The sequence below is a fragment of the Bufo bufo genome, chromosome 11, assembly GCF_905171765.1.
Source record: "Bufo bufo chromosome 11, aBufBuf1.1, whole genome shotgun sequence".
NCBI classification, from domain to species: Eukaryota; Metazoa; Chordata; class Amphibia; order Anura; family Bufonidae; genus Bufo; species Bufo bufo.
This window is the reverse complement of record NC_053399.1, coordinates 102,429,633-102,544,337: the sequence shown is the minus strand read 5'-3', so window position 1 is coordinate 102,544,337 and position 114,705 is coordinate 102,429,633. Positions and strand designations below refer to the sequence as shown.

Below are 114,705 nucleotides of genomic sequence, written 5' to 3'. Positions count from 1 at the left end.
CCCTGAAATGGCTGATAATAGGGGGTAATAGATTGTATTCTCCTGTCCTACAGTCATCCTCTCCCCTGAAATGGCTGATAACAGGAGGCAATAGACTGTATTCTCCTGTCCTACAGTCATCCTCTCCCCTGAAATGGCTGATAACAGGGAGCAATAGACTGTATTCTCCTGTCCTACAGTCATCCTCCCCCCTGAAATGGCTGATAACAGGAGGCAATAGACTGTATTCTCCTGTCCTACAGTCATCCTCTCCCTGAAATGGCTGATAACAGGGGGCAATAGACTGTATTCTCCTGTCCTACAGTCATCCTCCCCCCTGAAATGGCTGATAACAGGAGGCAATAGACTGTATTCTCCTGTCCTACAGTCATCCTCTCCCCTGAAATGGCTGATAACAGGGGGCAATAGACTGTATTCTCCTGTCCTACAGTCATCCTCTCCCCTGAAATGGCTGATAACAGAAAGCAATAGACTGTATTCTCCTGTCCTACAGTCATCCTCTCCCCTGAAATGGCTGATAACAGGAGGCAATAGACTGTATTCTCCTGTCCTACAGTCATCCTCTCCCCTGAAATGGCTGATAACAGGGGGCAATAGATTGTATTCTCCTGTCCTACAGTCATCCTCTCCCCTGAAATGGCTGATAACAGGGGGCAATAGACTGTATTCTCCTGTCCTACAGTCATCCTCTCCCCTGAAATGGCTGATAACAGGGGCAATAGACTGTATTCTCCTGTCCTACAGTCATCCTCTCCCCTGAAATGGTTGATAACAGGGAGCAATAGACTGTATTCTCCTGTCCTACAGTCATCCTCTCCCCTGAAATGGCTGATAACAGGGAGCAATAGACTGTATTCTCCTGTCCTACAGTCATCCTCTCCCCTGAAATGGCTGATAACAGGAAAGCAATAGACTGTATTCTCCTGTCCTACAGTCATCCTCTCCTCTGAAATGGCTGATAACAGGGGGCAATAGACTGTATTCTCCTGTCCTACAGTCATCCTCTGCCCTGAAATGGCTGATAACAGGGAGCAATATACTGTATTCTCCTGTCCTACAGTCATCCTCTCCCCTGAAATGGCTGATAACAGGGGGCAATAGACTGTATTCTCCTGTCCTACAGTCATCCTCTCCCCTGAAATGGCTGATAACAGGGGGCAATAGACTGTATTCTCCTGTCCTACAGTCATCCTCTCCCCTGAAATGGCTGATAACAGGGGGAAATATACTGTATTCTCCTGTCCTACAGTCATACTCTCCCCTGAAATGGCTAACAGGAGGCAATAGACTGTATTCTCCTGTCCTACAGTCATCCTCTCCCCTGAAATGGCTGATAACAGGGGGCAATAGACTGTATTCTCCTGTCCTACAGTCATCCTCTCCCCTGAAATGTCTGATAACAGGGGCAATAGACTGTATTCTCCTGTCCTACAGTCATCCTCTCCTCTGAAATGGCTGATAACAGGAGGCAATAGACTGTATTCTCCTGTCCTACAGTCATCCTCTCCTCTGAAATGGCTGATAATAGGGGGCAATAGACTGTATTCTCCTATCCTACAGTCATCCTCTCCCCTGAAATGGCTGATAACAGGGGGCAATAGACTGTATTCTCCTGTCCTACAGTCATCCTCTCCCCTGAAATGGCTGATAACAGGGAGCAATAGACTGTATTCTCCTGTCCTACAGTCATCCTCTCCCCCCCTGAAATGGCTGATAACAGGGGCAATAGACTGTATTCTCCTGTCCTACAGTCATCCTCTCCCCTGAAATGTCTGATAACAGGGGGCAATAGACTGTGTTCTCCTGTCCTACAGTCATCCTCTCCCCTGAAATGGCTGATAATAGGGGGTAATAGACTGTATTCTCCTGTCCTACAGTCATCCTCTCCCCTGAAATGGCTGATAACAGGGGGCAATAGATTGTATTCTCCTGTCCTACAGTCATCCTCTCCCCTGAAATGGCTGATAACAGGAGGCAATAGACTGTATTCTCCTGTCCTACAGTCATCCTCTCCCCTGAAATGGCTGATAACAGGGAGCAATAGACTGTATTCTCCTGTCCTACAGTCATCCTCCCCCCTGAAATGGCTGATAACAGGAGGCAATAGACTGTATTCTCCTGTCCTACAGTCATCCTCTCCCCTGAAATGGCTGATAACAGGGGGCAATAGACTGTATTCTCCTGTCCTACAGTCATCCTCCCCCCTGAAATGGCTGATAACAGGAAGCAATAGACTGTATTCTCCTGTCCTACAGTCATCCTCTCCCCTGAAATGGCTGATAACAGAAAGCAATAGACTGTATTCTCCTGTCCTACAGTCATCCTCTCCCCTGAAATGGCTGATAACAGGAGGCAATAGACTGTATTCTCCTGTCCTACAGTCATCCTCTCCCCTGAAATGGCTGATAACAGAAAGCAATAGACTGTATTCTCCTGTCCTACAGTCATCCTCTCCCCTGAAATGGCTGATAACAGGAGGCAATAGACTGTATTCTCCTGTCCTACAGTCATCCTCTCCTCTGAAATGGCTGATAACAGGGGGCAATAGACTGTATTCTCCTGTCCTACAGTCATCCTCTCCCCTGAAATGGCTGAGAACAGGGGGCAATAGACTGTATTCTCCTATCCTACAGTCATCCTCTCCCCTGAAATGGCTGATAACAGGGGGCAATAGACTGTATTCTCATATCCTACAGTCATCCTCTCCCCTGAAATGGCTGATAACAGGGAGCAATAGACTGTATTCTCCTGTCCTACAGTCATCCTCTCCCCTGAAATGGCTGATAACAGGGAGAAATAGACTGTATTCTCCTGTCCTACAGTCATCCTCTCCCCTGAAATGGCTGATAACAGGGGGCAATAGACTGTATTCTCCTGTCCTACAGTCATCCTCTCCCCTGAAATGGCTGATAACAGGGGGCAATAGACTGTATTCTCCTGTCCTACAGTCATCCTCTCCCCTGAAATGGCTGATAACAGGGAGCAATAGACTGTATTCTCCTGTCCTAGAGTGATCCTCTCCCCTGAAATGGCTGATAACAGGGAGCAATAGATTGTATTCTCCTGTCCTACAGTCATCCTCCCCCTGAAATGGCTGATAACAGGGAGCAATAGATTGTATTCTTCTGTCCTACAGTCATCCTCTCCCCTGAAATGGCTGATAACAGGGGGCAATAGACTGTATTCTCCTGTCCTACAGTCATCCTCTCCCCTGAAATGGCTGATAACAGGGAGCAATAGACTGTATTCTTCTGTCCTGCAGTCATCCTCTCCCCTGAAATGGCTGATAACAGGGAGCAATAGACTGTATTCTCCTGTCCTACAGTCATCCTCTCCCCTGAAATGGCTGATAACAGGGGGCAATAGATTGTATTCTCCTGTCCTACAGTCATCCTCTCCCCTGACATGGCTGATAACAGGGGGCAATAGACTGTATTCTCCTGTCCTACAGTCATCCTCTCCCCTGAAATGGCTGATAACAGGGAGCAATAGATTGTATTCTCCTGTCCTACAGTCATCCTCTCCCCTGAAATGGCTGATAACAGGGAGCAATAGACTGTATTCTCCTGTCCTACAGTCATCCTCTCCCCTGAAATGGCTGATAACAGGGGGGCAATAGACTGTATTCTCCTGTCCTACAGTCATCCTCTCCCCTGAAATGGCTGATAACAGGGGGCAATAGACTGTATTTTCCTGTCCTACAGTCATCCTCTCCTCTGAAATGGCTGATAACAGGGGGCAATAGACTGTATTCTCCTGTCCTACAGTCATCCTCTCCTGAAATGGCTGATAACAGGGAGCAATAGACTGTATTCTCCTGTCCTACAGTCATCCTCTCCTCTGAAATGGCTGATAACAGGGGGCAATAGACAGTATTCTCCTATCCTACAGTCACCCTCTCCCCTGAAATGGCTGATAACAGGGGGCAATAGACTGTATTCTCCTGTCCTACAGTCATACTCTCTCCTGAAATGGCTGATAACAGGGGGCAATAGACTGTATCCTCCTGTCCTACAGTCATCCTCTCCCCTGAAATGGCTGATAACAGGGGGCAATAGACTGTATTCTCCTGTCCTACAGTCATCCTCTCCTCTGAAATGGCTGATAACAGGGGGCAATAGATTGTATTCTCCTGTCCTACAGTCATCCTCTCCCCTGAAATGGCTGATAACAGGGGGCAATAGACTGTATTCTCCTGTCCTACAGTCATCCTTTCCCCTGAAATGGCTGATAACAGGAGGCAATAGACTGTATTCTCCTGTCCTACAGTCATCCTCTGCCCTGAAATGGCTGATAACAGGGAGCAATAGACTGTATTCTCCTGTCCTACAGTCATCCTCCCCCCTGAAATGGCTGATAACAGGGGCAATAGACTGTATTCTCCTGTCCTACAGTCATCCTCTCCCCTGAAATGTCTGATAACAGGGGGCAATAGATTGTATTCTCCTGTCCTACAGTCATCCTCTCCCCTGAAATGGCTGATAACAGGGGGCAATAGACTGTATTCTCCTGTCCTACAGTCATCCTCTCCCGTGAAATGGCTGATAACAGGGGGCAATAGACTGTATTTTCCTGTCCTACAGTCATCCTCTCCCCTGAAATAGCTGATAACAGGGAGCAATAGACTGTATTCTCCTGTCCTACAGTCATCCTCTCCCCTGAAATGGCTGATAACAGGAGGCAATAGACTGTATTCCCCTGTCCTACAGTCATCCTCTGCCCTGAAATGGCTGATAACAGGGAGCAATATACTGTATTCTCCTGTCCTACAGTCATCCTCTCCCCTGAAATGGCTGATAACAGGGGGCAATAGACTGTATTCTCCTGTCCTACAGTCATCCTCTCCCCTGAAATGGCTGATAACAGGGGGCAATAGACTGTATTCTCCTGTCCTACAGTCATCCTCTCCCCTGAAATGGCTGATAACAGGGGGCAATATACTGTATTCTCCTGTCCTACAGTCATCCTCTCCCCTGAAATGGCTAACAGGAGGCAATAGACTGTATTCTCCTGTCCTACAGTCATCCTCTCCCCTGAAATGGCTGATAACAGGGGGCAATAGACTGTATTCTCCTGTCCTACAGTCATCCTCTCCCCTGAAATGTCTGATAACAGGGGCAATAGACTGTATTCTCCTGTCCTACAGTCATCCTCTCCCCTGAAATGGCTGATATCAGGGGACAACAGACTGTATTCTCCTGTCCTACAGTCATCCTCTCCCCTGAAATGTCTGATAACAGGGGGCAATAGACTGTATTCTCCTGTCCTACAGTCATCCTCTCCCCTGAAGTGGCTGATAACAGGAACAATAGACTGTATTCTCCTGTCCTACAGTCATCCTCTCCTCTGAAATGGCTGATAACAGGAGGCAATAGACTGTATTCTCCTGTCCTACAGTCATCCTCTCCCCTGAAATGGCTGATAACAGGGAGCAATAGACTGTATTCTCCTGTCCTACAGTCATCCTCTCCCCCCCTGAAATGGCTGATAACAGGGGCAATAGACTGTATTCTCCTGTCCTACAGTCATCCTCTCCCCTGAAATGGCTGATAACAGGGGGCAATAGACTGTATTCTCCTGTCCTACAGTCATCCTCCCCCCTGAAATGGCTGATAACAGGAGGCAATAGACTGTATTCTCCTGTCCTACAGTCATCCTCTCCCCTGAAATGGCTGATAACAGAAAGCAATAGACTGTATTCTCCTGTCCTACAGTCATCCTCTCCTCTGAAATGGCAGATAACAGGGGGCAATAGACTGTATTCTCCTGTACTACAGTCATCCTCTCCCCTGAAATGTCTGATAACAGGGGCAATAGACTGTATTCTCCTGTCCTACAGTCATCCTCTCCTCTGAAATGGCTGATAACAGGAGGCAATAGACTGTATTCTCCTGTCCTACAGTCATCCTCTCCCCTGAAATGGCTGATAACAGGGGGCAATAGACTGTATTCTCCTGTCCTACAGTCATCCTCTCCCCTGAAATGGCTGATAACAGGGAGCAATAGACTGTATTCTCCTGTCCTACAGTCATCCTCTCCCCCCCTGAAATGGCTGATAACAGGGGCAATAGACTGTATTCTCCTGTCCTACAGTCATCCTCTCCCCTGAAATGGCTGATAACAGGGGGCAATAGACTGTATTCTCCTGTCCTACAGTCATCCTCTCCCCTGAAATGGCTGATAACAGGGGGCAATAGACTGTATTCTCCTGTCCTACAGTCATCCTCCCCCCTGAAATGGCTGATAACAGGAGGCAATAGACTGTATTCTCCTGTCCTACAGTCATCCTCTCCCCTGAAATGGCTGATAACAGAAAGCAATAGACTGTATTCTCCTGTCCTACAGTCATCCTCTCCTCTGAAATGGCTGATAACAGGGGGCAATAGACTGTATTCTCCTGTACTACAGTCATCCTCTCCCCTGAAATGGCTGATAACAGGGAGCAATAGACTGTATTCTCCTGTACTACAGTCATCCTCTCCCCTGAAATGGCTGATAACAGGGGGCAATAGATTGTATTCTCCTGTCCTACAGTCATCCTCTCCCCTGAAATGGCTGATAACAGGAGGCAATAGACTGTATTCTCCTGTCCTACAGTCATCCTCTCCCCTGAAATGGCTGATAACAGGAGGCAATAGACTGTATTCCCCTGTCCTACAGTCATCCTCTGCCCTGAAATGGCTGATAACAGGGAGCAATATACTGTATTCTCCTGTCCTACAGTCATCCTCTCCCCTGAAATGGCTGATAACAGGGGGCAATAGACTGTATTCTCCTGTCCTACAGTCATCCTCTCCCCTGAAATGGCTGATAACAGGGGGCAATAGACTGTATTCTCCTGTCCTACAGTCATCCTCTCCCCTGAAATGGCTGATAACAGGGGGAAATATACTGTATTCTCCTGTCCTACAGTCATCCTCTCCCCTGAAATGGCTAACAGGAGGCAATAGACTGTATTCTCCTGTCCTACAGTCATCCTCTCCCCTGAAATGGCTGATAACAGGGGGCAATAGACTGTATTCTCCTGTCCTACAGTCATCCTCTCCCCTGAAATGTCTGATAACAGGGGCAATAGACTGTATTCTCCTGTCCTACAGTCATCCTCTCCTCTGAAATGGCTGATAACAGGAGGCAATAGACTGTATTCTCCTGTCCTACAGTCATCCTCTCCTCTGAAATGGCTGATAATAGGGGGCAATAGACTGTATTCTCCTATCCTACAGTCATCCTCTCCCCTGAAATGGCTGATAACAGGGGGCAATAGACTGTATTCTCCTGTCCTACAGTCATCCTCTCCCCTGAAATGGCTGATAACAGGGAGCAATAGACTGTATTCTCCTGTCCTACAGTCATCCTCTCCCCCCCTGAAATGGCTGATAACAGGGGCAATAGACTGTATTCTCCTGTCCTACAGTCATCCTCTCCCCTGAAATGTCTGATAACAGGGGGCAATAGATTGTATTCTCCTGTCCTACAGTCATCCTCTCCCCTGAAATGGCTGATAACAGTGGACAATAGACTGTGTTCTCCTGTCCTACAGTCATCCTCTCCTCTGAAATGGCTGATAATAGGGGGTAATAGATTGTATTCTCCTGTCCTACAGTCATCCTCTCCCCTGAAATGGCTGATAACAGGAGGCAATAGACTGTATTCTCCTGTCCTACAGTCATCCTCTCCCCTGAAATGGCTGATAACAGGGAGCAATAGACTGTATTCTCCTGTCCTACAGTCATCCTCCCCCCTGAAATGGCTGATAACAGGAGGCAATAGACTGTATTCTCCTGTCCTACAGTCATCCTCTCCCCTGAAATGGCTGATAACAGGGGGCAATAGACTGTATTCTCCTGTCCTACAGTCATCCTCCCCCCTGAAATGGCTGATAACAGGAGGCAATAGACTGTATTCTCCTGTCCTACAGTCATCCTCTCCCCTGAAATGGCTGATAACAGGGGGCAATAGACTGTATTCTCCTGTCCTACAGTCATCCTCTCCCCTGAAATGGCTGATAACAGGCAGCAATAGACTGTATTCTCCTGTCCTACAGTCATCCTCTCCCCTGAAATGGCTGATAACAGAAAGCAATAGACTGTATTCTCCTGTCCTACAGTCATCCTCTCCCCTGAAATGGCTGATAATAGGGGGTAATAGATTGTATTCTCCTGTCCTACAGTCATCCTCTCCCCTGAAATGGCTGATAACAGGAGGCAATAGACTGTATTCTCCTGTCCTACAGTCATCCTCTCCCCTGAAATGGCTGATAACAGGGAGCAATAGACTGTATTCTCCTGTCCTACAGTCATCCTCCCCCCTGAAATGGCTGATAACAGGAGGCAATAGACTGTATTCTCCTGTCCTACAGTCATCCTCTCCCCTGAAATGGCTGATAACAGGGGGCAATAGACTGTATTCTCCTGTCCTACAGTCATCCTCCCCCCTGAAATGGCTGATAACAGGAGGCAATAGACTGTATTCTCCTGTCCTACAGTCATCCTCTCCCCTGAAATGGCTGATAACAGGGGGCAATAGACTGTATTCTCCTGTCCTACAGTCATCCTCTCCCCTGAAATGGCTGATAACAGAAAGCAATAGACTGTATTCTCCTGTCCTACAGTCATCCTCTCCCCTGAAATGGCTGATAACAGGAGGCAATAGACTGTATTCTCCTGTCCTACAGTCATCCTCTCCCCTGAAATGGCTGATAACAGGGGGCAATAGATTGTATTCTCCTGTCCTACAGTCATCCTCTCCCCTGAAATGGCTGATAACAGGGGGCAATAGACTGTATTCTCCTGTCCTACAGTCATCCTCTCCCCTGAAATGGCTGATAACAGGGGGCAATAGACTGTATTCTCCTGTCCTACAGTCATCCTCTCCCCTGAAATGGTTGATAACAGGGAGCAATAGACTGTATTCTCCTGTCCTACAGTCATCCTCTCCCCTGAAATGGCTGATAACAGGGAGCAATAGACTGTATTCTCCTGTCCTACAGTCATCCTCTCCCCTGAAATGGCTGATAACAGAAAGCAATAGACTGTATTCTCCTGTCCTACAGTCATCCTCTCCTCTGAAATGGCTGATAACAGGGGGCAATAGACTGTATTCTCCTGTCCTACAGTCATCCTCTCCCCTGAAATGGCTGATAACAGAAAGCAATAGACTGTATTCTCCTGTCCTACAGTCATCCTCTCCTCTGAAATGGCTGATAACAGGGGCAATAGACTGTATTCTCCTGTCCTACAGTCATCCTCTCCCCTGAAATGGCTGATAACAGGGGCAATAGATTGTAGTCATATATCGGTGAACAGGACAGAAGGACTTTGTTGCCACCTGGTGGACCAGGAGGGTAACTGCTGCTGTAAACCTTGATGCTCCGGCTGCACAATGTGGAGAAGCTCCGCTCCGGACTCGGGTCTGTTTCAGGTCCTTATACTATTCACTATCTGTCATGGCCACTATGAATGCCACCTCCGGAAAGAGGATCTATCAGCAACATGAAAGCCTAGAGCAGGGGGAACCCCATGTTGTAGACTGGGCAGAATTCACAGGAAGGGCAGCACAACTGGGTAAACGTCAGCAATACCACAGTGCAGCACAATATACCGCCCCAGCAGAACCAGATACCACAGTGCAGCACAATATACTGCCCCAGCAGAACCAGATACCACAGTGCAGCACAATATACTGCCCCAGCAGAACCAGATACCACAGTGCAGCACAATATACCGCCCCAGCAGAACCAGATACCACAGTGCAGCACAATATACCGCCCCAGCAGAACCAGATACCACAGTGCAGCACAATATACTGCCCCAGCAGAACCAGATACCACAGTGCAGCACAATATACCGCCCCAGCAGAACCAGATACCATAGTGCAGCACAATATACTGCCCCAGCAGAACCAGATACCACAGTGCAGCACAATATACTGCCCCAGCAGAACCAGATACCACAGTGCAGCACAATATACTGCCCCAGCAGAACCAGATACCACAGTGCAGCACAATATACTGCCCCAGCAGAACCAGATACCGCAGTGCAGCACAATATACTTCCCCAGCAGAACCAGATACCACAGTGCAGCACAATATACCGCCCCAGCAGAACCAGATACCACAGTGCAGCACAATATACCGCCCCAGCAGAACCAGATACCACAGTGCAGCACAATATACTGCCCCAGCAGAACCAGATACCACAGTGCAGCACAATATACCGCCCCAGCAGAACCAGATACCATAGTGCAGCACAATATACTGCCCCAGCAGAACCAGATACCACAGTGCAGCACAATATACTGCCCCAGCAGAACCAGATACCACAGTGCAGCACAATATACTGCCCCAGCAGAACCAGATACCACAGTGCAGCACAATATACCGCCCCAGCAGAACCAGATACCACAGTGCAGCACAATATACCGCCCCAGCAGAACCAGATACCACAGTGCAGCACAATATACTGCCCCAGCAGAACCAGATACCACAGTGCAGCACAATATACCGCCCCAGCAGAACCAGATACCACAGTGCAGCACAATATACTGCCCCAGCAGAACCAGATACCACAGTGCAGCACAATATACCGCCCCAGCAGAACCAGATACCACAGTGCAGCACAATATACTGCCCCAGCAGAACCAGATACCACAGTGCAGCACAATATACTGCCCCAGCAGAACCAGATACCACAGTGCAGCACAATATACCGCCCCAGCAGAACCAGATACCACAGTGCAGCACAATATACCGCCCCAGCAGAACCAGATACCACAGTGCAGCACAATATACTGCCCCAGCAGAACCAGATACCACAGTGCAGCACAATATACCGCCCCAGCAGAACCAGATACCATAGTGCAGCACAATATACTGCCCCAGCAGAACCAGATACCACAGTGCAGCACAATATACTGCCCCAGCAGAACCAGATACCACAGTGCAGCACAATATACTGCCCCAGCAGAACCAGATACCACAGTGCAGCACAATATACTGCCCCAGCAGAACCAGATACCGCAGTGCAGCACAATATACTTCCCCAGCAGAACCAGATACCACAGTGCAGCACAATATACCGCCCCAGCAGAACCAGATACCACAGTGCAGCACAATATACCGCCCCAGCAGAACCAGATACCACAGTGCAGCACAATATACTGCCCCAGCAGAACCAGATACCACAGTGCAGCACAATATACCGCCCCAGCAGAACCAGATACCATAGTGCAGCACAATATACTGCCCCAGCAGAACCAGATACCACAGTGCAGCACAATATACTGCCCCAGCAGAACCAGATACCACAGTGCAGCACAATATACCGCCCCAGCAGAACCAGATACCACAGTGCATCACAATATACCACCCCAGCAGAACCAGATACCACAGTACAGCACAATATACTGCCCCAGCAGAACCAGATACCACAGTGCAGCACAATATACCGCCCCAGCAGAACCAGATACCACAGTGCAGCACAATATACTGCCCCAGCAGAACTAGATACCACAGTGCAGCACAATATACTGCCCCAGCAGAACCAGATACCACAGTGCAGCACAATATACTGCCCCAGCAGAACCAGATACCACAGTGCAGCACAATATACCGCCCCAGCAGAACCAGACACCACAGTGCAGCACAATATACCGCCCCAGCAGAACCAGATACCACAGTGCAGCACAATATACTGCCCCAGCAGAACCAGATACCACAGTGCAGCACAATATACTGCCCCAGCAGAACCAGATACCACAGTGCAGCACAATATACTGCCCCAGCAGAACCAGATACCACAGTGCAGCACAATATACCGCCCCAGCAGAACCAGATACCACAGTGCAGCACAATATACCGCCCCAGCAGAACCAGATACCACAGTGCAGTACAATATACCGCTCCAGCAGAACCAGACACCACAGTGCAGCACAATATACCGCCCCAGCAGAACCAGATACCACAGTGCAGCACAATATACTGCCCCAGCAGAACCAGATACCACAGTGCAGCACAATATACTGCCCCAGCAGAACCAGATACCACAGTGCAGCACAATATACCGCCCCAGCAGAACCAGACACCACAGTGCAGCACAATATACTGCCCCAGCAGAACCAGATACCACAGTGCAGCACAATATACCGCCCCAGCAGAACCAGATACCACAGTGCAGCACAATATACCGACCCAGCAGAACCAGATACCACAGTGCAGCACAATATACCGCCCCTGCAGAACCAGATACCACAGTGCAGCACAATATACCGCCCCAGCAGAACCAGATACCACAGTGCAGCACAATATACCGCCCCAGCAGAACCAGATACCACAGTGCAGCACAATATACCGCCCCAGCAGAACCAGATACCACAGTGCAGCACAATATACTGCCCCAGCAGAACCAGATACCACAGTGCAGCACAATATACCGCCCCAGCAGAACCAAATACCACAGTGCAGCACAATATACCGCCCCAGCAGAACCAGATACCACAGTGCAGCACAATATACTGCCCCAGCAGAACCAGATACCACAGTGCAGCACAATATACTGCCCCAGCAGAACCAGATACCACAGTGCAGCACAATATACCGCCCCAGCAGAACCAGATACCACAGTGCAGCACAATATACTGCCCCAGCAGAACCAGATACCACAGTGCAGCACAATATACCGCCCCAGCAGAACCAGATACCATAGTGCAGCACAATATACTGCCCCAGCAGAACCAGATACCACAGTGCAGCACAATATACTGCCCCAGCAGAACCAGATACCACAGTGCAGCACAATATACTGCCCCAGCAGAACCAGATACCACAGTGCAGCACAATATACTGCCCCAGCAGAACCAGATACCGCAGTGCAGCACAATATACTTCCCCAGCAGAACCAGATACCACAGTGCAGCACAATATACCGCCCCAGCAGAACCAGATACCACAGTGCAGCACAATATACCACCCCAGCAGAACCAGATACCACAGTGCAGCACAATATACTGCCCCAGCAGAACCAGATACCACAGTGCAGCACAATATACCGCCCCAGCAGAACCAGATACCATAGTGCAGCACAATATACTGCCCCAGCAGAACCAGATACCACAGTGCAGCACAATATACTGCCCCAGCAGAACCAGATACCACAGTGCAGCACAATATACCGCCCCAGCAGAACCAGATACCACAGTGCATCACAATATACCACCCCAGCAGAACCAGATACCACAGTACAGCACAATATACTGCCCCAGCAGAACCAGATACCACAGTGCAGCACAATATACCGCCCCAGCAGAACCAGATACCACAGTGCAGCACAATATACTGCCCCAGCAGAACTAGATACCACAGTGCAGCACAATATACTGCCCCAGCAGAACCAGATACCACAGTGCAGCACAATATACTGCCCCAGCAGAACCAGATACCACAGTGCAGCACAATATACCGCCCCAGCAGAACCAGACACCACAGTGCAGCACAATATACCGCCCCAGCAGAACCAGATACCACAGTGCAGCACAATATACTGCCCCAGCAGAACCAGATACCACAGTGCAGCACAATATACTGCCCCAGCAGAACCAGATACCACAGTGCAGCACAATATACTGCCCCAGCAGAACCAGATACCACAGTGCAGCACAATATACTGCCCCAGCAGAACCAGATACCACAGTGCAGCACAATATACCGCCCCAGCAGAACCAGATACCACAGTGCAGCACAATATACTGCCCCCGCAGAACCAGACACCACAGTGCAGCACAATATACTGCCCCCGCAGAACCAGACACCACAGTGCAGCACAATATACTGCCCCAGCAGAACTAGATACCACAGTGCAGCACAATATACCGCCCCAGCAGAACCAGATACCACAGTGCAGTACAATATACCGCTCCAGCAGAACCAGACACCACAGTGCAGCACAATATACCGCCCCAGCAGAACCAGATACCACAGTGCAGCACAATATACTGCCCCAGCAGAACCAGATACCACAGTGCAGCACAATATACTGCCCCAGCAGAACCAGATACCACAGTGCAGCACAATATACCGCCCCTGCAGAACCAGATACCACAGTGCAGCACAATATACCGCCCCAGCAGAACCAAATACCACAGTGCAGCACAATATACCGCCCCAGCAGAACCAGATACCACAGTGCAGCACAATATACTGCCCCAGCAGAACCAGATACCACAGTGCAGCACAATATACCGCCCCAGCAGAACCAGATACCACAGTGCAGCACAATATACCGCCCCAGCAGAACCAGATACCACAGTGCAGCACAATATACCGCCCCAGCAGAACCAGATACCACAGTGCAGCACAATATACTGCCCCAGCAGAACCAGATACCACAGTGCAGCACAATATACCGCCCCAGCAGAACCAGATACCACAGTGCAGCACAATATACCGCCCCAGCAGAACCAGATACCACAGTGCAGCACAATATACCGCCCCAGCAGAACCAGATACCACAGTGCAGCACAATATACTGCCCCAGCAGAACCAGATACCACAGTGCAGCACAATATACCGCCCCAGTAGAACCAGATACCACAGTGCAGCACAATATACTGCCCCAGCAGAACCAGATACCACAGTGCAGCACAATATACTGCCCCAGCAGAACCAGATACCACAGTGCAGCACAATATACCGCCCCAGTAGAACCAGATACCACAGTGCAGCACAATATACCGCCCCAGCAGAACCAGATACCACAGTGCAGCACAATATACTGCCCCAGCAGAACCAGATACCACAGTGCAGCACAATATACCGCCCCAGCAGAACCAGATACCACAGTGCAGCACAATATACTGCCCCAGCAGAACCAGATACCACAGTGCAGCACAATATACTGCCCCAGCAGAACCAGATACCACAGTGCAGCACAATATACCGCCCCAGCAGAACCAGATACCACAGTGCAGCACAATATACCACCCCAGCAGAACCAGATACCACAGTGCAGCACAATATACCGCCCCAGCAGAACCAGATACCACAGTGCAGCACAATATACCGCCCCAGCAGAACCAGATACCACAGTGCAGCACAATATACTGCCCCAGCAGAACCAGATACCACAGTGCAGCACAATATACCGCCCCAGCAGAACCAGATACCACAGTGCAGCACAATATACCGCCCCAGCAGAACCATATACCACAGTGCAGCACAATATACCGCCTCAGCAGAACCAGATACCACAGTGCAGCACAATATACTGCCCCAGCAGAACCAGATACCACAGTGCAGCACAATATACCGCCCCAGCAGAACCAGATACCACAGTGCAGCACAATATACCGCCCCAGCAGAACCAGATACCACAGTGCAGCACAATATACCGCCCCAGCAGAACCATATACCACAGTGCAGCACAATATACCGCCTCAGCAGAACCAGATACCACAGTGCAGCACAATATACCGCCCCCGCAGAACCAGATACCACAGTGCAGCACAATATACCGCCCCAGCAGAACCAAATACCACAGTGCAGCACAATATACTGCCCCAGCAAAACCAGATACCACAGTGCAGCACAATATACCGCCCCAGCAAAACCAGATACCACAGTGCAGCACAATATACCGCCCCAGCAGAACTAGAAACCACAGTGCAGCACAATATACCGCCCCAGCAGAACCAGATACCACAGTGCAGCACAATATACTGCCCCAGCAGAACCAGATACCACAGTGCAGCACAATATACTGCCCCAGCAGAACCAGATACCACAGTGCAGCACAATATACCGCCCCAGCAGAACCAGATACCACAGTGCATCACAATATACCACCCCAGCAGAACCAGATACCACAGTGCAGCACAATATACCGCCCCAGCAGAACCAGATACCACAGTGCAGCACAGTATACCGCCCCAGCAGAACCAGATACCACAGTGCAGCACAATATACCGCCCCAGCAGAACCAGATACCACAGTGCAGGACAATATACTGCCCCCAGCAGAACCAGATACCACAGTGCAGCACAATATACTGCCCCAGCAGAACCAGATACCATAGTGCAGCACAATATACTGCCCCAGCAGAACCAGATACCACAGTGCAGGACAATATACTGCCCCCAGCAGAACCAGATACCACAGTGCAGCACAATATACTGCCCCAGCAGAACCAGATACCACAGTGCAGCACAATATACTGCCCCTGCAGAACCATATACCACAGTGCAGCACAATATACCGCCCCAGCAGAACCAGATACCACAGTGCAGCACAATATACCGCCCCAGCAGAACCAGATACCACAGTGCAGCACAATATACCGCCCCTGCAGAACCATATACCACAGTGCAGCACAATATACCGCCCCAGCAGAACCAGATACCACAGTGCAGCACAATATACTGCCCCAGCAGAACCAGATACCACAGTGCAGCACAATATACCGCCCCAGTAGAACCAGATACCACAGTGCAGCACAATATACTGCCCCAGCAGAACCAGATACCACAGTGCAGCACAATATACTGCCCCAGCAGAACCAGATACCACAGTGCAGCACAATATACCGCCCCAGCAGAACCATATACCACAGTGCAGCACAATATACTGCCCCAGCAGAACCAGATACCACAGTGCAGCACAATATACCGCCCCAGCAGAACCAGATACCACAGTGCAGCACAATATACCACCTCAGCAGAACCAGATACCACAGTGCAGAACAATATACCGCCCCCGCAGAACCAGATACCACAGTGCAGCACAATATACTGCCCCAGCAGAACCAGATACCACAGTGCAGCACAATATACCGCCCCAGCAGAACCAGATACCACAGTGCAGCACAATATACTGCCCCAGCAAAACCAGATACCACAGTGCAGCACAATATACCGCCCCAGCAAAACCAGATACCACAGTGCAGCACAATATACTGCCCCAGCAGAACCAGATACCACAGTGCAGCACAATATACCGCCCCAGCAGAACTAGAAACCACAGTGCAGCACAATATACCGCCCCAGCAGAACCAGATACCACAGTGCAGCACAATATACCGCCCCAGCAGAACCAGATACCACAGTGCAGCACAATATACTGCCCCAGCAGAACCAGATACCACAGTGCAGCACAATATACTGCCCCAGCAGAACCAGATACCACAGTGCAGCACAATATACCGCCCCAGCAGAACCAGATACCACAGTGCAGCACAATATACTGCCCCAGCAGAACCAGATACCACAGTGCAGCACAATATACTGCCCCAGCAGAACCAGATACCACAGTGCAGCACAATATACTGCCCCAGCAGAACCAGATACCACAGTACAGCACAATATACCGCCCAAACAGAACCAGATACCACAGTGCAGCACAATATACTGCCCCAGCAGAACCAGATACCACAGTGCAGCACAATATACCGCCCCAGCAGAACCAGATACTACAGTGCAGCACAATATACCGCCCCAGCAGAACCAGATACCACAGTGCAGCACAATATACCGCCCAAACAGAACCAGATACCACAGTGCAGCACAATATACTGCCCCAGCAGAACCAGATACCACAGTACAGCACAATATACTGCCCCCGCAGAACCAGATACCACAGTGCAGCACAATATACTGCCCCAGCAGAACCAGATACCACAGTGCAGCACAATATACCGCCCCAGCAGAACCAGATACCACAGTGCAGCACAATATACCGCCCCAGCAGAACCAGATACCACAGTGCAGCACAATATACTGCCCCAGCAGAACCAGATACCACAGTGCAGCACAATATACTGCCCCAGCAGAACCAGATACCACAGTGCAGCACAATATACCGCCCCAGCAGAACCAGATACCACAGTGCAGCACAATATACTGCCCCAGCAGAACCAGATACCACAGTGCAGCACAATATACTGCCCCAGCAGAACCAGATACCACAGTGCAGCACAATATACTGCCCCAGCAGAACCAGATACCACAGTACAGCACAATATACCGCCCAAACAGAACCAGATACCACAGTGCAGCACAATATACTGCCCCAGCAGAACCAGATACCACAGTGCAGCACAATATACTGCCCCAGCAGAACCAGATACCACAGTGCAGCACAATATACCGCCCCAGCAGAACCAGATACTACAGTGCAGCACAATATACTGCCCCCGCAGAACCAGATACCACAGTGCAGCACAATATACTGCCCCAGCAGAACCAGATACCACAGTGCAGCACAATATACCGCCCCAGCAGAATCAGATTACACAGTGCAGCACAATATACTGCCCCAGCAGAACCAGATACCACAGTGCAGCACAATATACCGCCCCAGCAAAACCAGATACCACAGTGCAGCACAATATACCGACCCAGCAGAACCAGATACCACAGTGCAGCACAATATACCGCCCCAGCAGAACTAGAAACCACAGTGCAGCACAATATACCGCCCCAGCAGAACCAGATACCACAGTGCAGCACAATATACCGCCCCAGCAGAACCAGATACCACAGTGCAGCACAATATACTGCCCCAGCAGAACCAGATACCACAGTGCAGCACAATATACTGCCCCAGCAGAACCAGATACCACAGTGCAGCACAATATACCGCCCCAGCAGAACCAGATACCACAGTGCAGCACAATATACCGCCCCAGCAGAACCAGATACCACAGTGCAGCACAATATACTGCCCCAGCAGAACCAGATACCACAGTGCAGCACAATATACTGCCCCAGCAGAACCAGATACCACAGTGCAGCACAATATACTGCCCCAGCAGAACCAGATACCACAGTACAGCACAATATACCGCCCAAACAGAACCAGATACCACAGTGCAGCACAATATACTGCCCCAGCAGAACCAGATACCACAGTGCAGCACAATATACTGCCCCAGCAGAACCAGATACCACAGTGCAGCACAATATACCGCCCCAGCAGAACCAGATACTACAGTGCAGCACAATATACTGCCCCCGCAGAACCAGATACCACAGTGCAGCACAATATACTGCCCCAGCAGAACCAGATACCACAGTGCAGCACAATATACCGCCCCAGCAGAACCAGATTACACAGTGCAGCACAATATACTGCCCCAGCAGAACCAGATACCACAGTGCAGCACAATATACCGCCCCAGCAGAACCAGATACCACAGTGCAGCACAATATACTGCCCCCAGCAGAACCAGATACCACAGTGCAGCACAATATACTGCCCCAGCAGAACCAGATACCACAGTGCAGCACAATATACCGCCCCAGTAGAACCAGATACCACAGTGCAGCACAATATACCGCCCAAACAGAACCAGATACCACAGTGCAGCACAATATACTGCCCCAGCAGAACCAGACACCACAGTACATTATACTGCCCCAGCAGAACCAGATACCACAGTGCAGCACAATATACCGCCCCAGCAGAACCAGATACCACAGTGCAGCACAATATACCGCCCCAGCAGAACCAGATACCACAGTGCAGCACAATATACTGCCCCAGCAGAACCAGATACCACAGTGCAGCACAATATACTGCCCCAGCAGAACCAGATACCACAGTGCAGCACAATATAGTGCCCCAGCAGAACCAGATACCACAGTGCAGCACAATATACCGCCCCAGCAGAACCAGATTACACAGTGCAGCACAATATACTGCCCCAGCAGAACCAGATACCACAGTGCAGCACAATATACCGCCCCAGCAGAACCAGATACCACAGTGCAGCACAATATACTGCCCCAGCAGAACCAGATACCACAGTGCAGCAGAACCAGCAGAACCAGATACCACAGTGCAGCACAATATACCGCCCCAGCAGAACCAGATACCACAGTGCAGCACAATATACCGCCCCCAGCAGAACCAGATACCACAGTGCAGCACAATATACCGCCCCAGCAGAACCAGATACCACAGTGCAGCACAATATACTGCCCCAGCAGAACCAGATACCACAGTGCAGCACAATATACTGCCCCAGCAGAACCAGATACCACAGTGCAGCACAATATACTGCCCCAGCAGAACCAGATACCACAGTGCAGCACAATATACTGCCCCAGCAGAACCAGATACCACAGTGCAGCACAATATACTGCCCCAGCAGAACCAGATACCACAGTGCAGCACAATATACTGCCCCAGCAGAACCAGATACCACAGTGCAGCACAATATACTGCCCCAGCAGAACCAGATACCACAGTGCAGCACAATATACCGCCCCAGCAGAACCAGATACCACAGTGCAGCACAATATACTGCCCCAGCAGAACCAGATACCACAGTGCAGCACAATATACCGCCCCAGCAGAACCAGATACCACAGTGCAGCACAATATACCGCCCCCAGCAGAACCAGATACCACAGTGCAGCACAATATACTGCCCCAGCAGAACCAGAAACCACAGTGCAGTACAATATACCGCCCCAGCAGAACCAGATACCACAGTGCAGCACAATATACCGCCCCAGCAGAACCAGATACCACAGTGCAGCACAATATACTGCCCCAGCAGAACCAGATACCACAGTGCAGCACAATATACTGCCCCAGCAGAACCAAATACCACAGTGCAGCACAATATACTGCCCCAGCAGAACCAGATACCACAGTGCAGCACAATATACCGCCCCCAGCAGAACCAGATACCACAGTGCAGCACAATATACTGCCCCAGCAGAACCAGATACCACAGTGCAGCACAATATACTGCCCCAGCAGAACCAGATACCACAGTGCAGCAGAATATACTGCCCCAGCAGAACCAGATACCACAGTGCAGCAGAATATACTGCCCCAGCAGAACCAGATACCACAGTGCAGCACAATATACCGCCCCAGCAGAACCAGATACCACAGTGCAGCACAATATACTGCCCCAGCAGAACCAGATACCACAGTGTAGCACAATATACCGCCCCAGCAGAACCAGATACTACAGTGCAGCACAATATACCGCCCCAGCAGAACCAGATACCACAGTGCAGCACAATATACTGCCCCAGCAGAACCAGATACCACAGTGCAGCACAATATACCGCCCCAGCAGAACCAGATACCACAGTGCAGCACAATATACTGCCCCAGCAGAACCAGATACCACAGTGCAGCACAATATACTGCCCCAGCAGAACCAGATACCGCAGTGCAGCACAATATACCGCCCCAGCAGAACCAGATACCACAGTGCAGCACAATATACTTCCCCAGCAGAACCAGATACCACAGTGCAGCACAATATACCGCCCCAGCAGAACCAGATACCACAGTGCAGCACAATATACTGCCCCAGCAGAACCAGATTACACAGTGCAGCACAATATACTTCCTCAGCAGAACCAGATACCACAGTGCAGCACAATATACCGCCCCAGCAGAACCAGATACCACAGTGCAGCACAATATACCGCCCCAGCAGAACCAGATACCACAGTGCAGCACAATATACTGCCCCAGCAGAACCAGATACCACAGTGCAGCACAATATACCGCCCCAGCAGAACCAGATACCACAGTGCAGCACAATATACTGCCCCAGCAGAACCAGATACCACAGTGCAGCACAATATACCGCCCCAGCAGAACCAGATACCACAGTGCAGCACAATATACCGCCCCAGCAGAACCAGATACCACAGTGCAGCACAATATACTGCCCCAGCAGAACCAGATACCACAGTGCAGCACAATATACTGCCCCAGCAGAACCAGATACCACAGTGCAGCACAATATACTGCCCCAGCAGAACCAGATACCACAGTGCAGCACAATATACCGCCCCAGCAGAACCAGATACCACAGTGCTGCACAATATACCGCCCCAGCAGAACCAGATACCACAGTGCAGCACAATATACTGCCCCAGCAGAACCAGATACCACAGTGCAGCACAATATACCGCCCCAGCAGAACCAGATACCACAGTGCAGCACAATATACCGCCCCAGCAGAACCAGATACCACAGTGCAGCACAATATACCGCCCCAGCAGAACCAGATACCACAGTGCAGCACAATATACCGCCCCAGCAGAACCAGATACCACAGTGCAGCACAATATACTGCCCCAGCAGAACCAGATACCACAGTGCAGCACAATATACTGCCCCCAGCAGAACCAGATACCACAGTGCAGCACAATATACTGCCCCAGCAGAACCAGATACCACAGTGCAGCACAATATACTGCCCCAGCAGAACCAGATACCACAGTGCAGCACAATATACTGCCCCAGCAGAACCAGATACCACAGTGCAGCACAATATACCGCCCCAGCAGAACCAGATACCACAGTGCAGCACAATATACTGCCCCAGCAGAACCAGATACCACAGTGCAGCACAATATACCGCCCCAGCAGAACCAGATACCACAGTGCAGCACAATATACTGCCCCAGCAGAACCAGATACCACAGTGCAGCACAATATACTGCCCCCAGCAGAACCAGATACCACAGTGCAGCACAATATACTGCCCCAGCAGAACCAGATACCACAGTGCAGCACAATATACTGCCCCAGCAGAACCAGATACCACAGAGCAGCACAATATACTTCCCCAGCAGAACCAGATACCACAGTGCAGCACAATATACCGCCCCAGCAGAACCAGATACCACAGTGCAGCACAATTTACTGCCCAAGTTGTCCCTAAGTTGCCATGTTCTGTCCTCCTGCAATTGTCTCTAAGGTATGTAGCAGGGTCTTAGTAGGTGACACTATACTGTACAGCGGATAGAACACCACTTTGCAGCATGGAGGCAGTACACTGTAAAGCAGATAGAACAAGACAGTACAGCTTGTAGGCAGTATACCATACAGTGAATAGAACAATACTGTGCAGCATGAAGGCAGTATACTGTACAGCAGATACAACAAGACTGTACAGCATGGAGGCAGTATACTGCACAGCAGATAGAACAAGACTGTGCAGCACTGAGGTAGTATTCTGTATAGCAGATAGAACAAGACTGTATATCATGGAGGCAGTGTACTGTACAGCAGATAGAACAAGACTGTGCAGCATGGAGGCAGTATACTGTACAGCAGATAGAACAAGACTGTATATCATGGAGGCAGTATACTGTACAGCAGATAGAACAAGACTGTGCAGCACTGAGGTAGTATACTGTATAGCAGATAGAACAAGACTGTATATCATGGAGGCAGTGTACTGTACAGCAGATAGAACAAGACTGTGCAGCATGGAGGCAGTATACTGTACAGCAGATAGAACAAGACTGTATATCATGGAGGCAGTATACTGTACAGCAGATAGAACAAGACTGTGCAGCACTGAGGTAGTATACTGTATAGCAGATAGAACAAGACTGTATATCATGGAGGCATTATACTGTACAGCAGATAGAACAAGACTGTGCAGCACTGAGGTAGTATACTGTACAGCAGATAGAACAAGACTGCAGCATGGAGGCAGTATACTGTATAGCAGATAGAACAAGACTGTGCAGCACTGAGGCAGTATACTGTACAACAGATAAAACAAGAATGTGCAGCATGGAGGCAGTATAATGTACAGCATGGAGGCAGTATACTGTACAGCAGATAGAACAAGCCAGTACAGCTTGTAGGCAGTATACCATACAGTGAATAGAACAACACTGTACAGCAAGGAGGCAGAATATTGTGCAGCATGGAGGCATTATACTGTACAGCAGATAGAACAAGACTGTGCAGCATGGAGGCAGTATACTGTATAGAAGATAGAATAAGACTGTACTTTGTGGAGGCATTATACTGTACAGCAGATAGAACAAGACTGTACAGCATGGAGGCAGTATACTGTATAGCAAATAGAACGACACTGTGCAGCATAGAGGCAGTATTTTGTACAGCATGGAGGCACTATATTGTACAGCAAATAGAACAACACTGTACAGCATGGAGGCAGTATATTGTACAGCATGGAGGCAGTATACTGTACAGCAAATAGAACACTGTACAGCAAGGAGGCAGTATATTGTACTGCATGGATGCAGTATACTGTATAGAAAATAGAACAACACTGTACAGCATGGAGGCAGTATATTGTACAGCATGGAGGCAGTATACTGTATAGCAGATAGAACAACACTGTACAGCATGGAGGCAGTATATTGTACAGCATGGAGGCAGTAAACTGTACAGCAGATAGAACAAGACAGTACAGCTTGTAGGCAGTATACCATACAGTGAATAGAACAACACCGTGCAGCATGGAGGCAGTATACTGTACATTAGATAGAACAAGACTGTGCAGCATGGAGGCAGTATACTGTACAGCATGGAGGCAGTATACTGTACAGCAGATACAACAAGACTGTGCAGCATGGAGGCAGTATACTGTACAGCATGGAGGCAGTATACTGTACAGCAGATACAACAAGACTGTGCAGCATGGAGGCAGTATATTATAAAGCAGATAGAAGAAAACTGCAGCATGGAGGCAGTATACTTTACAGCAGATAGAACAACACTGTGCCACATGGAGGCAGTATACTGTACAGCAGATAGAACGACACTGTGCTGCATGGAGGCAGTATATTGAACAGCATGGAGGCAGTATACGGTACAGCAGATACAACAAGACTGTGCAGCATGGAGGCAGTATACTGTACAGAAGATAGAATAACACTGTTCAGCATGGACGCAGTATATTGTACAGCATGGAGGCAGTATACTGTACAGCAGCTAGAACAAGACTGTGCAGCATGGAGGCAGTATATTGTACAGTATGGCGGCAGTAAACTGTACAGCATATAGAACAAGACAGTACAGCTTGTAGGCAGTATACCATACAGTGAATAGAACAACACTGTGCAGCATGGAGGCAGTATATTGTGCAGCATGGAGGCAGTATACTGTACAGCAGATAGAACAAGACTGTGCAGCATGGAGGCAGTTTACTGTAAAGCAGATAAAACAAGACTGTACAGTATGGCGGCAGTAAACTGTACAGCAGATAGAACAAGACAGTACAGCTTGTAGGCCGTATACCATACAGCAGATAGAACAAGACTGTGCAGCATGGAGGCAGTACACTGTACAGCAGATAGAACAAGACTGTGCAGCATGGAGGCAGTATACTGTACAGCAGATAGAACAAGACTGTGCAGCACTGAGGTAGTATTCTGTATAGCAGATAGAACAAGACTGTATATCATGGAGGCAGTATACTGTACAGCAGATAGAACAAGGCTGTGCAGCACTGAGGCAGTATACTGTACAACAGATAAAACAAGAATGTGCAGCATGGAGGCAGTATATTGTACAGCATGGAGGCAGTATACTGTATAGCAGATAGAACAAGCCAGTACAGCTTGTAGGCAGTATACCATACAGTGAATAGAACAACACTGTGCAGCATGGAGGCAGAATATTGTGCAGCATGGAGGCATTATACTGTACAGCAGATAGAACAAGACTGTGCAGCATGGAGGCAGTATACTGTATAGAAGATAGACTGTACTTTGTGGAGGCATTATACTGTACAGCAGATAGAACAAGACTGTACAGCATGGAGGCAGTATACTGTATAGCAAATAGAACGACACTCTGCAGCATAGAGGCAGTATTTTGTACAGCATGGAGGCACTATATTGTACAGCAAATAGAACAACACTGTACAGCATGGAGGCAGTATATTGTACAGCATGGAGGCAGTATACTGTACAGCAAATAGAACACTGTACAGCAAGGAGGCAGTATATTGTACAGCATGGATGCAGTATACTGTATAGAAAATAGAACAACACTGTACAGCATGGAGGCAGTATATTGTACAGCATGGAGGCAGTATACTGTATAGCAGATAGAACAACACTGTACAGCATGGAGGCAGTATATTGTACAGCATGGAGGCAGTATACTGTATAGCAGATAGAACAACACCGTACAGCATAGAGGCAGTATACTGTACAGCAGATAAAACAAGACCGTGCAGCATAGATGCAGTATACTGTACAGCATAAGGGCAGTATACTGTACAGCAGATAGAACAACACTGTGCAGTATAGAGGCAGTATATTGTACAGCATGGAGGCAGTATCTTGTACAGCAGATAGAACAACACTGTACAGCATGGAGGCAGTATATTGTACAGCATGGAGTCAGTATACTGTATAGCAGATAGAACAACACTGTACAGCATGGAGGCAGTATATTGTACAGCATGGAGGCAGTATACTGTACAGCAGATAGAACAAGACCGTGCAGCATAGATGCAGTATACTGTACAGCATAAGGGCAGTATACTGTATAGCAGATAGAACAACACTGTGCAGTATGGAGGCAGTATATTGTACAGCAGATAGAACAACACTGTACAGAATGGAGGCAGTATACTGTAAAACAGATAGAACACCGTGCAGCATGGAGGCAGTATACTGTAAAACAGATAGAACAACACCGTGCAGCATGGAGGCAGTATACTGTAAAACAGATAGAACACTGTGCAGCATGGAGGCAGTATATTGTACAGCATGTAGCCAGTATACTGTACAACAGATAGAACAACACTGTTTAATATGGCGGCAGTAAACTGTACAGCAGATAGAACAAGACAGTACAGCTTGTAGGCAGTATACCATACAGTGAATAGAACAACACCGTGCAGCATGGAGGCAGTATACTGTACAGCAGATACAACAAGACTGTGCAGCATGGAGGCAGTATACTGTACAGCATGGAGGCAGTATACTGTACAGCAGATACAACAAGACTGTGCAGCATGGAGGCAGTATATTATAAAGCAGATAGAAGAAAACTGCAGCATGGAGGCCATATACTTTACAGCAGATAGAACAAGACTGTGCCACATGGAGGTAGTAAACTGTACAGCAGATAGAACGACACTGTGCTGCATGGAGGCAGTATATTGTACAGCATGGAGGCAGTATACGGTACAGCAGATACAACAAGACTGTGCAGCATGGAGGCAGTATACTGTACAGAAGATAGAATAACACTGTTCAGCATGGAGGCAGTATATTGTACAGCATGGTGGCAGTATACGGTACAGCAGATACAACAAGACTATGCAGTATATTGTACAGCAGATAGAACAAGACTGTGCAGCATGGAGGCAGTATACTGTACAGAAGATAGAACAAGACTGTGCAGCATGGAGGTAGTATACTGTACAGAAGATAGTACAAGACTGTGCAGCATGGAGGCAGTATATTGTAAAGCGGATAGAACAAGACTGTGCTGGATGAAGGCAGTATACTGTACAGCAGATAGAACAAGACTGTGCAGCGCTGAGGTAGTATATTGTAAAGCGGATAGAACAAGACTGTGCTGGATGAAGGCAGTATACTGTACAGCAGATAGAACAAGACTGTGCAGCATGGAGGCAGTATATTGTAAAGCGGATAGAACAAGACTGGGCTGGATGGAGACAGTATACTGTACAGCATGTAGGCAGTATATTGGTCCACAAATAATATTTGCTTTTTTCTGAATCATGTTTGATAACTGTACTACTACTTTCTCACTGGACTTGGACTATCACTCTGACCGTCCACTCTCTGGCGTGGTAATCTTCTGACCAGTATCCCTGTTGTGGTACACTGTGTGTTTTTGTAGGGATATATAGTGGCAGGCTGATAGGAGTGATTGTCCTGCAGTTCAGCTGGTTGTTCTCTGGACATTGCTGGATCTGCAGTGAATTGTCTAGTGTGAATAGTCTTTATCTGTGTGGATGGGGCGGAGGAGGGGGGGCTGAGGGGTGGGGGCTGCAGGTCATCTGGGGGGTCTCTCCCTCCAGTAGCTCTCTGACTGCTGAGGGTCTCCACACATGAATGGACTCAGGGTATTTGAACTCTTGCTTGTGGGCAGCAGAAGGTGGGTCTGATCTAACCTCACATGGAGCCTCATTGTGCACTGGCCAAAGAAAGACTTACAAGTCCTAGTGCAGAGAAGAGGACGCAGCAGAGACGATGAGATAACACCATCCACAGCCCACCAGGAAGCAGGGGCAACCAGCAGAGACAATGAGGTAAGACCATCCACAGCCCACCAGGAAGCATGGGCAACCAGCAGAGACAATGAGGTAAGACCATCCACAGCCCACCAGGAAGCACGGGCAACCAGCAGAGACAATGAGGTAAGACCATCCACAGCCCACCAGGAAGCACGGGCAACCAGCAGAGACAATAAGGTAAGACCATCCACAGCCCACCAGGAAGCAGGGGCAACCAGCAGAGACAATGAGGTAAGACCATCCACAGCCCACCAGGAAGCACGGGCAACCAGCAGAGACAATGAGGTAAGACCATCCACAGCCCACCAGGAAGCACGGGCAACCAGCAGAGACAATGAGGTAAGACCATCCACAGCCCACCAGGGTCTGAGCCCACGTGTCCTTACTACAAATCCTTCATCCCTAAATCTGACCCCACATTATCTTACTCCAGACCCTTCACCTCCGTATCTGAGCCCACGTGTCCCTACTATAGACCCCTCACCCTGGGGTCTGAGCCAACGTGTCCTTACTACAGACCCTTCACCCCAGGCTCTGAGCCCACGTGTCCTTACTACAGACCCTTCACCCCAGGCTCTGAGCCCACGTGTCCTTACTACAGACCCTTCACCCCGGGGTCTGAGCCCACATGTCCTTACTACAAATCCTTCATCTCTGGGTCTGAGCCCACGTGTCCTTACTACAAATCCTTCATCTCTGGGTCCGAGCCCACCTGTCCTTACTACAGACCCTTTATCCTTGGGTCTGAGCCCACGTGTCCTTACTACAGACCCTTTATCCTTGGGTCTGAGCCCACGTGTCCTTACTACAAATCCTTCATCTCTGGGTCTGAGCCCACCTGTCCTTACTACAGACCCTTTATCCTTGGGTCTGAGCCCACCTGTCCTTACTACAGACCCTTTATCCTTGGGTCTGAGCCCAGGTGTCCTTACTACAGACCCTTCATCCCTGGGTCTGAGCCCACGTGTCCTTACTACAGACCCTTCACCCCAGGCTCTGAGCCCACGTGTCCTTACTACAGACCCTTCACACCGGGGTCTGAGCCCACGTGTCCTTACTACAAATCCTTCATCTCTGGGTCTGAGCCCACGTGTCCTTACTACAAATCCTTCATCTCTGGGTCTGAGCCCACCTGTCCTTACTACAGACCCTTTATCCTTGGGTCTGAGCCCACGTGTCCTTACTACAGACCCTTTATCCTTGGGTCTGAGCCCACGTGTTCTTACAACAAATCCTTCATCTCTGGGTCTGAGCCCACCTGTCCTTACTACAGACCCTTTATCCTTGGGTCTGAGCCCACCTGTCCTTACTACAGACCCTTTATCCTTGGGTCTGAGCCCACGTGTCCTTACTACAGACCCTTCATCCCTGGGTCTGAGCCCATGTATCCTTACTACAGACCCTTCACCCCCGGATCTGAGCCCACCTGTCCTTACTACAGACCCTTTATCCTTGGGTCTGAGCCCACGTGTCTTTCCTACAGACCCTTCATCTCTGGGTCTGAGCCCACGTGTCCTTACTACAGACCCTTCACCCCTGGATCTGAGCCCACGTGTCCTTACTACAGACCCTTCACCCCTGGATCTGAGCCCACGCGTCCTCACTACAGACCCTTCACCCCTGGATCTGAGCCCACGTGTCCTCACTACAGACCCTTCACCCCCGGATCTGAGCCCACGTGTCCTCACTACAGACCCTTCACCCCCGGATCTGAGCCCACGTGTCCTCACTACAGACCCTTCACCCCTGGTTCTGAGCTCACGTGTCCTTACTACAGACCCTTTATCCTTGGGTCTGAGCCCACGTGTCCTTACTACAGACCTTTCACACCTGGATCTGAGCCCACGTGTCCTTACTACAGACCCTTCACCCCCGGATCTGAGCCCACGTGTCCTCACTACAGACCCTTCACCCCCGGATCTGAGCCCACGTGTCCTCACTACAGACCCTTCACCCCTGGTTCTGAGCCCACGTGTCCTTACTGCAGACCCTTCACCCCCAGATCTGAGCCCACGTGTCCTCACTACAGACCCTTTATCCCTGGGTCTGAGCCCACCTGTCCTCACTACAGACCCTTTATCCTTGGGTCTGAGCCCACGTGTCCTGACTACAGACCCTTTATCCTTGGGTCTGAGCACACCTGTCCTCACTACAGACCCTTTATCCCTGGGTCTGAGCCCACCTGTCCTTACTACAGACCCTTTATCCTTGGGTCTGAGCCCACCTGTCCTTACTACAGACCCTTTATCCTTGGGTCTGAGCCCACCTGTCCTTACTACAGACCCTTTATCCTTGGGTCTGAGCCCACGTGTCCTCACTACAGACCCTTCACCCCCGGATCTGAGCCCACGTGTCCTTACTACAGACCCTTTATCCCTGGGTCTGAGCCCACCTGTCCTTACTACAGACCCTTTATCCTTGGGTCTGAGCCCACGTGTCCTCACTACAGACCCTTTATCCTTGGGTCTGAGCCCACGTGTCCTTACTACAGACCCTTCATCCCTGGGTCTGAGCCCACCTGTCCTTACTACAGACCCTTTATCCTTGGGTCTGAGCCCACGTGTCCTCACTACAGACCATTCACCCCTGGTTCTGAGCCCACGTGTCCTTACTACAGACCCTTCACCCCTGGATCTGAGCCCACGTGTCCTTACTACAGACCCTTCACCCCTGGATCTGAGCCCACGTGTCCTTTCTACAGACCCTTTATCCTTGGGTCTGAGCCCACGTGTCCTTACTACAAATCCTTCATCTCTGGGTCTGAGCCCACGTGTCCTTACTACAAATCCTTCATCTCTGGGTCTGAGCCCACCTGTCCTTACTACAGACCCTTTATCCTTGGGTCTGAGCCCACGTGTCCTTACTACAGACCCTTTATCCTTGGGTCTGAGCCCACGTGTTCTTACAACAAATCCTTCATCTCTGGGTCTGAGCCCACCTGTCCTTACTACAGACCCTTTATCCTTGGGTCTGAGCCCACCTGTCCTTACTACAGACCCTTTATCCTTGGGTCTGAGCCCACGTGTCCTTACTACAGACCCTTCACCCCTGGATCTGAGCCCACGTGTCCTTACTACAGACCCTTCACCCCTGGATCTGAGCCCACGTGTCCTCACTACAGACCCTTCACCCCTGGATCTGAGCCCACCTGTCCTCACTACAGACCCTTTATCCCTGGGTCTGAGCCCACGTGTCCTTACTACAGACCCTTCACCCCCGGATCTGAGCCCACGTGTCCTTACTACAGACCCTTCACCCCCGGATCTGAGCCCACGTGTCCTTACTACAGACCCTTCACCCCCGGATCTGAGCCCACGTGTCCTCACTACAGACCCTTCACCCCCGGATCTGAGCCCACGTGTCCTCACTACAGACCCTTCACCCCTGGTTCTGAGCTCACGTGTCCTTACTACAGACCCTTTATCCTTGGGTCTGAGCCCACGTGTCCTTACTACAGACCTTTCACACCTGGATCTGAGCCCACGTGTCCTTACTACAGACCCTTCACCCCCGGATCTGAGCCCACGTGTCCTCACTACAGACCCTTCACCCCCGGATCTGAGCCCACGTGTCCTCACTACAGACCCTTCACCCCTGGTTCTGAGCCCACGTGTCCTTACTGCAGACCCTTCACCCCCAGATCTGAGCCCACGTGTCCTCACTACAGACCCTTTATCCCTGGGTCTGAGCCCACCTGTCCTCACTACAGACCCTTTATCCTTGGGTCTGAGCCCACGTGTCCTGACTACAGACCCTTTATCCTTGGGTCTGAGCACACCTGTCCTCACTTCAGACCCTTTATCCCTGGGTCTGAGCCCACCTGTCCTTACTACAGACCCTTTATCCTTGGGTCTGAGCCCACCTGTCCTTACTACAGACCCTTTATCCTTGGGTCTGAGCCCACCTGTCCTTACTACAGACCCTTTATCCTTGGGTCTGAGCCCACGTGTCCTCACTACAGACCCTTCACCCCCGGATCTGAGCCCACGTGTCCTTACTACAGACCCTTTATCCCTGGGTCTGAGCCCACCTGTCCTTACTACAGACCCTTTATCCTTGGGTCTGAGCCCACGTGTCCTTACTACAGACCCTTTATCCTTGGGTCTGAGCCCACGTGTCCTTACTACAGACCCTTCATCCCTGGGTCTGAGCCCACCTGTCCTTACTACAGACCCTTTATCCTTGGGTCTGAGCCCACGTGTCCTCACTACAGACCATTCACCCCTGGTTCTGAGCCCACGTGTCCTTACTACAGACCCTTCACCCCTGGATCTGAGCCCACGTGTCCTTACTACAGACCCTTCACCCCTGGATCTGAGCCCACGTGTCCTTACTACAGACCCTTTATCCTTGGGTCTGAGCCCACGTGTCCTTACTACAAATCCTTCATCTCTGGGTCTGAGCCCACGTGTCCTTACTACAAATCCTTCATCTCTGGGTCTGAGCCCACCTGTCCTTACTACAGACCCTTTATCCTTGGGTCTGAGCCCACGTGTCCTTACTACAGACCCTTTATCCTTGGGTCTGAGCCCACGTGTTCTTACAACAAATCCTTCATCTCTGGGTCTGAGCCCACCTGTCCTTACTACAGACCCTTTATCCTTGGGTCTGAGCCCACCTGTCCTTACTACAGACCCTTTATCCTTGGGTCTGAGCCCACGTGTCCTTACTACAGACCCTTCATCCCTGGGTCTGAGCCCATGTATCCTTACTACAGACCCTTCACCCCCGGATCTGAGCCCACCTGTCCTTACTACAGACCCTTTATCCTTGGGTCTGAGCCCACGTGTCTTTCCTACAGACCCTTCATCTCTGGGTCTGAGCCCAAGTGTCCTTACTACAGACCCTTCACCCCTGGATCTGAGCCCACGTGTCCTTACTACAGACCCTTCACCCCTGGATCTGAGCCCACGCGTCCTCACTACAGACCCTTCACCCCTGGATCTGAGCCCACGTGTCCTCACTACAGACCCTTCACCCCCGGATCTGAGCCCACGTGTCCTCACTACAGACCCTTCACCCCCGGATCTGAGCCCACGTGTCCTCACTACAGACCCTTCACCCCTGGTTCTGAGCCCACGTGTCCTTACTACAGACCCTTTATCCTTGGGTCTGAGCCCACGTGTCCTTACTACAGACCTTTCACACCTGGATCTGAGCCCACGTGTCCTTACTACAGACCCTTCACCCCCGGATCTGAGCCCACGTGTCCTCACTACAGACCCTTCACCCCCGGATCTGAGCCCACGTGTCCTCACTACAGACCCTTCACCCCTGGTTCTGAGCCCACGTGTCCTTACTACAGACCCTTCACCCCCAGATCTGAGCCCACGTGTCCTCACTACAGACCCTTTATCCCTGGGTCTGAGCCCACCTGTCCTCACTACAGACCCTTTATCCTTGGGTCTGAGCCCACGTGTCCTGACTACAGACCCTTTATCCTTGGGTCTGAGCACACCTGTCCTCACTACAGACCCTTTATCCCTGGGTCTGAGCCCACCTGTCCTTACTACAGACCCTTTATCTTTGGGTCTGAGCCCACCTGTCCTTACTACAGACCCTTTATCCTTGGGTCTGAGCCCACCTGTCCTTACTACAGACCCTTTATCCTTGGGTCTGAGCCCACGTGTCCTCACTACAGACCCTTCACCCCCGGATCTGAGCCCACGTGTCCTTACTACAGACCCTTTATCCCTGGGTCTGAGCCCACCTGTCCTTACTACAGACCCTTTATCCTTGGGTCTGAGCCCACGTGTCCTCACTACAGACCCTTTATCCTTGGGTCTGAGCCCACGTGTCCTTACTACAGACCCTTCATCCCTGGGTCTGAGCCCACCTGTCCTTACTACAGACCCTTTATCCTTGGGTCTGAGCCCACGTGTCCTCACTACAGACCCTTCACCCCTGGTTCTGAGCCCACGTGTCCTTACTACAGACCCTTCACCCCTGGATCTGAGCCCACGTGTCCTTACTACAGACCCTTCACCCCTGGATCTGAGCCCACGTGTCCTTTCTACAGACCCTTTATCCTTGGGTCTGAGCCCACGTGTCCTCACTACAGACCCTTCACCCCTGGTTCTGAGCCCACGTGTCCTTACTACAGACCCTTCACCCCTGGATCTGAGCCCACGTGTCCTTACTACAGACCCTTCACCCCTGGATCTGAGCCCACGTGTCCTTACTACAGACCCTTCACCCCCGGATCTGAGTCCACGTGTCCTCACTACAGACCCTTTACCCCTGGTTCTGAGCCCACGTGTCCTTACTACAGACCCTTCACCCCTGGATCTGAGCCCACGTGTCCTTACTACAGACCCTTCACCCCTGGATCTGAGCCCACGTGTCCTCACTACAGACCCTTCACCCCTGGATCTGAGCCCACCTGTCCTCACTACAGACCCTTTATCCCTGGGTCTGAGCCCACGTGTCCTTACTACAGACCCTTCACCCCCGGATCTGAGCCCACGTGTCCTTACTACAGACCCTTCACCCCCGGATCTGAGCCCACGTGTCCTTACTACAGACCCTTCACCCCCGGATCTGAGCCCACGTGTCCTTACTACAGACCCTTCACCCCCGGATCTGAGCCCACGTGTCCTTACTACAGACCCTTCACCCCCGGATCTGAGCCCACGTGTCCTTACTACAGACCCTTCACCCCCGGATCTGAGCCCACGTGTCCTCACTACAGACCCTTCACCCCTGGTTCTGAGCCCACGTGTCCTTACTACAGACCCTTCACCCCCGGATCTGAGCCCACGTGTCCTCACTACAGACCCTTCACCCCCGGATTTGAGCCCACCTGTCCTCACTACAGACCCTTCACCCCCGGATCTGAGCCCACGTGTCCTCACTACAGACCCTTCACCCCTGGATCTGTGCCCACCTGTCCTCACTACAGACCCTTTATCCCTGGGTCTGAGCCCACGTGTCCTCACTACAGACCCTTCACCCCCGGATCTGTGCCCACCTGTCCTCACTACAGACCCTTTATCCCTGGGTCTGAGCCCACCTGTCCTCACTACAGACCCTTCACCCCCGGATTTGAGCCCAGGTGTTTAGGTCACTTTTGGGACCCTCGTTCATTTAGTGACACCTCTGTATGTGGCAATGGTCCAGACTTTGTGCTGTTCTAGAGCTGTGGTGCCGTCACACTGTAACGACACAGCTCACACATAGCACAGAGGACTGGGAGAGGCATTTCTCCTGGCATGGACATGCACGGGGTGACGGCCCGTTCACTGGTGCATTGTTAGCGGCATTCAGGGACGGTTGCCGGGTGCTGGTCGTCATGGCAGCCAATAGTGCCGCTTACAGACTTAATATGCAAAGAGGGCCCACAATGCAAACTTCAGAGGCCTAAGGAGGGTGACTCCCCCTGACGCCCCCCGAGCTGTAAAACTCTGTGTTCAGGTCTGCTGGAGAGGCACAGGACGGAGGACGGCGGGACGGACGCTTCCAGCGGGTAATCACTGCGGTGTGCATGATACGTATAATGATCCATGTCCGAGTGTGTGTGAGGGCCCGGCTTGTGTCATACATTACAGGGGGACGGCTCCGCTGGGGGGCCACACACTGACGACATGGCAGCCTTCAGCACCGGCTTCTAGGGATGCAGAAGGATCGGGAAGGTGTGCACTGTTGTTGTACTTCTTCCAATATTGCACTCGTCCCGGCCTCCTGCGTTGCTGGGCTCCTCGTCTGCAGCCCTGGGGGTCCGTGGCCCGCTGGATCACCAGGACCGAATCTGCTTTATGCTTTTTTTTTTCTGAGAGGATGGGGACCCATTCACACCGTGTGCTATCCGCATCAGTATGTCCGTTCCGTAGTCCCGCAAAAAAAATAGGACATGTCCGTTTCAGGCATTGCTACAATGAATCCGCAAAACACATACGATCGTGTGCATGTAGCCTTAGAATGATCCCATAGGATTCTCGTCCAAATGACCTATCAGCCATAACATTAAAACGCTGGCTCAGTGCCTCCAGTATTGAACCTGACCAAGGACAGCATGTCCTCCCATTGGTGTCCTCCGGCCTAGAAGCATATGGAAAAACTGATCGCAGGACCCAAGGTTCCCAGGAGAACAGAGCATCAAACCTTCTCCACCGGGATGTCTTCTGCCCATAGTGCACCTGGTGCCATCTCCTCCCCAGGTAAGTGACGCACACCCCCGGCCGTCCATGTAATGTGATTCCTCAGACCAGGCCGTCTTCTGCCCATAGTGCACCTGGTGCCATCTCCTCCCCAGGTAAGTGACGCACACCCCCGGCCGTCCACATGATGTAATGTGATTCCTCAGACCAGGCCGCCTTCTGCCCATAGTGCACCTGGTGCCATCTCCTCCCCAGGTAAGTGACGCACACCCCCGGCCGTCCACATGATGTAATGTGATTCCTCAGACCAGGCTGCCTTCTGCCCATAGTGCACCTGGTACCATCTCCTCCCCAGGTAAGTGATGCACACCCCCGGCCGTCCACATGATGTAATGTGATTCCTCAGACCAGGCCGCCTTCTGCCCATAGTGCACCTGGTACCATCTCCTCCCCAGGTAAGTGACGCACACCCCCGGCCGTCCATGTAATGTGATTCCTCAGACCAGGCCGTCTTCTGCCCATAGTGCACCTGGTGCCATCTCCTCCCCAGGTAAGTGATGCACACCCCCGGCCGTCCACATGATGTAATGTGATTCCTCAGACCAGGCCGCCTTCTGCCCATAGTGCACCTGGTGCCATCTCCTCCCCAGGTAAGTGACGCACACCCCCGGCCGTCCATGTAATGTGATTCCTCAGACCAGGCCGTCTTCTGCCCATAGTGCACCTGGTGCCATCTCCTCTCCAGGTAAGTGGCGCACACCCCCGGCCGTTCACATGATGTAATGTGATTCCTCAGACCAGGCTGCCTTCTGCCCATAGTGCACCTGGTGCCATCTCCTCCCCAGGTAAGTGACGCACCCCCCCGGCCGTCCACATGATGTAATGTGATTCCTCAGACCGAGCTGCCTTCTGCCCATAGTGCCATCTCCTCCCCAGGTAAGTGACGCACACCCCCGGCCGTCCACATGATGTAATGTGATTCCTCAGACCAGGCTGCCGCCTTCTGCCCATAGTGCACCTGGTGCCATCTCCTCCCCAGGTAAGTGACGCACACCCCTGGCCGTCCACATGATGTAATGTGATTCCTCAGACCAGGCCGCCTTCTTCCCATAGTGCACCTGGTGCCATCTCCTCCCCAGGTAAGTGACGTACACCCCTGGCCGTCCACATGATGTAATGTGATTCCTCAGACCGGGCTGCCTACTGCCCATAGTGCACCTGGTGCCATCTCCTCCCCAGGTAAGTGATGCATTCCCCCCCCCCCCCCCCCCCGGCCGTCCACATGATGTAACCTGATTCCTCAGACCAGGCCGCCTTCTGCCCATAGTGCACCTGGTGCCATCTCCTCCCCAGGTAAGTGACGCACACCCCCAGCCGTCCACATGATGTAATGTGATTCTTCAGACCAGGCCGCCTTCTGCCCATAGTGCACCTGGTGCCATCTCCTCCCCAGGTAAGTGACGCACACCCCTGGCCGTCCACATGATGTAATGTGATTCCTCAAACCAGGCCACCTTCTGCCCATAGTGCACCTGGTGCCATCTCCTCCCCAGGTACGTGACGCACACCCCCGGCCGTCCACATGATGTAATGTGATTCCTCAGACCAGGCTGCCGCCTTCTGCCCATAGTGCACCTGGTGCCATCTCCTCCCCAGGTAAGTGACGCACACCCCCGGCCGTCCACATGATGTAATGTGATTCCTCAGACCAGGCCGCCTTCTGCCCATAGTGCACCTGGTGCCATCTCCTCCCCAGGTAAGTGACGCACACCCCTGGCCGTCCACATGATGTAATGTGATTCCTCAAACCAGGCCACCTTCTGCCCATAGTGCACCTGGTGCCATCTCCTCCCCAGGTAAGTGACGCACACCCCCGGCCGTCCACATGATGTAATGTGATTCCTCAGACCAGGCTGCCTTCTGCCCATAGTGCACCTGGTACCATCTCCTCCCCAGGTAAGTGATGCACACCCCCGGCCGTCCACATGATGTAATGTGATTCCTCAGACCAGGCCGCCTTCTGCCCATAGTGCACCTGGTACCATCTCCTCCCCAGGTAAGTGACGCACACCCCCGGCCGTCCATGTAATGTGATTCCTCAGACCAGGCCGTCTTCTGCCCATAGTGCACCTGGTGCCATCTCCTCCCCAGGTAAGTGATGCACACCCCCGGCCGTCCACATGATGTAATGTGATTCCTCAGACCAGGCCGCCTTCTGCCCATAGTGCACCTGGTGCCATCTCCTCCCCAGGTAAGTGACGCACACCCCCGGCCGTCCATGTAATGTGATTCCTCAGACCAGGCCGTCTTCTGCCCATAGTGCACCTGGTGCCATCTCCTCTCCAGGTAAGTGGCGCACACCCCCGGCCGTTCACATGATGTAATGTGATTCCTCAGACCAGGCTGCCTTCTGCCCATAGTGCACCTGGTGCCATCTCCTCCCCAGGTAAGTGACGCACCCCCCCGGCCGTCCACATGATGTAATGTGATTCCTGAGACCAGGCCGCCGCCTTCTGCCCATAGTGCACCTGGTGCCATCTCCTCCCCAGGTACGTGACGCACACCCCCGGCCGTCCACATGATGTAATGTGATTCCTCAGACCGGGCCGCCTTCTGCCCATAGTGCACCTGGTGCCATCTCCTCCCCAGGTAAGTGACGCACACCCCCGGCCGTCCACATGATGTAATGTGATTCCTCAGACCAGGCTGCCGCCTTCTGCCCATAGTGCACCTGGTGCCATCTCCTCCCCAGGTAAGTGACGCACACCCCTGGCCGTCCACATGATGTAATGTGATTCCTCAGACCAGGCCGCCTTCTTCCCATAGTGCACCTGGTGCCATCTCCTCCCCAGGTAAGTGACGTACACCCCTGGCCGTCCACATGATGTAATGTGATTCCTCAGACCGGGCTGCCTACTGCCCATAGTGCACCTGGTGCCATCTCCTCCCCAGGTAAGTGATGCATTCCCCCCCCCCCCCCCCCCCGGCCGTCCACATGATGTAACCTGATTCCTCAGACCAGGCAGCCTTCTGCCCATAGTGCACCTGGTGCCATCTCCTCCCCAGGTAAGTGACGCACACCCCCAGCCGTCCACATGATGTAATGTGATTCCTCAGACCAGGCCGCCTTCTGCCCATAGTGCACCTGGTGCCATCTCCTCCCCAGGTAAGTGACGCACACCCCTGGCCGTCCACATGATGTAATGTGATTCCTCAAACCAGGCCACCTTCTGCCCATAGTGCACCTGGTGCCATCTCCTCCCCAGGTACGTGACGCACACCCCCGGCCGTCCACATGATGTAATGTGATTCCTCAGACCAGGCTGCCGCCTTCTGCCCATAGTGCACCTGGTGCCATCTCCTCCCCAGGTAAGTGACGCACACCCCCGGCCGTCCACATGATGTAATGTGATTCCTCAGACCAGGCCGCCTTCTTCCCATAGTGCACCTGGTGCCATCTCCTCCCCCGGTAAGTGACGCACACCCCCGGCCGTCCACATGATGTAATGTGATTCCTCAGACCAGGCCGCCTTCTGCCCATAGTGCACCTGGTGCCATCTCCTCCCCAGGTAAGTGACGCACACCCCCGGCCGTCCACATGATGTAATGTGATTCCTCAGACCAGGCCGCCTTCTGCCCATAGTGCACCTGGTGCCATCTCCTCCCCAGGTACGTGACGCACACCCCCGGCCGTCCACATGATGTAATGTGATTCCTCAGACCAGGCCGCCGCCTTCTGCCTATAGTGCACCTGGTGCCATCTCCTCCCCAGGTAAGTGACGCACACCCCCGGCCGTCCACATGATGTAATGTGATTCCTCAGACCGGGCCGCCTTCTGCCCATAGTGCACCTGGTGCCATCTCCTCCCCAGGTAAGTGACGCACCCCCCCGGCCGTCCACATGATGTAATGTGATTCCTCAGACCAGGCTGCCTTCTGCCCATAGTGCACCTGGTGCCATCTCCTCCCCAGGTAAGTGACGCACTCGGCTGTCCACTTTTAGTAGGTACTGACCTCTACAGACCGGGGAACACCCCATAAGACCGGCTGCACATCACAATATGGCTGCTGACAAGAGTGGCTCAGATCCTCACACTCGCTCATTTTTCCTGCTCCAAACTTCAAGGGCTGACTGTTCTCCTGCCTAACATTTTGCCTCCCTACAGGCGACATTGTCACCATCCCTGTTGCTGTGGGTGGTATTAATGTACTGGATGATGGGTGTACTCCTCCTCATTCCCTAAGTGTGTAACCTGTTATAATGAGATCATTGACAACAAGAAAGCAGACAAAAGACCAGCAATAAAAAAACCTCCCAAACTTTATGAGCAGGTGTGGGACACGGAGCGGGAGAGGTCTCGTGTCCACAGAACGGCTCCTCCCGTGGAGCTTGCGCTGACAACCAGCAATAAAAATGCACCCTAAGGTCCTCTTCCCCATGTGGGGTTTAGGGCGCCCCCTGTGTCCTGACATGGAATGTAGTGAGCTCCTCGGGCGTTCTGACCCCAGACTCTGGCGTGGGAGGGTGGAAAGACAAGTGTGCGGGGCCGTGGATCATTCCCGCCCTTCCAACAGAATCCGTCTGTACGGCTCAAAGTCCTCAGGAATGGTGTCTGCAGGAGAAGAGCACAGTGAGTAAAGCCGCACACCCACGATTACAGTCAGCCCCTGTCTTCACACTCACCAGAAGATAGACACACACCTGTCTTCACGCACACCGTCCCACACACTATTGTAGGCACACTCATGCACACCGTCCCACACACTATTGTAGGCACACTCACGCACACCGTCCCACACACTATTGTAGGCACACACATGCACACCGTCCCACACACTATTGTAGGCACACTCACGCACACCGTCCCACACACTATTGTAGGCACACACATGCACACCGTCCCACACACTATTGTAGGCACACATGCACACCGTCCCACACACTATTGTAGGCACACACATGCACACCGTCCCACACACTATTGTAGGCACACACACATGCACACCGTCCCACACACTATTGTAGGCACACACATGCACACCGTCCCACACACTATTGTAGGCACACACACATGCACACCGTCCCACACACTTCTGTAGACACACACACCTGCCTTCACAATCACGCACACCGTCCCACACACTATTGTAGGCACACTCACGCACACCGTCCCACACACTATTGTAGGCACACTCACGCACACCGTCCCACACACTATTGTAGGCACACACACATGCACACCGTCCCACACACTATTGTAGGCACACACACATGCACACCGTCCCACACACTATTGTAGGCACACACACATGCACACCGTCCCACACACTATTGTAGGCACACACACATGCACACCGTCCCACACTCTATTGTAGACACACACATGCACACCGTCCCACACACTATTGTAGGCACACACATGCACACCGTCCCACACACTATTGTAGGCACACATGCACACCGTCCCACACACTATTGTAGGCACACTCACGCACACCGTCCCACACACTATTGTAGGCACACATGCACACCGTCCCACACACTATTGTAGGCACACATGCACACCGTCCCACACACTATTGTAGACACACACACACACCTGCCTTCACACTCACGCACACAGTCTCGCACACTATTGTAGGCACACACATGCACACCGTCCCACACACTATTGTAGGCGCACACACATGCACACCGTCCCACACACTATTGTAGGCACACATGCACACCGTCCCACACACTTCTGTAGACACACACACCTGCCTTCACAATCACGCACACCGTCCCACACACTATTGTAGGCACACACATGCACACCGTCCCACACACTATTGTAGGCACACACACATGCACACCGTCCCACACACTATTGTAGGCACACACACATGCACACCGTCCCACACACTATTGTAGGCACACACATGCACACCGTCCCACACATGCACACCGTCCCACACACTATTGTAGGCACACACACATGCACACCGTCCCACACACTATTGTAGGCACACATGCACACCGTCCCACACACTTTTGAAGGCACACACATGCACACCGTCCCACACACTATTGTAGGCACACACATGCACACCGTCCCACACACTATTGTAGGCACACACACATGCACACCGTCCCACACACTATTGTAGGCACACATGCACACCGTCCCACACACTTTTGAAGGCACACACATGCACACCGTCCCACACACTATTGTAGGCACACTCACGCACACCGTCCCACACACTATTGTAGGCACACATGCACACCGTCCCACACACTTCTGTAGACACACACACACACACCTGCCTTCACACTCACGCACACAGTCTCGCACACTATTGTAGGCACACACATGCACACCGTCCCACACATGATTATAGAGACACACACATGCACACCGTCCCACACACTATTGTAGGCGCACACACATGCACACCGTCCCACACACTATTGTAGGCACACATGCACACCGTCCCACACACTTCTGTAGACACACACACCTGCCTTCACAATCACGCACACCGTCCCACACACTATTGTAGGCACACACATGCACACCGTCCCACACACTATTGTAGGCACACACACATGCACACCGTCCCACACACTATTGTAGGCACACACACATGCACACCGTCCCACACACTATTGTAGGCACACACACATGCACACCGTCCCACACACTATTGTAGGCACACACATGCACACCGTCCCACACACTATTGTAGGCACACACATGCATACCGTCCCACACACTATTGTAGGCACACACATGCACACCGTCCCACACACTATCGTAGGCACACACATGCACACCGTCCCACACACTATTGTAGGCACACACACCTGCCTTCACACTCGCGCACACCGTCTCGCACACATATTTATACTCACACACACACACACACACACACTCCACGTCTTCAGATCTACAGTTCTGCCAAACGTCTCGCATCATCATCTTCATATTGTCCCGCACTATTTACACTCACTCCCACGGATTTGTCTTTATACCCAAACACATTCCTACCTACCTGACTGCTCACCTGCATAGACTCATCTTAACACTTGCACACCTTCCCAAGCAATAGTCTTTAAACACGTTCATGCACTAGAATATACACATGCACTCCTGTCCTTACACCCTCTCGCACACTCCTCTTTACAGTCACACACCTTTCCAGGATCCTGTCCTTACACCCTCTCGCACACTCCTCTTTACAGTCACACACCTTTCCAGGTTCCTGACCTTACACCCTCTCGCACACTCCTCTTTACAGTCACACACCTTTCCAGGTTCCTGATCTTACACCCTCTCGCACACTCCTCTTTACAGTCACACACCTTTCCAGGATCCTGTCCTTACATCCTCTCGCACACTCCTCTTTACAGTCACACACCTTTCCAGGTTCCTGTCCTTACACCCTCTCGCACACTCCTCTTTACAGTCACACACCTTTCCAGGCTCCTGTCCTTACACCCTCTCGCACACTCCTCTTTACAGTCACACACCTTTCCAGGTTCCTGTCCTTACACCCTCTCGCACACTCCTCTTTACAGTCACACACCTTTCCAGGCTCCTGTCCTTACAATCTCTCGCACACTCCTCTTTACAGTCACACACCTTTCCAGGCTCCTGTCCTTACACTCTCTCGCACACGCCTCTTTACAGTCACACACCTTTCCAGGCTCCTGTCCTTACAATCTCTCGCACACGCCTCTTTACAGTCACACACCTTTCCAGGCTCCTGTCCTTACACCCTCTCGCACACTCCTCTTTACAGTTACACACCTTTCCAGGCTCCTGTCCTTACACTCTCTCGCACACGCCTCTTTACAGTTACACACCTTTTCAGGCTCCTGTCCTTACACCCTCTCGCACACTCCTCTTTACAGTCACACACACCTTTCCAGGCTCCTGTCCTTACACCCTCTCGCACACTCCTCTACATAGTCACACACCTTTCCGTGCTCCTGTCCTTACACCCTCTCGCACACTCCTCTTTACAGTTACACTCCTTTCCAGGCTCCTGTCCTTACACCCTCTCACACACTCCTCTTTACAGTCACACTCCTTTCCAGGCTCCTGTCCTTACACCCTCTCGCACACTCCTCTTTACAGTCACACACACCTTTCCAGGCTCCTGTCTTTACACCCTCTCGCACACTCCTCTTTACAGTCATACACCTTTCCAGGCTCCTGTCCTTACACCCTCTCGCACACTCCTCTTTACAGTCACACACCTTTCCAGGTTCCTGTCCTTACACCCTCTCGCACACTCCTCTTTACAGTCATACACCTTTCCAGGCTCCTGTCCTTACACCCTCTCACACACTCCTCTTTACAGTCACACTCCTTTCCAGGCTCCTGTCCTTACACCCTCTCGCACACTCCTCTTTACAGTCACACTCCTTTCCAGGCTCCTGTCCTTACACCCTCTCGCACACTCCTCTTTACAGTCACACTCCTTTCCAGGCTCCTGTCCTTACACCCTCTCGCACACTCCTCTTTACAGTTACACACCTTTCCAGGCTCCTGTCCTTACACCCTCCTGTTTACACACCTTCCTGCGCTAACACTCACCATTACATCGATACTGTAGGTTGGACCAGATGATGTTTTCTTGGGAGAAACAGAAGACCCCCAGTCGCCCTCCTCTCATGGTGGTGTCTATGATCACCCCGGAATCAGCTACCAGGTCCACGCCCTCATACAGCTTCACCCTGGGGGTTATTACAGGAGGAACATATAATGCCATGACACCATGTTAATGTGACCTGTCTTATCTGATCTCTGTGCAGGTCGTCTTTAACCCTTTGTTCTAGGTGCAGTGCACCCCCCTTCTATAGGAGGCCATGTAGCATCTGGTTATTCTGCCTCTGCACGTCCAGCTGTTCTGCAGCTCTTGCATCCGATGACCTCAGTTCTGGCAGGCGCAGTGGAGGGGCATTATTCGGGGAGCCCAGCACGGGGTCACCCCCAGGAGCACAGCACTATCCCGTTCCCAGAAGCAGAGTATTGTTCAGCAGTTTTCCATATGAAAGGCCGCTCACTCTTCTCCAGCCCCAGCATTCCTGACCGGGATTGTGTTGCTGGGGTGATGTCCACAAGGACTTGGCGCCTCGCTCCCCGCTGATATCATCGCTTCAGTAAACAAGAAGAGGGGATATTCTGCCTCCCCTTTATACTGAAATAGGGAAAATTAACCCCCTAACGGCGGCTTATAACGGAGGCAAGAGACAGGTCTATTTAGAGTGCAAGCTCCACATCACAGTCACCACCACATGTATGGACACGGTCCAAAAAAATGGACCAGGAACATGTATAATAAAGACACAATTAGACAAGCGGGATCCAACCTGCAGGTAAGTATGAGGTGGGTCTCCTATAGACCTGGTGGAGCAATGTATGAGCTGACCTGATATAGCCCACCTGGGGCCGGGGCAAGACCTGATATAGCCCACCTGGGGCCGGGGCAAGACCTGATATAGCCCACCTGGGGCCGGGGCAAGACCTGATATAGCCCACCTGGGGCCGGGGCAAGACCTGATATAGCCCACCTGGGGCCGGGGCAAGACCTGATATAGCCCACCTGGGGCCGGGGCAAGACCTGATATAGCCCACCTGGGGCCGGGGCAGGACCTGATATAGCCCACCTGGGGCCGGGGCAAGACCTGATATAGCCCACCTGGGGCCGGGGTATGAGCTGATATAGCCCACCTGGGGCCGGGGCAAGACCTGATATAGCCCACCTGGGGCCGGGGCAAGACCTGATATAGCCCACCTGGGGCCGGGGCAAGACCTGATATAGCCCACCTGGGGCCGGGGCAAGACCTGATATAGCCCACCTGGGGCCGGGGCAAGACCTGATATAGCCCACCTGGGGCCGGGGTATGAGCTGATATAGCCCACCTGGGGCCGGGGCAAGACCTGATATAGCCCACCTGAGGCCGGGGCACGACCTGATATAGCCCACCTGGGGCCGGGGCAAGACCTGATATAGCCCACCTGGGGCCGGGACAAGACCTGATATAACCCACCTGGGGCCGGGGTATGAGCTGACCTGATATAACCCACCTGGGGCCGGGGTATGAGCTGATATAGCCCACCTGGGGCCGGGGTATGAGCTGACCTGATATAACCCACCTGGGGCCGGGGTATGAGCTGACCTGATATAACCCACCTGGGGCCGGGGTATGAGCTGATATAGCCCACCTGGGGCCGGGGTATGAGCTGATATAGCCCACCTGGGGCCGGGGTATGAGCTGACCTGATATAGCCCACCTGGGGCCGGGGTATGAGCTGATATAACCCACCTGGGGCCGGGGTATGAGCTGATATAGCCCACCTGGGGCCGGGGTATGAGCTGATATAGCCCACCTGGGGCCGGGGTATGAGCTGACCTGATATAGCCCACCTGGGGCCGGGGTATGAGCTGACCTGATATAGCCCACCTGGGGCCGGGGTATGACCTGATATAGCCCACCTGGGGCCGGGGTATGAGCTGACCTGATATAGCCCACCTGAGGCCGGGGTATGAGCTGACCTGATATAGCCCACCTGGGGCCGGGGTATGAGCTGATATAGCCCACCTGGGGCCGGGGTATGAGCTGATATAGCCCACCTGGGGCCGGGGTATGAGCTGATATAGCCCACCTGGGGCCGGGGTATGAGCTGACCTGATATAACCCACCTGGGGCCGGGGTATGAGCTGATATAGCCCACCTGAGGCCGGGGTATGAGCTGACCTGATATAGCCCACCTGGGGCCGGGGTATGAGCTGACCTGATATAGCCCACCTGGGGCCGGGGTATGAGCTGACCTGATATAACCCACCTGGGGCCGGGGTATGAGCTGACCTGATATAGCCCACCTGAGGCCGGGGTATGAGCTGACCTGATATAACCCACCTGGGGCCGGGGTATGAGCTGACCTGATATAACCCACCTGGGGCCGGGGTATGAGCTGACCTGATATAGCCCACCTGGGGCCGGGGTATGAGCTGACCTGATATAACCCACCTGGGGCCGGGGTATGAGCTGACCTGATATAGCCCACCTGGGGCCGGGGTATGAGCTGATATAACCCACCTGGGGCCGGGGTATGAGCTGATATAGCCCACCTGGGGCCGGGGTATGAGCTGACCTGATATAACCCACCTGGGGCCGGGGTATGAGCTGACCTGATATAGCCCACCTGGGGCCGGGGTATGAGCTGACCTGATATAACCCACCTGGGGCCGGGGTATGAGCTGACCTGATATAGCCCACCTGGGGCCGGGGTATGAGCTGACCTGATATAACCCACCTGGGGCCGGGGTATGAGCTGACCTGATATAGCCCACCTGGGGCCGGGGTATGAGCTGATATAACCCACCTGGGGCCGGGGTATGAGCTGATATAGCCCACCTGAGGCCGGGGTATGAGCTGATATAGCCCACCTGGGGCCGGGGTATGAGCTGACCTGATATAACCCACCTGGGGCCGGGGTATGAGCTGACCTGATATAGCCCACCTGAGGCCGGGGTATGAGCTGACCTGATATAGCCCACCTGGGGCCGGGGTATGAGCTGACCTGATATAACCCACCTGGGGCCGGGGTATGAGCTGACCTGATATAGCCCACCTGGGGCCGGGGTATGAGCTGACCTGATATAGCCCACCTGGGGCCGGGGTATGAGCTGACCTGATATAGCCCACCTGGGGCCGGGGTATGAGCTGACCTGATATAGCCCACCTGGGGCCGGGGTATGAGCTGACCTGATATAGCCCACCTGGGGCCGGGGTATGAGCTGATATAGCCCACCTGGGGCCGGGGTATGACCTGATATAGCCCACCTGGGGCCGGGGTATGAGCTGATATAGCCCACCTGGGGCCGGGGTATGAGCTGATATAGCCCACCTGGGGCCGGGGTATGAGCTGATATAGCCCACCTGGGGCCGGGGTATGAGCTGACCTGATATAGCCCACCTGAGGCCGGGGTATGAGCTGACCTGATATAACCCACCTGGGGCCGGGGTATGAGCTGACCTGATATAGCCCACCTGGGGCCGGGGTATGAGCTGACCTGATATAGCCCACCTGGGGCCGGGGTATGAGCTGATATAGCCCACCTGAGGCCGGGGTATGAGCTGACCTGAAATAGCCCACCTGAGGCCGGGGTATGAGCTCACCTGATATAGCCCACCTGGGGCCGGTGCATGAGCTGCCAGCGATATGACGTCTTGTCCTTCCAGCCCACGTTGCGTGGGTCCTTCCACAGGAGGTGCACATGGTCCGGGGTGTGTCCCGTGTGCCACAAAGCGTTCCGCATATATTCTCCTGGTCCGGTCTTTGACTTCACGGCCTGGAGGGGAGAAGTCAGCAGGTTAACAGTTGGGCGCCGTCATGGAGTCACATCTGTGCCGGACATGTGTGTTATACGAGGGTGGGGCACGTATGATGTAGGAGTGTGACATGTATGATCTGGAGGGGGGTTCACGTATGACGTGTGAAATGGGGGTGGCTTGTAAGATAAGGGGGGGGTATGATGGAGGAGCACCGAAACATCGGACTAGTCCTAGGGTGGGCCACCCCTCACCTTCAGCTGCAGGCCCGGCTCTGCCACGGATCTGAACGGCGTGGCCTGCCAGTACGTCTGCTCCGTCTGCTTCCACATGACAACGTAGAAGCTGGCGCTGTCCTGGTAGCTGAAAATGAAGCCGGCGTAGTCGTCATCCGTGATGGTGTTCACGTGGAAAGTCCCCTCAAAGTCCACACCATTGAATGCGGTGTACCCTGCAGACAGAGGAGAGGTCAGTCCTGATGGGGGTTGTGGTCCGCGGGTTAGATGTATGGCATGTGCCCCTTACCTACAGCCAGGCCGGGATCACTGTTCATGGTCTGCACGATCTCCATCCCCTGCCAGAGAGACACGAAGAAGAGCTGAAGGCGGCCGACACCACAGAGAGGTCCGCTCCGGGGAAACGCCATGCTGGACGGACATTACCTGGTTTAGCACCACCCAGTTGGGATCGATCTGTGCGTCTCCCTCGGGGTCCAGGACGACGGTCTGAAAGGCCCTGAAGTCGGTGAAGGTCACCTCCGCGCTCTCGGGGCAGACATCGTAGGAGTCGGCCACCGAGTCGTTATCAAAGTCGATCTCGCACACGTCTCCGATGCCGTCCCCTGCAGGCACAGAGCGGGTTACCTCCACGCCTCACGACGCTGCCCCCACCCAGAGCCACTTACCGTCCGTGTCCTTCTGGTTGGGATTGTGGATGAGGCGGCAGTTGTCAGGACCTGGGGGAAGGTAGTCGGGAATCCCATCGTTGTCGTCATCCTGGTCGCACTCATCTCCAATCCCATCGTTGTCAGAATCCAACTGGGAACTGTTGGGAATGTCGGGACAATTGTCCTTGCTGTCCTGGTGACCGTCACCGTCCCTGAGGAAAGAGAGGCATCAAATGGTAAAGCCTCACACCTCGCGTCCCGGGAGACAGGCAGAGGATGGCGCCCCAAAATATGGCACTTACCTGTCCTGATTGGTGTCACACATGTCACCCACAAGATCACTGTCCGCGTCTGACTGAAGGAGAACGAGAGGTATACAGGTGTATATACAGCTATAGAGGAGGGGTATACAGGTGTATATACAGCTATAGAGGAGAGGTATACAGGTGTATATACAGCTATAGAGGAGGGGTATACAGGTGTATATACAGCTATAGAGGAGGGGTATACAGGTGTATATACAGCTATAGAGGAGAGGTATACAGGTGTATATACAGCTATAGAGGAGAGGTATACAGGTGTATATACAGCTATAGAGGAGGGGTATACAGGTGTATATACAGCTATAGAGGAGGGGTATACAGGTGTATATACAGCTATAGAGGAGAGGTATACAGGTGTATATACAGCTATAGAGGAGGGGTATACAGGTGTATATACAGCTATAGAGGAGAGGTATACAGGTGTATATACAGCTATAGAGGAGGGGTATACAGGTGTATATACAGCTATAGAGGAGGGGTATACAGGTGTATATACAGCTATAGAGGAGAGGTATACAGGTGTATATACAGCTATAGAGGAGGGGTATACAGGTGTATATACAGCTATAGAGGAGAGGTATACAGGTGTATATACAGCTATAGAGGAGGGGTATACAGGTGTATATACAGCTATAGAGGAGGGGTATACAGGTGTATATACAGCTATAGAGGAGGGGTATACAGGTGTACATACAGCTATAGAGGAGGGGTATACAGGTGTATATACAGCTATAGAGGAGGGGTATACAGGTGTATATACAGCTATAGAGGAGAGGTATACAGGTGTACATACAGCTATAGAGGAGGGGTATACAGGTGTACATACAGCTATAGAGGAGGGGTATACAGGTGTATATACAGCTATAGAGGAGGGGTATACAGGTGTATATACAGCTATAGAGGAGGGGTATACAGGTGTATATACAGCTATAGAGGAGGGGTATACAGGTGTATATACAGCTATAGAGGAGAGGTATACAGGTGTATATACAGCTATAGAGGAGGGGTATACAGGTGTATATACAGCTATAGAGGAGGGGTATACAGGTGTATATACAGCTATAGAGGAGGGGTATACAGGTGTATATACAGCTATAGAGGAGGGGTATACAGGTGTATATACAGCTATAGAGGAGGGGTATACAGGTGTATATACAGCTATAGAGGAGAGGTATACAGGTGTATATACAGCTATAGAGGAGAGGTATACAGGTGTATATACAGCTATAGAGGAGAGGTATACAGGTGTATATACAGCTATAGAGGAGAGGTATACAGGTGTATATACAGCTATAGAGGAGGGGTATACAGGTGTATATACAGCTATAGAGGAGGGGTATACAGGTGTATATACAGCTATAGAGGAGGGGTATACAGGTGTATATACAGCTATAGAGGAGGGGTATACAGGTGTATATACAGCTATAGAGGAGGGGTATACAGGTGTATATACAGCTATAGAGGAGAGGTATACAGGTGTATATACAGCTATAGAGGAGGGGTATACAGGTGTATATACAGCTATAGAGGAGGGGTATACAGGTGTATATACAGCTATAGAGGAGGGGTATACAGGTGTATATACAGCTATAGAGGAGGGGTATACAGGTGTATATACAGCTATAGAGGAGAGGTATACAGGTGTATATACAGCTATAGAGGAGGGGTATACAGGTGTATATACAGCTATAGAGGAGGGGTATACAGGTGTATATACAGCTATAGAGGAGAGGTATACAGGTGTATATACAGCTATAGAGGAGGGGTATACAGGTGTATATACAGCTATAGAGGAGGGGTATACAGGTGTATATACAGCTATAGAGGAGGGGTATACAGGTGTATATACAGCTATAGAGGAGGGGTATACAGGTGTATATACAGCTATAGAGGAGGGGTATACAGGTGTATATACAGCTATAGAGGAGGGGTATACAGGTGTATATACAGCTATAGAGGAGGGGTATACAGGTGTATATACAGCTATAGAGGAGGGGTATACAGGTGTATATACAGCTATAGAGGAGAGGTATACAGGTGTATATACAGCTATAGAGGAGGGGTATACAGGTGTATATACAGCTATAGAGGAGGGGTATACAGGTGTATATACAGCTATAGAGGAGAGGTATACAGGTGTATATACAGCTATAGAGGAGAGGTATACAGGTGTATATACAGCTATAGAGGAGAGGTATACAGGTGTATATACAGCTATAGAGGAGGGGTATACAGGTGTATATACAGCTATAGAGGAGAGGTATACAGGTGTATATACAGCTATAGAGGAGAGGTATACAGGTGTATATACAGCTATAGAGGAGAGGTATACAGGTGTATATACAGCTATAGAGGAGAGGTATACAGGTGTATATACAGCTATAGAGGAGGGGTATACAGGTGTATATACAGCTATAGAGGAGAGGTATACAGGTGTATATACAGCTATAGAGGAGGGGTATACAGGTGTATATACAGCTATAGAGGAGGGGTATACAGGTGTATATACAGCTATAGAGGAGGGGTATACAGGTGTATATACAGCTATAGAGGAGAGGTATACAGGTGTATATACAGCTATAGAGGAGGGGTATACAGGTGTATATACAGCTATAGAGGAGGGGTATACAGGTGTATATACAGCTATAGAGGAGGGGTATACAGGTGTATATACAGCTATAGAGGAGGGGTATACAGGTGTATATACAGCTATAGAGGAGGGGTATACAGGTGTATATACAGCTATAGAGGAGAGGTATACAGGTGTATATACAGCTATAGAGGAGGGGTATACAGGTGTATATACAGCTATAGAGGAGGGGTATACAGGTGTATATACAGCTATAGAGGAGGGGTATACAGGTGTATATACAGCTATAGGGGAGGGGTATACAGGTGTATATACAGCTATAGAGGAGAGGTATACAGGTGTATATACAGCTATAGAGGAGAGGTATACAGGTGTATATACAGCTATAGAGGAGGGGTATACAGGTGTATATACAGCTATAGAGGAGGGGTATACAGGTGTATATACAGCTATAGAGGAGGGGTATACAGGTGTATATACAGCTATAGAGGAGGGGTATACAGGTGTATATACAGCTATAGAGGAGGGGTATACAGGTGTATATACAGCTATAGAGGAGAGGTATACAGGTGTATATACAGCTATAGAGGAGAGGTATACAGGTGTATATACAGCTATAGAGGAGGGGTATACAGGTGTATATACAGCTATAGAGGAGGGGTATACAGGTGTATATACAGCTATAGAGGAGGGGTATACAGGTGTATATACAGCTATAGAGGAGGGGTATACAGGTGTATATACAGCTATAGAGGAGGGGTATACAGGTGTATATACAGCTATAGAGGAGGGGTATACAGGTGTATATACAGCTATAGAGGAGGGGTATACAGGTGTATATACAGCTATAGAGGAGGGGTATACAGGTGTACATACAGCTATAGAGGAGGGGTATACAGGTGTATATACAGCTATAGAGGAGGGGTATACAGGTGTATATACAGCTATAGAGGAGGGGTATACAGGTGTATATACAGCTATAGAGGAGAGGTATACAGGTGTATATACAGCTATAGAGGAGAGGTATACAGGTGTATATACAGCTATAGAGGAGAGGTATACAGGTGTATATACAGCTATAGAGGAGGGGTATACAGGTGTATATACAGCTATAGAGGAGAGGTATACAGGTGTATATACAGCTATAGAGGAGGGTATACAGGTGTATATACAGCTATAGAGGAGAGGTATACAGGTGTATATACAGCTATAGAGGAGAGGTATACAGGTGTATATACAGCTATAGAGGAGGGGTATACAGGTGTATATACAGCTATAGAGGAGAGGTATACAGGTGTATATACAGCTATAGAGGAGAGGTATACAGGTGTATATACAGCTATAGAGGAGAGGTATACAGGTGTATATACAGCTATAGAGGAGGGGTATACAGGTGTATATACAGCTATAGAGGAGGGGTATACAGGTGTATATACAGCTATAGAGGAGAGGTATACAGGTGTATATACAGCTATAGAGGAGGGGTATACAGGTGTATATACAGCTATAGAGGAGGGGTATACAGGTGTATATACAGCTATAGAGGAGAGGTATACAGGTGTATATACAGCTATAGAGGAGGGGTATACAGGTGTATATACAGCTATAGAGGAGGGGTATACAGGTGTATATACAGCTATAGAGGAGGGGTATACAGGTGTATATACAGCTATAGAGGAGGGGTATACAGGTGTATATACAGCTATAGAGGAGAGGTATACAGGTGTATATACAGCTATAGAGGAGGGGTATACAGGTGTATATACAGCTATAGAGGAGGGGTATACAGGTGTATATACAGCTATAGAGGAGGGGTATACAGGTGTATATACAGCTATAGAGGAGAGGTATACAGGTGTATATACAGCTATAGAGGAGGGGTATACAGGTGTATATACAGCTATAGAGGAGGGGTATACAGGTGTATATACAGCTATAGAGGAGAGGTATACAGGTGTATATACAGCTATAGAGGAGGGGTATACAGGTGTATATACAGCTATAGAGGAGGGGTATACAGGTGTATATACAGCTATAGAGGAGGGGTATACAGGTGTATATACAGCTATAGAGGAGAGGTATACAGGTGTATATACAGCTATAGAGGAGAGGTATACAGGTGTATATACAGCTATAGAGGAGAGGTATACAGGTGTATATACAGCTATAGAGGAGGGGTATACAGGTGTATATACAGCTATAGAGGAGGGGTATACAGGTGTATATACAGCTATAGAGGAGGGGTATACAGGTGTATATACAGCTATAGAGGAGAGGTATACAGGTGTATATACAGCTATAGAGGAGGGGTATACAGGTGTATATACAGCTATAGAGGAGGGGTATACAGGTGTATATACAGCTATAGAGGAGGGGTATACAGGTGTATATACAGCTATAGAGGAGGGGTATACAGGTGTATATACAGCTATAGAGGAGAGGTATACAGGTGTATATACAGCTATAGAGGAGGGGTATACAGGTGTATATACAGCTATAGAGGAGGGGTATACAGGTGTATATACAGCTATAGAGGAGGGGTATACAGGTGTATATACAGCTATAGAGGAGGGGTATACAGGTGTATATACAGCTATAGAGGAGGGGTATACAGGTGTATATACAGCTATAGAGGAGGGGTATACAGGTGTATATACAGCTATAGAGGAGAGGTATACAGGTGTATATACAGCTATAGAGGAGAGGTATACAGGTGTATATACAGCTATAGAGGAGAGGTATACAGGTGTATATACAGCTATAGAGGAGGGGTATACAGGTGTATATACAGCTATAGAGGAGAGGTATACAGGTGTATATACAGCTATAGAGGAGAGGTATACAGGTGTATATACAGCTATAGAGGAGGGGTATACAGGTGTATATACAGCTATAGAGGAGGGGTATACAGGTGTATATACAGCTATAGAGGAGAGGTATACAGGTGTATATACAGCTATAGAGGAGGGGTATACAGGTGTATATACAGCTATAGAGGAGGGGTATACAGGTGTATATACAGCTATAGAGGAGGGGTATACAGGTGTATATACAGCTATAGAGGAGGGGTATACAGGTGTATATACAGCTATAGAGGAGGGTATACAGGTGTATATACAGCTATAGAGGAGGGGTATACAGGTGTATATACAGCTATAGAGGAGGGGTATACAGGTGTATATACAGCTATAGAGGAGGGGTATACAGGTGTATATACAGCTATAGAGGAGAGGTATACAGGTGTATATACAGCTATAGAGGAGGGGTATACAGGTGTATATACAGCTATAGAGGAGGGGTATACAGGTGTATATACAGCTATAGAGGAGGGGTATACAGGTGTATATACAGCTATAGAGGAGAGGTATACAGGTGTACATACAGCTATAGAGGAGGGGTATACAGGTGTACATACAGCTATAGAGGAGGGGTATACAGGTGTATATACAGCTATAGAGGAGGGGTATACAGGTGTATATACAGCTATAGAGGAGAGGTATACAGGTGTATATACAGCTATAGAGGAGAGGTATACAGGTGTATATACAGCTATAGAGGAGGGGTATACAGGTGTATATACAGCTATAGAGGAGAGGTATACAGGTGTATATACAGCTATAGAGGAGGGGTATACAGGTGTATATACAGCTATAGAGGAGGGGTATACAGGTGTATATACAGCTATAGAGGAGGGGTATACAGGTGTATATACAGCTATAGAGGAGAGGTATACAGGTGTATATACAGCTATAGAGGAGGGGTATACAGGTGTATATACAGCTATAGAGGAGGGGTATACAGGTGTATATACAGCTATAGAGGAGGGGTATACAGGTGTATATACAGCTATAGAGGAGGGGTATACAGGTGTATATACAGCTATAGAGGAGAGGTATACAGGTGTATATACAGCTATAGAGGAGGGGTATACAGGTGTATATACAGCTATAGAGGAGAGGTATACAGGTGTATATACAGCTATAGAGGAGGGGTATACAGGTGTATATACAGCTATAGAGGAGGGGTATACAGGTGTATATACAGCTATAGAGGAGAGGTATACAGGTGTATATACAGCTATAGAGGAGGGGTATACAGGTGTATATACAGCTATAGAGGAGAGGTATACAGGTGTATATACAGCTATAGAGGAGAGGTATACAGGTGTATATACAGCTATAGAGGAGGGGTATACAGGTGTATATACAGCTATAGAGGAGGGGTATACAGGTGTATATACAGCTATAGAGGAGGGGTATACAGGTGTATATACAGCTATAGAGGAGGGGTATACAGGTGTATATACAGCTATAGAGGAGGGGTATACAGGTGTATATACAGCTATAGAGGAGGGGTATACAGGTGTATATACAGCTATAGAGGAGGGGTATACAGGGGTTCAGTGAAGGACCGTTACCTGGGTGGGGTTGCTGGTCTCGGGGCAGCTGTCACAGGCGTCTCCCACACCATCGAGGTCTCTGTCCGTCTGCAGAGGGTTTGGAACTTTGGCGCAGTTATCTATCATATTGGGGATGCCTGCACAGAAACATATGAAACGCAGGCGGTATATACATCCGTATACAGGGGAGCGCGCGGTATATACATCCGTATACTGAGGAGCGCGCGGTATATACATCCGTATACTGAGGAGCGCGCGGTAGATACATCCGTATACAGAGGAGCGCGCGGTATATACATCCGTATACAAAGGAGCGCGCGGTATATACATCCGTATACTGAGGAGCGCGCGGTATATACATCCGTATACTGAGGAGCGCGCGGTATATACATCCGTATACAGAGGAGCGCGCGGTATATACATCCGTATACTGAGGAGCGCGCGGTATATACATCCGTATACTGAGGAGCGCGCGGTATATACATCCGTATACAGAGGAGCGCGCGGTATATACATCCGTATACTGAGGAGCGCGCGGTATATACATCCGTATACTGAGGAGCGCGCGGTATATACATCCGTATACTGAGGAGCGCGCGGTATATACATCCGTATACTGAGGAGCGCGCGGTATATACATCCGTATACTGAGGAGCGCGCGGTATATACATCCGTATACTGAGTAGCGCGCGGTATATACATCCGTATACTGAGGAGCGCGCGGTATATACATCCGTATACTGAGGAGCGCGCGGTATATACATTTGTATACTGAGGAGCGCGCGGTATATACATCCGTATACTGAGGAGCGCGCGGTAGATACATCCGTATACTGAGGAGCGCGCGGTATATACATCCGTATACTGAGGAGCGCGCGGTATATACATCCGTATACTGAGGAGCGCGCGGTATATACATCCGTATACTGAGGAGCGCCCGGTATATACATCCGTATACTGAGGAGCGCGCGGTATATACATCCGTATACTGAGGAGCGCGCGGTAGATACATCCGTATACTGAGGAGCGCGCGGTAGATACATCCGTATACTGAGGAGCGCGCGGTAGATACATCCGTATACTGAGGAGCGCGCGGTATATACATCCGTATACTGAGGAGCGCGCGGTAGATACATCCGTATACTGAGGAGCGCGCGGTAGATACATCCGTATACTGAGGAGCGCGCGGTATATACATCCGTATACAGAGGAGCGCGCGGTATATACATCCGTATACTGAGGAGCGCGCGGTAGATACATCCGTATACTGAGGAGCGCGCGGTAGATACATCCGTATACTGAGGAGCGCGCGGTATATACATCCGTATACAGAGGAGCGCGCGGTATATACATCCGTATACTGAGGAGCGCGCGGTATATACATCCTGATACTGAGGAGCGCGCGGTATATACATCCGTATACTGAGGAGCGCGCGGTATATACATCCGTATACAGAGGAGCGCGCGGTATATACATCCGTATACAGAGGAGCGTGCGGTATATACATCCGTATACTGAGGAGCGCGCGCTGGTACATGTACATGGATTGCTGGAGAACCCGTCCTTGGCAGATCCGTAAAGGATCACAGGTCGGGTCGGAGTAAATGCTGGCGCGCTTCCCTGCTGCCCTATAAAAAGGCTCTCAGAGGCCACTCTTGGGTTGTGTACCTCTAGGTGAGAGAGTTATTTTTAACTTTCCATTACAATGTACGGCGCTGTGCTCGGGGAGGAGACCGCGGGGCTCACAGGAGGCTTCTCAAACAGCTGATCGGAGGGGGTCCCGGGTGTAGGACCCCCACCCATCAGATACTGATGACCGATCCTGAGGACAGTCCCATAGAAGAGAATAAGTGCTATACCGACACAGGGGGCGCTACCACAGGCCACCATCCAGACACAGGGGGCGTTACCACAGTCCACCATCCAGACACAGGGGGCGTTACCACAGGCCACCATCCAGACACAGGGGTCGTTACCACAGGCCACCATCCAGACACAGGGGGCGCTACCACAGGCCACCATCCAGACACAGGGGGCGTTACGACGGTCCACCATCCAGACACAGGGGGCGTTACCACAGTCCACCATCCAGACACAGGGGGCGTTACGACGGTCCACCATCCAGACACAGGGGGCGTTACCACAGGCCACCATCCAGACACAGGGGGCGTTACGACAGTCCACCATCCAGACACAGGGGGCGCTACCACAGGCCACCATCCAGACACAGGGGGCGTTACGACGGTCCACCATCCAGACACAGGGGGCGTTACCACAGTCCACCATCCAGACACAGGGGGCGTTACCACAGTCCACCATCCAGACACAGGGGGCGTTACCACAGGCCACCATCCAGACACAGGGGGCGTTACCACAGTCCACCATCCAGACACAGGGGGCGTTACCACAGGCCACCATCCAGACACAGGGGGCGTTACCACAGGCCACCATCCAGACACAGGGGGCGTTACCACAGGCCACCATCCAGACACAGGGGGCGTTACCACAGTCCACCATCCAGACACAGGGGGCGTTACCACAGGCCACCATCCAGACACAGGGGGCGTTACCACAGTCCACCATCCAGACACAGGGGGCGTTACCACAGGCCACCATCCAGACACAGGGGGCGTTACCACAGGCCACCATCCAGACACAGGGGGCGTTACGACAGTCCACCATCCAGACACAGGGGGCGCTACCACAGGCCACCATCCAGACACAGGGGGCGTTACGACGGTCCACCATCCAGACACAGGGGGCGTTACCACAGTCCACCATCCAGACACAGGGGGCGTTACCACAGTCCACCATCCAGACACAGGGGGCGTTACCACAGGCCACCATCCAGACACAGGGGGCGTTACCACAGTCCACCATCCAGACACAGGGGGCGTTACCACAGGCCACCATCCAGACACAGGGGGCGCTACCACAGGCCACCATCCAGACACAGGGGGCGTTACCACAGTCCACCATCCAGACACAGGGGGCGTTACCACAGGCCACCATCCAGACACAGGGGGCGCTACCACAGGCCACCATCCAGACACAGGGGGCGCTACCACAGGCCACCATCCAGACACAGGGGGCGTTACCACGGTCCACCATCCAGACACAGGGGGCGTTACCACAGTCCACCATCCAGACACAGGGGGCGTTACCACAGTCCACCATCCAGACACAGGGGGCGTTACCACAGGCCACCATCCAGACACAGGGGGCGTTACCACAGTCCACCATCCAGACACAGGGGGCGTTACCACAGGCCACCATCCAGACACAGGGGGCGCTACCACAGGCCACCATCCAGACACAGGGGGCGTTACCACAGTCCACCATCCAGACACAGGGGGCGTTACCACAGGCCACCATCCAGACACAGGGGGCGCTACCACAGGCCACCATCCAGACACAGGGGGCGCTACCACAGGCCACCATCCAGACACAGGGGGCGTTACGACGGTCCACCATCCAGACACAGGGGGCGTTACCACAGTCCACCATCCAGACACAGGGGGCGTTACCACAGTCCACCATCCAGACACAGGGGGCGTTACCACAGGCCACCATCCAGACACAGGGGGCGTTACGACGGTCCACCATCCAGACACAGGGGGCGTTACCACAGTCCACCATCCAGACACAGGGGGCGTTACCACAGTCCACCATCCAGACACAGGGGGCGTTACCACAGTCCACCACCCAGACACAGGGGGCGTTACCACAGTCCACCATCCAGACACAGGGGGCGTTACCACAGTCCACCATCCAGACACAGGGGGCGTTACCACAGTCCACCATCCAGACACAGGGGGCGTTACCACAGTCCACCATCCAGACACAGGGGGCGTTACCACAGTCCACCATCCAGACACAGGGGGCGTTACCACAGTCCACCATCCAGACACAGGGGGCGTTACCACAGTCCACCATCCAGACACAGGGGGCGTTACCACAGTCCACCAGCTGGTGCCATCTGCATTAGGGTGCATGTGGGTAGTCAGCGGCGAGGGTCGGGCCAGAGGGGGCGCTCTTGTCCTCCGCTACCTGGAGGAATAGATTAGACCAGGGGCACACCAGTATGTCGGAGCCCCCTGATGCATCCTCCGCGCACATTGGCGCGTTTTTGACCTTACCTGTGACTTAGAGCTTTACCTGACTGAGGTCTTTTCAGTGAATGTTTGGGACCCTCCCCCACCCCAGCCACCTACCGTCACCATCAATGTCATTGTCACAGGCGTCTCCCTCTCCGTTGGCGTCTGTGTCCTTCTGGTCATTGTTGGGGACGTTGGGGCAGTTGTCACAGGCGTCACCATAGGAGTCAGTGTCAGAGTTCTGCTGGTCTTTGTTGGGGACGAGCCTGCAGTTATCCTGCAAGACAAGAGCAGACTGAGGGGCCACAACCAGCACCTGGGGGTCCTCAGGAGAGGCCAGGACTTAATGTCTAGGAGCGCTCGCCGCCTCACATTACCTCTACATTCTTAATGCCATCACCATCAGCGTCTTCGTCACACTGGTCCCCGATCCCGTCATTATCAGCGTCCTCCTGCCCAGAGTTGGGGGTCAGTCTGCAGTTATCCTGTAAGGAGAGGCAGAAGTGGTCAACGGCCTACAGAGCGGGGGGCTCCGGGACACAGAGCGAGCCTACAGAGCGGGGGGCTCCGGGACACACAGCGAGCCTACAGAGCGGGGGGCTCCGGGACACACAGCGAGCCTACAGAGCGGGGGGCTCCGGGACACAGAGCGAGCCTACAGAGCGGGGGGCTCCGGGACACAGACCGAGCCTACAGAGCGGGGGGCTCCGGGACACAGACCGAGCCTACAGAGCGGGGGGCTCCGGGACACACAGCGAGCCTACAGAGCGGGGGGCTCCGGGACACAGACCGAGCCTACAGAGCGGGGGGCTCCGGGACACAGAGCGAGCCTACAGAGCGGGGGGCTCCGGGACACACAGCGAGCCTACAGAGCGGGGGGCTCCGGGACACAGAGCGAGCTTACAGAGCGGGGGGCTCCGGGACACAGACCGAGCCTACAGAGCGGGGGGCTCCGGGACACAGACCGAGCCTACAGAGCGGGGGGCTCCGGGACACACAGCGAGCCTACAGAGCGGGGGGCTCCGGGACACAGAGCGAGCCTACAGAGCGGGGGGCTCCGGGACACAGAGCGAGTCTACAGAGCGGGGGGCTCCGGGACACACAGCGAGCCTACAGAGCGGGGGGCTCCGGGACACACAGCGAGCCTACAGAGCGGGGGGCTCCGGGACACAGAGCGAGCCTACAGAGCGGGGGGCTCCGGGACACAGAGAGAGTCTACAGAGCGGGGGGCTCCGGGACACAGAGCGAGCCTACAGAGCGGGGGGCTCCGGGACACAGAGCGAGCCTACAGAGCGGGGGGCTCCGGGACACAGAGCGAGCCTACAGAGCGGGGGGCTCCGGGACACAGAGCGAGGGGCTCCGGGACACAGAGCGAGCCTACAGAGCGGGGGGCATCGGGACACAGAGCGAGCCTACAGAGCGGGGGGCTCCGGGACACAGAGCGAGCCTACAGAGCGGGGGGCTCCGGGACACAGAGCGAGCCTACAGAGCGGGGGGCTCCGGGACACAGAGCGAGCCTACAGAGCGGGGGGCTCCGGGACACAGAGCGAGCCTACAGAGCGGGGGGCTCCGGGACACAGACCGAGCCTACAGAGCGGGGGGCTCCGGGACACACAGCGAGCCTACAGAGCGGGGGGCTCCGGGACACAGAGAGAGTCTACAGAGCGGGGGGCTCCGGGACACACAGCGAGCCTACAGAGCGGGGGGCTCCGGGACACACAGCGAGCCTACAGAGCGGGGGGCTCCGGGACACAGAGCGAGTCTACAGAGCGGGGGGCTCCGGGACACAGAGCGAGTCTACAGAGCGGGGGGCTCCGGGACACAGAGAGAGTCTACAGAGAGGGGGGCTCCGGGACACAGAGCGAGCCTACAGAGCGGGGGGCTCCGGGACACAGAGCGAGCCTACAGAGCGGGGGGCTCCGGGACACAGAGCGAGCCTACAGAGCGGGGGGCTCCGGGACACAGAGCGAGGGGCTCCGGGACACAGAGCGAGCCTACAGAGCGGGGGGCATCGGGACACAGAGCGAGTCTACAGAGCGGGGGGCTCCGGGACACAGAGCGAGCCTACAGAGCGGGGGGCTCCGGGACACAGAGAGAGTCTACAGAGCGGGGGGCTCCGGGACACAGAGAGAGTCTACAGAGCGGGGGGCTCCGGGACACAGAGCGAGCCTACAGAGCGGGGGGCTCCGGGACACAGAGCGAGCCTACAGAGCGGGGGGCTCCGGGACACACAGCGAGCCTACAGAGCGGGGGGCTCCGGGACACACAGCGAGCCTACAGAGCGGGGGGCTCCGGGACACACAGCGAGTCTACAGAGCGGGGGGCTCCGGGACACACAGCGAGCCTACAGAGCGGGGGGCTCCGGGACACAGAGCGAGTCTACAGAGCGGGGGGCTCCGGGACACAGAGCGAGCCTACAGAGCGGGGGGCTCCGGGACACAGAGCGAGCCTACAGAGCGGGGGGCTCCGGGACACAGAGCGAGCCTACAGAGCGGGGGGCTCCGGGACACAGAGCGAGCCTACAGAGCGGGGGGCTCCGGGACACACAGCGAGCCTACAGAGCGGGGGGCTCCGGGACACACAGCGAGCCTACAGAGAGGGGGGCTCCGGGACACACAGCGAGCCTACAGAGCGGGGGGCATCGGGACACAGAGCGAGCCTACAGAGCGGGGGGCTCCGGGACACAGAGCGAGCCTACAGAGCGGGGGGCTCCGGGACACAGAGCGAGCCTACAGAGCGGGGGGCTCCGGGACACACAGCGAGCCTACAGAGCGGGGGGCTCCGGGACACAGAGCGAGCCTACAGAGCGGGGGGCTCCGGGACACAGAGCGAGCCTACAGAGCGGGGGGCTCCGGGACACACAGCGAGCCTACAGAGCGGGGGGCTCCGGGACACACAGCGAGCCTACAGAGCGGGGGGCTCCGGGACACAGAGAGTCTACAGAGCGGGGGGCTCCGGGACACAGAGAGAGTCTACAGAGCGGAGGGCTCCGGGACACAGAGCGAGCCTACAGAGCGGGGGGCTCCGGGACACAGAGAGTCTACAGAGCGGGGGGCTCCGGGACACAGAGCGAGCCTACAGAGCGGGGGGCTCCGGGACACAGAGCGAGCCTACAGAGCGGGGGGCTCCGGGACACACAGCGAGCCTACAGAGCGGGGGGCTCCGGGACACAGAGCGAGCCTACAGAGCGGGGGGCTCCGGGACACAGAGAGAGTCTACAGAGCGGGGGGCTCCGGGACACAGAGCGAGCCTACAGAGCGGGGGGCTCCGGGACACAGAGCGAGCCTACAGAGCGGGGGGCATCGGGACACAGAGCGAGCCTACAGAGCGGGGGGCTCCGGGACACAGAGCGGGCCTACAGAGCGGGGGGCTCCGGGACACAGAGCGAGCCTACAGAGCGGGGGGCTCCGGGACACAGAGAGAGTCTACAGAGCGGGGGGCTCCGGGACACAGAGCGAGCCTACAGAGCGGGGGGCTCCGGGACACAGAGCGAGCCTACAGAGCGGGGGGCATCGGGACACAGAGCGAGCCTACAGAGCGGGGGGCTCCGGGACACAGAGCGAGCCTACAGAGCGGGGGGCTCCGGGACACAGAGCGAGGGGCTCCGGGACACAGAGCGAGCCTACAGAGCGGGGGGCTCCGGGACACAGAGCGAGTCTACAGAGCGGGGGGCTCCGGGACACAGAGCGGGGGGCTCCGGGACACAGAGCGAGCCTACAGAGCGGGGGGCTCCGGGACACAAGGCGAGCCTACAGAGCGGGGGGCTCCGGGACACACAGCGAGCCTACAGAGAGGGGGGCTCCGGGACACAGAGCGAGTCTACAGAGCGGGGGGCTCCGGGACACACAGCGAGCCTACAGAGCGGGGGGCTCCGGGACACAGAGAGTCTACAGAGCGGGGGGCTCTGGGACACAGAGCGAGTCTACAGAGCGGGGGGCTCCGGGACACAGAGCGTGTCTACAGAGCGGGGGGCTCCGGGACACAGAGCGTGTCTACAGAGCGGGGGGCTCCGGGACACAGAGCGGGGGGCTCCGGGACACAGAGCGGGGGGCTCCGGGACACAGAGCGAGCCTACAGAGCGGGGGGCTCCGGGACACAGAGCGGGGGGCTCCGGGACACAGAGCGGGGGGCTCCGGGACACAGAGCGAGCCTACAGAGCGGGGGGCTCCGGGACACAGAGCGGGGGGCTCCGGGACACAGAGCGAGCCTACAGAGCGGGGGGCTCCGGGACACAGAGCGGGGGGCTCCGGGACACAGAGCGAGCCTACAGAGCGGGGGGCTCCGGGACACAGAGCGGGGGGCTCCGGGACACAGAGCGGGGGGCTCCGGGACACAGAGCGGGGGGCTCCGGGACACAGAGCGAGCCTACAGAGCGGGGGGCTCCGGGACACAGAGCGAGTCTACAGAGCGGGGGGGGGGGGGGTTTGTCTTAATTAAATACTAATGTCACCTCCCATCAGTGGCCCCTCCTACCTGCCGGCAGTGCTTGTTGTTATCGATGCAGGGCATTGGCTCGTCGGGGTAGCCATCGATGTCCGTGTCTCTGCCACACGTGTATCCATTTCCAGCCCAACCGACATTACACTGCCAGGACAGAAAAATAAAGATGGCGCAACACACGTCACCGCCGCACACACACACACTGCTTACTGCACACGTGACCCCCCCACACTGCTTACTGCACACGTGACCCCCGCACACACACACTGCTCACTGCACACGTGACCCCCCCGCACACACTGCTTACTGCACACGTGACCCCCCGCACACACACTGCTCACTGCACACGTGACCCCCCCGCACACACACTGCTTACTGCACACGTGACCCCCCGCACACACACTGCTTACTGCACACGTGACCCCCCGCACACACACTGCTTACTGCACACGTGACCCCCCGCACACACACACTGCTTACTGCACACGTGACCCCCGCACACACACTGCTTACTGCACACGTGACCCCCCGCACACACACTGCTTACTGCACACGTGACCCCCGCACACACACACTGCTTACTGCACACGTGACCCCCCGCACACACACACTGCTTACTGCACACGTGACCCCCGCACACACACACTGCTTACTGCACACGTGACCCCCGCACACACACACACTGCTTACTGCACACGTGACCCCCCGCACACACACACTGCTTACTGCACACGTGACCCCCGCACACACACACTGCTTACTGCACACGTGACCCCCGCACACACACACTGCTTACTGCACACGTGACCCCCGCACACACACACTGCTTACTGCACACGTGACCCCCGCACACACACACACTGCTTACTGCACACGTGACCCCCCGCACACACACACTGCTTACTGCACACGTGACCCCCGCACACACACACTGCTTACTGCACACGTGACCCCCGCACACACACTGCTTACTGCACACGTGACCCCCCCGCACACACACACTGCTTACTGCACACGTGACCCCCGCACACACACACTGCTTACTGCACACGTGACCCCCGCACACACACACTTCTTACTGCACACGTGACCCCCGCACACACACACACTGCTTACTGCACACGTGACCCCCCGCACACACACTGCTTACTGCACACGTGACCCCCGCACACACACACACTGCTTACTGCACACGTGACCCCCCGCACACACACTGCTTACTGCACACGTGACCCCCCGCACACACACTGCTTACTGCACACGTGACCCCCCCACACTGCTTACTGCACACGTGACCCCCCGCACACACACACTGCTCACTGCACACGTGACCCCCCCGCACACACACTGCTTACTGCACACGTGACCCCCCGCACACACACTGCTTACTGCACACGTGACCCCCCGCACACACACTGCTTACTGCACACGTGACCCCCCGCACACACACACTGCTTACTGCACACGTGACCCCCCCACACACACTGCTTACTGCACACGTGACCCCCGCACACACACACACTGCTTACTGCACACGTGACCCCCGCACACACACACACTGCTTACTGCACACGTGACCCCCGCACACACACACACTGCTTACTGCACACGTGACCCCCCGCACACACACACTGCTTACTGCACACGTGACCCCCGCACACACACACTGCTTACTGCACACGTGACCCCCGCACACACACACTGCTTACTGCACACGTGACCCCCGCACACACACACACTGCTTACTGCACACGTGACCCCCCGCACACACACACTGCTTACTGCACACGTGACCCCCGCACACACACACTGCTTACTGCACACGTGACCCCCGCACACACACACTGCTTACTGCACACGTGACCCCCGCACACACACTGCTTACTGCACACGTGACCCCCGCACACACACACTGCTTACTGCACACGTGACCCCCCCGCACACACACACTGCTTACTGCACACGTGACCCCCGCACACACACACTGCTTACTGCACACGTGACCCCCGCACACACACACTTCTTACTGCACACGTGACCCCCGCACACACACACACTGCTTACTGCACACGTGACCCCCCGCACACACACTGCTTACTGCACACGTGACCCCCGCACACACACACACTGCTTACTGCACACGTGACCCCCCGCACACACACTGCTTACTGCACACGTGACCCCCCGCACACACACTGCTTACTGCACACGTGACCCCCCCACACTGCTTACTGCACACGTGACCCCCCGCACACACACACTGCTCACTGCACACGTGACCCCCCCCGCACACACACTGCTTACTGCACACGTGACCCCCCGCACACACACTGCTTACTGCACACGTGACCCCCCGCACACACACTGCTTACTGCACACGTGACCCCCCGCACACACACACTGCTTACTGCACACGTGACCCCCCCACACACACTGCTTACTGCACACGTGACCCCCCGCACACACACTGCTTACTGCACACGTGACCCCCGCACACACACACTGCTTACTGCACACGTGACCCCCGCACACACACACTGCTTACTGCACACGTGACCCCCCCACACTGCTTACTGCACACGTGACCCCCGCACACACACTGCTTACTGCACACGTGAGCGCCCCACACACACTGCTTATTGCACACGTGACCCCCCGCACACACACTGCTTACTGCACACGTGACCCCCGCACACACACTGCTTACTGCACACGTGACCCCCGCACACACACTGCTTACTGCACACGTGACCCCCGCACACACACTGCTTACTGCACACGTGACCCCCGCACACACACACTGCTTACTGCACACGTGACCCCCGCACACACACACTGCTTACTGCACACGTGACCCCCGCACACACACACTGCTTACTGCACACGTGACCCCCCGCACACACACACACTGCTTACTGCACACGTGACCCCCGCACACACACACTGCTTACTGCACACGTGACCCCCCGCACACACACACTGCTTACTGCACACGTGACCCCCCACACACACACACTGCTTACTGCACACGTGACCCCCCCGCACACACACTGCTTACTGCACACGTGACCCCCCCGCACACACACTGCTTACTGCACACGTGACCCCCGCACACACACTGCTTACTGCACACGTGACCCCCCCGCACACACACTGCTTACTGCACACGTGACCCCCCGCACACACACTGCTTACTGCACACGTGACCCCCGCACACACACTGCTTACTGCACACGTGACCCCCGCACACACACTGCTTACTGCACACGTGACCCCCCCGCACACACTGCTTACTGCACACGTGACCCCCGCACACACACTGCTTACTGCACACGTGACCCCCGCACACACACACACTGCTTACTGCACACGTGACCCCCCCCGCACACACTGCTTACTGCACACGTGACCCCCGCACACACACACACTGCTTACTGCACACGTGACCCCCCCGCACACACTGCTTACTGCACACGTGACCCCCGCACACACACTGCTTACTGCACACGTGACCCCCGCACACACACTGCTTACTGCACACGTGACCCCCCCGCACACACACACACTGCTTACTGCACACGTGACCCCCCCGCACACACTGCTTACTGCACACGTGACCCCCGCACACACACACACTGCTTACTGCACACGTGACCCCCCCGCACACACTGCTTACTGCACACGTGACCCCCGCACACACACACACTGCTTACTGCACACGTGACCCCCCCCGCACACACTGCTTACTGCACACGTGACCCCCCCGCACACACTGCTTACTGCACACGTGACCCCCGCACACACACTGCTTACTGCACACGTGACCCCCCGCACACACACTGCTTACTGCACACGTGACCCCCCGCACACACACACTGCTTACTGCACACGTGACCCCCGCACACACACACACTGCTTACTGCACACGTGACCCCCCCGCACACACTGCTTACTGCACACGTGACCCCCGCACACACACTGCTTACTGCACACGTGACCCCCGCACACACACTGCTTACTGCACACGTGACCCCCCCGCACACACACACACTGCTTACTGCACACGTGACCCCCCGCACACACACACACTGCTTACTGCACACGTGACCCCCCGCACACACACACACTGCTTACTGCACACGTGACCCCCCCGCACACACACACACTGCTTACTGCACACGTGACCCCCCGCACACACACTGCTTACTGCACACGTGACCCCCCGCACACACACTGCTTACTGCACACGTGACCCCCCGCACACACACACACTGCTTACTGCACACGTGACCCCCCCGCACACACACTGCTTACTGCACACGTGACCCCCCCCCACACACACTGCTTACTGCACACGTGACCCCCCCGCACACACACTGCTTACTGCACACGTGACCCCCCGCCCACACACACTGCTTACTGCACACGTGACCCCCGCACACACACACACTGCTTACTGCACACGTGACCCCCGCACACACACACTGCTTACTGCACACGTGACCCCCCGCACACACACACTGCTTACTGCACACGTGACCCCCGCACACACACTCCTTACTGCACACGTGACCCCCGCACACACACTGCTTACTGCACACGTGACCCCCCCGCACACACACACACTGCTTACTGCACACGTGACCCCCCGCACACACACACACTGCTTACTGCACACGTGACCCCCCGCACACACACACACTGCTTACTGCACACGTGACCCCCCGCACACACACACTGCTTACTGCACACGTGACCCCCCCGCACACACACACACTGCTTACTGCACACGTGACCCCCCGCACACACACTGCTTACTGCACACGTGACCTCCCGCACACACACTGCTTACTGCACACGTGACCCCCCGCACACACACACACTGCTTACTGCACACGTGACCCCCCCGCACACACACTGCTTACTGCACACGTGACCCCCCCGCACACACACTGCTTACTGCACACGTGACCCCCCCGCACACACTGCTTACTGCACACGTGACCCCCCCCCACACACACTGCTTACTGCACACGTGACCCCCCCGCACACACACTGCTTACTGCACACGTGACCCCCCCGCACACACTGCTTACTGCACACGTGACCCCCCCGCACACACACTGCTTACTGCACACGTGACCCCCCCGCACACACACTGCTTACTGCACACGTGACCCCCGCACACACACACTCCTTACTGCACACGTGACCCCCGCACACACACTGCTTACTGCACACGTGACCCCCCCGCACACACACACACTGCTTACTGCACACGTGACCCCCCGCACACACACACACTGCTTACTGCACACGTGACCCCCCGCACACACACACACTGCTTACTGCACACGTGACCCCCCGCACACACACACTGCTTACTGCACACGTGACCCCCCCGCACACACACACACTGCTTACTGCACACGTGACCCCCCGCACACACACTGCTTACTGCACACGTGACCTCCCGCACACACACTGCTTACTGCACACGTGACCCCCCGCACACACACACACTGCTTACTGCACACGTGACCCCCCCGCACACACACTGCTTACTGCACACGTGACCCCCCCGCACACACACTGCTTACTGCACACGTGACCCCCCCGCACACACTGCTTACTGCACACGTGACCCCCCCGCACACACACTGCTTACTGCACACGTGACCCCCCCGCACACACACTGCTTACTGCACACGTGACCCCCCCCCACACACTGCTTACTGCACACGTGACCCCCCCGCACACACACTGCTTACTGCACACGTGACCCCCCCGCACACACACTGCTTACTGCACACGTGACCCCCCGCCCACACACACTGCTTACTGCACACGTGACCCCCGCACACACACACACTGCTTACTGCACACGTGACCCCCGCACACACACACACTGCTTACTGCACACGTGACCCCCGCACACACACACTGCTTACTGCACACGTGACCCCCGCACACACACTGCTTACTGCACACGTGACCCCCCCGCACACACACTGCTTACTGCACACGTGACGTCCCCGTTCCTCTCGAAAACACAGTGCGCGTTCACATGGCAGGGGTTGAAGGTGGCGCCCCCACACGATTTCTTTGGTGCACATCCCACAGACTGGTTCCCTACAAATCCTGGTTTGCAGGGGCCACACTTGTAGGAGCCCTAAAAAAAAAGACGAGAGAGGTGAGAGCAGGAAGAGCAGCGGGGGATGGGCGGCAGACACGGACACTTACCACAGTATTGGTACAGATGGAATTTGCCGCACAGCCTCCATTATTCCCATCATTGCATTCATCAAGGTCTGTGCAAACCTGGAAAACATGGCGGATCCCAAATCAGACAGAGAGCAAGCACCACGGGGTCCCGCACCCCACACCCAGGGTGCCACCAGGGTCATGCACCAGGCCACCTGGGTATCACTATCCAAACCACCAGGGTCCCACGCTCCACACCACCAGGGTCATGCACCAGCCACTGGGGTCACTCACCTGTTTGCTGGCTTTGGCATAGTCGGTGCCCACCCCAGACACAGTGTTGCCCTTGTACCCACGAGGACACGCCTCACAGCGGAAGCCCGGGGAGGTGTTGATGCATTTGGAGCCAGTGAAACAAGGATTGGTGTGAGAGCACTGCAGGAGACAGGGGGCGTCAGCGCTTCATCCCCGCACACCCCACAGACCCCCGTCCACCAGTCCATACCTCATCTATGTCTGCACAGTGAGTGCCATTACCATGAGATCCCGGGGGGCAGGGGCCACAGCGATATCCGGGGTACTCATAAGTCTCCATACAGTCCACACCCTGGAAACAGGGGTTGGGGTTACAGCGAGAGCGGTGCTCGTGGAACCCTGAGGAAGGAAAGAAGAGAACAGCGAGGGAATAACCCGAAATCCAGCAGCAAAACTCGCCGCCCAGTCTGTGTGGTGTCACCCTATAGTAGGAGGGGCGACTATGTGCCGGTCTGTGTGGTGTCACCCTATAGTAGGAGAGGTGACTATGTGCCGGTCTGTGTGGTGTCACCCTATAGTAGGAGGGGCGACTATGTGCCGGTCTGTGTGGTGTCACCCTATAGTAGGAGAGGTGACTATGTGCCGGTCTGTGTGGTGTCACCCTATAGTAGGAGGGGCGACTATGTGCCGGTCTGTGTGGTGTCACCCTATAGTAGGAGGGGCGACTATGTGCCGGTCTGTGTGGTGTCACCCTATAGTAGGAGGGGTGACTATGTGCCGGTCTGTGTGATGTCACCCTATAGTAGGAGGGGTGACTATGTGCCGGTCTGTGTGGTGTCACCCTATAGTAGGAGGGGCGACTATGTGCCGGTCTGTGTGGTGTCACCCTATAGTAGGAGGGGTGACTATGTGCCGGTCTGTGTGGTGTCACCCTATAGTAGGAGGGGCGACTATGTGCCGGTCTGTGTGGTGTCACCCTATAGTAGGAGGGGCGACTATGTGCCGGTCTGTGTGGTGTCACCCTATAGTAGGAGAGGTGACTATGTGCCGGTCTGTGTGGTGTCACCCTATAGTAGGAGGGGCGACTATGTGCCGGTCTGTGTGGTGTCACCCTATAGTAGGAGGGGCGACTATGTGCCGGTCTGTGTGGTGTCACCCTATAGTAGGAGGGGTGACTATGTGCCGGTCTGTGTGATGTCACCCTATAGTAGGAGGGGTGACTATGTGCCGGTCTGTGTGGTGTCACCCTATAGTAGGAGGGGTGACTATGTGCCGGTCTGTGTGATGTCACCCTATAGTAGGAGGGGTGACTATGTGCCGGTCTGTGTGATGTCACCCTATAGTAGGAGGGGTGACTAACAGGGGGTCTGTCTGTCCCCTTCGGGTCAGCTCCCGGGGTATAAGGTTCTGTATGGCATGGTGCACAGCATGCTGAGAGAGGTAGGTACTTACCACACACCTGACACTCCATGATTGTATTCCGGATGAGAGACATCTCCTTCACCTGGACAGAAAGAGACAGTCAGCAGAGACCTGCCACGTAACTAACGGGGGGGGGGGGGGGGGGGGTGGCCTGTCCCTTGGGGTCTGCTGCAGGCCCACCCCATGTGCGCCCCTACGAGGCCTCACCTGGTCCCGTATGTCCTCCCTCAGCTCAGCCAGGACCTTATTGAAGAGCGTCATCTGTGTGATTAGCGCCTTGGTGTGCTCCCCTGAGACGGCAGAAGAGACAGTCAGAGCCATGACGAGAGAGTAATGGAGGAGAGGAGAGAGCGCACTCACCCAGGATGGAGGTCACCACGCCGTTCACTGTGAGGGGGGCACACAAAGCAAAGAGGTGAATGAGGGCAGACGACAGCAGCCCAAAACCCACACCCCCGATCTCTACCTGTGTTCTGGATCGACTCGTCATCCTGGAAGGGACACTCACTCAGGGCCCCTACTCTGCTCAAGGACCCCCCAAGAACCAACTTCATGGACTCAACCGAACCCTAAACAAGAGGAAAAATGGACATCAGCAGGGTCCTCACAGCCAGGTAAGAGGAGGAGAGGCCGGACCCCCAGCCCCAGCTAAGAGGAGGAGAGGCCGGACCCCCAGCCCCAGCTAAGAGGAGGAGAGGCCGGACCCCCAGCTAAGAGGAGGAGAGGCCGGACCCCCAGCCCCAGCTAAGAGGAGGAGAGGCCGGACCCCCAGCCCCAGCTAAGAGGAGGAGAAGCCGGACCCCCAGCCCCAGCTAAGAGGAGGAGAGGCCGGACCCTCAGCCCCAGCTAAGAGGAGGAGAGGCCGGACCCTCAGCCCCAGCTAAGAGGAGGAGAGGCCGGACCCTCAGCCCCAGCTAAGAGGAGGAGAAGCCGGACCCCCAGCCCCAGCTATAAGGAGGAGAGGCCGGACCCCCAGCCCCAGCTAAGAGGAGGAGAGGCCGGACCCCCAGCCCCAGCTAAGAGGAGGAGAGGCCGGACCCCCAGCCCCAGCTAAGAGGAGGAGAGGCCGGACCCCCAGCCCCAGCTAAGAGGAGGAGAGGCCGGACCCCCTGCCCCAGCTAAGAGGAGGAGAAGCCGGACCCCCAGCCCCAGCTAAGAGGAGGAGAAGCCGGACCCTCGGCCCCAGCTAAGAGGAGGAGAAGCCGGACCCCCAGCCCCAGCTAAGAGGAGGAGAAGCCGGACCCCCAGCCCCAGCTAAGAGGAGGAGAGGCCGGACCCCCAGCCCCAGCTAAGAGGAGGAGAGGCCGGACCCTCAGCCCCAGCTAAGAGGAGGAGAGGCCGGACCCTCAGCCCCAGCTAAGAGGAGGAGAGGCCGGACCCTCAGCCCCAGCTAAGAGGAGGAGAGGCCGGACCCTCAGCCCCAGCTAAGGGGAGGAGAGGCCGGACCCTCAGCCCCAGCTAAGAGGAGGAGAGGCCGGACCCTCAGCCCCAGCTAAGAGGAGGAGAGGCCGGACCCTCAGCCCCAGCTAAGAGGAGGAGAGGCCGGACCCTCTGCCCCAGCTAAGAGGAGGAGAGGCCGGACCCTCTGCCCCAGCTAAGAGGAGGAGAGGCCGGACCCTCAGCCCCAGCTAAGAGGAGGAGAGGCCGGACCCTCAGCCCCAGCTAAGAGGAGGAGAAGCCGGACCCCCAGCCCCAGCTAAGAGGAGGAGAAGCCGGACCCTCAGCCCCAGCTAAGAGGAGGAGAGGCCGGACCCCCAGCCCCAGCTAAGAGGAGGAGAAGCCGGACCCTCAGCCCCAGCTAAGAGGAGGAGAGGCCGGACCCCGAGCCCCAGCTAAGAGGAGGAGAGGTCGGACCCTCAGCCCCAGCTAAGAGGAGGAGAAGCCGGACCCTCAGCCCCAGCTAAGAGGAGGAGAAGCCGGACCCTCGGCCCCAGCTAAGAGAAGGAGAAGCCGGACCCCCAGCCCCAGCTAAGAGGAGGAGAAGCCGGACCCCCAGCCCCAGCTAAGAGGAGGAGAAGCCGGACCCCCAGCTAAGAGGAGAAGAGGCCGGACCCCCTGCCCCAGCTAAGAGGAGGAGGAGAAGCCGGACCCTCAGCCCCAGCTAAGAGGAGGAGAAGCCGGACCCCCAGCCCCAGCTAAGAGGAGGAGAAGCCGGACCCCCAGCTAAGAGGAGAAGAGGCCGGACCCCCTGCCCCAGCTAAGAGGAGGAGGAGAAGCCGGACCCTCGGCCCCAGCTAAGAGGAGGAGAAGCCGGACCCCCAGCCCCAGCTAAGAGGAGGAGAAGCCGGACCCCCAGCCCCAGCTAAGAGGAGGAGAGGCCGGACCCCCAGCCCCAGCTAAGAGGAGGAGAGGCCGGACCCTCAGCCCCAGCTAAGAGGAGGAGAGGCCGGACCCTCAGCCCCAGCTAAGAGGAGGAGAGGCCGGACCCTCAGCCCCAGCTAAGAGGAGGAGAGGCCGGACCCTCAGCCCCAGCTAAGAGGAGGAGAAGCCGGACCCTCAGCCCCAGCTAAGAGGAGGAGAGGCCGGACCCTCAGCCCCAGCTAAGAGGAGGAGAGGCCGGACCCTCAGCCCCAGCTAAGAGGAGGAGAGGCCGGACCCTCAGCCCCAGCTAAGAGGAGGAGAGGCCGGACCCTCAGCCCCAGCTAAGAGGAGGAGAGGCCGGACCCTCAGCCCCAGCTAAGAGGAGGAGAGGCCGGACCCTCTGCCCCAGCTAAGAGGAGGAGAGGCCGGACCCTCTGCCCCAGCTAAGAGGAGGAGAGGCCGGACCCTCAGCCCCAGCTAAGAGGAGGAGAGGCCGGACCCTCAGCCCCAGCTAAGAGGAGGAGAAGCCGGACCCCCAGCCCCAGCTAAGAGGAGGAGAAGCCGGACCCTCAGCCCCAGCTAAGAGGAGGAGAGGCCGGACCCCCAGCCCCAGCTAAGAGGAGGAGAAGCCGGACCCTCAGCCCCAGCTAAGAGGAGGAGAGGCCGGACCCCGAGCCCCAGCTAAGAGGAGGAGAGGTCGGACCCTCAGCCCCAGCTAAGAGGAGGAGAAGCCGGACCCTCAGCCCCAGCTAAGAGGAGGAGAAGCCGGACCCTCGGCCCCAGCTAAGAGGAGGAGAAGCCGGACCCCCAGCCCCAGCTAAGAGGAGGAGAAGCCGGACCCCCAGCCCCAGCTAAGAGGAGGAGAAGCCGGACCCCCAGCTAAGAGGAGAAGAGGCCGGACCCCCTGCCCCAGCTAAGAGGAGGAGGAGAAGCCGGACCCTCAGCCCCAGCTAAGAGGAGGAGAAGCCGGACCCCCAGCCCCAGCTAAGAGGAGGAGAAGCCGGACCCCCAGCTAAGAGGAGAAGAGGCCGGACCCCCTGCCCCAGCTAAGAGGAGGAGGAGAAGCCGGACCCTCGGCCCCAGCTAAGAGGAGGAGAAGCCGGACCCCCAGCCCCAGCTAAGAGGAGGAGAAGCCGGACCCCCAGCTAAGAGGAGAAGAGGCCGGACCCCCTGCCCCAGCTAAGAGGAGGAGGAGAAGCCGGACCCTCGGCCCCAGCTAAGAGGAGGAGAAGCCGGACCCCCAGCCCCAGCTAAGAGGAGGAGAAGCCGGACCCCCAGCTAAGAGGAGGAGAGGCCGGACCCTCAGCCCCAGCTAAGAGGAGGAGAGGCCGGACCCTCAGCCCCAGCTAAGAGGAGGAGGAGAAGCCGGACCCTCAGCCCCAGCTAAGAGGAGGAGAAGCCGGACCCCCAGCCCCAGCTAAGAGGAGGAGAAGCCGGACCCCCAGCCCCAGCTAAGAGGAGGAGAAGCCGGACCCCCAGCTAAGAGGAGAAGAGGCCGGACCCCCTGCCCCAGCTAAGAGGAGAAGCCGGACCCCCAGCTAAGAGGAGAAGAGGCCGGACCCCCGGCCCCGGCTAAGAGGAGGAGAGGCCGGACCCCCGGCCCCAGCTAAGAGGAGGAGAAGCCGGACCCCCAGCCCCAGCTAAGAGGAGGAGAAGCCGGACCCCCAGCCCCAGCTAAGAGGAGGAGAAGCCGGACCCTCAGCCCCAGCTAAGAGGAGGAGGAGAAGCCGGACCCTCAGCCCCAGCTAAGAGGAGGAGGAGAAGCCGGACCCTCAGCCCCAGCTAAGAGGAGGAGGAGAAGCCGGACCCTCAGCCCCAGCTAAGAGGAGGAGAAGCCGGACCCCCTGCCCCAGCTAAGAGGAGGAGAGGCCGGACCCCCAGCCCCAGCTAAGAGGAGGAGAGGCCGGACCCCCTGCCCCAGCTAAGAGGAGGAGGAGAAGCCGGACCCCCAGCCCCAGCTAAGAGGAGGAGGAGAAGCCGGACGCTCAGCCCCAGCTAAGAGGAGGAGAGGCCGGACCCTCAGCCCCAGCTAAGAGGAGGAGAAGCCGGACCCTCAGCCCCAGCTAAGAGGAGGAGGAGAAGCCGGACCCTCAGCCCCAGCTAAGAGGAGGAGAAGCCGGACCCTCAGCCCCAGCTAAGAGGAGGAGGAGAAGCCGGACCCTCTGCCCCAGCTAAGAGGAGGAGAGGCCGGACCCTCAGCCCCAGCTAAGAGGAGAAGAGGCCGGACCCTCAGCCCCAGCTAAGAGGAGAAGAGGCCGGACCCCCTGCCCCAGCTAAGAGGAGAAGCCGGACCCCCACTCCAGCTGCCAGTGGGATCGGAGAGGTAGTAGAATTTGGGAAGACGACCCCGAACACTCCTCGTCCTACTCCTATTTGCCATGTGTTTGACGTCACCATCTTACCCCTTAGGCTCCGTTCACACTGGTGGCGGCACGGTGGGCTAGCGCTAGCACGGATCCAGCAGGCTGTTGCTGCCGCCAGTGTGAAAGGAGCCTTACCCGCCAGCAGCATGAAGGGACACAGCGCCATACATACAGATGTGGCGGAGTCTGGTAATGCAGCCAGAGGCAGGACCTATATGTTTGTATCCCACTAATCTAAAATTCTGATCTTACGGGGGAATGGAAACCACCAGGGGCCAAACCGCTGAGGGTTTACTACAAGGTAATAGTCTAGACCAGGGGTGCACAACCAGCGGGCCACATACGGCCCCCAGAGCCAAGGTTTGCGGCCCCAGTTTCTGCCCGCACGATGCAGCATTACGGCTCCTGCTCCCGCAGTGCAGCAGAACGGGGCCCCGGCCGTCAGTGACAGCGGGGGAGCCCAGGAGAAGGCAGAAGCCGTGTATCAGCAGGTGGCCCCCGCAGCAGGCTGGGGCCCAGTTACAGGGGGAATAGTGCAAAAAAGTCTGTGTCCCCAAAAGTCTTTCAGTGACCCCTCGGGGACAAATTATGTGGAAAAAAATATCAATCAAATCAAAATAAAAATAAAAATAGAAAATGGTGAGTGTTCCTTGTCCCCTACAGTCTTCGTATGACTTGGGGACTTGTAAGGCTACTTTCACACCTGCGTTCGGGGCTCCGCTCGTGCGCTCCGTTTGAAGGCTCTCACAAGCGGCCCCGAACGGATCCGTCCGGCCCCAATGTATTCTGAGTGGACGCGGATCCGCTCAGGATGCCTCAGTCTGGCAGCGTTTCTCCTCCGCTCAGCAGGCAGCTTGCAGCGTTCGGGTGTCCGCCTGGCCGTGCGGAGGCGAGCGGATCCGTCTAGACTTACAATGGAAGTCAATGAGGACGGATCAGTTTGAAGGTGACACCATATGGCTCAATCTTCAAGCGGATCCGTCCCCCATTGACTTTCATTGTAAAGTCAAAACGGATCCGTTTGCATTATCATGAACAAAAAAAAGAAAAAAAATTTTTTTTTTTTTGTTCATGGTAATGCAAACGGATCCGTTCTGAGTGGACACCAGCGTTTGCAGATACCAGACGGATCCGTTCTGAGTGGACACCAGCGTTTGCAGATACCAGACGGATCCGTTCTGAGTGGACACCAGCGTTTGCAGATACCAGACGGATCCGTTCTGAGTGGACACCAGCGTTTGCATTATAGGAGCGGATCCGTCTGTGCAGACACCAGCGTTTGCAGATACCAGACGGATCCGTTCTGTGCAGACACCAGCGTTTGCAGATACCAGACGGATCCGTTCTGAGTGGACGCCAGCGTTTGCAGATACCAGACGGATCCATTCTGAGTGGACACCAGCGTTTGCAGATACCAGACGGATCCGTTCTGAGTGGACACCAGCGTTTGCAGATACCAGACGGATCCGTTCTGAGTGGACGCCAGCGTTTGCAGATACCAGACGGATCCGTTCTGAGTGGACACCAGCGTTTGCAGATACCAGACGGATCCGTTCTGAGTGGACACCAGCGTTTGCAGATACCAGACGGATCCGTTCTGAGTGGACACCAGCGTTTGCAGATACCAGACGGATCCGTTCTGAGTGGACACCAGCGTTTGCAGATACCAGACGGATCCGTTCTGAGTGGACACCAGCGTTTGCATTATAGGAGCGGATCCGTCTGTGCAGACACCAGCGTTTGCAGATACCAGACGGATCCGTTCTGTGCAGACACCAGCGTTTGCAGATACCAGACGGATCCGTTCTGAGTGGACGCCAGCGTTTGCAGATACCAGACGGATCCATTCTGAGTGGACACCAGCGTTTGCAGATACCAGACGGATCCGTTCTGAGTGGACACCAGCGTTTGCAGATACCAGACGGATCCGTTCTGAGTGGACGCCAGCGTTTGCAGATACCAGACGGATCCGTTCTGAGTGGACACCAGCGTTTGCAGATACCAGACGGATCCGTTCTGAGTGGACACCAGCGTTTGCAGATACCAGACGGATCCGTTCTGAGTGGACACCAGCGTTTGCAGATACCAGACGGATCCGTTCTGAGTGGACACCAGCGTTTGCAGATACCAGACGGATCCGTTCTGAGTGGACACCAGCGTTTGCAGATACCAGACGGATCCGTTCTGAGCAGACACCAGCGTTTGCAGATACCAGACGGATCCGTTCTGAGTGGACACCAGCGTTTGCAGATACCAGACGGATCCGTTCTGAGTGGACACCAGCGTTTGCAGATACCAGACGGATCCGTTCTGAGTGGACACCAGCGTTTGCAGATACCAGACGGATCCGTTCTGAGTGGACACCAGCGTTTGCATTATAGGAGCGGATCCGTCTGTGCAGACACCAGCGTTTGCAGATACCAGACGGATCCGTTCTGTGCAGACACCAGCGTTTGCAGATACCAGACGGATCCGTTCTGAGTGGACGCCAGCGTTTGCAGATACCAGACGGATCCATTCTGAGTGGACACCAGCGTTTGCAGATACCAGACGGATCCGTTCTGAGTGGACACCAGCGTTTGCAGATACCAGACGGATCCGTTCTGAGTGGACGCCAGCGTTTGCAGATACCAGACGGATCCGTTCTGAGTGGACACCAGCGTTTGCAGATACCAGACGGATCCGTTCTGAGTGGACACCAGCGTTTGCAGATACCAGACGGATCCGTTCTGAGTGGACACCAGCGTTTGCATTATAGGAGCGGATCCGTCTGTGCAGACACCAGCGTTTGCAGATACCAGACGGATCCGTTCTGTGCAGACACCAGCGTTTGCAGATACCAGACGGATCCGTTCTGAGTGGACGCCAGCGTTTGCAGATACCAGACGGATCCGTTCTGAGTGGACACCAGCGTTTGCAGATACCAGACGGATCCGTTCTGAGTGGACACCAGCGTTTGCAGATACCAGACGGATCCGTTCTGAGTGGACGCCAGCGTTTGCAGATACCAGACGGATCCGTTCTGAGTGGACACCAGCGTTTGCAGATACCAGACGGATCCGTTCTGAGTGGACACCAGCGTTTGCAGATACCAGACGGATCCGTTCTGAGTGGACACCAGCGTTTGCAGATACCAGACGGATCCGTTCTGAGTGGACACCAGCGTTTGCAGATACCAGACGGATCCGTTCTGAGTGGACACCAGCGTTTGCAGATACCAGACGGATCCGTTCTGTGCAGACACCAGCGTTTGCAGATACCAGACGGATCCGTTCTGAGTGGACACCAGCGTTTGCAGATACCAGACGGATCCGTTCTGAGTGGACACCAGCGTTTGCAGATACCAGACGGATCCGTTCTGAGTGGACACCAGCGTTTGCAGATACCAGACGGATCCGTTCTGAGTGGACACCAGCGTTTGCATTATAGGAGCGGATCCGTCTGTGCAGACACCAGCGTTTGCAGATACCAGACGGATCCGTTCTGTGCAGACACCAGCGTTTGCAGATACCAGACGGATCCGTTCTGAGTGGACGCCAGCGTTTGCAGATACCAGACGGATCCATTCTGAGTGGACACCAGCGTTTGCAGATACCAGACGGATCCGTTCTGAGTGGACACCAGCGTTTGCAGATACCAGACGGATCCGTTCTGAGTGGACGCCAGCGTTTGCAGATACCAGACGGATCCGTTCTGAGTGGACACCAGCGTTTGCAGATACCAGACGGATCCGTTCTGAGTGGACACCAGCGTTTGCAGATACCAGACGGATCCGTTCTGAGTGGACACCAGCGTTTGCAGATACCAGACGGATCCGTTCTGAGTGGACACCAGCGTTTGCAGATACCAGACGGATCCGTTCTGAGTGGACACCAGCGTTTGCAGATACCAGACGGATCCGTTCTGAGTGGACACCAGCGTTTGCAGATACCAGACGGATCCGTTCTGAGTGGACACCAGCGTTTGCAGATACCAGACGGATCCGTTCTGAGTGGACACCAGCGTTTGCAGATACCAGACGGATCCGTTCTGAGTGGACACCAGCGTTTGCAGATACCAGACGGATCCGTTCTGTGCAGACACCAGCGTTTGCAGATACCAGACGGATCCGTTCTGAGTGGACACCAGCGTTTGCAGATACCAGACGGATCCATTCTGAGTGGACACCAGCGTTTGCAGATACCAGACGGATCCGTTCTGTGCAGACACCAGCGTTTGCAGATACCAGACGGATCCGTTCTGAGTGGACACCAGCGTTTGCAGATACCAGACGGATCCGTTCTGTGCAGACACCAGCGTTTGCAGATACCAGACGGATCCGTCTGTGCGGACACCAGCGTTTGCAGATACCAGACGGATCCGTTCTGAGTGGACACCAGCGTTTGCATTATAGGAGCGGATCCGTCTGTGCAGACACCAGCGTTTGCAGATACCAGACGGATCCGTTCTGAGTGGACACCAGCGTTTGCAGATACCAGACGGATCCGTTCTGAGTGGACACCAGCGTTTGCAGATACCAGACGGATCCGTTCTGAGTGGACACCAGCGTTTGCAGATACCAGACGGATCCGTTCTGAGTGGACACCAGCGTTTGCAGATACCAGACGGATCCGTTCTGAGTGGACACCAGCGTTTGCAGATACCAGACGGATCCGTTCTGAGTGGACACCAGCGTTTGCAGATACCAGACGGATCCGTTCTGAGTGGACGCCAGCGTTTGCAGATACCAGACGGATCCGTTCTGAGTGGACACCAGCGTTTGCAGATACCAGACGGATCCGTTCTGAGTGGACACCAGCGTTTGCAGATACCAGACGGATCCGTTCTGTGCAGACACCAGCGTTTGCAGATACCAGACGGATCCGTTCTGAGTGGACACCAGCGTTTGCAGATACCAGACGGATCCGTTCTGAGTGGACACCAGCGTTTGCAGATACCAGACGGATCCGTTCTGAGTGGACACCAGCGTTTGCAGATACCAGACGGATCCGTTCTGAGTGGACACCAGCGTTTGCAGATACCAGACGGATCCGTTCTGAGTGGACACCAGCGTTTGCAGATACCAGACGGATCCGTTCTGAGTGGACACCAGCGTTTGCAGATACCAGACGGATCCGTTCTGAGTGGACACCAGCGTTTGCAGATACCAGACGGATCCGTTCTGAGTGGACACCAGCGTTTGCAGATACCAGACGGATCCGTTCTGAGTGGACACCAGCGTTTGCAGATACCAGACGGATCCGTTCTGAGTGGACACCAGCGTTTGCAGATACCAGACGGATCCGTTCTGAGTGGACACCAGCGTTTGCAGATACCAGACGGATCCGTTCTGAGTGGACACCAGCGTTTGCAGATACCAGACGGATCCGTTCTGAGTGGACACCAGCGTTTGCAGATACCAGACGGATCCGTTCTGAGTGGACGCCAGCGTTTGCAGATACCAGACGGATCCGTTCTGAGTGGACACCAGCGTTTGCAGATACCAGACGGATCCGTTCTGAGTGGACACCAGCGTTTGCAGATACCAGACGGATCCGTTCTGAGTGGACGCCAGCGTTTGCAGATACCAGACGGATCCGTTCTGAGTGGACACCAGCGTTTGCAGATACCAGACGGATCCGTTCTGAGTGGACACCAGCGTTTGCAGATACCAGACGGATCCGTTCTGAGTGGACACCAGCGTTTGCAGATACCAGACGGATCCGTTCTGAGTGGACACCAGCGTTTGCAGATACCAGACGGATCCGTTCTGAGTGGACACCAGCGTTTGCAGATACCAGACGGATCCGTTCTGAGTGGACACCAGCGTTTGCAGATACCAGACGGATCCGTTCTGTGCAGACACCAGCGTTTGCAGATACCAGACGGATCCGTTCTGAGTGGACACCAGCGTTTGCAGATACCAGACGGATCCGTTCTGAGTGGACACCAGCGTTTGCAGATACCAGACGGATCCGTTCTGAGTGGACACCAGCGTTTGCAGATACCAGACGGATCCGTTCTGAGTGGACACCAGCGTTTGCATTATAGGAGCGGATCCGTCTGTGCAGACACCAGCGTTTGCAGATACCAGACGGATCCGTTCTGTGCAGACACCAGCGTTTGCAGATACCAGACGGATCCGTTCTGAGTGGACGCCAGCGTTTGCAGATACCAGACGGATCCATTCTGAGTGGACACCAGCGTTTGCAGATACCAGACGGATCCGTTCTGAGTGGACACCAGCGTTTGCAGATACCAGACGGATCCGTTCTGAGTGGACGCCAGCGTTTGCAGATACCAGACGGATCCGTTCTGAGTGGACACCAGCGTTTGCAGATACCAGACGGATCCGTTCTGAGTGGACACCAGCGTTTGCAGATACCAGACGGATCCGTTCTGAGTGGACACCAGCGTTTGCATTATAGGAGCGGATCCGTCTGTGCAGACACCAGCGTTTGCAGATACCAGACGGATCCGTTCTGTGCAGACACCAGCGTTTGCAGATACCAGACGGATCCGTTCTGAGTGGACACCAGCGTTTGCAGATACCAGACGGATCCGTTCTGAGTGGACACCAGCGTTTGCAGATACCAGACGGATCCGTTCTGAGTGGACGCCAGCGTTTGCAGATACCAGACGGATCCGTTCTGAGTGGACACCAGCGTTTGCAGATACCAGACGGATCCGTTCTGAGTGGACACCAGCTTTTGCAGATACCAGACGGATCCGTTCTGAGTGGACACCAGCGTTTGCAGATACCAGACGGATCCGTTCTGAGTGGACACCAGCGTTTGCAGATACCAGACGGATCCGTTCTGAGTGGACACCAGCGTTTGCAGATACCAGACGGATCCGTTCTGTGCAGACACCAGCGTTTGCAGATACCAGACGGATCCGTTCTGAGTGGACACCAGCGTTTGCAGATACCAGACGGATCCGTTCTGAGCGGACACCAGCGTTTGCAGATACCAGACGGATCCGTTCTGAGTGGACACCAGCGTTTGCAGATACCAGACGGATCCGTTCTGAGTGGACACCAGCGTTTGCATTATAGGAGCGGATCCGTCTGTGCAGACACCAGCGTTTGCAGATACCAGACGGATCCGTTCTGTGCAGACACCAGCGTTTGCAGATACCAGACGGATCCGTTCTGAGTGGACGCCAGCGTTTGCAGATACCAGACGGATCCATTCTGAGTGGACACCAGCGTTTGCAGATACCAGACGGATCCGTTCTGAGTGGACACCAGCGTTTGCAGATACCAGACGGATCCGTTCTGAGTGGACGCCAGCGTTTGCAGATACCAGACGGATCCGTTCTGAGTGGACACCAGCGTTTGCAGATACCAGACGGATCCGTTCTGAGTGGACACCAGCGTTTGCAGATACCAGACGGATCCGTTCTGAGTGGACACCAGCGTTTGCAGATACCAGACGGATCCGTTCTGAGTGGACACCAGCGTTTGCAGATACCAGACGGATCCGTTCTGAGTGGACACCAGCGTTTGCAGATACCAGACGGATCCGTTCTGAGTGGACACCAGCGTTTGCAGATACCAGACGGATCCGTTCTGAGTGGACACCAGCGTTTGCAGATACCAGACGGATCCGTTCTGAGTGGACACCAGCGTTTGCAGATACCAGACGGATCCGTTCTGAGTGGACACCAGCGTTTGCAGATACCAGACGGATCCGTTCTGTGCAGACACCAGCGTTTGCAGATACCAGACGGATCCGTTCTGAGTGGACACCAGCGTTTGCAGATACCAGACGGATCCATTCTGAGTGGACACCAGCGTTTGCAGATACCAGACGGATCCGTTCTGTGCAGACACCAGCGTTTGCAGATACCAGACGGATCCGTTCTGAGTGGACACCAGCGTTTGCAGATACCAGACGGATCCGTTCTGTGCAGACACCAGCGTTTGCAGATACCAGACGGATCCGTCTGTGCGGACACCAGCGTTTGCAGATACCAGACGGATCCGTTCTGAGTGGACACCAGCGTTTGCATTATAGGAGCGGATCCGTCTGTGCAGACACCAGCGTTTGCAGATACCAGACGGATCCGTTCTGAGTGGACACCAGCGTTTGCAGATACCAGACGGATCCGTTCTGAGTGGACACCAGCGTTTGCAGATACCAGACGGATCCGTTCTGAGTGGACACCAGCGTTTGCAGATACCAGACGGATCCGTTCTGAGTGGACACCAGCGTTTGCAGATACCAGACGGATCCGTTCTGAGTGGACACCAGCGTTTGCAGATACCAGACGGATCCGTTCTGAGTGGACACCAGCGTTTGCAGATACCAGACGGATCCGTTCTGAGTGGACACCAGCGTTTGCAGATACCAGACGGATCCGTTCTGAGTGGACACCAGCGTTTGCAGATACCAGACGGATCCGTTCTGAGTGGACGCCAGCGTTTGCAGATACCAGACGGATCCGTTCTGAGTGGACACCAGCGTTTGCAGATACCAGACGGATCCGTTCTGAGTGGACACCAGCGTTTGCAGATACCAGACGGATCCGTTCTGTGCGGACACCAGCGTTTGCAGATACCAGACGGATCCGTTCTGAGTGGACACCAGCGTTTGCAGATACCAGACGGATCCGTTCTGAGTGGACACCAGCGTTTGCAGATACCAGACGGATCCGTTCTGAGTGGACACCAGCGTTTGCAGATACCAGACGGATCCGTTCTGAGTGGACACCAGCGTTTGCAGATACCAGACGGATCCGTTCTGAGTGGACACCAGCGTTTGCAGATACCAGACGGATCCGTTCTGAGTGGACACCAGCGTTTGCAGATACCAGACGGATCCGTTCTGAGTGGACACCAGCGTTTGCAGATACCAGACGGATCCGTTCTGAGTGGACACCAGCGTTTGCAGATACCAGACGGATCCGTTCTGAGTGGACACCAGCGTTTGCAGATACCAGACGGATCCGTTCTGAGTGGACACCAGCGTTTGCAGATACCAGACGGATCCGTTCTGAGTGGACACCAGCGTTTGCAGATACCAGACGGATCCGTTCTGAGTGGACACCAGCGTTTGCAGATACCAGACGGATCCGTTCTGAGTGGACACCAGCGTTTGCAGATACCAGACGGATCCGTCTGTGCAGACACCAGCGTTTGCAGATACCAGACGGATCCGTTCTGAGTGGACACCAGCGTTTGCAGATACCAGACGGATCCGTTCTGTGCAGACACCAGCGTTTGCAGATACCAGACGGATCCGTTCTGAGTGGACACCAGCGTTTGCAGATACCAGACGGATCCGTTCTGAGTGGACACCAGCGTTTGCAGATACCAGACGGATCCGTTCTGAGTGGACACCAGCGTTTGCAGATACCAGACGGATCCGTTCTGAGTGGACACCAGCGTTTGCAGATACCAGACGGATCCGTCTGTGCAGACACCAGCGTTTGCAGATACCAGACGGATCCGTTCTGAGTGGACACCAGCGTTTGCAGATACCAGACGGATCCGTTCTGAGTGGACACCAGCGTTTGCAGATACCAGACGGATCCGTTCTGAGTGGACACCAGCGTTTGCAGATACCAGACGGATCCGTCTGTGCAGACACCAGCGTTTGCAGATACCAGTCGGATCCGTTCTGAGTGGACACCAGCGTTTGCAGATACCAGACGGATCCGTTCTGAGTGGACACCAGCGTTTGCAGATACCAGACGGATCCGTTCTGAGTGGACACCAGCGTTTGCAGATACCAGACGGATCCGTTCTGAGTGGACACCAGCGTTTGCAGATACCAGACGGATCCGTCTGTGCAGACACCAGCGTTTGCAGATACCAGACGGATCCGTTCTGAGTGGACACCAGCGTTTGCAGATACCAGACGGATCCGTTCTGAGTGGACACCAGCGTTTGCAGATACCAGACGGATCCGTTCTGAGTGGACACCAGCGTTTGCAGATACCAGACGGATCCGTTCTGAGTGGACACCAGCGTTTGCAGATACCAGACGGATCCGTTCTGAGTGGACACCAGCGTTTGCAGATACCAGACGGATCCGTTCTGAGTGGACACCAGCGTTTGCAGATACCAGACGGATCCGTTCTGAGTGGACACCAGCGTTTGCAGATACCAGACGGATCCGTTCTGAGTGGACACCAGCGTTTGCAGATACCAGACGGATCCGTCTGTGCAGACACCAGCGTTTGCAGATACCAGACGGATCCGTTCTGAGTGGACACCAGCGTTTGCAGATACCAGACGGATCCGTTCTGTGCAGACACCAGCGTTTGCAGATACCAGACGGATCCGTTCTGAGTGGACACCAGCGTTTGCAGATACCAGACGGATCCGTTCTGAGTGGACACCAGCGTTTGCAGATACCAGACGGATCCGTTCTGAGTGGACACCAGCGTTTGCAGATACCAGACGGATCCGTTCTGAGTGGACACCAGCGTTTGCAGATACCAGACGGATCCGTTCTGAGTGGACACCAGCGTTTGCAGATACCAGACGGATCCGTTCTGAGTGGACACCAGCGTTTGCAGATACCAGACGGATCCGTTCTGAGTGGACACCAGCGTTTGCAGATACCAGACGGATCCGTTCTGAGTGGACACCAGCGTTTGCAGATACCAGACGGATCCGTCTGTGCAGACACCAGCGTTTGCAGATACCAGACGGATCCGTTCTGAGTGGACACCAGCGTTTGCAGATACCAGACGGATCCGTTCTGAGTGGACACCAGCGTTTGCAGATACCAGACGGATCCGTTCTGAGTGGACACCAGCGTTTGCAGATACCAGACGGATCCGTCTGTGCAGACACCAGCGTTTGCAGATACCAGTCGGATCCGTTCTGAGTGGACACCAGCGTTTGCAGATACCAGACGGATCCGTTCTGAGTGGACACCAGCGTTTGCAGATACCAGACGGATCCGTTCTGAGTGGACACCAGCGTTTGCAGATACCAGACGGATCCGTCTGTGCAGACACCAGCGTTTGCAGATACCAGACGGATCCGTTCTGAGTGGACACCAGCGTTTGCAGATACCAGACGGATCCGTCTGTGCAGACACCAGCGTTTGCAGATACCAGACGGATCCGTTCTGAGTGGACACCAGCGTTTGCAGATACCAGACGGATCCGTTCTGAGTGGACACCAGCGTTTGCAGATACCAGACGGATCCGTTCTGAGTGGACACCAGCGTTTGCAGATACCAGACGGATCCGTTCTGAGTGGACACCAGCGTTTGCAGATACCAGACGGATCCGTTCTGAGTGGACACCAGCGTTTGCAGATACCAGACGGATCCGTTCTGAGTGGACACCAGCGTTTGCAGATACCAGACGGATCCGTTCTGAGCAGACACCAGCGTTTGCAGATACCAGACGGATCCGTTCTGAGTGGACACCAGCGTTTGCAGATACCAGACGGATCCGTTCTGAGTGGACACCAGCGTTTGCAGATACCAGACGGATCCGTTCTGTGCAGACACCAGCGTTTGCAGATACCAGACGGATCCGTTCTGAGTGGACACCAGCGTTTGCAGATACCAGACGGATCCGTTCTGAGTGGACACCAGCGTTTGCAGATACCAGACGGATCCGTTCTGAGTGGACACCAGCGTTTGCAGATACCAGACGGATCCGTTCTGAGTGGACACCAGCGCTTGCAGATACCAGACGGATCCGTTCTGAGTGGACACCAGCGTTTGCAGATACCAGACGGATCCGTTCTGAGTGGACACCAGCGTTTGCAGATACCAGACGGATCCGTTCTGAGTGGACACCAGCGTTTGCAGATACCAGACGGATCCGTTCTGAGTGGACACCAGCGTTTGCAGACACCAGACGGATCCGTTCTGAGTGGACACCAGCGTTTGCAGATACCAGACGGATCCGTTCTGAGTGGACACCAGCGTTTGCAGATACCAGACGGATCCGTTCTGAGTGGACACCAGCGTTTGCAGATACCAGACGGATCCGTTCTGAGTGGACACCAGCGTTTGCAGATACCAGACGGATCCGTTCTGAGTGGACACCAGCGTTTGCAGATACCAGACGGATCCGTCTGTGCAGACACCAGCGTTTGCAGATACCAGACGGATCCGTTCTGAGTGGACACCAGCGTTTGCAGATACCAGACGGATCCGTTCTGAGTGGACACCAGCGTTTGCAGATACCAGACGGATCCGTCTGTGCGGACACCAGCGTTTGCAGATACCAGACGGATCCGTTCTGAGTGGACACCAGCGTTTGCAGATACCAGACGGATCCGTTCTGAGTGGACACCAGCGTTTGCAGATACCAGACGGATCCGTTCTGAGCGGATACCAGCGTTTGCAGATACCAGACGGATCCGTTCTGAGTGGACACCAGCGTTTGCAGATACCAGACGGATCCGTTCTGAGTGGACACCAGCGTTTGCAGATACCAGACGGATCCGTTCTGAGTGGACACCAGCGTTTGCAGATACCAGACGGATCCGTTCTGAGTGGACACCAGCGTTTGCATTATAGGAGCGGATCCGTCTGTGCAGACACCAGCGTTTGCAGATACCAGACGGATCCGTTCTGTGCAGACACCAGCGTTTGCAGATACCAGACGGATCCGTTCTGAGTGGACGCCAGCGTTTGCAGATACCAGACGGATCCGTTCTGAGTGGACACCAGCGTTTGCAGATACCAGACGGATCCGTCTGTGCGGACACCAGCGTTTGCAGATACCAGACGGATCCGTTCTGTGCAGACACCAGCGTTTGCAGATACCAGACGGATCCGTTCTGTGCAGACACCAGCGTTTGCAGATACCAGACGGATCCGTTCTGAGTGGACACCAGCGTTTGCAGATACCAGACGGATCCGTTCTGAGCGGATACCAGCGTTTGCAGATACCAGACGGATCCGTTCTGAGTGGACACCAGCGTTTGCAGATACCAGACGGATCCGTTCTGAGTGGACACCAGCGTTTGTATTATAGGAGCGGATCCGTCTGTGCAGACAACAGACGGATCCGCACCGAACGCAGGTGTGTAAGTCGCCTAATGTGGCAAAAAAATATTTAAAAAATAAATAAACCAAATCTAAATAAAATATTAATAAAATACAAATAAAAGTGAAAACTAAAAAAGGAGAAAATTTACAAAAAGTGTTAGTGTCCCCCAAAGGTGTTTCTAAAGATGAAAGGGATTCCGGCTCACCGGCCGTCCTCGGATCCCGGAGCAGGAATCCATCAGAACAGGGAGCGCGTCCTCTGCGACGATTTACGAATAGGAGAAAAAAAGAAGGAAGGTTTCTGCCTCGGCGCAAAGTGACTGGAGAAGACGATCTTGGTGCGAGAGTGATTCTTGGTTTAATAGAAACGACGCGTTTCGGGGATTACAAACTCCCCTTCATCAGGTTTCATAATGATACAACGGATATAACAAAAGGGCAGACATTTATAGATAAAACCGCCAAAAAGACCCCCCCCAGGTGTCATCCCGTGTGCGGCCCCCCCCAGGTGTCATCCCGTGTGCGGCCCCCCCCAGGTGTCATCCCGTGTGCGGCCCCCCCCAGGTGTCATCCCGTGTGCGGCCCCCCCCAGGTGTCATCCCGTGTGCGGCCCCCCCCAGGTGTCATCCCGTGTGCGGCCCCCCCCAGGTGTCATCCCGTGTGCGGCCCCCCCCAGGTGTCATCCCGTGTGCGGCCCCCCCCAGGTGTCATCCCGTGTGCGGCCCCCCCCAGGTGTCATCCCGTGTGCGGCCCCCCCAGGTGTCATCCCGTGTGCGGCCCCCCCCAGGTGTCATCCCGTGTGCAGCTTCAGTTTTTGAAAATTAAACAGAATTGTGGGTCAATAACTGTTCTTAGGGTTAGGACTCAAATCGCTGGTGAATTTGTACCGTTATTCAGGAAAAAACTGTCATGTGATCGCAAGTACAAGCGGTCACATGACCTGGGAGAGCGGAAGAGACCGCGTCCTCTGGTGACCGGCTCCCAGCCCACCATACGTGGTAAGTGTCTCAGGACACTGAACGTTGTGACGTCGGGTGTCACGTGATCGCTTGGTCCCTGGTCACCTGGTTCTTTTGGCGGTACTAGCGATCCTGGCCATGGAGTGTAGGCACAAGGTCGGTGCTGACGCTGTTCATCTATATATACACCCTACTAGGAGCCATATACGGTATTATACAATCCACCAGAGTCCAGGTGAACCTTGTGCCTACACTCCATGGCCAGGATCGCCGTGTAAACACCTAGAACCAGGTGACCAGGGACCAAGCGATCACGTGACACCCGACATCACAACGTTCAGTGTCCTGAGACACTTACCACGTATGGTGGGCTGGGAGCCGGTCACCAGAGGACGCGGTCTCTTCCGCTCTCCCAGGTCATGTGACCGCTTGTACTTGCGATCACATGACAGTTTTTTCCTGAATAACGGTACAAATTCACCAGCGATTTGAGTCCTAACCCTAAGAACAGTTATTGACCCACAATTCTGTTTTCTTTTCAAAAACTGAAGCTGCACCTGGGGGGGCCGCACACGGGATGACACCTGGGGGGGCCGCACATCGGATGACACCTGGGGGGGGGCCGCACATCGGATGACACCTGGGGGGGGCCGCACACGGGATGACACCTGGGGGGGGCCGCACACGGGATGACACCTGGGGGGGGCCGCACACGGGATGACACCTGGGGGGGGCCGCACACTGGATGACACCTGGGGGGGGCGCACATCGGATGACACCTGGGGGGGCCGCACACGGGATGACACCTGGGGGGGCCGTACACGGGATGACACCTGGGGGGGGCGCACACCGGATGACACCTGGGGGGGGCGTACACGGGATGACACCTGGGGGGGCCGTACACGGGATGACACCTGGGGGGGGCGCACACCGGATGACACCTGGGGGGGGCGCACATCGGATGACACCTGGGGGGTCCGCACATCGGATGACACCTGGGGGGGCCCCTCTCCTTAGGGGGTGTCTTTTTGGCGGTTTTATCTATAAATGTCTGCCCTTTTGTTATATCCGTTGTATCATTATGAAACCTGATGAAGGGGAGTTTGTAATCCCCGAAACGCGTTGTTTCTATTAAACCAAGAATCACTCTCGCACCAAGATCGTCTTCTCCAGTCACTTTGCGCCGAGGCAGAAACCTTCCTTCTTTTTTTACTGAAAACTCTTTTTGGGGGATTGGACACCGCACCGAAAAGAACCAACTATCTGCGGCTGTAACCCTGGATAAAAGACCTTATTACTACCAAGTCTACAGTAGAGTTCGGCCTATTGAAGCCCAACCCTACAAGGTGAGTGCGGAGAACCCACTAGATCCATCTGTGTGGACAATACTACCCCATTGGGCGCTTCTCTCCCCCTCTAGATCTGTCCTTGACAAAAGACTTACGAATAGGAGGCAGGAAGGAACAAGTTCCTGCAGCGTGGCCCCTGAAGCAGAAGACGCCCTGGCCCTGGTCACAGGACTGGCTGCAGCAGTGCCGTTCCGCGCTGAAGCCAGTGATTGGCTGGAGAGGTGCATGTGACCATGGCCGTGCACTGCCGAGTGGGGAGCAGGTAAGTGGAACTCTTCGGGTTCCGGGACCAGGCCCCTAATACACCGCCAGACATTGAGGGGACTTGAGCGCTCATCCCCCATATCTGGCGGTATAATCCTGCCGCACATCAGTCAATAGCACTGGATGGAGGAGGAAGGACTGCGGCAGCGATCATTCCTCCCCAGTCACGTTAAGCTTGAAATAAAGCCATGTGACAATGCGGCCCCCAGAGCCAAAAAGGTTGTGCCCCCCCGGTGTAGACATTCCTCTGAGATCACCTGCCCTGACACACTGTAACAGAACAGGAGAGGGATTTGTTCTCTCCAGACTGATACACTGTAACGAACCCTCAGTGGGCAGTTTGGGGTCTGCTTCATGTACAGGGTGCGGCCCCCACCATACCTGCATCCTCTGGTAAGCCTTGTGCCCGGAGCGGATCTCTCCAGATTCCACCTCAAACTGTGGGATGACCATCATTTCGGGGAGCCCCAGACTGGTGTCCACCTGCTTACAGTCCACGTAGAGCTCCAGGGTCAGGGTGTCGCCCCGCAGGCCGCTCAGTCGCAGGATCAGGGTGTGGGGGTTCCCGTCAGACAGGTTGGCGTTCTGTAGGCTCACCGAGTGCACCTTGGAGTCCTCCCGCATGTAGCGCACCAGCACTGCAAGAGCACAGCGGCTAAGTATGGAGGCCAGCCAGAACCTCGGCCGCGCCCCCCACCGCCGGACCTCGGCCGCGCACCCCACCGCGAACCTCGGCCGCGCACCCCACCGCGAACCTCGGCCGCGCACCCCACCGCCGGACCTCGGCCGCGCACCCCACCGCCGGACCTCGGCCGCGCCCCCCACCGCCGGACCTCAGCTCTGCACCCCACACCTCAGCCGCGCACCCCACCGCCAAACCTCAACCGCGCACCCCACCGCCAAACCTCAGCCGCGCACCCCACCGCCGGACCTCAGCCGCGCACCCCACCGCCGACCTCAGCCGCGCACCCCACCGCCAAACCTCAGCCCTGCACCCCACCGCCAAACTTCAACCACGCACCCCACCGCCAAACCTCAGCTCTGCACCCCACACCTCAGCCGCGTACCCCACCGCCAAACCTCGGCCGCGCCCCCCACCGCCGAACCTCAGCTCTGCACCCCAAACCTCAGCCGCGCACCCCACCGCCAAACCTCAGCCGCGCACCCCACCGCCGGACCTCAGCCGCGCACCCCACCGCCGGACCTCAGCCGCGCACCCCACCGCCAAACCTCAGCCGCGCACCCCACCGCCAAACCTCAGCCGCGCACCCCACCGCCAAACCTCAGCCGCGCACCCCACCGCCAAACCTCAGCCGCGCACCCCACCGCCAAACCTCAGCCGCGCACCCCACCGCCGGACCTCAGCCGCGCACCCCACCGCCGGACCTCAGCCGCGCACCCCACCGCCGGACCTCAGCCGCGCACCCCACCGCCGGACCTCAGCCGCGCACCCCACCGCCAAACTTCAGCCGCGCACCCCACCGCCGGACCTCAGCCGCGCACCCCACCGCCAAACCACAGCCGCGCCCCCCACCGCCGGACCTCAGCCGCGCACCCCACCGCCAAACCTCAGCTCTGCACCCCACACCTCAGCCGCGTACCCCACCGCCAAACCTCGGCCGCGCCCCCCACCGCCGAACCTCAGCTCTGCACCCCAAACCTCAGCCGCGCACCCCACCGCCGGACCTCAGCCGCGCACCCCACCGCCGGACCTCAGCCGCGCACCCCACCGCCGGACCTCAGCCGCGCACCCCACCGCCAAACTTCAGCCGCGCACCCCACCGCCAAACCTCGGCCGCGCCCCCCACCGCCGAACCTCAGCTCTGCACCCCAAACCTCAGCCGCGCACCCCACCGCCAAACCTCAGCCGCGCACCCCACCGCCGGACCTCAGCCGCGCACCCCACCGCCAGACCTCAGCCGCGCACCCCACCGCCAAACCTCAGCCGCGCACCCCACCGCCAAACCTCAGCCGCGCACCCCACCGCCCGACCTCAGCCGCGCACCCCACCGCCAAACCTCAGCCGCGCACCCCACCGCCGGACCTCAGCCGCGCACCCCACCGCCAGACCTCAGCCGCGCACCCCACCGCCGGACCTCAGCCGCGCACCCCACCGCCGGACCTCAGCCGCGCACCCCACCGCCAAACCTCAGCCGCGCACCCCACCGCCGGACCTCAGCCGCGCACCCCACCGCCAAACCACAGCCGCGCCCCCCACCGCCGGACCTCAGCCGCGCACCCCACCGCCAAACCTCAGCTGCGCACCCCACCGCCAAACCTCAGCCGCGCACCCCACCGCCGGACCTCAGCCGCGCACCCCACCGCCAAACCACAGCCGCGCCCCCCACCGCCGGACCTCAGCCGCGCACCCCACCGCCAAACCTCAGCCGCGCACCCCACCGCCAAACCTCAGCCGCGCACCCCACCGCCAAACCTCAGCCGCGCACCCCACCGCCAAACCTCAGCCGCGCACCCCACCGCCAAACCTCAGCCGCGCACCCCACCGCCAAACCTCAGCCGCGCACCCCACCGCCAAACCACAGCCGCGCCCCCCACCGCCGGACCTCAGCCGCGCACCCCACCGCCAAACCTCAGCCGCGCACCCCACCGCCGGACCTCAGCAGCGCACCCCAACCATTAGCTCTGCGTCCCGCACCCCCACACCCCACCACTTACCTCTGTTGACCTTCCCCACTATGGACGCCTCCAGCCACTTAGTGTTATCTTTCTTGGAGTAGAATCCAAACAGGACGCCGCCGGCCTTAGAGGGAAGACGGAGCGCGGCCAGAAAATAGACGTCGTTCACCGCCAGCATCTCCGAGCGGATCTTCTCCAGCGTGCTGCTCATGTGACGAGACTCGCTGACCGCCATGAGGTCCACCACTGGGGAGGAGAACACGTCACCAGAGGTTATATACCCAAGTGTAGGGGCGGTGTATATCGGGGTGCAGGGGGCAGTGTATATAGGGGTGCAGGGGGGGCAGTGTATATAGGGGTGCAGGGGGGGCAGTGTATATAGGGGTGCAGGGGGGGCAGTGTATATAGGGGTGCAGGGGGGGGCAGTGTATATAGGGGTGCAGGGGGGGCGGTGTATATCGGGGTGCAGGGGGGGCGGTGTATATCGGGGTGCAGGGGGGGCGGTGTATATCGGGGTGCAGGGGGCAGTATATATCGGGGTGCAGGGGGGGCAGTGTATATCGGGGTGCAGGGGTCAGTATATATCGGGGTGCAGGGGTCAGTATATATAGGGGTGCAGGGGTCAGTATATATAGGGGTGCAGGGGTCAGTATATATAGGGGTGCAGGGGGGGCAGTGTATATCGGGGTGCAGGGGGGGCAGTGTATATCGGGGTGCAGGGGGGGCAGTGTATATCGGGGGGCAGTGTATATCGGGGTGCAGGGGGCAGTGTATATCGGGGTGCAGGGGGCAGTGTATATCGGGGTGCAGGGGTCAGTGTATATCGGGGTGCAGGGGGGGCAGTGTATATCGGGGTGCAGGGGGCAGTATATATCGGGGTGCAGGGGTCAGTATATATAGGGGTGCAGGGGTCAGTATATATAGGGGTGCAGGGGGGGCAGTGTATATAGGGGTGCAGGGGTCAGTGTATATCGGGGTGCAGGGGTCAGTGTATATCGGGGTGCAGGGGTCAGTGTATATCGGGGTGCAGGGGGGTCAGTGTATATCGGGGTGCAGGGGTCAGTGTATATCGGGGTGCAGGGGTCAGTGTATATCGGGGTGCAGGGGTCAGTGTATATCGGGGTGCAGGGGTCAGTGTATATCGGGGTGCAGGGGTCAGTGTATATAGGGGTGCAGGGGGGGCAGTGTATATAGGGGTGCAGGGGGGGCGGTGTATATCGGGGTGCAGGGGGGGCGGTGTATATCGGGGTGCAGGGGGGGCAGTGTATATAGGGGTGCAGGGGGCAGTATATATCGGGGTGCAGGGGGGGCAGTGTATATCGGGGTGCAGGGGTCAGTATATATCGGGGTGCAGGGGTCAGTATATATAGGGGTGCAGGGGTCAGTATATATAGGGGTGCAGGGGTCAGTATATATAGGGGTGCAGGGGGGGCAGTGTATATCGGGGTGCAGTGTATATCGGGGTGCAGGGGGGGCAGTGTATATCGGGGTGCAGGGGGCAGTGTATATCGGGGTGCAGGGGGCAGTGTATATCGGGGTGCAGGGGTCAGTGTATATCGGGGTGCAGGGGGGGCAGTGTATATCGGGGTGCAGGGGGCAGTATATATCGGGGTGCAGGGGTCAGTATATATCGGGGTGCAGGGGGGGCAGTGTATATAGGGGTGCAGGGGTCAGTGTATATCGGGGTGCAGGGGGGTCAGTGTATATCGGGGTGCAGGGGGGTCAGTGTATATCGGGGTGCAGGGGGGTCAGTGTATATCGGGGTGCAGGGGGGTCAGTGTATATCGGGGTGCAGGGGTCAGTGTATATCGGGGTGCAGGGGTCAGTGTATATCGGGGTGCAGGGGTCAGTGTATATCGGGGTGCAGGGGTCAGTGTATATCGGGGTGCAGGGGTCAGTGTATATCGGGGTGCAGGGGTCAGTGTATATCGGGGTGCAGGGGTCAGTGTATATCGGGGTGCAGGGGTCAGTGTATATCGGGGTGCAGGGGGCAGTGTATATCGGGGTGCAGGGGGCAGTGTATATCGGGGTGCAGGGGGGGCAGTGTATATCGGGGTGCAGGGGGGGCAGTGTATATCGGGGTGCAGGGGGGGCAGTGTATATCGGGGTGCAGGGGTCAGTATATATCGGGGTGCAGGGGTCAGTATATATCGGGGTGCAGGGGTCAGTATATATCGGGGTGCAGGGGTCAGTATATATCGGGGTGCAGGGGTCAGTATATATCGGGGTGCAGGGGTCAGTGTATATCGGGGTGCAGGGGTCAGTGTATATCGGGGTGCAGGGGTCAGTGTATATCGGGGTGCAGGGGTCAGTGTATATCGGGGTGCAGGGGTCAGTGTATATCGGGGTGCAGGGGTCAGTGTATATCGGGGTGCAGGGGCCAGTATATATCGGGGTGCAGGGGCCAGTATATATCGGGGTGCAGGGGGGGGCAGTGTATATAGGGGTGCAGGGGGGGGCAGTGTATATAGGGGTGCAGGGGGGGGCAGTGTATATAGGGGTGCAGGGGGCAGTATATATCGGGGTGCAGGGGCCAGTATATATCGGGGTGCAGGGGTCAGTATATATCGGGGTGCAGGGGGGGCAGTGTATATAGGGGTGCAGGGGGCAGTGTATATAGGGGTGCAGGGGGGGGCAGTGTATATAGGGGTGCAGGGGGGGGCGGTGTATATAGGGGTGCAGGGGGGGGCAGTGTATATAGGGGTGCAGGGGGCAGTGTATATAGGGGTGCAGGGGGGGGCAGTGTATATAGGGGTGCAGGGGGGGGCAGTGTATATAGGGGTGCAGGGGCCAGTATATATCGGGGTGCAGGGGCCAGTATATATAGGGGTGCAGGGGGCAGTGTATATAGGGGTGCAGGGGGGGGCAGTGTATATAGGGGTGCAGGGGGGGCAGTGTATATCGGGGTGCAGGGGGGGCAGTGTATATCGGGGTGCAGGGGGGGGCAGTGTATATCGGGGTGCAGGGGGCAGTGTATATCGGGGTGCAGGGGTCAGTGTATATCGGGGTGCAGGGGTCAGTGTATATCGGGGTGCAGGGGGGTCAGTGTATATCGGGGTGCAGGGGGGTCAGTGTATATCGGGGTGCAGGGGTCAGTGTATATCGGGGTGCAGGGGTCAGTGTATATCGGGGTGCAGGGGTCAGTGTATATCGGGGTGCAGGGGTCAGTGTATATCGGGGTGCAGGGGTCAGTGTATATCGGGGTGCAGGGGTCAGTGTATATCGGGGTGCAGGGGTCAGTGTATATCGGGGTGCAGGGGTCAGTGTATATCGGGGTGCAGGGGTCAGTGTATATCGGGGTGCAGGGGGCAGTGTATATCGGGGTGCAGGGGGGGCAGTGTATATCGGGGTGCAGGGGGGGCAGTGTATATCGGGGTGCAGGGGCCAGTATATATCGGGGTGCAGGGGTCAGTATATATCGGGGTGCAGGGGGCAGTGTATATCGGGGTGCAGGGGTCAGTATATATCGGGGTGCAGGGGGCAGTGTATATCGGGGTGCAGGGGGGGCAGTGTATATCGGGGTGCAGGGGGGGCAGTGTATATCGGGGTGCAGGGGGGGCAGTGTATATCGGGGTGCAGAGGTCAGTATATATAGGGGTGCAGGGGTCAGTATATATCGGGGTGCAGGGGTCAGTATATATAGGGGTCAGTATATATCGGGGTGCAGGGGTCAGTATATATCGGGGTGCAGGGGTCAGTATATATCGGGGTGCAGGGGTCAGTATATATCGGGGTGCAGGGGTCAGTATATATCGGGGTGCAGGGGTCAGTATATATCGGGGTGCAGGGGTCAGTATATATCGGGGTGCAGGGGTCAGTATATATCGGGGTGCAGGGGTCAGTATATATCGGGGTGCAGGGGTCAGTATATATCGGGGTGCAGGGGGGGGAGTGTATATCGGGGTGCAGGGGGGGCAGTGTATATAGGGGTGCAGGGGTCAGTATATATCGGGGTGCAGGGGTCAGTATATATCGGGGTGCAGGGGTCAGTATATATCGGGGTGCAGGGGTCAGTATATATCGGGGTGCAGGGGTCAGTATATATCGGGGTGCAGGGGTCAGTATATATCGGGGTGCAGGGGTCAGTATATATCGGGGTGCAGGGGTCAGTGTATATCGGGGTGCAGGGGTCAGTGTATATCGGGGTGCAGGGGTCAGTGTATATCGGGGTGCAGGGGTCAGTGTATATCGGGGTGCAGGGGCCAGTGTATATCGGGGTGCAGGGGCCAGTATATATCGGGGTGCAGGGGCCAGTATATATCGGGGTGCAGGGGGGGGCAGTGTATATAGGGGTGCAGGGGGGGGCAGTGTATATAGGGGTGCAGGGGGGGGCAGTGTATATAGGGGTGCAGGGGCCAGTATATATCGGGGTGCAGGGGCCAGTATATATCGGGGTGCAGGGGCCAGTATATATCGGGGTGCAGGGGCCAGTATATATCGGGGTGCAGGGGTCAGTGTATATCGGGGTGCAGGGGTCAGTGTATATCGGGGTGCAGGGGTCAGTGTATATCGGGGTGCAGGGGTCAGTGTATATCGGGGTGCAGGGGTCAGTGTATATCGGGGTGCAGGGGTCAGTGTATATCGGGGTGCAGGGGTCAGTGTATATCGGGGTGCAGGGGTCAGTGTATATCGGGGTGCAGGGGGCAGTGTATATCGGGGTGCAGGGGGGGCAGTGTATATCGGGGTGCAGGGGGGGCAGTGTATATCGGGGTGCAGGGGCCAGTATATATCGGGGTGCAGGGGTCAGTATATATCGGGGTGCAGGGGGCAGTGTATATCGGGGTGCAGGGGTCAGTATATATCGGGGTGCAGGGGGCAGTGTATATCGGGGTGCAGGGGGGGCAGTGTATATCGGGGTGCAGGGGGGGCAGTGTATATCGGGGTGCAGGGGGGGCAGTGTATATCGGGGTGCAGAGGTCAGTATATATAGGGGTGCAGGGGTCAGTATATATCGGGGTGCAGGGGTCAGTATATATAGGGGTCAGTATATATCGGGGTGCAGGGGTCAGTATATATCGGGGTGCAGGGGTCAGTATATATCGGGGTGCAGGGGTCAGTATATATCGGGGTGCAGGGGTCAGTATATATCGGGGTGCAGGGGTCAGTATATATCGGGGTGCAGGGGTCAGTATATATCGGGGTGCAGGGGTCAGTATATATCGGGGTGCAGGGGTCAGTATATATCGGGGTGCAGGGGTCAGTATATATCGGGGTGCAGGGGGGGCAGTGTATATCGGGGTGCAGGGGGGGCAGTGTATATAGGGGTGCAGGGGTCAGTATATATCGGGGTGCAGGGGTCAGTATATATCGGGGTGCAGGGGTCAGTATATATCGGGGTGCAGGGGTCAGTATATATCGGGGTGCAGGGGTCAGTATATATCGGGGTGCAGGGGTCAGTATATATCGGGGTGCAGGGGTCAGTATATATCGGGGTGCAGGGGTCAGTGTATATCGGGGTGCAGGGGTCAGTGTATATCGGGGTGCAGGGGTCAGTGTATATCGGGGTGCAGGGGCCAGTGTATATCGGGGTGCAGGGGCCAGTATATATCGGGGTGCAGGGGCCAGTATATATCGGGGTGCAGGGGGGGGCAGTGTATATAGGGGTGCAGGGGGGGGGCAGTGTATATAGGGGTGCAGGGGGGGGGCAGTGTATATAGGGGTGCAGGGGCCAGTATATATCGGGGTGCAGGGGCCAGTATATATCGGGGTGCAGGGGCCAGTATATATCGGGGTGCAGGGGCCAGTATATATCGGGGTGCAGGGGGGGCAGTGTATATAGGGGTGCAGGGGTCAGTGTATATCGGGGTGCAGGGGGCAGTGTATATAGGGGTGCAGGGGGGGGCAGTGTATATAGGGGTGCAGGGGGGGGCAGTGTATATAGGGGTGCAGGGGGGGGCAGTGTATATAGGGGTGCAGGGGGGGGCAGTGTATATAGGGGTGCAGGGGGCAGTGTATATAGGGGTGCAGGGGGGGGCAGTGTATATAGGGGTGCAGGGGGGGGGCAGTGTATATAGGGGTGCAGGGGCCAGTATATATCGGGGTGCAGGGGGGGCAGTGTATATAGGGGTGCAGGGGGCAGTGTATATCGGGGTGCAGGGGGGGGGCAGTGTATATAGGGGTGCAGGGGGGGGCAGTGTATATAGGGGTGCAGGGGGGGGCAGTGTATATAGGGGTGCAGGGGGCAGTGTATATAGGGGTGCAGGGGGGGGCAGTGTATATAGGGGTGCAGGGGGGGCAGTGTATATAGGGGTGCAGGGGGGGCAGTGTATATCGGGGTGCAGGGGCGGTGTATACCCCGGTGTAGGGGCAGTGTATACCCCGGAGTAGGGGCAGTGTATACCCCGGAGTAGGAGCGGTGTATACCCCGGTGTAGGGGCGGTGTATACCCCGGTGTAGGGGCAGTGTATACCCCGGAGTAGGGGCAGTGTATACCCCGGAGTAGGAGCAGTGTATACCCCGGAGTAGGAGCAGTGTATACCCCGGTGTAGGGGCGGTGTATACCCCGGTGTAGGGGCGGTGTATACCCCGGTGTAGGGGCAGTGTATACCCCGGTGTAGGGGCAGTGTATACCCCGGTGTAGGGGCAGTGTATACCCCGGTGTAGGGGCAGTGTATACCCCGGTGTAGGGGCAGTGTATACCCCGGTGTAGGGGCAGTGTATACCCCGGTGTAGGGGCAGTGTATACCCCGGTGTAGGGGCAGTGTATACCCCGGTGTAGGGGCGGTGTATACCCCGGTGTAGGGGCAGTATATACCCCGGAGTAGGGGCAGTGTATACCCCGGAGTAGGAGCAGTGTATACCCCGGTGTAGGGGCAGTGTATACCCCGGTGTAGGGGCAGTATATACCCCGGTGTAGGGGCGGTGTATACCCCGGTGTAGGGGCAGTGTATACCCCGGTGTAGGGGCGGTGTATACCCCGGTGTAGGGGCAGTGTATACCCCGGTGTAGGGGCGGTGTATACCCCGGTGTAGGGGCAGTGTATACCCCGGAGTAGGGGCAGTGTATACCCCGGTGTAGGGGCAGTGTATACCCCGGTGTAGGGGCGGTGTATACCCCGGAGTAGGGGCGGTGTATACCCCGGTGTAGGGGCGGTGTATACCCCGGAGTAGGGGCAGTATATACCCCGGAGTAGGGGCAGTATATACCCCGGAGTAGGGGCAGTGTATACCCCGGTGTAGGGGCAGTGTATACCCCGGTGTAGGGGCAGTGTATACCCCGGTGTAGGGGCAGTGTATACCCCGGAGTAGGGGCAGTGTATACCCCGGTGTAGGGGCAGTGTATACCCCGGTGTAGGGGCAGTGTATACCCCGGTGTAGGGGCAGTGTATACCCCGGTGTAGGGGCAGTGTATACCCCGGTGTAGGGGCGGTGTATACCCCGGTGTAGGGGCAGTGTATACCCCGGAGTAGGGGCAGTGTATACCCCGGAGTAGGGGCAGTGTATACCCCGATGTAGGGGCGGTGTATACCCCGGTGTAGGGGCAGTATATACCCCGATGTAGGGGCGGTGTATACCCCGGTGTAGGGGCGGTGTATACCCCGGTGTAGGGGCGGTGTATACCCCGGTGTAGGGGCGGTGTATACCCCGGTGTAGGCTCAGTATATACCCCGGTGTAGGGGCGGTGTATACCCCGGTGTAGGGGCAGTATATACCCCGGTGTAGGGGCGGTGTATACCCCGGAGTAGGGGCAGTGTATACCCCGGTGTAGGGGCAGTGTATACCCCGGTGTAGGGGCAGTGTATACCCCGGTGTAGGGGCAGTGTATACCCCGGTGTAGGGGCGGTGTATACCCCGGTGTAGGGGCGGTGTATACCCCGGTGTAGGGGCGGTGTATACCCCGGTGTAGGGGCGGTGTATACCCCGGTGAAGGGGCGGTGTATACCCCGGAGTAGGGGCGGTGTATACCCCGGTGTAGGGGCAGTGTATACCCCGGTGTAGGGGCGGTGTATACCCCGGTGTAGGGGCAGTGTATACCCCGGTGTAGGGGCAGTGTATACCCCGGTGTAGGGGCGGTGTATACCCCGATGTAGGGGCGGTGTATACCCCGGTGTAGGGGCGGTGTATACCCCGGTGTAGGGGCGGTGTATACCCCGGTGTAGGAGCAGTGTATACCCCGGTGTAGGGGCGGTGTATACCCCGGTGTAGGGGCAGTGTATAGCCCGGTGTAGGGGCGGTGTATACCCCGGAGTAGGGGCAGTGTATACCCCGGAGTAGGGGCAGTGTATACCCCGGTGTAGGGGCAGTGTATACCCCGGTGTAGGGGCAGTGTATACCCCGGAGTAGGGGCAGTGTATACCCCGGTGTAGGGGCAGTGTATACCCCGGTGTAGGGGCGGTGTATACCCCGGTGTAGGGGCAGTGTATAGCCCGGTGTAGGGGCGGTGTATACCCCGGAGTAGGGGCGGTGTATACCCCGGTGTAGGGGCAGTGTATACCCCGGTGTAGGGGCGGTGTATACCCCGGTGTAGGGGCAGTGTATACCCCGGAGTAGAGGCGGTGTATACCCCGGTGTAGAGGCGGTGTATACCCCGGTGTAGGGGCGGTGTATACCCCGGTGTAGGGGCGGTGTATACCCCGGTGTAGGGGCAGTGTATACCCCGGTGTAGGGGCGGTGTATACCCCGGTGTAGGGGCAGTGTATACCCCGGTGTAGGGGCAGTGTATACCCCGGAGTAGGGGCGGTGTATACCCCGGAGTAGGGGCAGTGTATACCCCGGTGTAGGGGCGGTGTATACCCCGGTGTAGGGGCAGTGTATACCCCGGTGTAGGGGCAGTGTATACCCCGGTGTAGGAGCAGTGTATACCCCGGTGTAGGAGCGGTGTATACCCCGGTGTAGGAGCAGTGTATACCCCGGTGTAGGGGCAGTGTATACCCCGGTGTAGGGGCGGTGTATACCCCGGTGTAGGGGCGGTGTATACCCCGGTGTAGGGGCAGTGTATACCCCGGTGTAGGAGCGGTGTATACCCCGGTGTAGGAGCGGTGTATACCCCGGTGTAGAGGCGGTGTATACCCCGGTGTAGGGGCAGTGTATACCCCGGAGTAGAGGCGGTGTATACCCCGGAGTAGAGGCGGTGTATACCCCGGAGTAGGGGCAGTGTATACCCCGGAGTAGAGGCGGTGTATACCCCGGAGTAGGGGCAGTGTATACCCCGGTGTAGGGGCAGTGTATACCCCGGTGTAGGGGCGGTGTATACCCCGGTGTAGGGGCGGTGTATACCCCGGAGTAGAGGCGGTGTATACCCCGGAGTAGGGGCAGTGTATACCCCGGTGTAGAGGCGGTGTATACCCCGGAGTAGAGGCGGTGTATACCCCGGAGTAGGGGCAGTGTATACCCCGGTGTAGGGGCAGTGTATACCCCGGTGTAGGGGCGGTGTATACCCCGGTGTAGGGGCAGTGTATACCCCGGAGTAGAGGCGGTATATACCCCGGTGTAGGGGCAGTGTATACCCCGGTGTAGAGGCGGTGATTACCCCGGAGTAGAGGCGGTGTATACCCCGGAGTAGGGGCAGTGTATACCCCGGAGTAGAGGCGGTGTATACCCCGGAGTAGGGGCAGTGTATACCCCGGTGTAGGGGCGGTGTATACCCCGGTGTAGGGGCGGTGTATACCCCGGTGTAGGGGCAGTGTATACCCCGGTGTAGGGGCAGTGTATACCCCGGAGTAGAGGCGGTGTATACCCCGGAGTAGAGGCGGTGTATACCCCGGAGTAGGGGCAGTGTATACCCCGGTGTAGGAGCAGTGTATACCCCGGTGTAGGGGCAGTGTATACCCCGGTGTAGGGGCAGTGTATACCCCGGTGTAGGGGCGGTGTATACCCCGGTGTAGGGGCGGTGTATACCCCGGTGTAGGGGCAGTGTATACCCCGGTGTAGGGGCAGTGTATACCCCGGTGTAGGGGCAGTGTATACCCCGGTGTAGGGGCAGTGTATACCCCGGAGTAGGGGCAGTGTATACCCCGGTGTAGGGGCGGTGTATACCCCGGTGTAGGGGCGGTGTATACCCCGGTGTAGGGGCGGTGTATACCCCGGTGTAGGGGCGGTATATACCCCGGTGTAGGGGCGGTGTATACCCCGGAGTAGGGGCAGTGTATACCCCGGTGTAGGGGCAGTGTATACCCCGGTGTAGGGGCGGTGTATACCCCGGTGTAGGGGCAGTGTATACCCCGGAGTAGAGGCGGTGTATACCCCGGAGTAGGGGCAGTGTATACCCCGGTGTAGAGGCGGTGTATACCCCGGAGTAGAGGCGGTGTATACCCCGGAGTAGGGGCAGTGTATACCCCGGTGTAGGGGCAGTGTATACCCCGGTGTAGGGGCGGTGTATACCCCGGTGTAGGGGCAGTGTATACCCCGGAGTAGAGGCGGTATATACCCCGGTGTAGGGGCAGTGTATACCCCGGTGTAGAGGCGGTGTATACCCCGGAGTAGAGGCGGTGTATACCCCGGAGTAGGGGCAGTGTATACCCCGGAGTAGAGGCGGTGTATACCCCGGAGTAGGGGCAGTGTATACCCCGGTGTAGGGGCAGTGTATACCCCGGTGTAGGGGCGGTGTATACCCCGGTGTAGGGGCAGTGTATACCCCGGAGTAGAGGCGGTGTATACCCCGGAGTAGGGGCAGTGTATACCCCGGTGTAGGAGCAGTGTATACCCCGGTGTAGGGGCGGTGTATACCCCGGTGTAGGGGCGGTGTATACCCCGGTGTAGGGGCGGTGTATACCCCGGTGTAGGGGCAGTGTATACCCCGGTGTAGGGGCAGTGTATACCCCGGTGTAGGGGCGGTGTATACCCCGGTGTAGGGGCGGTGTATACCCCGGTGTAGGGGCGGTGTATACCCCGGAGTAGGGGCAGTGTATACCCCGGTGTAGGGGCGGTGTATACCCCGATGTAGGGGCGGTGTATACCCCGGAGTAGGGGCGGTATATACCCCGGTGTAGGGGCGGTGTATACCCCGGAGTAGGGGCGGTATATACCCCGGTGTAGGGGCGGTGTATACCCCGGTGTAGGGGCGGTGTATACCCCGGAGTAGGGGCAGTGTATACCCCGGTGTAGGGGCAGTGTATACCCCGGTGTAGGGGCGGTGTATACCCCGGTGTAGGGGCAGTGTATACCCCGGTGTAGGGGCAGTGTATACCCCGGTGTAGGGGCGGTGTATACCCCGGAGTAGGGGCGGTGTATACCCCGGTGTAGGGGCAGTGTATACCCCGGTGTAGGGGCAGTGTATACCCCGGTGTAGGGGCAGTGTATACCCCGGTGTAGGGGCGGTGTATACCCCGGTGTAGGGGCAGTGTATACCCCGGAGTAGGGGCGGTGTATACCCCGGTGTAGGGGCAGTGTATACCCCGGTGTAGGGGCGGTATATACCCCGGTGTAGGGGCGGTGTATACCCCGGTGTAGGGGCAGTGTATACCCCGGTGTAGGGGCGGTGTATACCCCGGTGTAGGGGCGGTGTATACCCCGGAGTAGGGGCGGTGTATACCCCGGTGTAGGGGCGGTGTATACCCCGGTGTAGGGGCGGTGTATACCCCGATGTAGGGGCGGTGTATACCCCGGTGTAGGGGCGGTGTATACCCCGGTGTAGGGGCGGTGTATACCCCGGTGTAGGAGCAGTGTATACCCCGGTGTAGGGGCGGTGTATACCCCGGTGTAGGGGCAGTGTATAGCCCGGTGTAGGGGCGGTGTATACCCCGGAGTAGGGGCAGTGTATACCCCGGAGTAGGGGCAGTGTATACCCCGGTGTAGGGGCGGTGTATACCCCGGTGTAGGGGCAGTGTATACCCCGGAGTAGGGGCAGTGTATACCCCGGTGTAGGGGCAGTGTATACCCCGGTGTAGGGGCAGTGTATACCCCGGTGTAGGGGCAGTGTATACCCCGGTGTAGGGGCAGTGTATACCCCGGTGTAGGGGCGGTGTATACCCCGGTGTAGGGGCAGTGTATAGCCCGGTGTAGGGGCGGTGTATACCCCGGTGTAGGGGCAGTGTATACCCCGGTGTAGGGGCGGTGTATACCCCGGTGTAGGGGCGGTGTATACCCCGGAGTAGGGGCGGTGTATACCCCGGTGTAGGGGCGGTGTATACCCCGGTGTAGGGGCGGTGTATACCCCGATGTAGGGGCGGTGTATACCCCGGTGTAGGGGCGGTGTATACCCCGGTGTAGGGGCGGTGTATACCCCGGTGTAGGAGCAGTGTATACCCCGGTGTAGGGGCGGTGTATACCCCGGTGTAGGGGCAGTGTATAGCCCGGTGTAGGGGCGGTGTATACCCCGGAGTAGGGGCAGTGTATACCCCGGAGTAGGGGCAGTGTATACCCCGGAGTAGGGGCAGTGTATACCCCGGTGTAGGGGCAGTGTATACCCCGGTGTAGGGGCGGTGTATACCCCGGTGTAGGGGCAGTGTATAGCCCGGTGTAGGGGCGGTGTATACCCCGGAGTAGGGGCGGTGTATACCCCGGTGTAGGGGCAGTATATACCCCGGTGTAGGGGCGGTGTATACCCCGGTGTAGGGGCAGTGTATACCCCGGAGTAGAGGCGGTGTATACCCCGGTGTAGAGGCGGTGTATACCCCGGTGTAGGGGCGGTGTATACCCCGGTGTAGGGGCGGTGTATACCCCGGTGTAGGGGCAGTGTATACCCCGGTGTAGGGGCGGTGTATACCCCGGTGTAGGGGCAGTGTATACCCCGGTGTAGGGGCAGTGTATACCCCGGAGTAGAGGCGGTGTATACCCCGGAGTAGGGGCAGTGTATACCCCGGTGTAGGGGCGGTGTATACCCCGGTGTAGGGGCAGTGTATACCCCGGTGTAGGGGCAGTGTATACCCCGGTGTAGGAGCAGTGTATACCCCGGTGTAGGAGCGGTGTATACCCCGGTGTAGGAGCAGTGTATACCCCGGTGTAGGGGCAGTGTATACCCCGGTGTAGGGGCGGTGTATACCCCGGTGTAGGGGCGGTGTATACCCCGGTGTAGGGGCAGTGTATACCCCGGTGTAGGAGCGGTGTATACCCCGGTGTAGGAGCGGTGTATACCCCGGTGTAGAGGCGGTGTATACCCCGGTGTAGGGGCAGTGTATACCCCGGAGTAGAGGCGGTGTATACCCCGGAGTAGAGGCGGTGTATACCCCGGAGTAGAGGCGGTGTATACCCCGGAGTAGGGGCAGTGTATACCCCGGTGTAGGGGCAGTGTATACCCCGGTGTAGGGGCGGTGTATACCCCGGTGTAGGGGCAGTGTATACCCCGGAGTAGAGGCGGTGTATACCCCGGAGTAGGGGCAGTGTATACCCCGGTGTAGAGGCGGTGTATACCCCGGAGTAGAGGCGGTGTATACCCCGGAGTAGGGGCAGTGTATACCCCGGTGTAGGGGCGGTGTATACCCCGGTGTAGGGGCGGTGTATACCCCGGTGTAGGGGCAGTGTATACCCCGGAGTAGAGGCGGTATATACCCCGGTGTAGGGGCAGTGTATACCCCGGTGTAGAGGCGGTGATTACCCCGGAGTAGAGGCGGTGTATACCCCGGAGTAGGGGCAGTGTATACCCCGGAGTAGAGGCGGTGTATACCCCGGAGTAGGGGCAGTGTATACCCCGGTGTAGGGGCGGTGTATACCCCGGTGTAGGGGCGGTGTATACCCCGGTGTAGGGGCAGTGTATACCCCGGTGTAGGGGCAGTGTATACCCCGGAGTAGAGGCGGTGTATACCCCGGAGTAGAGGCGGTGTATACCCCGGAGTAGGGGCAGTGTATACCCCGGTGTAGGGGCAGTGTATACCCCGGTGTAGGGGCAGTGTATACCCCGGTGTAGGGGCAGTGTATACCCCGGTGTAGGGGCGGTGTATACCCCGGTGTAGGGGCGGTGTATACCCCGGTGTAGGGGCAGTGTATACCCCGGTGTAGGGGCAGTGTATACCCCGGTGTAGGGGCAGTGTATACCCCGGTGTAGGGGCAGTGTATACCCCGGAGTAGGGGCAGTGTATACCCCGGTGTAGGGGCGGTGTATACCCCGGTGTAGGGGCGGTGTATACCCCGGTGTAGGGGCGGTGTATACCCCGGTGTAGGGGCGGTGTATACCCCGGTGTAGGGGCGGTGTATACCCCGGAGTAGGGGCAGTGTATACCCCGGTGTAGGGGCGGTGTATACCCCGATGTAGGGGCGGTGTATACCCCGGAGTAGGGGCGGTGTATACCCCGGAGTAGGGGCGGTGTATACCCCGGTGTAGGGGCAGTATATACCCCGGTGTAGGGGCGGTGTATACCCCGGTGTAGGGGCAGTGTATACCCCGGAGTAGAGGCGGTGTATACCCCGGTGTAGAGGCGGTGTATACCCCGGTGTAGGGGCAGTGTATACCCCGGTGTAGGGGCGGTGTATACCCCGGTGTAGGGGCAGTGTATACCCCGGTGTAGGGGCGGTGTATACCCCGGTGTAGGGGCAGTGTATACCCCGGTGTAGGGGCAGTGTATACCCCGGAGTAGAGGCGGTGTATACCCCGGAGTAGGGGCAGTGTATACCCCGGTGTAGGGGCGGTGTATACCCCGGTGTAGGGGCAGTGTATACCCCGGTGTAGGGGCAGTGTATACCCCGGTGTAGGAGCAGTGTATACCCCGGTGTAGGAGCGGTGTATACCCCGGTGTAGGAGCAGTGTATACCCCGGTGTAGGGGCGGTGTATACCCCGGTGTAGGGGCGGTGTATACCCCGGTGTAGGGGCGGTGTATACCCCGGTGTAGGGGCAGTGTATACCCCGGTGTAGGAGCGGTGTATACCCCGGTGTAGGAGCGGTGTATACCCCGGTGTAGAGGCGGTGGATACCCCGGTGTAGGGGCAGTGTATACCCCGGAGTAGAGGCGGTGTATACCCCGGAGTAGAGGCGGTGTATACCCCGGAGTAGGGGCAGTGTATACCCCGGAGTAGAGGCGGTGTATACCCCGGAGTAGGGGCAGTGTATACCCCGGTGTAGGGGCAGTGTATACCCCGGTGTAGGGGCGGTGTATACCCCGGTGTAGGGGCAGTGTATACCCCGGAGTAGAGGCGGTGTATACCCCGGAGTAGGGGCAGTGTATACCCCGGTGTAGAGGCGGTGTATACCCCGGAGTAGAGGCGGTGTATACCCGGAGTAGGGGCAGTGTATACCCCGGTGTAGGGGCAGTGTATACCCCGGTGTAGGGGCGGTGTATACCCCGGTGTAGGGGCAGTGTATACCCCGGAGTAGAGGCGGTATATACCCCGGTGTAGGGGCAGTGTATACCCCGGTGTAGAGGCGGTGTATACCCCGGAGTAGAGGCGGTGTATACCCCGGAGTAGGGGCAGTGTATACCCCGGAGTAGAGGCGGTGTATACCCCGGAGTAGGGGCAGTGTATACCCCGGTGTAGGGGCAGTGTATACCCCGGTGTAGGGGCGGTGTATACCCCGGTGTAGGGGCAGTGTATACCCCGGAGTAGAGGCGGTGTATACCCCGGAGTAGGGGCAGTGTATACCCCGGTGTAGGGGCAGTGTATACCCCGGTGTAGGGGCGGTGTATACCCCGGTGTAGGGGCGGTGTATACCCCGGTGTAGGGGCGGTGTATACCCCGGTGTAGGGGCGGTGTATACCCCGGTGTAGGGGCAGTGTATACCCCGGTGTAGGGGCGGTGTATACCCCGGTGTAGGGGCGGTGTATACCCCGGTGTAGGGGCGGTGTATACCCCGGAGTAGGGGCAGTGTATACCCCGGTGTAGGGGCGGTGTATACCCCGATGTAGGGGCGGTGTATACCCCGGAGTAGGGGCGGTATATACCCCGGTGTAGGGGCGGTGTATACCCCGGAGTAGGGGCGGTATATACCCCGGTGTAGGGGCGGTGTATACCCCGATGTAGGGGCGGTGTATACCCCGGAGTAGGGGCAGTGTATACCCCGGTGTAGGGGCAGTGTATACCCCGGTGTAGGGGCGGTGTATACCCCGGTGTAGGGGCAGTGTATACCCCGGTGTAGGGGCAGTGTATACCCCGGTGTAGGGGCGGTGTATACCCCGGAGTAGGGGCGGTGTATACCCCGGTGTAGGGGCAGTGTATACCCCGGTGTAGGGGCAGTGTATACCCCGGTGTAGGGGCGGTGTATACCCCGGTGTAGGGGCGGTGTATACCCCGGTGTAGGGGCAGTGTATACCCCGGAGTAGGGGCGGTGTATACCCCGGTGTAGGGGCAGTGTATACCCCGGTGTAGGGGCGGTATATACCCCGGTGTAGGGGCGGTGTATACCCCGGTGTAGGGGCAGTGTATACCCCGGTGTAGGGGCGGTGTATACCCCGGTGTAGGGGCGGTGTATACCCCGGAGTAGGGGCGGTGTATACCCCGGTGTAGGGGCGGTGTATACCCCGGTGTAGGGGCGGTGTATACCCCGGAGTAGGGGCGGTATATACCCCGGTGTAGGGGCGGTGTATACCCCGATGTAGGGGCGGTGTATACCCCGGAGTAGGGGCAGTGTATACCCCGGTGTAGGGGCAGTGTATACCCCGGTGTAGGGGCGGTGTATACCCCGGTGTAGGGGCAGTGTATACCCCGGTGTAGGGGCAGTGTATACCCCGGTGTAGGGGCGGTGTATACCCCGGAGTAGGGGCGGTGTATACCCCGGTGTAGGGGCGGTGTATACCCCGGTGTAGGGGCAGTGTATACCCCGGTGTAGGGGCAGTGTATACCCCGGTGTAGGGGCGGTGTATACCCCGGTGTAGGGGCGGTGTATACCCCGGTGTAGGGGCAGTGTATACCCCGGAGTAGGGGCGGTGTATACCCCGGTGTAGGGGCAGTGTATACCCCGGTGTAGGGGCGGTGTATACCCCGGTGTAGGGGCAGTGTATACCCCGGTGTAGGGGCAGTGTATACCCCGGTGTAGGGGCGGTATATACCCCGGTGTAGGGGCGGTGTATACCCCGGTGTAGGGGCAGTGTATACCCCGGTGTAGGGGCGGTGTATACCCCGGTGTAGGGGCGGTGTATACCCCGGAGTAGGGGCGGTGTATACCCCGGTGTAGGGGCAGTGTATACCCCGGTGTAGGGGCAGTGTATACCCCGGTGTAGGGGCAGTGTATACCCCGGTGTAGGGGCGGTGTATACCCCGGAGTAGGGGCAGTGTATACTCCGGTGTAGGGGCGGTGTATACCCCGGTGTAGGGGCGGTGTATACCCCGGAGTAGGGGCGGTGTATACCCCGGAGTAGGGGCAGTGTATACTCCGGTGTAGGGGCGGTGTATACCCCGGAGTAGGGGCGGTGTATACCCCGGTGTAGGGGCGGTGTATACCCCGGTGTAGGGGCGGTGTATACCCCGGAGTAGGGGCGGTGTATACCCCGGAGTAGGGGCAGTGTATACCCCGGTGTAGGGGCGGTGTATACCCCGGAGTAGGGGCAGTGTATACCCCGGAGTAGGGGCGGTGTATACCCCGGAGTAGGGGCAGTTCACACCGGACGGGTCCCCGGGGCTCACCTTGCAGCTCTGTCCGGGCGGAGGAGCCGCGGACGCCGAGGAGCAGCAGCAGCAGAGCGGTCACCGGGAGCGGCTCCATCGGGCGGAGGAGACGGGACAGTGTGGAGGACCCGCCCTCAGCCCCTCCCCCCGACCACCGCAGCCACGCCCCCCGCATTCCGCCGGCTAACCCTCCCGCTGCCGGAGCAGGGCCCAGACCGGGAGACCCCGGGACACTGACCTCACGTGACCCCCCAGGAGAGGTCACACACACAGGAGAGGTCACACACAGGAGAGGTCACACACACAGGAGAGGTCACACACAGGAGAGGTCACACACACAGGAGAGGTCACACACACAGGAGAGGTCACACACACAGGAGAGGTCACACACAGGAGAGGTCACACACAGGAGAGGTCACACACACAGGAGAGGTCACACACAGGAGAGGTCACACACAGGAGAGGTCACACACACAGGAGAGGCCACACACACAGGAGAGGCCACACACACAGGAGAGGTCACACACAGGAGAGGTCACACACACAGGAGAGGTCACACAGAGGAGAGGTCACACACACAGGAGAGGTCACACACACAGGAGAGGTCACACACACACAGGAGAGGTCACACACACACAGGAGAGGTCACACACACACAGGAGAGGTCACACACACACAGGAGAGGTCACACACACAGGAGAGGTCACACACACAGGAGAGGTCACACACACAGGAGAGGTCACACACAGGAGAGGTCACACACAGGAGAGGTCACACACAGGAGAGGTCACACACACAGGAGAGGTCACACACACAGGAGAGGTCACACACACAGGAGAGGTCACACACACAGGAGAGGTCACACACAGGAGAGGTCACACACACAGGAGAGGTCACACACACAGGAGAGGTCACACACACAGGAGAGGTCACACACAGGAGAGGTCACACACACAGGAGAGGTCACACACACAGGAGAGGTCACACACACACAGGAGAGGTCACACACAGGAGAGGTCACACACAGAGGAGAGGTCACACACACAGGAGAGGTCACACACACACAGGAGAGGTCACACACACAGGAGAGGTCACACACACACAGGAGAGGTCACACACACACAGGAGAGGTCACACACACACAGGAGAGGTCACACACACAGGAGAGGTCACACACACAGGAGAGGCCACACACAGGAGAGGTCACACACAGGAGAGGTCACACACACAGGAGAGGTCACACACAGGAGAGGTCACACACACAGGAGAGGTCACACACAGGAGAGGTCACACACACAGGAGAGGTCACACACAGAGGAGAGGTCACACACACAGGAGAGGTCACACACACACAGGAGAGGTCACACACACACAGGAGAGGTCACACACACACAGGAGAGGTCACAC

The 114,705-nt window shown here is 55.8% G+C and overlaps 1 protein-coding gene across 1 annotated transcript; it reads right to left on the bottom strand.

Annotated features, from left to right (window-relative positions):
- Positions 1–40,418: 40,418 nt before the first annotated feature.
- Positions 40,419–113,461, bottom strand: THBS3 (thrombospondin 3). Its single transcript, XM_040411568.1, has 23 exons — positions 113,317–113,461; positions 95,932–96,138; positions 93,637–93,893; positions 73,530–73,632; positions 73,424–73,450; positions 73,271–73,353; positions 73,094–73,145; positions 71,892–72,040; positions 71,681–71,821; positions 71,426–71,503; positions 71,202–71,354; positions 65,216–65,326; positions 61,120–61,227; positions 60,860–61,019; positions 56,663–56,781; positions 49,635–49,687; positions 49,351–49,544; positions 49,109–49,287; positions 48,972–49,020; positions 48,701–48,897; positions 48,294–48,466; positions 44,704–44,843; positions 40,419–40,728 (listed from the first exon to the last, which is right to left on the bottom strand). The coding sequence occupies exons 1-23, from the start codon at positions 113,393–113,395 to the stop codon at positions 40,670–40,672; spliced, it is 2,871 nt and encodes a 956-aa protein (XP_040267502.1). The 5' UTR covers positions 113,396–113,461; the 3' UTR covers positions 40,419–40,669.
- Positions 113,462–114,705: the final 1,244 nt, after the last annotated feature.

Excerpts from the sequence above, each read along its gene's own strand:
- THBS3 (XM_040411568.1), bottom strand. The coding sequence starts at position 113,395 with ATGGAGCCGCTCCCGGTGACCGCTCTGCTGCTGCTGCTCCTCGGCGTC. Across the intron at positions 71,504-71,680 it reads ATGCCAAAGCCAGCAAACAG|GTTTGCACAGACCTTGATGA; the intron begins GTGAGTGACCCC and ends CATGTTTTCCAG. Across the intron at positions 49,021-49,108 it reads ACTGGGTGGTGCTAAACCAG|GGGATGGAGATCGTGCAGAC; the intron begins GTAATGTCCGTC and ends TCTCTCTGGCAG.